This window comes from Marmota monax, unplaced genomic scaffold (genome assembly GCF_021218885.2).
Source record: "Marmota monax isolate L192 unplaced genomic scaffold, Marmota_monax_Labrador192_F-V1.1 WCK01_AAM20220418_F8-fsc00008, whole genome shotgun sequence".
Lineage (NCBI taxonomy): Eukaryota > Metazoa > Chordata > Mammalia > Rodentia > Sciuridae > Marmota > Marmota monax.
In genome coordinates, this window is record NW_026694432.1 from 21914849 (window position 1) to 22036744 (window position 121896).

The window sequence follows — 121896 nt, forward strand, 5'->3', positions numbered from 1 at the left end:
GTGAGGGGTTGGTGTCCTCAGGTGTGCGGCAGCACCAGGTACGCGGCAGCACCAGGTACCTGGCAGGTGCCCCATAAATGCTCATGGAACAAACAAAGGGGGAGGAGCCAGCAGGCCAGGGGGTGGGGCCCTGGGAGAAGGGAGGGGAAAAAGATTTCCCCGCCCACCTTTCAAGGTCCACGGAGCCCCGAGGCCACGGAGAAGCCCCCCTGGTGCCTCCCTCATCCTGAGGCCCCTGGTGGCCTGCGCTGGCCCTTTGTCCACTTTGTCCCCTGGGGCACCCCTCCCTCCTGTTGAGGTGTCCCAGTGCTCACTCCCCAGGGAACTTCTCAGGGACCTCTGCGTAACCTGATCCAAAAGGACGGCTGGTGGGTCTGGGGGACCTGCTGGTGCCGGCAGAAGACACCAGAGAAGGCCTGGAGGTGACAGCTTCTCCCCCCAAGGATAAAGCCCACCGCAGGGGGTGACAAACAGGAGCCTGTCCCGCAGTCCCCAGTGCGTGCTTCCCAGTGGCAGGAGGTGGCTGGCACAGGGGAAAGGACACAGAGGGGCGTGAGACGGGCCGGGCCTGGGTGCTGCACCGCGTGGCCTGGGACGTGGCCTCCTCGGGGAGCGGCTCTTCCCATCGTGGAGATGGAAGAGCCCCTCCACCCCAGTGTCACCCACACTCGCCAAGTGGCCCGCAGAGGGCTGGGCAGGTTCCCGGGGCAGCCCCAGGCCGAGAGCCTCAGTTGGAGGAAAGCGAGTAACTGTAATAACAGGACAGCAGCATCCGTGTGCCGAGGAGGGACTTTTCTCCAATTACCTCATTTGGTCTCCAGGGCGATGGCTTTGTACAGCAGGCACTACAGGCCACGGAGTCTGGGTGCCACGGAGTCTGGGTGCCACGGTAGGAGCCACTCCAAACCTCATTCCCTCATCCCCCACACGGATCCTTCGAGCCCCTACCCCAGAGCGGCAGTGTCTGAGAGGGATCACTCGGAACACCGTATGGCAGGAAGGAAGGGCTCAGATCATGTGATTATTAGTATTATCGACAAAGAGAGGGAGGCTCAGAGAGGTAAAGTCACTTGCTCAAGGCACACAGCAAGAAAGTGGCGGAGCTAGAATTTGACTTAGATCTGTCTGGTTCAAAGCCCCAACCCTTCCCTAACAGTCCCCTGCCTCCGCCTCTCGTGTCCCTTCTGGTCCTACAGGAGAGCAAGGCATGTAAAACCCAGTAGACTGGGAAGTGTCCTTCAGTACCACTCATTCCAGGGGATGAGAGAGGAGAGGAATTTGCCAAATGTCACACAGTCCATGTCCTGGCCAGGACTGGACCCCCAGTGGACAGACTCCCTAGCCAGGGTCCCCCCTTGGGGGGCAGGGCCAGTCCCTTTCTGGCCCCCGTCTGGCTCTCACCCCTTGTAGGGCACAGGAAGTGATGGCGAAGGCCAATTCCAAACCACAGGGAATTTTTTTTGTCTGGGCTGGACTAGAATCTGGCCAGGGCCACAGGTCAGACACTCTGTCACATGCAGAAGGCCAGGGGTGGTTAGTGGGGTGGGGTTCCCCTCTCCTGGAGCCAGACTGGCCTGCAGGGACCCACCCGGGGTCACGGGCAGCTGGGCCTCCAGCCCAGGGTCCCGAGGCCAGGCCGGGCCTGAGCGTTTGGTGAATCTGTGGCTTTCAGCTTTGAGCTAGCAGCGGTGGCTCGGGTCAAGGTGGCTCTTCCTGTGTCTATTTTGGCAAAAAGATGGCTGGGAGTGAGGGCAGGTCCACGGCACAGGCTTCCACCCGTCCCCGCGGCACGTGAGCCCCCAGGTCCCTGGTCCCCTATCCAGCAAAGATCCCCTCTCCACCCTCGCCATGTCATTGCAGGACCTTGGCCAAGTCACCCGGCACCTCTGCACCTCGGTCGGCCACGGGGTTGGGTGGGTGGATGCAGAATCACGAGGCCTGAGGGGAGCACTTGTCCCGGCCACCTGGTCCCCTCTTACAGAAGAGGGCCCGCTAGCTGGAATTGTCCTGGGCGACATGGAGGCCATGTGTCACAGCTGAGGAAACTGAGGCCCGAGAGGAGGGGCCCTCCCCAGAGCCACTGTCTCCGTCCACCATGGGCCATTTCTCTCTGCAGCTCGTAGCCAGGAGACAGGACTCACGGTGGGGGACCGGCCTGCAGCCAGGCTTCAGCCAACTCCAGCACCTCCTGAGTCACCAGCCTTCCTGGGACTCTGTCCCTGTCTGTGGGCCTGGGATGCCACTGACCCCACGTGCAGGAGGGTTGGGGCCTGGAGGGAGGAAGAGGCCTGAGGGATTCCCCGGGCACTGAAGGACGGCGTGGCTAGGACGGCCCTCCGCGCTCGGGGCCTGTGGGGCAGGACCCTCTGCTGTCATCCTGCCCCTCTGCCTGGGGCGCCCCTCATGGGAATGCCTCAGGACCCTCCAGCCCATGCTGCCCCTCACCTGGCCTCCAAGGCAGCTGGAGAAGCCCCAGGAAGGGTCAGGTCTCGGTGGCAGGTGGCAGGTGCCCAAGGCCCACGCATCCTGGGGACTTGGAGGATTTGCCTTCAAGGGAACGCTGCCTGCAGGCCAGCTGCCCTCTGGCTGGCCTGGCCCCTGGCATGGCTCTTCCTTGGCCATCTGTCCTCCCCTTGCCTGGGCCTGTGGTCCACCCACTGGCCACTGCACTGTGCCTTTTAGTGTGGCAGCTGCTGTGGGCCTCACATGGGCAGAGAGTGTGGCCCTCTGCGGGCACAGCTGCTCCAGGGTCAGAGAGGCCGCTTGCTCTGCACGGGCTGTGGCCGCCCAGCTGCCTGGACCAGTCCAAGGCCACAGCTTTCTGCGTTGACGGCAGGACTCACGGGACACCTCCAGACGGTGTCTGCTGCCCCCTTGACCAGGGCAGCCCACCTCCACCCAAGTCCACACTCAAGGGACCAAGACCCGTGGGTCCACCTCTTCCCTGACCCCTGCCACCCTGTGATGAGCAGCATCCTGCCCCGGCCCTGGTGACCTCCTGACCCCAAGAGCTGAGCTGAGGACTCCCGTCTCAGGGATCTCAGCCACTCCCAAGGTGGCAGGGAGTGGCAGGGCATGGGGACCCTCCTGCTTCCTTGATGTTCACGGGCCTTAAAAGTAGCCCAGGATCCGAGTCCACAGAGGGGGCGCCTGCCGTCCTGGAGGGGGTCCCCTGCACAGCCCTCTGGGACACTCCTGTCACACAGAGCCCAGGGCCTGTTTTCCCCAGAGGTGACCAAGGGGTCAGGCTGTGACATTCTAGAAACCGTCCCTGGAAATGGCTTCCTGGAGCTTCCCCTGCCTCTGGCCCCGGCGCTGGTGGTGTCTGTCCAGCTCACAAACCTTGAGGTCCTACTGTGTGCCCGGTCCTGTGCTTTCCCTGGAGCTTGGTGACGAGGGACCAGGTGGGGACATGACAGAAAAGCGAGACCTGGTGCCCTGTGGTAAACCTGCGGAGAGGTGCCGGGTGCCGCAGAACACCCCACACAGCCAGATCTGGACAGTTTCAGAGGAAGCCACCAGGCTGGGTGTGAGGCTCAGGTGGACACAGGCAAGCAGTGGGGGAGGGGCCTGCTGCGGGCCGAGGGAACAGCATGTGGGGAGACTCTGTGCCCCGGGTCTGCGTTTCCCCCCTCAGAGCCCAGACCTTTGTCACCACGGTTGCCAAGCTCCAGGGAAGCTGGCCTCGTGGCTAGGGGCACAGGCTCTGGTACCACGTGGCCTGGGTTCAATGCTTTGCCACTCATTTGCCATGAGATAGAGCATACGTTACTTCCACCCCCAACCGCCCACTTCCCAGATGAAGAGATGGAGGGTCAGGGAGGGTCACTCTGGGGAGAGGGTCACTCAGGGGAGAAGGAGGTCCTAGAGGAGCCAGTGCTAGGACAAGAGCTGAGGATGGGCGCCTCCCAGCTGGGAGTCCCCGCCTGAGCAGGGTGGTTCAGCCCTGGGCTCCCTGGGTGGCAGTGGGCACTCCCGAGGCCTTCCAGGAGTCCCAGAGAGGGAAGGCCCCGCCGGGCTGGGTTCTCAGGCCGCAGCGCCTGGAGCGAGCGTCAAACAACAAAAAGGCTTTTCTCGCTCTGAATGAGTCACCAGACTCGCTCGCAGACGTGTCCTGCGCCGGAGAAGGCGAAACCACACATCTGAAGAAGTTTCCCACGGCCACCGCCGGCTTTAAATAGCTCCAGCGAGAAGTGGGGGGTAGGGGAGGGCGGGGGAGCCGGGCTCTCCCCACAGCCTGCACCCCACCCAGACCCCGACCCGGGGCCCCTGCGGCTGGCACTGAGGGCAGCTCAGGCCTCAGGGGACCCAGTGGGGACCTAGAGCCCACGCTGAGCCTGGGGGCAGCAGAGGGACAGCTGGAGGGACATCCAGCGGGGCAGAAGGGATGAGGAGGCAAAGCCCAGGAAGGGGGAAGTGGAGCTCACCCTGCACCCCTCTGCTGCCTCCAGCCCCAGCCGAGCTTCCTCGCAGGTCACCTGACCTCCCTCCGCCCTGGCTGCCCCCCCAGCCCGGCGGGGTTCGTGACTGAGCCCTGGGCGGCGTTTCCGGAGACAGGCCCGGAGTGGGCTGCTGACGCACTTGCTGCCCCCCAGCAGGCCCGGTGAGAAGAGAGCCCCCCATCTCCCCTTCCAGTAAGCGAGCTCCGCCCGGCCTGGCAGGGATTCTAAGAAGGGAGCCGGCACCTGCTCCTCGCCCGCAGCGGGCCAGAGGTCCTCCCGCCCTCCAGTGCCTCCTCCACCCCGGCTGGAGGCCAGGGCCCTCCGTGTGGGTGCATGCCCTCCGTGCCCAGGTGGTCCCATCCGGATTCCTGGAGGGCTCAGGCATTTTGCAGAGGGCCAGCAAAGAACGTCAGGGATGCCTGCAAGACCAGCCCCTGCCCTCTACACCCTGACCAGCCCCCTGCGCCACCATCCAACAACACCTTCTAGAAACTCTGGGGTGGGCATGTGGGGTCAAGACACAGCATCTTGCTGAGGGGGGTCAGGAAGACAACAGTAGTGGCCAGGGCCCCAGCTGGGGTTCTCAGTGCTGCCGTCGCATTCGAGTCTCAAGTTATTATTATTATTTTTAATGCAGGTTCTGGGCTCCAGGTCCCAGATTATGATTTGTGCGATCAGGAAGGGACCCCGGAACCTGCATCCCATAAGGCTTCCCAGGTGCATCTGAGGGATCAGCCCCCGGGGAGGCTAGGCTCACCCTGCGGCCCTCCCCTCCCCCAAATGGCCTCAGGATAGGATGCATGGCTGGGGGGGATGGTGACCACGTCTCTGATTCATGTGTAGGACAGAGTGGTGGCCTCCCAAGCAGCCAGCGAGGTGACTGGCCCTGCAGTGGACAGCTCTCGAGCTGGGGTCCCTTGGCGCTCTCCTTTGGTGGCTGGCCAGCTCAGGCCTCTGCAGCTGCAGGGCTGGGTAGGGCAGAGGCCATCAGCCTGCCCAGGGGAGCACCTGCGCCTGGGCCCCTGGGCTGGCCTGCCGTCGCCCAGCACTTGGGAGCCTGGTCCTCCTGAGCCTCACTGCACCTGGTGGCACTCCTCCAGGTAACTTGGGAGGCAGTGTGGAACCCTAGGCCCAGCGCAGTGTCCAGCAGGACCGGGGTCAGCAGGACTTGTTGACAGAACGGTTTGCAGGGCCCTGGGTTGAGTAAGAGCCACTTCCCTCCTGCCTCTGACCCCTGAGGGTCGGGGTCCTGCACACAGGGCCCATCCTGTCCCTCGCAAGGCCACTGTCCTGCCAGAGACTGCAGACCACCTTCTGCACATTGGACAGCAGCAGGAGGGCTGGAGAGAGCCGCTTCCAGGGACAGCAGCTGGGCCAGGGGCAGGCCCAACCCTCCCGAGGGGGAGCATCTCGTGGGCTTCCTCCTGGCCCTGTCCATGGGCTGCTGCTCGCCAGCTCTGGGACGTCGACCAGAGGGTCACGATCCCGGCAAGCGCCGGGTCCCTCCTCGCTGGAACGCAGGCCCCAGGTAGGCAGTGCCCCTGGGCTTCGCAGGTACCCAGTCTGCACGGGGCGTTCGCAGGTGTGGGCAGAAGATGGAGGCTGCGGCGGCCCTCGGTCCCACGAGCGGTGCGCATGCGCACACGTGCTGCCTGTGCCTTCCTGCGCCTTCCTACAGGCGGCCAGGCCTGGCGAGCACACACTCCCCTCTGCAGGGGCGCCTCTGGTCCGGGCTTTGCACGCGGCCCTGGCACTTGTGCATTTGCACCACGTCTGTGTTCGCCGGGACACGGGGCCTGTGGGGAAGCGCGCGAGGCTTCGCAGTGCCCAGACCTTGGCGAGACCGACCCCCGGAGCCCGGGAGGTTCACTTCCTGGCGCGGAGGGGTGGGGTGTGCGCTGCACCCCGGGCGCCTGGGTTCCAAGTCCTGGGCCCTGGAGACCCCTCCCCTCAGAAGAGCAGCCTGTCCTTCCAAAGCCCCAGCCTCCTCGTCTGAGGAGGCCTCATCACGTGGTCGGGGCCACACCTATGCCCAGATCTCCCTGTGCCCCTGGCTCTCCTCTCTCAAGACTCTGCCTGGCATCTCCCCCTCCTCTCTGAAGCCCTGCACATCTGTGCAGGAGTCACCAACTACTTCTGAGCTCCACACAGTGCCAGGCGCTTAGCACCCCCACCTACCTTGGCACTGACCAGTCCTACCCCCCTCATTTCCCCCATAGCATCAAGAAAGAGTTCTGGCCAGAGCCTCATTTTATCAACAAGGAAAGTGAAGCTCAGAGAAGTTAAAGAATTGTACAAGGTCACACAGCACAGTGCATGAGAATCAGACACAAGCAAGACTCATGTCCAGCTACCTTACCCACCAGGCCACACGGCTTCCAGGTTGTAAGTGGCCAGCCAGTCTTGTGAGCCCCTCCCTGATGGACCTCAGAGGCCTGGGCACTTCCATCCCCCACAGATGAGAGGATGAGGCCTGGGACAAAGGGAGGGGCTTCTGCCCTCTTGATGGAGGACCTTCAACTCACCCTTGCTCCAGGCGGAGCATGTCTAGGCCTGGGGACCTCTGAGTCTACCCCAGCGGGGACACTGTGAAGCCCCCACCTTCCCATTGCCACACAGCGCTGGCCTGGCAGCCCCACGGGAGACCAGGATGCCTGCCAACGGGCACAGCTCGGGTGTGCTTCCCCTTGGCACGGGCCTGCGTGGGGGGACCATGTGGCTTTGATTTAAATTTCACGCTGGAGAAACAATGGTTTGGATTAAGGAAGAAACAGTTGGTGAAGTGTCATGAAAGGAAAGGAGGAGACGGAGGCCCTGGTCACCAAAGTGGGCCCCAAACTTTGAAGCCCACATTCCAGAGGTTTCTCGGGGCTGCCGTCCTGTCACCTCCTGCCCAGTGGCTCCTGACCTCTTCAGCCGCACACACGAGGCTTCCCGAGGCCGGGGCTGGGCGGGCTGTGGCCGGGGCCTGGCCCCTCCTCTTACAGAAGGGGAAGCTGGGGGTCAGAGAGGACCCACCACCTGCCCGGGATGATGATGGTTCTGATGGCTTCTGTGAAGGCCTGGGGGGAACGAGGCTGACTCCTCCCGTTCTGTTGGCCCGGGGCTCAGCCTCAGTTTCCCCACCGAGAAGGGAGAAGGACGCTACAGAATCTGCCGTCTCCCCTGGAGCCCAGGCACCCGGGGAGGGCTGGCGAGCGTTGGAGTACTTCCTGGACTCTGGGCAGGGCGCGTCCCCAACACCGTCCACACCGAGGCCCCAGCTCCCGGACCCCCACTGCACAGACCAGCAGACGGGGCTCTGACAGGCTGCGGGGTTCACTCCCTCCCCTGGATGGACGCGCAGTTGGCTCTGGGGCTGGGTCCTGTGGCCAAGGGTGTGTGTGTTGGGTGGGGCTGGACAGGCAGAGCTGCAGCGGTGTGGAGACGTGCCCCCCACGTGCTGCGGCATCACCAGTGCCCAGCGCCGGGCAGGTCCTCCCTGGTCGGGTGAGGAGGGGTTCCCGGGCCTGGCCCAGCCGCGTCTCCTGAGGGCCGCCCAGGGCTCTGTGGTGTCGTCTGGGCCGCCCTGGAACCACGCAGCCGACTTCCCCAGGGGGTGACCGCCCTGGCCTCCTGGTCAGCCCAGGGTGGGCTCTTCCACGCCCCTCCAGCTCCAGGCCTCTGGCTGTGGTTTCTGGCTCTGCCTGGGCAGGGCCGGGCTCGGTGTGCGGCAGGGGCTGTGGGGCAGGAATCGGGCTCGTCTGTGGCCAGGCACCCGGGGAGGGCGAGGAGCTGAAGGCCATGGGCCGGCTGTAGAGCACCAGATGGATTCAAACCCCGGGACCGGCGTTGCTCGTGGTGGGGGTACAGGAGCCACCGGGGCCGGGACAGAGGCGGAGGCTGGCTGGAGCCTGCGGGGAGAGGTGGCCACGGGCAGTGCCCCCACCGTCCCCCGAGCCTGCCAGGGCTGCGTGGCCGTGGCCATCTTATGGGGGTCCATGGGTGGAGGTGAGGCCAGCGGCCAGCACCTGCCGTGCCTGCCCCCTGTGCGCCCGCCTCCCCCATAGCCAGGCCAGGGCCCCAGGGCACAGCAGCCACACGGTGTCTTTGCAGAAGTTCGGCCTCCCTTGGTCCACGAGGAACACTGGTCTCCTCTCTGGTCCATCTCACGAGAAGTAAGAGGAAGAGGAACCCGCAGATGCAGGCAAGGAGACCCCAACCTGCCGCTGCTTCCTCCAGCGGGTTTCCCCTCTGCCGCTGAATGCCGAGGTGTTGGCCCACGTGGAGAAGAAACAGGGCGAGGGCTGGACAGAGTGGCCTGGTGCGACGAAGGACCAGGGCAAGGGTAGGCAGCGTGTCGCTCCCCCACGTACAACCAGCTCAGTCAACATCAACCTTGAAAAGTGTCAGGAGATGGGAAGAATCTAGTGCTGTGTGGCCACGGACAACCTGCTGGCCTTCTCTGGGCCTCTGTCATTCCAGCCATAAAATGAGAGACTTGGTTTCATCAGTGACCCTGGCTGCTCTGGGGACCTTTTAACACATGCACTTTCTTGGTCCTAGGTGGGCACCATTTCAACCCACCCCAGGGGCTTCTAACCGTGGTCGAGAGCCCCTAGCAGGCCCTGTGCATGGGGATTACGCGGGTGCCTGTCAGAGAGGCCGCGGCTGGAGTCGGGCTCCGCGCTCACCGGCCGCAGCGGGCCTGGCCTGCACTGCCCATCTGTGGCTGGCGTCGCCTTCCCTGCCGGGCTGAGGGAGGGTCCAGCGGCCTGGTTTGCCAAGGGTCTGGCGCATGTCATGCAGGGACCCGAGAAGCTGCTGCTGGGACCCGTCTTGTCCACAGCGGGCTGCCCCGGCTCGGCCCTGAGCCCAGTGGGTGGGCAGCTGCCCAAGGTGGCCGGGCAGCTCTGTGCCCAGGGCCGTCAGCGCCAGAGCTCTGAAGGCTGGAGCCAGGGGTGGGGGGATCACTGCACCCAGGTTGCTGCCCCACGGTGACCGCTGGCCGCTGCTGGCATATTGGGAGTGACAAGGACGACTCTGGATTCTGGAAGCCTGGGCTCAGGCCTGGGCCCCAGGGAAGAGGAGGAGGTGAGGGATCCCCAGCGCTGGGCCCAGGCTTGCTGCAGGGAGCCCAAAGGCCTGGAGTGGGGTCAAAGGTGACTTCAAAATGTCCTGAGCCTGCTGGCTTCAAGCTCTGCTCTGAGCCCTTTCCACCGACCTCCTCCACCATCCCAAACCTGAACTTCCATGGTCTCTGGTTACAGAGGAAACAGCAGAGGCACAGAGAGGTCTACAAGTTGCCCCAGGTCACAGAGCTAGGCAGGAGGAGAGTCAAGTCCAAACTGCACGCGGCATCGCTGTGCCATAGACCCCAAGTGTGGCCATCCAGGTAAATGTTCAAGTCTGCTGCCTGGCTTCAGATCCCAGCTCTGCCACTTACGGACTGTGTGACCTTGGGCGATGTTCTCAGCCTCTCTGTGTTTCTGTTCCCCATCCATGAATGGGGTAAAAATGGAGTGTGTGCCTTATGGGGTGAAGGTGGTGCTTAACACGTAAACCAGCCTGGCCCAGCGTCAGCCCACGTTAGTGCAGGCTGTGCTCACCACGGCTGTGTCACGTGTGCAGATGGCACACTAGGACGCCCAGCAGCAGGTGGCAGGAGGACGTCCACCTGGGTTTCCGTCTTTGACCTCCGTTGTGATCTCTGGTCATCAGGGAGACCCTCTGAGCCGGGTGTGGACGGGCCTCACGAGGGCTCTTCTGCCGGTCGGCTGCCTTCTTCAGAGAAACCCGAGGGAGAATGTGGTCATTGTCCCTGTGTCCTGAGTCCCAGACGTGGGCGTGCACAGGGGGCAAGACAGGCCATGCGGGTGACTAGAAATCTCGGCCCCGCTGCACCTGGGGTCGCCGGCTGCCGTGGCCCTGAGCTCAGGCCTGGGACGTGGGTGCTGCCCCCCCCCACTTACCACGGACCTTCATCCCACGAAGCCTCCTCGGGCCCCAGGGGCTAAGCCCGTCCACACCTTGCCACATCCAGTGTGAGGCCCGGGGACACATGGGGCCTGGCCAGGAATGGAGCCCGAGCTCCGGTGACCGAGTCCGCAGGAGAGCAGCTCCCCCAGGTCATCCACCAGCAAAGCTCAAGGTGCCCCCTCAAGTCGCCAGAGGGAAGCTGGGTGCCCGGAGAGGCCTGCGGGGCGGGGACTGGGGAGGCAGTGCTCCCAGGGACGAGGAGGGAGTGCAGAGACCAGGAGGGCGCACACAGGGGCCCAGCAGTGCCAGGACCATGCTGAGCCCCAGAGTGGAAGGGGCCTGGGCCTGGGGGAGACAAAAAGGAAGGAGGGACAGGGCGGGGTCCTCAAGGGCGTTGTGGTCAGGGTTTGGCCTTCATCCCGAGATCCAGAAAAACCTGAGAAGAAACCCGGGGCAGGGGCTGAAGTGCTCCCCCACATTCTGCTGAGAAGGGATTGGGTAGAGGGTCAGAGTAGACCCCTGCCCGTCACGGCTGTACAGGCCTGGGCCCAGAGCACTACTGGTAAATGACTCCTCCCCAAATCCAGTCTTCGACTCACAGAAGTAAAATTCAGATCAGAATCTTCTTATTATTTAATAACTTCTTTTTTCTGAATGTAAAGTAAACACTCCACACTGCAGGGCGTTGGGCAGTCACCAAATCTGAAGGACTCTGTGGGAAGGAAGGGTCCGGCTCCTCTCCTGGAGAACCGGGCCTCGGAGCAAGTTAACTCAGGCTTCCAGCCTGTTCTGGGCGTCAGCCTGACTCCCAGGTTCTTTGATAGGTAGTGAGTCCCCCATTCCTGGGGGCATGTAGGCTGTCTACGTGGAGTTAAAAAAAAAAAAAAAAGAAATTTAAAGCGCATCCCTCTCATCCACATGTAGATCACACACACGTCACCATTTGCCTAACTCGTGGACAAGGAGACCAGTAAGGTGACTAGAGGAATGGAGTGACGAACACCAGAGAATGAACGCGGTGTCCCTTGTCCTCACACGCCGGGCCTGTTGACAACACTCCAATCTGACGTGGGAAAGTCCTGCTGTCCTTTCTGCCCATTTCCAAGTTTCAGGTAACGTTCCTGAGTCAACCTCAGACAAACAGCTGAGAGGGAGGCTGCGGAGGTTCTGGTGGGAGAGGGACTGGCCAGCAGGTCACCTTTTGCTGGCCAGTCACCCCAAAACTTAGTGGCCTGAACAATCGACATGCGCTGTGCTGCCATGTCTATGGGCCCGGAGTTCCAAACAGCTCCGCTGGGCATCTCTGGCCGTGGGTCAGCGTGGATGGCATTCTTCTGAAGGTGGGACTGGGGCTGACTTGGGACCCACTCCAAGGGGCTCGCCCCCGGGGCAGAGAGCTGATGTGGACTGTCGATGGGCCTTCTGTGTGGGCCTCTCGGTGGGTTCAAGGATGTCCTTAAAACATGGCGGCCAGGCTCTCTCAAAAGTGATGGATCCCAGAGAAAATAAAGCAGAAAGGCAGAATGTCTTCAATGACCTTGCCTGGGAAGCCACAGCCCATCATTTCTGTAACATTCTGTTGGGGACCTAGGTCAGCCCTGCCCATTGTAGGTGGGGACTTCACCAGGGGCTGAATATCAGAAGGCTAGGGTCATGGTGGCATCTTGGAGCCCGGTCCTATAGTCGGGTACTCTAGGTCCTTCAGGCAAGAAGTGGGGTTGGGGCGGGCAGTAGGAAGGGCACCTCCAGTGTCCCCGGGGTCCCGGATCCCTCTTCCTCACCTGCTTGAAGCTGCTACACAGGCAGGGCCCAGGCAAGTGCTTCCACTTCTGAGTCTCTTGTGGTAGCCCCTGACGAGTCTCCAGAGTGGCTTTCCCACGCCAGTTGCACCCAGAAATAGTCTCTGGAACAGCTGGGGTGGGGGCGTCCATCAGCCACACCTTGGTGCGAAGCGGTTCATCTTCTGGGTAGAAACAGCATGGCATCTGGGTGGCAGCGGGCGGAGAGTGGGGCCAGTGTTGTACGGAGCAGGGGCCAAGCAGCGCCCCTGGGGAAATACAGAAGGCAGGAAGGACCCCTTCGCCCAACCAAGGGGGGCCACGGACCAGAGGCCACGCTCCCAGGAGGCCTCCCACCCCGAGTGTCCAGGAGAGGGACCTGGTTCCAAGAGCCTGGAGCCTGGGGTCGCATCCTGGCTCTTCTTCCCTTATGTCTGCCGAGACCCCAGGAGACCCTCCCCTCTTGGGTGCTCAGCCCCCCTGGCGGGAGCAGCCAGGACCTGGTGGTGAGTCTGGAGCCAGCTCAGGGCTTCCAATGGGGTTTGGCCCCTGCCTTGACCGTGTCTTGGGGACAGCCAGACCCCTCCTCCCGCCTCTCCTCCTGGAGGAGGTGGGGCACCAGGAGGGAGGGCGAGGGCCCCTGGGGGCTCCTGCCCAGGGAGGGGGACAGGGTCCGACGGGCTGGAGCTGCAAGTCTGTGAGAACCTCCCAGAGACTGTCACTGGAGGGGGGGGGGGCTGCCGGTTTTGGGGGTAATTATTTTGCAAAACTTTATGAAGTTTCGGAAAATCTCGTTTCCCCTTCATTGACTCCATTGTTTTTCAAGGGAAATTGAATTAGAAGCTGGTGGCTGCTGGAGGGGTGGGCAGGGGAGCAAGCGCATGTTTTTCTAACTAACTGGGCATCTGTCCTGTGCCAATAATTCCAGAAGCTTCTTGCGCTTGGCGTTGGGGACCACCAGGGCTGCACCAGGGATGGGAGAGGGAGCCCCGGCCGCTCTGGGGACAGTAGCAAGATGAGAGGCCCCCCCATCGCCCCCTTCCCTGGGCTGGGGGACAGTTGGGATGTAGCGGAGAAGTGGGGCTCGGCCTTTGGTGCAGGCGCATGGGCCTAGGAGCAGGCTGTGCAGAGAGCCTGGTGGCCTCTGGTGGCCCCGGGCCTCGGTGTCCCTCCTTGGAGAACTGCAGCCACCAGTGGGGCCCCTGAGGGCGGAGTCGGTTGCAGGCAAGATGGAACCGGAGCTGCTCTGCAAAGTGAAGTGTGCCCCCGTATCACTGTGACTGTCACCCACCCTGATGGGCAGCATCCTGCAGGCGGGTGCTGGGATGGGTGCAGGTTGGCCAGGGCCATGGGAGAGAGCGCGGGGATCCGCTGGGGACACCTGGTGCAGCTGCAGCTCTGGAGGTGCCCGTCAGGTCTCGCCTGCTCTGACTCCGTCCAGTTCTCCTGGCACAGAGCCCTCAGGAGCCCAGGGATGTCAAAGGGCCACTTCCTTGTCCCCACACTCACCCGCTGACATGTCCTCCCTCAGAACCACCCTGGCTCCTGCTGCCGTCAAGGTGAAGGCCCACATTTCTAGATGCCCTCGGACCTGGTACCAAGCGCCTCGGGCATGTGCTGTCCCTGGTCCCCGCCTCCTGGTCCTGCCACAGCCCAGGGAGCAGCTTCCCCTCCCGCACCCCACGCCCAGCCCCCAGCACGTGCTCTCTCCTGCGAACAGTGAGCGGGCAGCGGCTGTGACAGGCCCGGTGAGTTCATGGTGTCCGTCTCCCCTTTCCTGCGCACAGCGAGGCACACGGGTCCCCTGAGTAATGAGAGGAGTGTCCCAGCCCTCAGGAGGGGGCAGCTTCCTCGCTGGATCCCGGGCCTCTGAATTCCTTTCCAGTGCTCCTCCCAGGCCCCTGCTGTCCACCCCCCACGCCCCGTGTCACCTCTCGTGGCTTCCCAGGGCCACTGAAGCCGTGCCCCTCTCCTCCCTCCACATCCCTTCAGAAGCAGCGGAGACCCGGATGTGGCCACTGCCTAGCTGTGTGACTCAAGAATGGAGGAAACCCTGGTGGAATCCCGCTGTCCTTTTCCAGGACTCAAGACGTCCATCTGTCCCCTGGAAATGCTCCCAGTAGGCCACTCTGGAGATCTGACAGAGCTTTTATTGCTAAGTGTCAATGAGCCAGTGCAGAGGAGCCCAGGGCTGGGGTCTAGATCACTCTTCTCTCTCACTGTGTGGCCTTGGACAAGTACCTTACCCTCTCTGGGCCTCCTTCTTCAAGGGATCTCTCCACCTCCAACAGACAAGGCTCCTTTGTGTCCCTAACATAGTACAGGTCTGGGACTGCCTTGGAGATATAGTATGGACCCCATTGTCCCCTGCTCTGAGGACCTGGGCTCCCGAGCCCCATGCTGGAGCCCCTTCCTACAAGGCCCTGTGTCTCGGGCTGCCACAGTGGAGGTACCCGAGACCCCTGATTGGCCCACCTGGGCTCCAGAAGCTCCTAAGTCCACCCCAGGAGGCAGCTCTGCTCTCCCAAGTGTTCTGCGAACTACAATACCTCGGAAGGAAGCCAACGTTTAGTGAAGACATTGACCTTGTCAACAAAAATAAAAACAAAGCCCGTATTTCACGAATGTGCACACGCTGGCTCTGACTGAGGTCTTCTGGCTTCTCGATGGTGTGACAGTGTGTGTCTGCAGAACGTACTTCATGCTTCCAATTTGGGTCTTCTCCTGGGCTAGCAATAGGAGCATCCTGTTCCTGTCCCCTGGGCTTGGGCTGTTACTAAGCTCCGGGGGCAGCAGGCTCGGTGGCTGAAGGCATTTGAGACTTGAGTTCACACTTACCAGGACGTAACCCGTGGTGAGCTGCGCGGCATCTGTGTGCGTTGTCTGCATAAACACAGAGCTCGTTACAAAACATCATAAAGGGAGGCTCCACCCACTCAACAGAAACGGGGAAGAGTCGGGGGACGCGGACTCTGCCTGCTGGACATGTCCACACGCTCCACAGCCACCTCCAGCTGCCGCTTGGCCTTGGAGCCCTGCTCCTGCTCCTGCTCCTCCTCGGGGCTCCGGGAAGCAGAGTCCAGCCTCCGGGCTTTGCTCTGGAAGTTTCCGCACCTGAAGGGGCCTCCATTCAGGGTGGTCTTGCTGTTCTCCAAGGCGAAGGCGAGGGTGGTGGGCAAGGGTTTGGGGCCCTGAGCTCAGAAAGGCCGGGTCCCGGTGCCACCGGCACCCCTCCTGGGACTTATGCAGGCCCTAGAGCCTCGGGTCTCTGAAGGGGATCCCGAGTGTGTCCTCCATCTGCTCTGAGTTGCTCTAAGGTGCCAAGGACGCTGCCTGGCATGGGCTCTCTGCAGGATTTTAGGACACCAGCGATTAAATAATCACGAGAGCCACAGATAGCACACCCTTGCTGACTGCTCAGTGCAGGCCCTTCTCGCCTCCCTCAGCAGGGGACACAGTGTGGCAATGTGGTGCCACCTGTCCAGAAACCGTCACCTTGTTCCCAGGACATGCAGGGCCTAACATGTCAGGTTGAGTGACCAAGCACCCAGCATGGCTGCCTCGGGTCTGGTCATCACCGACACACTGCTTGAGCACCGGCGGCGCACCCTGGCTGGGACTGGTTAACTGCATCCCTCGACCTCCCCTTGTGATGCCTAAATTTCCCAAGACGTGTGGTATGCAGTAGGTGCTCAGCAAATGTGTGTTGCTGGTGGGGCTGCGGGTGCAGAGGGTGGACCAGCTGCAGGATCCCATCAAAGCCCGACCTCAGGGCAACCGCCACCCGGAGCCGATCCCAGACGGTCTGAGACTTTGATTTTCAAACCGCATGAATGTGTCGCTAATGGCTCAGCCGCTACTGTTGCATAGCAAATTACCCCCAAATGCAACAGCTAAAGCAACTGTTTTATTTCGCTGGGACGTTGTGGTCAGGAATACGAGAGGCGTGGCCGGCATTTCTTGTTTGGGGTCTCCTAGGCCACTGTGGTCAGAGGCTGGCCGGGGCTGTGTCCATCTGAAGGCTTGACAGGCTGGAAGTCCAAGTGGAAGCCTCACACAGCTGGTGGCCGATGCTGCCTGGTGGCCAGGAGCTGGGCGGGCCGGTGGCTGGAGGGCTCCATGTGGCCTCCCAGGGTGGCAGTCTGTGTGAAAGCTGGCTTCTCCTGCACGAGCCTCCCTGACCCACCAGGCTGCGGCTGTGCCGCCTTTTACAACCCAACCTCGGAGGTCACTTTGTGTCCCCTTCATCACACTCTGGGTGGAAGCAGACACAAGGCCACCCAGATTCACAGGGAGGGGGGCACGAAGCCCACCCCTTGAAGAGTATCAAAGAATTTGAGTCATTAAAAAAAAAAACTCCATGCTGATTTTAAAAATTGAACTAACTTAATTTTTAGAATATTTTAAGGAAACCTTATATCTCTACACTAAACAGAAAACCGGTATCAAGTAACTGCAAAAACAGAGACAGCCCAACTCAGGATGGTTGGACTTCACCTTGGTGGGAAAGCGCTGTGCATTCAGGAGAAACCTCCGTGGAGTTCTGAATTAGCATCTTCTCCAGGGAGTGTGCGGTGGCCCAGCCCTCGCTCCCGACCAGCTAGAGACCACGAGGGACAGCCCACGCTCTGTGGTGCGCTGGTGGCCAAGCCGGGATGCTCCACGGGTCAGGCGGGTTCAATGCCCACCGAGAGCTAAGGAGGGTCTGCATGGGGTCTGCAAAGCCCTGACCCTCCTGCTTCTGAGGGATGAGCCCAACACCTCCGTGGACACAAACGTACTCATGCACGTGAGCTGGGGTCCAGGCCTGGTTAGCAGGGTCCGGGTCTCTGCCCAGGGTCTCCCAGGCTGCAGTCAAGGTATCAGCCGAGCTGACGTCTCCTGCAGGCTCAGGGGCCTCTTCCAAGCCCTTCGGTCACTGGGAGAGTCCAGTCCACTCTGGCTGTGCCAAGTCTCTGGGTCTTGCTGGCTGCCAGTCAGGCACCGCCTCAGCCCTGCAGGGCCTCCCGCAGCTCCCGGCTGTGTGTCCCCAGGCGGGCTGGAGCGCACCTGTCCACAGTTCACCTTCTTTTAAAGGTTCCTGGATAAGGTTAGGCCTCCAGGATAAACTCAAGGTCATGTTCACAGTTCTGCCCGCGCTCAAGGGCTCAGGGTGACCCAGGAGTGCGTGCAGGGGAGGGGTCTGGGGGCCCCTGCAAATGTTATGAAACCCCAGTGAGACGCCGTCATCTGCCACTTGGGTTAGGAGAGAGGCTGGCAAGACCGTCAGCACGTAACTGGGACTCCTGCCTGGTGGCAGAAACAGGCATGGCCACCGTGGGAGCGGGCACTCCATTCCCCCCGTTGATGTTCTACCAGCGGTCCTCCAAGTCCCTCCTAGAGCACCTTGAGACCAAATCACCTTCAGGTCTCTCCCCTGGCACTCTGAGACTGGGGCCATCAGCTTCAGCTTTGTTCTTCTTGGTCACATGGCCTTAGGCTGGTCATGGAGGCAGGAGAATGAGCTCTATAAACTGTAGAGTGCTGTACCAACACGGGGCTCTTGTTAGCAGTGCCACCTCCTGAGCTGAGTGGAGCTGGACGAGGCCTCTCCTCCGGGTACTCAGACTGGCTGGGCAGAGCGGCCTGCAGCCCACCCACTCTCATGACGTCGGGCGGCCTGCCAGGATCCACACCAGTGGAGGCTCCGCGGGGCCAGGCTGTGCCCTCTCAGGGTCCTGAGAAGAGGGGGGCTCAGGCTTCTTCCATACGAATACCCTTCCTGACTGTTCTCCAGACCAGCGTCAGAGGCCGTGCACCAACCCGAATCCACCATTTTCATGGTTCTCTATTAGGCTTTAGAGGGAGGAGTCTTCAGTGAATCAAGCCTGTGATTTTCATAAATAAGATTCCCCTCTCTCCCCCTCCCCCTCCCTCTGTCCTCTCCCCTCTCTCCCTCTCCCCCCTCCCTCTCCCTCTCTCCCCTTCCCCCTCCCCCTCCCCTCCCTCTCTCCTCCTCCCCTTCCCCCTCTCTCCCTCCCTCTGTCCCCTCCCCCTCCCTCTCCCCTTCTCTCTCTCCCTCTCTCCCCCTCCCCCCTCTCTCCCCTTCCCCCTCCCTCTCCCCCCTCCCCCTCCCCTCCCTCTCTCCTCCTCCCCCTCCCCTCCCTCTCTCCTCCTCCCCTTCCCCCTCTCTCCCTCCCTCTGTCCCCTCCCCCTCCCCCTCCCCTCCCTCTCTCCTCCTCCCCTTCCCCCTCTCTCCCTCCCTCTTCCCCTCCCCCCTCTCCCCCTCCCCCTCCCCTCCCTCTCTCCTCCTCCCCTTCCCCCTCTCTCCCTCCCTCTTCCCCTCCCCCCTCTCCCCCTCCCCCACCCCCTCCCCTCTCTCTGCAGTGCTGGAGGTGAACTCAGGGCCTCACACACACCTGTGCACTAAGTAAGTGCTCTACAGTGAGCCACATCCCCAGGCGCACGGATAAGATTTCTTAGGCTGAAGCTAAATCTATTTAAGTGAAAAGAATGAATCCGTTTTTTAAAAAGTTAAGGAAGGAATAGTATATGCAAGATGAATGTAGGGTAAGAAAGGCCAGGAAGCTATTCCTGGAATGACTGATATTTGGGAAAAAACATTTTTGGGACGGGAATCCACCGCAGAACAGCTGGATGCCCAAGATGGCGGGTGTGGCTCCGTCCCTCCTGGAGTCACCAAGCAGAGAGCTTAGACAGGTCACTGTCCTGTCCCGAGGCCTTGAGTTCAGGATGCGCACCTCTAGCAACAGGCAGAGGCACTGAAGCCGACAGAAGGTCTGCAAGGACCAGGTGCCGCAGGATGGCCACTCTGCGGCTCCAGAACAGCTGACCAGTGCCGCAGTCCGCATCCAGGAGACCCAGGGCCTGGGCAGCCGCCAGGTGCCAACTCCCTGCAGGGCAGACCCTGAGTGGCCCTGGAGGCTTCTGAGTCTTTTTTCTGGTGGCCAAGGAGGGGACGTGGAAGGAGAAAGCCTGTGGCCTGGGTGGCGGGGCCCAGGGTGGGGTGGCTGGAAGACACAGGCGACCCGCAGACCTTCACCTCCAGCACAAGTGCCCACAGGGGCAGAGGGTAAACAAGCTGTCGGCCAGCCCAGCCTGGCTCCTGGTGGGCACCACAGGCCAGAGACGGGGCTCAGGAGGGGCCACTCAGGGAGACCAGGGCAGATGCCACAGAGGTGGTGTGGCCAGGTCAAGGTTCCCAAGGATCAGACCACAAACCCCGCCCAGCTCCAGGGATGGGGACTCAGAGCCGGGATTCTGCGGGGACTTGGGAGCCTCTCTCCACTAGGGAGGCCTGAATGGAGGCACCGGCAGGAGAGGGGGGCACGGTGGGAGGAAGGGGGAGCACTCTCGCTGCCTGAGTGGCTCCTTGGAGTTCTGACTGTCAGAGCCGCCTGCCCTCTTTGGCCCGGGGAGGAAGGTCCTATTACAATCCTCACCTTATAGATACGAAAACTGGGGCCAGCAAAGCTAAAAACGTGCCCAGTGTCACACAGCAGGGAAGTGGTACAGGCCACCACGGCAACGCCAGTGGTCACTGCCCTCAAGGGCCAAAGTGCAGCCCCAACCAAGAAGACCTGTCTTTCCCATGATTACGATTCACCAAGATGCGCCCGTGGCCACTGGCTCCTTGTAACTGGCACACTGCAGCCCCCGCCACCCCACTGTCCATCTCAATCCCGACATTGCTCCAGGCTGCAAGGACTCGGAGCTCAGGTCCCCATCATGGTGCATGGTGCCAGGCAGGAGGGGGGGCAGGGAAGAGGGCGTCTCGGGGCCTTATGGAGAGAGGACACTTGCTCTCATCCCTCTGTGCCAGCTGAGGCCTGGGCGCTGCGACACAGATGTGCCCTTGCATCAAGGACTGCTCCGTCCAGCTGGGGGGAGGGAGGTCAGAAGGTTCCAGAAGGAGTTGAACTCCTGGAAAGAGGACTCTTGGCCCCAAGAACACCCGATGGGCCAGCGCTGGGGTGGGCGGGACAGACCGAGCACAGGAAGCCCAGCAAGGGGAGGGCACTGTGGCCGGATGGCCAGAGGCAGCACCCTGGAGAGGCCAAGTCCGAGAGCTGGGGAGGGGGGGCAGGCCTAGAGGAGGGACAGCAGAAGTCTGCAGGGCAGGATGGGGAGCAGGGGCTCCTGGGAACGAGACCCACCAGCTGCCGAGCAGCCTGGCACTGCCAGCCTCACTGCGTGAGCTCTCGTGTGAGCTTGTGACCGTGACTGGGAGGTCCTGCAAACCGGGACTGGCCCCTGTGGCACGGTTTCCCAAGCCCAGTGCTACTGCCATTTGAGACCGGAGGTGGGGGCTGCTGTGCCCAGGGGCACCGAGCAGCGTCCCTGGCTGACACTCCCAGGTGCCCCTACACTTCCCAGCTGTGAGCTGCCCGGATCCCCCAAGGGCAAAGCTGCCCAGGAGAGAAACACTGCCCCAGAGAAATCGAGGCTGAGAGGAAGACAGGAGCCCAAGGCCACACAGAGGCACACAGCAGGCCTGGGACTGCTCAGCGCCGCGGGACTTCCCACAGCGCCAGGGAGCTGCCCCTACAGTGGGTGGCCAGGACAACTGGACAGCAGCCTGAGCTCACCTCCAACCCTCTGCGTGTCCCCAGCAGAGGTGGCTTGGTCACCCCAGCAGGCCACTCCTAACTCTGGGCCCAGTTCCCCACCCCTAAAGCGTAGGCTTGGATCCAACAACTTCTGAAGCCCCTTGAGGGTCCATCTTCCCAGGTCCAAGGGAGGGTCAGTCCAGTTGGCTTGGATGGGGAGGTGGCATACGACAGAAGGCAGAGAAGCTGGGTGGGCGGGGAGCTGGGCCTCCAGTATCCAGCCCACGGGTCTCACCTTGCCCACTGGGCATGCCTCATCCGGGTACATCTGAGCTGTCCACGGTGGGACCCTCCCAAGGGGCAACAGGGAGGGGGCAGAGCAAAGAGAGAGAGAAAAGGGAGGGTGGCTTGGTCACCTGGCCTTCAGAAGCCCGTCTCTCTGGCCATCACCTTCTCTCCTTCCTCTGACCCCTGCATGCCAGGTCTTTGGACTTTACTGGCTCAAGAAATAGTTTATGAATGAATGAATGAATGAATGAATGTCTGGCCCAGGCTCTAGCTCAGCTGTGCAGAAACCAAAGTCCCAGACACCCTTGGGCTCTGCTGGGCCTGCAGCTGAACCCTCAGTTCCCCTTCCCCCAGTCCTGCTGGGTCTCATCCCCAACTCTGACCCACTGGCCCTGCCAGGACGGCTGCAGGGCAGGACGATCCCCCACCTCAGGGGCTGACTCTTGTTCCAGGCGGAGAACACCTGGGCCCCAGCTGGGTGTTGCCTGGCGAGGCTGCCTGGCGAGGCTGCCTGACTCCTGCAGCCCCCAGCTCCCTGCCTCTCCGCCCCCCACACTGTGGTTAGCTTGCAGGAAGCAGCAGCCGGGCCCCCACACGAGGCCTAGCGACGTGCTTGCTTGGAGCTGGTGGAAAGTTACAGCCGCCACCACCGAGGGCTTTGAAGACCAAACTGTTTGTGTTCCCCACAGCTATTTGTGGCCAAGGCGCCCACCACCTCCACCCGCCCTGGCTCAGAGGTGGAGACTGAGCAGAACTCAGCACTGTGGCTATCCCCAGGCCAACCCGGAACCCAGGCCAGGCAGGCCAGCCCAGCACCCAGCCCACCAAGCCTGGCCCAAGCCAGACGAGCCAACCAGCCCCATTCATCAAAGCTGACTCAGTTCTGGTCCCAAGTGACCATCCCTCCCTCCCACCAGCTCTACCCAACCAATCACCCAGCCATCTAGCCCAGCCAAGGCATGAGCTCCACCATCTAACCAAGCCTAACTCAACAGTCACTCCAACCCAAGGAGCTCAGCCCCGCCACCTAACCCACCCCAGCCAACGGGCTCAGCCCAGGTCAGCCAATCAACTCAACTTGGCCGCCCACCGAAACTAATGTATCTGATTGAAACCAAGCAACCAACTCCATCTAAACCAACCCAAACCAACCCGATGGACCCAATCCAACTGAACTACCCCCAAAAAAGCCAAGCCGGTAACGCCATTCGCCTAGCCCAAACCAACTCAAGACCCAGCTCAAGCCAATGCAGTTCCCCAATCCAAATAATCCAGCCCGATTCAACTATGGAGGACACTCCAACCAACCTCACCAACACAGCATTCCAATCCCACTCCACTGAGCAGTCCAGTTCAGCTGCTCGGTTGAATCCCGATGAGCCCAGATAACCACACCGAACCTAGCCTGATGGCCAGGTCCACCCAACACGATTTAATCTAAATCCACCCAGTATAGCCTAAATCCTCCCAATCCAGCTCCAAACTATCGATGTTCTCCCCTCTATCCCCTCTATTACAAGGAGGACCTGTCCCCTGTCCCCAGGGACCTTGTGATCTCCCAGCCTCCACAGAGTGATCCCCCTACTGTGGGGTCACCTTGATTCTAACCCAGGCCTGCAGGGTTGGAAAGGTGTAGTCAGTGCTGTGGGGTTCGGAAGGACCCCCACCCTGTCACCATGGCTGACATGATGCCTGTGAGGCTCTTGAAGAGTGACAGAGGAGAAGGGGGGAAGACATTACTAGGCCGTGCCTGGAGGTGGGGAAGCCTGGCCCTGGGAGCAGCACTCAGCCTCAGGGCTACAGGCCCACGGGGAGGGCAGGGCTGAGGAAGGAAGGGCCACTGGAGGAGAATAAAGAGGGTCCTGCCTGTTAGCGGGAGGCCTGGATCTCCACACTGTCATGGCAACAGGGAACCAAGAGCTTGCTGAGCCGGGTAGGGTGGGGGTCAGGAGGCCTCGAGGATGGAGCAGAAGGAGATACCAAGACAGGAGCAGCAGCAAGGAGGGGAGGGGGTATCCGGGACACATGGAAAGCAGAGGAGGTGCCTACGGGCACAGCAGCCCACACCTGGTCAGTGTGCCCCTTTGGTGGATGGAGACACTGAAGGACATCGATCAGGGTGTGTCCAGGGCTCAGGACTCAGCCCAGAGCATCAGCCCAGCACTCCTTGCTCCAGCAAATACCGGAGCCCAGCTCTGGGGGCCATTAGAAGGTCCCATTTCTGGGGCCCACCCCACCCCTATACAGAAAGCACATGATCTAGGATCTTTTGCTGACCCTGGGATGGGGAGGAGGGGTATCATGAGGTCTTGCCAGGAGGGGGTAGGAGTGTGGGGGAAGGGATAGTGATTGACATTCTGGGGCGACAGGCAGGGCCCATGGTGTGAAATGAGTCCCCATAAGAGCCAGGCCTACCCCCTAAACCATCCTAGGGCTCATGCCCAGATAGAAGGAAGTACTGTCACAACCATCCTTCAGGGTAGAGCTGTAGGGAGAAGGCTGTCCTTACTACCCACTGCTTTGACCCCCTCCTTTGACTCCTGGGGAAACTGAGGCCCAGGGAAGGACAGAGACTTGCCCAAGTCTGCACAGCGTGTGGACGACCTGGCCTAGAGCTGCCATGCCTATACCACCAGGCCGCTTGGGGGGTTCAGAGCCCAGAGGGAGCCCCCTGGCCCAGGCCTCTTCCCAGCATGCTCTGAAGCACCACCTTGTCCACTGACCCTTGCGCTGCCCCTCTGCTCAGTCCTGAAACTCTAGGGGCACTCTTTCTTGGCTCCAAACCCTCCTGCCCCATCTGCGAGACCAGGTCTCATTGATTTCAGATTGGAAGGCAAACAGATGCTTTCCTGGGCTGACGGCATGGATCAATAGCAGCAGCCCTGCTCCGCACTAGGCCAGACAGGCCTGCACAGCTGGGGGGTGGCTGATCTATACCAACACAGGACCTTGGTTCCTGTCTGCCTCCCCTGCTGAGGAGGGAAGCCGGGAGATAGAGTCCATGGGGTCCAAGAGCAAGTCTCCAGTGGGGGATGGCTTTGGGGGATGGACATCGGGGGGCAAGGGTAGGGACAGGAGGGGTACTAAGAGCCCAGGGCTCCCAGGAGAGTTCTGAGCATCAGAACACATCTACTCCTAACTAGGGAAACAGAGGCTTAGAGAGGAGGAACCAGGACCTGCCCAGGGTCGCAGGTGAGCGGGATCTGAGATGGCAAGAAGCCCATTCTGAAACCAGAAACCCGAAGACAGGGGCCAAGGGTCACCACCCTCACCAGGTTTGCTCCATGAGGACGGGGGCTGCCCTGCCCGCCAGCAGAGGTGGTGCGGGACCAGGGTATGAACCATGTTCAGACACCTGGGCTCAAATCGCAAGCATTCATGTGCTGTGTGAACTGCGGGTGCCTCCGTCTTCCTACCTATAATCTGGGAATAATGGCATTTCTAATGAGAGCCCCCAGCCGTGGTGCAGCCTGAGTGTTGCCGGTCCCCCTGACCCCCCAGCACTTGGTACTTAACAGTTTCTGTTAATAAGTGTGAGGGCTTCCCCGAGAGCAGAGCAGACAGTGGCAGAACCAGGACCCGCAATCAGGCTTCTCGATGCTATTTTCTGATTTGTAAAATGGAGTAAACGATGCTAAATAGCATTGACAGCGTCGCGCACCAGCTTGCTTTCAAACGCAAGGAGAGCAGGCGCACTCCAGGAGGGGCAGCAGGCGGGACCAAAGTTGGCTCTCATTGGCCCAGCTTGGGTCACATGCCCAGCTTTCAACCAATCACCGTTGCCAAGGGCTTGGGGCGCCGCTCTGACTGGTCAGCCTGCGTCAGGTGCTTCCCGGAGGGGGCGTGGCCAGGCCCGCCTGAGCTCTGGAGTTGATGGGACCTCGGACCCCGCGGTGCACCAAGTAGAAAGGCAAAGGCCGGGGTCCCGCCACGTGGGATCTGAGCAGCCAAAGAGAGAAAGCCAGTAGCCATCACCGTCTTTTGCAAGCACTGCCCAGGGGTGCGCCCACCCACCTGTCAAGTAGGCACTGCTCCAGCCCAGTCCCAGATGAGGTCACGGGCAGCACCAGGAGATTAGGGTGGGCTCTGGATGATGGCGTCCCAGAGGGAAATGCATGGCGACTGTCCCCCTCAGAGGCTTCCTTAAGCACAAAAGTCGCACATGTTCTGTTGAGTGACTGTAGGATGATCATTAATGTTGGTAATGATCACGTCATTAAGGAAGCATGTCCTACACCCCACGGCCTTGTTCCCCGCCCTTTTGGAACCAACTCATTCATGAATCCCATCTCATGGTGGCCCCCATAATAAACTCCCTTCTACGGATTAGAACACGGAGGCTTGTAGGTTAAGTAACTTGCCTACGGCCTCACAGCTAATTCTTAAAAGTTTTCATCAAAAGAGATTCGGTTAATCACGGTTTTGCCATATGATGGGGGTACCCATCCATTAGCATTGATATGTGACTGTCCTTCCCTGATGGACAGATAACTAGTGTCACCTCAGCACCACCTACTAGGGAGTTTGCCAGATGTGTTACTGACATATATAGTCTGACTGGCAAGACCCCAAAGTCTGCCTCATTGTCCCCATTTCACAGATGAGGAAACTGAGGCTCACCAAGGCAGGGTGGCATGCTCGGGTCACATCCATAATAGGAAGAGGTGGCTCAGGGCTTGGACCAGGGAGGCCCCAGAGGGGGGCTCCTTTTGCACTGCGGCTGGGGCCTGGATAAATGGAGCGCGACTGCGGTATGCGGTAGAACGTCCTGTGCCTGGCCCAGCCCTCTCCCCAGCACAAGTCCGGAAAACCTGTCCCCAGGGAGGGCAGGAGTAGCCTGAGCAAGCCGCAGGCTGCACTGCCGGGGGTGGGGGGGCCGGATTCCAGGTGACCTTGGCAGGGGCTCCTTCAGGACCACAGCCTGACCCTTGTTTTGCTCAGAGAGCACACACCATTTCACACAGGAAGCTCAGCCTGGCCTCCTCACGTCCTGTTCTCTAGAAGAGGGGGAAAAAACCTGTAAAGTCAGTCACTGGGTTGTTTTCAAAACAGTCTTTGAAATGTTTCCTGAGAGGGAGAGAGAGTTCAAGAAAAGGAGAGAGAGAGAGAACCCCGAGGGGGAGGGAGACCGCCTCAGGACTAGGACACAGAGAGGGTGTCAGGAAGGGTCCCCGGTGGGAAGCTCCAGGAGCTGGCAGGAGGGAGACAAGCGCAAGGACCGGCTTCCGTCTGCCCAGGATCTCCCTCCACCGGGTCGCAGCACAGGGCCCGGGCAGGAGACCTTGCTCTGGGTTCAGATGGCCCTCAGTGTGTGCAAGAAGCAACTGTAAAATCTCTGAGCATTTTGCAGACCGTTGTTGGCAGCTTGCAAATATCTTTGGCGGAGGTGTTTACACCCCAGAAATTGGCCTAGATTCCAATTTAGGTCTCACCCTCTCTCTCTCCTCTCTTTCCCAGTCTGCTGCCAGCCTCCCAGTTCTGGGATCCAATTCTATCTTAATTCCTGTCTCCTAGTTCCTGGTGACCTTGGTCTTGTCACTGCACCTTTCTGAGCCTCAGTATGCTCACCTGTGCCATTAGAAGACCACTGCCCATCTCCCAGGCCTGTGGGAGAAATAAACTCGGAGCACCCAGCACCCACAAGCACCTCTTCTTCCCTTACGCTGGTGCCTCCCCTTAGAGAAAAATGAATCTGAGCCTCGCCCTCATTCACAGACTGATCTTCCGGGGAGGGAGGACACCGGGACATCTCTAAGGCCTTTAGTCATGCTCAGCGAGCACCGCACACCAGGGAGGGTCTGGGAAGGGGGAGCGGGAGGAAAAGGTGGAGATGAGTAAGATGTACTTCCTGGCATCACAGGAAGTGGGGCTGAGGCAGCATATCCCCAAATGACTGGTGCTGAGAAGTCAATCAATCTGGCTTTGAACACGAGGTTCAGGGGAGGTTCCCAAGGAGGTGACCTTCGAACTGGACCCCCCTCCTTCCTTCCTCCCTCTCGTCATTCAATCCTAGTTTCTTCACTCACTTCCCATCTGTTTGGCCGGCATTTCCTGCTCACCTGCCCAGGCTGCATGACGAGGGCACAGGCAATAATAGGTGCCCGTGAGTGTGGGCAGGTGGGGGGTGCCCAGCTCCCTCTTCCAGCCCGGCCTGGTCCCCTTTGCAGGATCGTAGCAGGTGGGTGGTGAGGAGGGTGTTCTGGGGAGGGGGTGGCATGAGCCAAGGTCCGGGGGCTGGAGTGCCGCAGCACAGTCACAAGTAGCGAGGGCTGAGCGGCTGGAGGGAGAAGGATCCAGAGCCCTAATGAGAGAGCCCAGGGCCTCAAGGCTGGGATGGGACACTTTACGTCACCCAGCAGGACGGGCTCCAAGGACTGGTAGAAGAGATGGAGGTGGAGCAGGATCCCTGAAGCCTGCGCTCCCTGGTGCCAGAGTCCCCCCTGGGCAGCCCCTTGTCCGCACACCAGCCCAGCTTTGGGGAGCCCTGTGGCCACCTGCTCTGCAGTGGGCACCCGTGGCTGGACGTAACCCTGTGTCCATCCTCCTTTCCTCTGAAAATAGCCCCTGGACTCTCCTGTGAGGAGCTGCCAGTCCCCCATGGCCTTCCCTATGGCTGATCCCACGCACAGACCCGAGCCACCCACCGGGAGTCGGTCCTGGGCCCATGCTGCTCTGTGCTCAGAGGGTTCTCTTTCCACTCTGGTGGGAGCGGCTGGAAGGACCCCTTCGACTTGGAGTCAGAAGAGCCTGCCTGAGGGCAGAGCAAAAGCAGAGGACACCAGAATTGAATGAGGGGCAAAGGGGACTTCCAATGGCATCATTTGAGCCCCTGGATCCATCTGGGCCTGAAGCAGTCGCTCAGATCTGTGGGCCAATATGATACTTTTACTTGCCTGTTTATTTCACTTTATGTTATTGAAGCTGTCGTGAGAGCTGGGTCTCTAGCCACTCGCCACTTGTCCTGACTTGCTCTGATACGGAAGTGCTGTGGGACAGACGAGGCTGGACACAGAGGAGATGGCAGGAAGCAGGGTTACTTACTGGCTGCAGCCAGGCTCAGAAATGGGGCTCTTGCCCAGGTCCATCCATCCCCCTGAACCCCGAGTTTAGACCCAGTGTGTAGGGGAGGGGCTCAGAGGCTCACAGTCTGCAGAAGTCCACAGCTTTTTCCAGAACAGTGGAACCCAGGCCTGGACACAAAATCAGGACACTCTGCGACAATCAGCGCCCAGGACGGGGAGCGTTCTCCCGCTTCCCTCTGGCCCAGCTAGGGCCTGACTGTCGTCTACTGAAGTGCAAACCCCTCTGTGAAGGCCTTGGGTCACTTTCTGCTGGAGCATAAGGGTACCTGCGCCTGAAAGTTCTTTTGCAGAAAGTTTGCGGACAGTCTAGGAACAATTATGGGGGCGGGTGGCAGGGGGGGGTCTCTGGAGCAGCTTAATTGAGGTTCTCTGGGGCGGAGGGGGTGCCACTCTAGCGGCTCCCCTGTTCCTTGCTGATATCCCATATTTTTCAGACTCGGTTCTGGGCTCACTGTGTGGCCTTGGGAAACCACCTACCTCTGGGAGGCTCAGTGTTCTCAGCTGTCAGGTGGGAATGGCCATCCTGCCCACGGGATCACGAGGGACCTCAGACCACACCTGCAGAGGGCTCCGCCAGGCGAATCCCGGAGGTGGGACTTGACATTCCATCCCCACTGTGAGCCCTGTCCCTGTCTCCACTCCGTCACACCCAGATCACCGCCCAAGCAGACTCCTGCCCCTTCCCCCAGGCCCACCACGGGAAGTTCTCTCTCCTCGGGTCACAGATCACCCCCCACCACCACGGCCTCCCTGCTGGCCAGTCCCGGGCATCACCCATTCAGAAGTTGTAGGAGTCTCTTGGGGTCTCCCTGCTTCCACCCAGAGTCCATCCTTAACAGCGGCTGGGGTGAGCCACCTGGACCACCCGACCACAAGTCAGATCACTTCTCTGCTCAGAATCTCCCAGTGGCTCCCAATGCCCTGGGGGAAAAAAAAAGACCAAGTTGTCACAATGCACTTGGGACCCCTTGTGGACTGGCCTGAATTTCTGATTCCTCTCCACACTCCGTCCTACTCACCCTCTCCAATCCTTGCTGTTCCTGGAACATGCCAAGCCTGCCAGACCCCAGGGCCTTTGTACATGATCCTCCTCTGCCCGGAATGTTCTTGCTGCAGATAAAAGCTCGGATTGTGTGTTCAATTCATTCAGGTTTCTGTTCAAATGTCCCCTGTTCACTTTGGCTTTCCCTAATGTGTGTGACATTCAGCCCTCTAAATATCATTTCTTTTTTAATGCTCTTTGCCCTCTGACATATTCCATTTTTGTTTGTGCTTTCTGGTTTATTATCTGTGACTCACTGTTGGAGTTTGTATCTGGAACATCCTCCCAAGGCTGATGGGTTGAAGGTGCTCCCCCTGCCCTCTCCCTACCTGAGCTGAGCCCCTCTGCTCCACCACGTCCCCCGGCCATGATGCCCTGCCTAACCTCAGGCCCAGGAACAAAGGAGCCAGCTGACCATGCACAAAACACCCTCGAAACTGTGAGCCCCAAATCAAACCTTTCCTCCTTTGAGATGTTTTTTCTCAGGTATTTTGTCACAGTGCCTGAAGACTGACTAACACACTCACCCTGGAGTGTCACCCTGGGAGGGAAGGGGGCTCTGCTCCTTCTGGGGCTGCATCCCCAGTACCCAGGACAGTGCTTGCCACTGTCATCAGCTGGGGATCACCTGGGGCTGGGAGGCAACGCCGGGAACCCGTGAAGAACCTGGACCCGGGCAATCCTGGATTCCAACCCCAGCTCAGCCACTTATTAGCTTGTGACCTTGGACATGTCACGGAATTTCTCTGACCCTCAGTTTCCTCATTATTTAAATGTGATGTAGTCACACTACTCTGTGGAGTGGCAGCAAAGACGAGGTGAAATGAGACCATGGGAGGAAAACCCCTCGTCGGAGGCGTGACACAGCCATGATGATGGCTGGCAGCCACTTGGGCAGGGCTCTGGGCTTGTCTGACTGTGGGCTCACGTCGGTGCTCTGCACAGCCTTGCTCTGTGGCCCTGGGTGAGTTGCATGACCCCTCTGAGCCCCTGCGTTCCTCATCTGTTAAAGAAGACAGTAGCAGCTGCCCGCACGGAGCTCTCGGGGGAGGTGGGAGCTAGGGGGCGTGGTGGGCATGAGGCTCGTGGCCTCTGTCAGCTCGTGGTGGTTACTGATATTCGGCCGTGCAACAGGGTGGACTCCAAGCTCCCAGGTGCCCTGGGCGGTAGTAGAGGAGCTGACTAAGGCGTCTTGGGGTACTGGAGCTAGGCTTGATTTATTCATTCAACAAACAGTCATGAGTCCGTGGTCCAGCCATTGTTCTAGGTGCTGGGGACAACTGGGATCAAAGGCAGACTCCAGCCTCTGCGGGGCTTCTGTTTGAAAGTGACAAGAGGTCGGAGCAGGAAGGGGCTGAGCCAGGAGCCAGCACTTGCAGAGGCCCCCGCGGCTGCTGAAATCGACTCTGGGGTCCTGGCTGTGTTACTGAAAGTCCGGCGCCCAGAGGAAGGAGGTGAGAGCTGCCTCCTCCCCGGGAGGCGCACACAGGCTCCCAGACCCCCCAAGAGGAAGACCTGGTTTATGAGCAGCCCTCCCCGACAACAGCCACTGCCACTGCTTCTGGAACAGCACTTTTGTTTTCCTTTGGGAAACGCACACTCACACACACTCTCTCTCACACACACTCACACTCACACACACACATACACACACACACATTCTTTCAGACCATGAGGTTCAGGCGGGAGTGACACCGTCCCAGCTCCTGGAATGAGCGTGTGCCCCAGGCTTGGCCAATCACAGCCCTGGATCCTGCATGTAGTCGTCAGTTCAAAGAGATCCCATGACCCAAGCCAAGCCAACGAGAACCAACCCCGGGCACATGGACGGGGAAGGTCTTCCCCTGGACCTGTTGAACTGAAAAAATGTAAAACTTTGGTTACTGAGGACCACGGAGAGGAAAGTCCTGCCTGGAAAGGAGGCCAGGTCAGGAGAGCCTTGTCAGAGCTGCAGAGGGAGGAGTGATGTTAGTCGAGCTTCTGGATCTAGCCATGCCTGAAGCTGCCCACCCTTGGCATTTTCAGTTATATGAGCCAATAATTAAGCCAGTTGGAGAGGGATTTCCATTATGCAGAATCAGAAGATCGAGGTAGCTCAGCTCTGGACACTCCACTTTGGGAAGCTTTGACCAACTGAACCATGGCCACAAGAAAGCTCTAAGGCAGCAGGGTCTCCAAACCATGTCATCAGAGAAACAGTGGGAGCCAGGGCAGTCCCGTGGGTGGCTGAGGAGTGGCCTGGTGCCCTGGGGCCATGGCGTGGCTGAGGGCTGGCCTGGTGCCCTGGCTGGGGCAGGAAGGGAGAGGGAGGCCAGGGAGGGGCAGATGGTGGGATGGGGGCTCAGCACAAGGGAGCACCCCCAGAGGTTATGGGGGGCTCTGACAGGTACTGGGCTCCCACCCCTGCAGGTGTGCGGCCCCTGGGAGTTCAACAGAGAGGAGGCAGTGCTGGTCGGAGGCAGGAGCTAAAAGATCCCCGAGGCCCCAAGCCAGTTCCCTGTGACCACTTAGCCCTGGCTCTGCCGGGACCCTGTCCCCTAGCCCCGGGGCTCGGCCCCAGCAGTGGGCTGCTCCCCGGCTCTGAGTTCTGCCCTAGGCTGACCCAACCTGGTCTGCTTCAAGGCAAGTGCGTAGGAAACATTGCGAGACCCCAGAAAGGAGGACCCCGCCCCCCAGGCCAGCCGTGCATGTCGCCCAGTCGGCCCTGAGGAGTCACGAGCTGAGCCTCCAGTGAGGGTCCGCCCAGAACTTTTTTTTTGGTGCTGGGGACTGGACCTAGCGGTGCTTAACCACCGAGCCACATCCTCAGCCCTTACTATTTTTTGAGACAGGGTCTTGATCAGTTGCTTAGGGCCTCACTAAGTTGCTGTGGCTGGCTTTGAACTCACAGTCCTCCTGCCTCAGCCTCCCGAGCTGCTGGGATCACAGTGTGCACCCCACGCCTGGCCCACCCAGAAGTTTTGCGGGAATGATTTTTAAAGAGAGTCCCCTCCTTTGTGTGGTTTGCTCAGCTGAGGCAGTGAAGGGAGAACTGCTGGCTGCCTTTGCAGCCCAGGAGAGGACCTGCTCAAGAGGCCAGTGCAGAGGAGAGCAGAACAGGGGTGGGGTGGGGGGAGGTACTTTGGGGGATGGGCTCTGTGTTGTGGAGGAGGCCCTAAACCTGCAGGGTAGGCTGGAGACCCAGGGGAGATTGGCCCCAGGCAGTCTGCAGGCAGAATTCCCTCCTCCTTGGGGGAGTCAGTCTCCCCCAACCTTTAGGCCTCCAGCTGATTAGATGAGGCCCACCCACACTATGGAGGGCAACCTGATTTACTCAAAGTATACCAAGTTAAACATTAATGTCCTCTTAAAAAATATCCTCGTGGCAACCTCCATTCTAGTATTTGACCATATATCTGGCACTTTCGCCTCACCAAGTCGACACATAAAACCACCCATCATCATTGGTTTTTTGTCACTTGGAATAATCAAATCTGTCCTGACTGATATGGTCAGTTGTCTGGAGGCAGGGGATAGACAGGTCACTTCCCCAGCTTCTCTGGCTCAGGGACTCCACCTGGAACAGGGCAGTGGAACGGCTTGGAAAGAGCATTGGATTTAGGAGTCAGGCCTGAGCCTAAATTGCTTTTGCTGTAAGAAACCAAATAGTAAAGAAGAAAGTCAGTTGATTCCAAAGTCAGCGTGACACAAGGCCACCTCTCTGCTCCCCCCGAGTCCCAGGTCGAATGAAGGGCCCCCCAACAGGAAGAACGGGGCATGGGGTACGGAGCCCAGGTTCTGAACTCTCTTGTCCCCACCTGTGACGCCTCTCGGCCCTGTGACTTTGGCGTCTCTTAGCCTCTCTGAGCCTCAGTTCTTGACATGGAGAATGGACATGAGCTGACGTCACCACGTCATTATGAAAATTTAAGAAGGGCTTTACCCAGGTGAGTTAGATCTGCACAGGGCAGAACATTCAGTTGACTGACACCGACCCATGTCCACACCATGCCAGACCCGAGGGGGACACCGACTGCTGGAAGGTGACATTTGAGCTCCAAAAAGAACGAGCAGGAGTTAGACCAGGGCCGAAGGAGGGGAGGGAATTGCAGGAGGCCACATCCCTGCTGCCGTGACCTGGAGATGGAGTCCTGCAAAATAGAATCCACCCGGATCAGGGGTCTGGTGAGAAGCAGCAACAGGGTGACCTGGAGGGCCTGGGACCCAGGCGGAGTCGTGGGAGGAGGCGCTGCAGGCCTAGGGAGCCACGGGCGCTGGCGTGTCCCCTGGGCGTCCATGAGGGTGCCACTGCAGCCCGGGCTCGTGGATGAGTGGGCTCTCTGCGCCCTGAGAGCCAGGGGAGCCGCAGGCAGCAGCCAGCCTGTCTGACACCTCGACCACAGGCCAGAGGGAGCTCGTCTGATGGCCTCGCTGCAGCCCCAGGCCTGAGGGGAAGGGCCAATCCGCGCCCCTGGCTGCTGGGCCTTGAGGGGCTGCACGGGGACAGGCCCTGACTCCACCACGGGGGCTGTGCCATGCTGGGAGGTCTCCTGTCCCCTCTGCTCCCCGCTCCTGAAGCCCCTTGGCCCCAGGGCTGCTTCTCCACTCCCCCGAGGCCAGAGCTCGGCAGGAAGGCGCTTCTCTTGCTCCTGGGGCAGACTCAGGGAGAGAGGGTGGAACAGCACTGGGACTCTGGGGACAGCAAGGGAAGGGGCAGGAGGGGACCCTGGGGCTTCTGAAGCCACGCTCTGCCCCTCTGGCCCGGAGCTCCCCTGCCATCCCCAGAGCTGCCTGCGCCTCTCTGTCCCCCTGCCCCCCTCGACACTCTGCCGCGGAGCCCCACAGGCCCGGCCAGGCCTGCAGGACAGCCCTGCTCACATCCGTCTGCCCAGCTGGCTGTCTCGGGGACACGGCCTCCCACGGTCCTCCAGGAGTACCTAACCCTCTGTCCACGCCACCATCAGGGTGGCATCCAGATGCTGCCCCAGACGGACCCCTGGATCCCACCGCCCCCTCTTCCTGTGGGCCCGCCCTTCCCAGCCCACTCACGGTCACCCTCAGCCCTCCCCGCCTGTGGCCCTGGAGGAAGATGAATGGTTGAGGAAGTGAGTCTGGTCTGGCTTCTGTCCCCAGAATGTGCCTGATCTGACACACACACACCTGGCCACCAGTCTGTTGATGTCACCTTGCCTCCGTGGACAATGTGTCCCTCTAGGCTCTCCTGTGTCAGCCCTGGGCCCCCAGCCTACCAGGTGCCTCCTGAGCTCACCCCCTCCAACCCTAAAGACCGAAGCCCCCAGGCCCCCGCCCTTTTCCATGGCCATGTCCGGCAAGGGGTGGACGCCCCAATTCCTCAGTCTTCTCTCCTGGCCTGACACCCCCCAGGAGACCCCCCTCAAACTCTCAGGGCCCACCTGGACCCCCACAGCTCTGCCCTAGTGCTATCCCTGAACTGGGTGCTGGCCCTGTGCGCCTGGCCCCCAGCCCCCAGTCATTTTCCACTTACTAACCCACCTTCCCAAGTGCCTCCGGAACCCACCTCACTGCCATCCATGAAGACACCGTCCTGTTCCAGCCCTCCGCGTCCACTCCTGGGCAGCACCAAAGCCTGGCCATCTCGCCGTCTCCAGTCTCACCCACACCCCTCCGCCCTCCCAAGAGAACTTTCTAAAATGCAGATCAGAGCTCACCCTCCCCTGCTCAACACCCTGCTATGGCTCCCCATTGCCCAGTGGGACCAAGTGCAAGTGCTGTTCCAAGGAACACCAGCTGTCCCTTCCAGTCGGCCTCTGCTGCCTGGAGGCCCGCCCGTGGAGGTCCAGGCCGGAGGACCCACAGGATCGAGTTGCTGGATAAAACACGAATGGCTGGTTAAATTCCAGTTTCAGATCAACAGTGAAAGGTTTTGGGGATCTCCAACAGCTCTAGGTCCAGAGTAATCCCAGGCGACCTCCGCCAGGCCCTCGGCTGAGGCTGGAGAGGTGGACCCCGCGCAGGCAGAGCTGACCAGCTGCGGTGGGAAAACCGGGATGGCGCTTCTCGCTGTCCCCCTCCCCAGCCTTGTGGTCACTGTCCCTCCTCGAACGCAGGCCCTACCCATACGAAGGCTCTCACCTCCTTCCCTCTGGGCCTCTGCTCACGTCACCTGCGGAGCAAAGTCCCCTTCTGACCAGCTACTTGTAACAGGCCCCCCTCCCTCCTGGCTGTCCCTCTCCCTGCTGGATTCTCCCCGTCACTGGTGCCCCCTGACTCGGCACTTGGGGACTTGGCTACTGTTCTTCCCCGTCTCCCAGGAGGACAGGGACCTTATTCCCTTCACCGTGAATCTCACAACTGAGATTCATGCTGGTATACAGTAGGTGCAAAATGAGTGTCCGTGAGTGGAAGGAAGCAGTCCTCCCTTCCCTCTGGGCTCGGGGCTGGAGACCAGCGCGTCCTTGGAGCTGGCCGCGGTTGCCCAGGAGTGGGCAGAAGCCCTGGGTCTGGATTTTCATAAAGTCCAGATGCGGGTGGACACAGACCCTGCCCCATGGAATCAAGGTCATCCTGTAGGGACGGCCCCGCCCCGGCTCATCTGTGACTGCGTTTGAGTGGCAGTCGCCCTCAGAGCCAGGCCCCCATAGGCCAGCCCCCTCGCTGTCACGGCCACCGGCTCTGGTCCCAGCCGCAGGCGCTGAGCCTGGAAGACCCGGGAGCAGAGCTCCTCACCCTCATCTGGGCTCCAGCTTCTGGGGGAAAGCCAGGGGCCCTCTCCCTGGAAGCCACACGTTCATGTCATTTAGTGGGGGCCTTCCGAGGTCCGCAGACGTGCTGAAGCACATGTGCTCAGGGTCAGAGAGCCAGCGGGGACACTGCCCGGACGCAGGGGGACTGGAGTCTGGGGATGACGTTGGGGAAAGAAAGGAAGATCGGAAGACGCACCCTGACCCCAGCAGCCCCAAGCGTGGACAGTGGACACCTGGGGATGGCCCCACCCTGGGGCCCCTGACATGCCAGCCTTGCCTCCCTTTCCCGGGAATCAATGACAGATAGTGACGCTTGGTCGGCAGGTGAGGGTAGGGGCAGGGGAGCGGGCAATGCAGGGCTCAGAGGGAGCTGGCCCCCGCCCGCCCGCCCGCCCGCCCTGCCCGGGGCCCAGCCCTGCAGGCGGCTCTTCAAGCTCTTTGATCTGTTTCCTCGAAAGGGGGAAATCCAGGGCGGCGCAGGAGGCGGGCAGGCAGAGGAACAGGGCGGTGAGGGAGGGCAGCTTCCCCCCAGCCCCCAGGAAGCTTGTGCCCCAGGGACAGGACCATTTTCTGAGGGTCCCGGGCATCAGGTCTTTGGAGGGTCCCAGGTCAGGGAGAGGCATCCTGACAGGCGGGGTCTGAGCTGCTCAGACACCTGCCAGTTTCTTGCACCAAATCCAACTCCCCAGGCCGAGAATGAGCTGGGGTCTAGCTCAGGGGCAGGGTGACGGCTGTGTCATTCTTGCAGGGACAGAGGGAGCGGGAGGCCACTCTGCAGGCTGCGGCATGGGCACCACCCCTGGGTCCTCAAGTGGACGGACCCGGCATTTCTGTGCTCCTTGGTTGCTCTCCACTCCCCACTGCAGACCTGCTCTTCCCCTTTCTGGAACCTCTGGGCCTGTGGCCTGCGGCCTGGTCTCCCTGCCCCCGGGCCCCCTGGCTGGGCTCAGTCGTGGGGACTCTGGCTGGAGGATGGCGCTCCTCGCCCACCTGGCCTGCAGTGTCTGCATTCCTCCTGGGCTGTCTCCCGGAGCCACTGGGTTTCTAGAACTCTCCGCCCTGTGCCATTGCCCGCCGCAGGGAAGGGCTTCCCACTGCTTTCCCTGGGAGCCTCACAGACTGGGCCCCTCACCTGCCCAAGCTCCGCACCACGCCACCGACCCCTCTGCTGGCCTGTGGACGTTGTTTCCTGTGTGCCTTTGTGACGGTTCCTCTCGGACTGGGACCACAACGCATCCTAGGTCCTAGGCTTTGGGGGAGTGGACCCTCCTGGCTCCTTTTTACAGGATTATTTTGGCTTTTTTTCCCATTTATTCTTCTATACAGACTTTAGAAAGAGTTTGTCAAGTTCTATTAAAAATCCTGTTGGGAGGGAGCTGGGCTGGGGCTCAGGGGTAGAGCGTCCTCCTAGCACATGTGAGGCACTGGGTTTGAGCCTCAGCCACATAAAAACAAATAAAATAAAAGTATTAAAAATCCTGTTGGGGTGTTGATTGGAAATGGCAACAATTTATGAATTAATTGGGGGGAAGAGCTAGCATCTCGTAAAACTGCGATCTTCTCAAACACAAGCAAGATATATCTGGAATCCTTATCTCAAACAAGATCTTGCCCCACAATCTAGAAAACCGAAGGCTAAGGACGGAACACGTGCATCGTCGCTTCCTATCTATAAAGGGCTGTGTTGTTGGTTGGTTGGTTGGGTGGTTGTTGGTGGTGTGTTGTTTTGTTTTGGTTTGGGCACAAACCTACAAGTTCAAAGAGAACCGATGCAAAGATAACTGCAATGAGGTGTCAGAACCTGGAGAGCCACATTCCTGGCAGACCAGGAGACCCCAATTCCTACAGACCACAGACCAAATCCCTAGAGACCCAAATCCCTACAGACACAGCCGCCAAGAAATCCGAGACAACTCACCTCCCTGGACAGCAGAGCCTCCAAAAACTCAGGGACCGACTGAGGGTGAGGGGTGAGAAGGGGCTGAAAACAGGAGGCCAATTTGGAAGTCTGTTTAGGAAGCAGTCAGACCCCCAGATCCTCTTCTCCCCAGTAGAATATTTGAGGCTTATTTTCTGGAGGGGAAGAAAAAAGCAGAAGGACTCAGGACAGGAGAAGTCTACCCTGAAAATGGAGGAACAAGTGTACGTTGTGTACAGACGTTCCATTCTTCTTCTGTCCCAGACTGTTGGCAGCCAGCCCAATACCTTCCGAGCAGGCTAGAAGGTTCTACCTCAGGGAATCTGAGCAGACTAAGGTGAAAAGTCTAGAGACTGACCCGGGAAATGACCTCTCAGACCCTCTCTGTGAAGTCCACAGGCAGGCCGTCCCAGGCAATGGCCCAGTATCCAATCCAGAGCTCAGGACTCCACTATTAAGTAGGATCGGCCGAGGATCATTAGCCACCTGAAGACAGCCTCCACCCAGAAGGACAAGACAAACACACTGGAAAGAAAAGTGACTTGAAAGAAACAGATAAGCGGGGAGATGAGACCTTTAAAAAAATTATCAGTAATATCTTCAGAGACATAAGAGAATATTCTTATGTAATAAGAACAGACAGTTGTGAGATATAATAGTCTGAAACAAAAAAAGTACAAATTCAAATGTTATTATGATAGAAAGAGAAACTATTAAGTAGAGTTTCAAGAAATGCAAGAAATGCATTAAGATGTCACCCTTACACACACACACACACACACACACACACAAAATAAAAGACTATGAAAACAGAGAGATAGAAAATTAGGGTAGATAAAGAATTTTAGAATTCTTCAGAATTGAAAGTAAGAGAGAAGAGCCAAAGAGAGAAAGTGATCAAAGAAATAATTCACAAAAATGACCTGGATTGGTTGATTGACCACTATGAATATCCAGATCACAGAGGCATAAAGGTGCAGAAGGATGGAGGAAATCGAACCCCGAGAAGGCACCTCACCGTGGAGTTTCAGGACACTGGAGACAAAGAGAATACCTTCAAATCTTACAGAGGCTAACATATAGGCTAGGCTCAGATATTTAGAATGGGAACGTTTTCAGGTGTAGCAACAGTGGTAGAGGAATAAAGCAAATCAGAAGAGAATTCACGGCAGCCATGATTTCTATACCCAGCCAAACTATCCACCAAATGAGACTAAGTCTACCTCCACGCACCTTTCTAAGGAAGCGGCTGGAAGACGAGCTCCGCCACAAGGAAATAAGCCAAAAACAGAGGGGGATCCGGAAAGGGAAGCCGCCAGCATGAGAACCCCAGCGTGGCACTGAAGGGAGCTAGAGCCCAGGGGACCACGGAGCCCCAGACCTCCGTGACAGCCTCTAGGTCACGTCAGAGAATCCAGAAGAGAGGGCGCCAAGGGCAAAACAGAGGACCCGATGTCACTGAATTTCTTATCAGGGGATTTGGACAACTGGCCGAGAGCTGGGGAATGAACCCAGGAAAGAATGCAAAGGGAAAGCCGAAAAATAACCACCGCGGGGGAGACGAGAGCAGGAAGGGCATGGAACCAGAGCCTGGGAGGGAACACCAGGAGCTCATTTTCCAAAATCGTGGCCACCTGAGAGGCTGGAAAGTGGGCAGTGTAGAGAGGGGACGGCAAGAGGGAGCCCGTCCTCTTCCATGGGGCTGGGGGGGTCTAGTGCCTCAAGGGGGGAATCACAATGAGCCTTGAAAGCCAGTTGTTTAGAAAGATCGAAGAAATACTCAAAGAAGCCATTGAAGGAATTGAAAGTGACTTTCTCTGAGGGAGAAGGAGCGCCCCATAGAAATGTTTGATTCCTTAAACCACGAACACGTACGGCTGGAGGAAAAAGAAAGCTCAAGTGCATTGGAAAGCGGGGCGGAGCCGGCTTCTCTGAACCAGGGGTGGAGGGGACGTCCCTCCTCTTCTATTCAGCTTCATCCTTGGCACCCAAGAAATCCAGGGGACCCTAAAACCCAGGTTGGCAGGATGAAGCATGGATAGGGGACTCTCAAGCCCCGGGACCAGGGGGGAGAGCTTTTGTGTCCGGCTGACTGTGCCAAGGCGTCACTTCCCTGGTGGCACCGCCGCTCAGGGGAGATATTGATGACGATGCGTGGGAATGACAAATGCTCACCTGTCAGACTAAGTCCTTAGAAGCCCCAAGCCCTGAATTGACATGGCAGCTCTCTAGCAGGACAGGTGAGCCTGAGAGTGTGTTCCAGCCTGGAGTGAGCTGCGCCCAGGGGGGACCCGAGAACTCTGGGGTCGGGGACACACAGCTCGGATCCCCCCCCACCCTGGGAGCAGTTCTGCGACATGTTGCGCACAGTCCTGGTGCAGCTGAGCTCCAGGTGCCCAGGTGAGCTGCTCCCCTGCACCTGCCGACCCCCTTCCTCTCCCTGGGTCCCTCGCCCCCCTCTCTGCAATTGCTTCCTGAGATCATCTCCCAAATAAGCCGGGTGGTGGCTGGGTGGTGGCTGGGTGGCCCAGGGCCAGGGCCTGCCCACCCTGCATGGCTCCCCAGGGCTCGCCGGCGGCTCCTCACCCAGCAGCCCCGGTCCTGCAGGCTGCCTCCTGGGGCAGATGCTCCAGCACCCTGACCTAATGTCAGGAGAATGGCGTCCTCCCGGAGTTGGGGAAGCCACAGCCCGGGAGGGCAGCTAGTTCTCTCATTTCCTGGAGGGCTGCTGGAATTCCTGGGATCGCTAGATCGGTGGCATACGAAACGCTCCACCATTTCCCAACCGCATAATGACACCCCCCTTCCTTTTGCCTGGGTCAGCAAGTTTGCTGGCCAGCAGAGCCCTGCAAACAGGTCATTATAACCGAAAGAGAAAGACAGGGGAGAAAGAAGCAGAGCAAATCATTTTTTAAAATGGCAACCCAAATCTGGCTTCTTCTGGGGTCCCATCCCCTCGGGGAAGGGCGTGGGCCTGGGAGGGAGGGAGGAAGCTGGGCTCGAGGTGGGAGCTTCCTGCAAAGGCTTTGGGGGCGGCAGGTGATGCAGCTTGAGTACCAACTCCCCCACTTCCTGGCTGTGCAACTTCAGGTGAGCACATTTACCTCTCTGATCCTCAGTTTCCTCCTCAATAAAATGAGAAGGGGAGGAGAACAGGACCCTCCTGCCTGCCCCACCCCACTTGTTAAGAGAATTAACCAAAGAATTAACAGGGAAACCCACAGATTGGAGGGCTCTGGGTCAGACTGAACCAACATTAGTTGTCTAGGTTATTTTGGGCAAGTCGATTAGCTTCTCTGAGCCTCTCTTTCCGCAGCTGTTGAAGGGGTTAAATAATAACGGAGATGGTCTGGGTTCCAATGCTGGCTCTGTCGCTTCTGTGCTGAACTTGGACATGTGATCTAACCTCTGAGCCTGTGAACGGATTGTCGTGAGAACTTCGTGAGTTAGTTCATGCACAGATCTAAGAGCCCCTGACGCGGTGAGTGACCCTGAGCGCCCCTCATGACCGTCCTTCCTCTTGTTACTGGTCTCCGGTGAGAAACCACAGAGAGGAATCAGGAGTGGCCAGGTGCTGGCCCCAGACAAATGCTCAGAGAATGGACGGGGCAGGAGCCTGGCCAGGGTAAGGTGCCCACGCCGCCCGCCCTGCAAGGGTCCCCCTTCCTCTTCCCGCACCTCCTGCCCCGCCCAGCCGAGGAGCTGCCCCCGTCCAGCCAAGTGTGGCCACTGAAGGCCCAACCCCAGGAGGCCCTCCCAGACCCTTAGATGCTAAAAATAGATGCTTCCACCCAAAGACCCGGAGAAAGATCACTTCATGAGCCAAAAGGGGCTGTAGTTGAGTTTCTTTCTTCCTCCGGGGGCCACGACTCTGCGGGAGGGGAGTGGCTCTTGGGGAGACCGTCCAGGCCTTGAAGAAACCCAGGAGCGGCCTCGGGCTGAGGGGCCTCGGGAGGAGGCCTGCAGCTGCAGCCGCCTCTCCCGCACCCGGGGGCCTGGGGCCAGGCTAGGGCAGCCCTGGGCTGGGGTCAGCCTCGGGAAGCAGGGGCTCAGGGCCTGGCTGGGTGCACGGGCAGGGGTCGGGCCCGTCCTTCCTCCACAGGTGACACACGCACACTCACTCACACACACACGCACACGCACACACACACTCACACACACTCACACGCACACTCACACGCACACACAGGCATACACACACTCACACACACTCTCACACGCACACTCACACACACACTCTCACACGCACACTCACACACACACACGCACACGCACACACTCACACACGCACACTCACGCACACACTCACACGCACACACTCACACACACTCACACGCACACACACACTCACACGCACACGCACACACGCACACGCACACGCACACACGCACACGCACACTCACGCACACACACGCACACACACACACATGCACACTCACACACACGCACACTCACATACTTACACACTGTGCCTGTGGCTCTCAGGCTACAGGCCCTGAAATACCCAGAGATGGGAGCTCGTCCTGGCTGAAGGCCTACTGTGTGTCCTTCCTGGGGTTCCCCTCCTCGCCTTCTCACCCGGGAGAAGCCAGGGGCTTTTTATTGTCCCCATTTTACAGGTGAGGACAGTTGGGTTCCGAGAGCCCTCTCACCAGCCCCCTGGGTGGGTAGTGCCAGGCTGGGGCTGACCCGGCTCGACTGACCGCCCAGGACTTCCCTGCAGGGACATCAGGGAGGGGAGGAGGCCAGGTCACACAGGGACGTGGCTGCAGGTGCCGGCAGCAGGACTGGGGTGGACCCCTCTGCTGGGCCTGCAGCGGCCCTTCCCGTCCCCCAGCTCAGGTTCCTCGGCTCTGTCTCCCGCACGGTTCCCTCTGAGGGCACCCGGGGCCAAGGTGCCTGCCCAGAGGCCTGGCATGGAGGAGCAGGGTCAGCAGGCCCCAGGGAGGAGGCGGGGGACCCACCAGCTCAGCCTGGCAGCCCAACCCTCAGGGGCGACGCTGCTCCCCAACTTGGCCGGAGCCCATTCAGAGCCAAACCTGTGCTGCTGGTGGAATCACAGCTACTGGGGTCCCCTAAGGACGTCTAGATTGTCCTCACTGCCACTGACCCTGCGGGCTGAGAAGTCAGAAGGCTGCTGAACTGGGGCAGCAGCCAGGGGTCCTGCCCAGGGAGGGTCCTGCCCAGGGAGGGTCCTGCCCAGGGAGGGTCCTGCCCAGGGGCTGAGGCCGGAAAGTGGAAGGGGCGGGCTTGGCCGTGAAGGGGACACGGGGGCAGCTTTGGCAAACAAACAACAGGAAGGAAAGTCAAGGGGGAGGGCAGGCGGAGGGCAGGCTGGGTTTGACCCCCGTCTGCCGTGCACAAGCTGGTGACCCAGGCCTCCTTCCACCGCTGGCGCTCCCCGGGACGTGACGCGGTTTGGCGTGTGAGACCGCTGTTCCCAGAGCCTGTGGCCCAGGATGGCTTCAGACACTCGACGGGTGTCACCCAAATGGGGGTCTTCAGTTCACCACCCCGGGCTCAGCCCGGGTGTCCTGGTCCCTGGTGGGCCCCACAGCCCTGCGGGCCTCATCCTCACCCCAGAGCAGGGGGCAGGTCTGTCTCCCTGCTGACCCCTGAAGTGAGGCTCCCCTGGCAGCTGGTGGCAGGGAGCCAAGGCCCCGCCCGCCCCGTCTTTGGGCCCCGCCCAGTGGCAGGATCGGAACCCCTGGGCCAGCGCTCACCTCACATCCAAACCTGAAAGGCCCGAGTCGATGGAATGCACCCCCCCCAGGCTGAAACTCGGGGCTCATCCCTGGGATTCGTCTTATCCTCATCAGAAAAGCCATCAGGGTCCCCCCTGCTGCTGGGGGCACCCTGATGGGCTCAGGGGCTGCTGTCACAGTGAACTGTGACGTTCCTAATGGAGCCCTGCAGCCAGGGCTCATGATTGGCGACTCAATTCCCCGGGCCCAGTACCCAAGGTCAGGGTGAAAATACCCGTGTGCAGGCGGGTGAGGGGAGCGGGCTCATCACGGGTCCCAGGAGGAAGGGGCTCTCCCAGTGGCCCCCAGCCAGCTCCTGGGACTCACCTGCACGTCTCAGAGGGCACTGGCCGCCACAGCCCGTCTGGGCTTCACCCTTTCTGCTCCCCCAGAGTCAGGTGTGTCTCTATAGTCACAGGATTTCCCTGCTATGAGGCCAATCCTGGGCCTGCCTGTCCTCGGGTCACCCGCGGGGAGAGGGACAATCCAGGTCTCTGCCCTTTGTGTCAGGTGACATCTCCAGAGTGGCCAAGTCACCCCTGTGGTCCCAGCAAATGCCAGCCGGGGCCACCATGGTCCTGCTTCTGCTGGCGGGGCCCTCAGGAAACCACCGTCCTGGGTGCCTCTTCCCCCAGGTGGTGGTGGCTTCCTGCTGTGGCGATGGGGGAGGCTCGGTGCTGGCTTTGCCCACCCCCCAGGGGCACAGGGGTCTCTGAGTTCCCGACCTGGCTCCCGGGTTTCCTTGGCCGGACTCCACTCACGGTGGTAACGGCAGGAGACTATGATACCCAGCTGGAGTCTCTGTTTTTATGAGAATGAGGTTGAATATTTCAGAAAGACTTGGCGAAAGCAAGTTGCTAAAAATAAAAATAAGAATAATAATTAGGGTGAGTGGACGGTTGTAGAAGATTGGGGCATGTCCAAGCTGGACAGTAGAAAGAGACCTTGCGGGTGGACTTCTGCCAGAAGAATGAGAGGAAAGCAACTCCATGCACAATTGTTAGATTTAAAAGCAAAATAAAAGGTTGAAGATGGTATTTTCATGATTCCTATTTTTTTTATGATTCTCTCCTTCAATCTTTTTTTTTATTATTAAACGGATCTAGCTTCTTTTTCCAGTGGAGAATAAAAATAAATCTGTCTGCCAACTGGATGCCAAGAGAACACACAATCAGGAGTCAAAGGAAAAAGAGCCTCCCACCCCCCGTGGAATTGAGCACCTACTGTGAGCCAAGTCTATGCACAATTATTTTCTCACCTAACTGTCTTTACAATTTGGGGAAGTGAGTCCTGCTATTGGCTCCATTTCACAGTCAAGGATTTCAGGACTTAGAAGACGAAAGCCTCTTGCCCACAATCTCATAGCTCATTAGAACAAAAACGGGCTTCAGGTATGGTTGGTTCCAGCCCCCATGTTCTTTCTGCTTCCCCGGGCGGCTTCCTGGGGTTTGTTCAAAGTCTGGTACATGCCTATCAAGGGGCATGTGGAGATTGTTAGTTCCTCAGGTGCAAGGACCAAGCCTGACACTGGAGCATCTGCTGCACTGTCCCCAGGACGCACTGCACACCTGAGTCAACACAGCACCCCTCCTCCACTCCTGCACCCGGACTCTGCTTCTGGGGAGGGAGAGCCCCTCAGGGAGGCCTAGAGCTTAGGGGGGCCCACCCATAGGTGCGGAAAAAACAGCGAAGCGTGTGGGGTGGTGCGTTAGAAACCAGAGGTGGTGTCAATGGAAACAGCCCCTGGCTGGGAACAAGGGACAGGTCCCACTGAGTCACCGGGTGAGTTTAGATGAGTCTGTTCCTCTAGGGGACTCGGTTTCCATTTCTCATAAATGGGGGGTCTTCCGGCTTTGTCACCCTGACCTATTCCACAGCACGCAGACTCCATACAGGATGCTCCCCCAGGCCCCCGGTGAGGATGCGTTGGGTGGGAACGGCCTCCCCCCTGCTGACCGTCGTGAGCTCACTCATCAGGGAACCCGACCGCCCCGGGGCCTGGCCAAGGAAACCAGCATCTGCTGCATCCTTAGCCGGGGCCCACCCTCCCACAGAGGGGTCCTCCCCGTTTTCCAGGAAAGAAGACTAAGTCCCAGAGAAGCCCGTGACGTGCCCCAGGCTCCAGCTCCGCTTCCACAGAGCCGGCACCGGACCCGATGGGGGCCTTGCCGTGAGCCTGCTCCCCGCTGCCCAGCTGGGGCTCTCGCAGGGACAGGAGGCTGGACTCTGTGTCTCCAGGGCAGGCCTGGAGGGTCCGTGTCCACTCACAAGTCACCCAGTGGGGACGGAAACCAGCCCCGGTGACCTGAGCAAGCCGATCCTCCTCCTGGACGTCGCCCCTTCTCCTTCTCGGCCTACAGGGGCCACTCTGAGTCCAAGGCTGGTGCTGGGACCCGGCCCCAAGCCTGGACTCCCTGGGAGAGGGTAGGGGTGGGGGCCAGACTGTGCAGGGACTTCCTGAGGTCTGGGGGCTTCGTTTAAAGGGTATTGGAGGGCACCACACTGGCTCCTTCCCCTGGGCCTCAGTGGTCTGCCCTGGGAAACGGGAAAGTAGAGTCTACAAAGGAGATGGAAGAGGCCACAGCCTCCCCAGCCTGACTTAGCTTCTGGGAACGTGGAAGTGGAGGGTTGAATCATCTCCTGGGTCCTTTGTATTTTCTAGTCCCCCTGGCCCTTAAATCCCCCAGGACATGACAAATTCAAAATGGGGCTGGCAAAGGGCCCCTCAGGTGGAGCAGCAGCATGTGCAAAGGCCCAGAGGCAGGGAGCTCTGAGCATCAGGCTGGAGCAGAGAACCCCGAGGAGAGGCCCAGGTGGGCCGGCTGGGCACAGGGCCGGAGTGACACACTCAGGCTAGACCCCAGCTCTGCGAGGGCCTCCTGGCATGATCATGTGGCCGGCTTTTTCCCAAGGAAGGCTGCCTTGGTGGGCAGGCTGCGGCCGCTTCATGTGTTTCCCATTTGTGTGGGATCCCGGCTCCCCTAAAACCCCCTCGAGTGCCACCCAGCCGCACACGTGGTACCATCCCAGGCAGCAGGGCGTGAGGCGGCTTGGTGAGGAGCCCTCTGCCCGCTGGTGGACCCGGGCTCCTGGCGCCTGGTGAGAGGCCTGGGGCTGCCCTTAATCAGGAAGGAGCCTCCACACGGCGTCCAAACCGCGGCCCGACGCCCGCCCCAAGCTGCTGTCAGTTGGGTTTCTTGGGCCGCGTGCGGAGGCCGGTCCCACAAATAAAAACCGTCACCTTTTTTTTTTCTTTCTTTAATTTTCTCTCTTTCTTTTCTTTTTCAAAAAAAAAAAAAAAATACAGAGAGAGAGAGAGAGAGAGAGAGAGAGAGAGAGAGAGAGAGCCACAAGATCTTCTAAGAGGCCTGACATCACGGCCCAGGTGACCGCGGCCCAGCCAATGGGCCCAGGCCGCGAGCTGGCTTCGGCATCCTGTAGGCTGAGGTTGGGTGACACGGCGAAGCCCGGGCCTCGACCACAGAACCACAAGGCCAGGCCCTCGCCGCCTCCGGGCCCTGCGCGGGAGCTGGTTGGCTCCTGGTGGTCCCCACCCCCGGCCGCCTGCAGCCCTGCTTGGTGGCCGGGAGGCCAGCCTCATTCATTCATTCCGGGCCACCGGGCCTGGCCGGCTGCTGCAGCCCGGCCTCCACCGGCCGCCGTCTAATGACCCAGGCTGCTGCGCCGCGCTGCTGAGTCTGTGGCCAGACATTCCTGTGGGACCGGGAATCCGAATTCTTGGGTACAAACAGCAACTTACTTTCCTCGGGGACTTTCTTCACCCTCCCGCGCAGGCTGGGGCTCTTTCCTTTTTTCTTTTTTGAGCAGCCCCGGGGGGGGGGGGGGGACACAGCCAAGAAAACCCCAAACAAACAAAGAGCCCCCCGCCCCCCCCTTTATTTTCAAAAGTAGCTAGAAAAAAAATAAAAATAAAACAAACCAGAAAACGAGGAAAGCTAACCAGGCGGCCCCAGCCCAGCCCCCCAGGGCTGGCCTCCGTCCCCTGCGGACCGCGGCATGGCGTCCAACAGCATCTTCGACTCCTTCCCGACCTACTCGCCCACCTTCGTCCGCGGTGAGTAACCACGGCCCAGGCTCCCTGTCCTGGGCCAGTCCTGGCGGGTGGGGAGCTACGGCCCCAATTGCATCCCTCCACCAACAGACCTGCTGTCCCTCGAGGGCGAGGTTGTCTACCTGAGTCCCCTGGCCTCCCGCAGCCCGAGGGCAAGATGGGCTGGTGGCCCCCATGGTCCCTTGGCTGTGGGACCTCCCCCCTCAGCAGGTGGGGACACTGTGCAACAAGGAGTGCCGCATGACCTCCAGGGCCAGGCTCAGAGGGTCTGGGGTGGGGAGGACAAGGGGGAGTATCCATGGCCCTTGGCCCCCCCCCCCCCACTTCACTCACGGGCTCCAGGCCCTGCTGTCCCAGCCCCTGGCCCGCCAGAGCTTGGACCTGCCACCAGACGTGGGCTGGCCGGCTCAGAGGACAGCCAAGGAGGCCGGTGAGGGTGAGGCTGCGCCTCCTCTCCGGGAGGACCAGGCCACGGGCTTTTGGGAGAACTTGTTCTGCCCAGGGCCGCGTCTGCAGAGCTGGGGGAAGGTCTCGGGGAGGTGGCGGACTTGGTCGCGGTGGAGAAGAAAGTGTTTCTGGGGTGGTTTTTGCCTCTATTCATGACCCGGAGGGTCCCAGAGCTCTGGGCTGTGTTCCGCAGCAAGGATGGGAGTCCAGGATGCCCCCTGGAGCCTCTGACTGGGGTCCAGACTCCCAGGGGGGGTTCCCTGCCTGTGTCTGGTCCTTAGGGCAGTCATGCGACCCTCGGGCACTTTTCCTCCCCAGCACGAGCCCAGATGAGGGGATGGCCCTGAGACTGGGGGTCTAGAGCCTCTCAGCTTGAGTCCCAGGGACCAGCGGCTTCCTTGCTGAGTGACCGTATGCAAGTTACCTGACTTCCCTGTGACCCTAACAGTGTCCCCTGGGATTCTGACATTCTGATCGTCTGAGGTGAGGGAGGGCTGTGGTTGGGGCTGTGCCGCCGCGTTATTTAAGGGACCCGTGTCTTCCAGTACAGGATGGCTGAGGGGGACCGACGGTCAGGGTTTGGGGGTCGCACCGCCTTTCCTGAGCCGAGGTGGTCAGTGAAATACCCAGGTCAGCCGGGCCGTCCGCCCTTCTCTCCTGCCTGGCTGCTGGCTGACCAGAGCAACTCAGGGCCGGTCCTGGGGCAGCCGGCTCTGGGGCCAGGGACACATTTGGGAGCTTCAGCTGAGGCGCTTCCCGGCTGGGGCTGAGGCTCAGAGGGGGTCCCCAGGGCCGATGGGGGAGTGGCAGCGGGGTGGGGGAGCACTCCCGCCAAACCCGGCTGTGGCTGGTGACAGGCAGCAGCAGCCCCGCGGCCCTGGGCTCCTTCCTCCCTGGGCTGCTGTTATAACACTCCCTTTGTAGTCCTCGGAGCTAATTAAAGGCAGCTCTGTGGCAAGAAAATAAGAGTTTATAAAAACCATTTGCCGGGGCTTTGTGATCTGTGCTTCTCCCTCCGCGAACAAGATGGAGAAACGCAGGGTTTAAGACAAAGGGACCTCGGGAGACAGGACTTTGGAGCTGGCCCGGGGTCCTCTCCTGATGAGCCCAGGAGGTGGCCGCTCACAGCCCAAGGGCAAAGGGAGGGGACAGCTGGAGGCTCTGGCCCAGAGTGTGCCCAGGACATGAAGCCCCTGGCAGAGCAGGCCGATCCTGGACAACAGGGCGCAGAAGGTCCCCCCGAGGCTGTGGTCCAGGGCGAGGCCCCGGGGCCCGGGCTGACCCTCGGAGAAGCTCGCCCACGCGCCTCTGGCCCTCTGCCTACATCACGCTCTCTCCGGGGTCTGTGTCCCACATGCTGTCCCTAAGGCTCACAGGGCCACAGGTGCCAATTCTGTCCCCCACGTGCTCCAGCCTTGGGTTCCCTCTTCAGGGCTCTGACCCCACATGGCCCACGCAGGGCCCCCCACCTGTTTGGAGCGACCAACCTCTCGGGAGTGTCAGGAAGCCTGGAGGCTCCAAAACCAAGTCCAAGCAACCCCGAGAACACTGCCCTGGAGAGGCGGGCTGGTGGGTGGTGACCCTGCACTGCTTTAGGGACTCACTGAGTGGCAAGGCCATGGTGCCGCAGCGATAAGCAAGAACAGTGTTGTAGGATGATCTGTGACGACCCGTTGAGGTCGAAAAACACCTGTGACTTCCACTGGTGACGCGGTCACGGTGAAAGATGCTGCGTTTCATTTAGAGGTGGCCCAAGTTCACGGACCCCTGAGCCCTACACAGGTCAAGAACTGCGGGTCTCACCATGGTACGCGGGGATGCTGCCGTCCAGGGGTCTTAATGGAGGGGAAAGGGCTCTGTTTGTCCTCCTCTTCCTCCTTCCTGCCGCCTCCAAAGGCTGCACTACCCCAGGCCCTGGGCAAGGTGTCGGGAGCCACCGTGTCACCACCCCTGGAGAGCTTTTAAACATTGCACTTCTGGTTCTCAGCTCAGACTGTGGAAACAGAACTTCTTGGGTTTGGGTCTGGGTAAGTCCCCCAAAGAGGTTCCCATGTGCAGCTCAGGCAAGCTCGGGGACAGCTCCTCCTCCTGGCTCTGCCCCGCTGTGCTGGGTGACATCTCTGGGTCCAAGGGGAGGAGTGGGCTTATTGGCTGTTTCCCAAGGTGGCCCAGCCTCTGTGGGATGCTCTACCTTGCCATCCACCTCTAGAGGGGGTCCCCAGCACGGTCACAGAGCTCCAGCTTCCCCAGAGACCCCACTGGCCAGAGTGCGACTGACTCTGTCTTAGTTTCCTGTGGCACAGGCTGGCTGGAGATGAAGCATCCTATCTCGCCTCGTCCCTGCTGTGGGCATCGGGCACAACTGGTGACAGGAGGCCTCCTGAGATGGGGAAGAGCCACAGCCACCTGGAGGCTCAGGCTGAGGGGCCACCTCCCGTCGGCACCCAGCTCCGAGGCTTCTCTGCCGAGTACGAGCAGGGCCTCTGCCTGGCTCCCAGCTCTGGGGAGGAAGGAGGTTTGGGAGGAGGGTGGAGAGTCTTTGGGGGGTCCCTGCCCTGCCCAGGGTGAGGCCAGAGCCTCACCCTAAGGGCTGCACACAGATGGTGGCCTGTTTCCCTGAGACGGAAGACAGGGGAGGGTGAGAGGTCCCCAGAAGCCTCTCAGGCAGGACAAGGGGTATTTACCCCTCCTACCTGACAAATAGGAGGGGACCTAATGACTGTCACATTCTGGGTCCCTTTCTGGGCCTCGGTTTCCCCATCCGACAACTCAGGCAGTGGCCCTGAAGACCCTGGGGTACACCCAGCTTAGGAGGGGCCAGCAGCTTCCTGAGCCCCCCCATGGCCAGGTCCCCATCAGCACCTCTGAACCACACCCCGCAGGCAGAAGCTCTCTCCTGAGGACACGAGGGGGTCCCCTCCAGGGAGGGAAGGGACCTAAACCATCCCGTGTGGCATCCAGGGCCCCTGGAGAGGGCGGAAGTTCCACTCATTGACTCAGGTCCTCGCCACTCAAGTCCTGCCTCTGCCCTCCCTCGCTCACCTGGGCAGGTGTCTGTGCCTCAGTTTCCCCATCTGAAAGGGGTGACGATGGCCGCAACCCCATGGGCTGTTGGGACCACTGTGCCTGGAGCACCAGGCCCAGGGTCCTTGCTCAGAGCATGCTTTTGCTCCCTCCCCTACCTGCCTGGGCTGAGCTCCGCTCAGGGACCCTGGGCCAGGCTCTCCATCCTAGGAGCTCGCCGTCTGGTGGGACAAGGGACGGGCCCACAGAAAAGTGCACCAGGGGGAAGACCCGGGGTCTGTGAGCTCAGATAGAGCCCCTGACCCCGGCCTCGGGGAAGGAGAGGGCAAGTCCCCCGAGTCCTGCAGGTGAGGAGGTGACCAGGAGGAGAGGCTCAGCCCAGGCAGAAGGAGTAGCCTGGAGGCGGGTGCAGAAGGCAGGCAGGAGGGTCCTGGGCGCCTCAGGTGGCTGCAGGGCCGTGCAGGGCGGGGAGGGCCGGAGGGCCAGCTGCAGGCCTGAGCGGGGCGGCCGTGGGCCTCTCTTTAGAGATGGGGTTGCCCAGCAACTCTGCCCCCAAGACGCCCGGGAGAGATGGAGACTGGACCTGTGTGGGGGCAGCGGGTGGATGAAATGGCCCCGGGCACGTCTAGCCAGGACAGGGCTAGCCGGTGACTCAGAAGCCACCGGACAGGAAGGAAGCTGCTTGGGCCAGTGAGATCAGTGCCGTGTCCTGTCCTGAGCCCCAGGCAGTAGCCCACAGTGGGGGACTCTCCAGGGTTTAGCTGCAAGTCCCCGAACCCCAGGCAGCCTGGAAGGTTGTTCACCCCAAGTATATCTGCTGTGGAGCCTCCTCCGCCCCCCAGGGCCCTCAGGATGGACAGGCTGACCGCAGCCATTCCGTACCTGCTGCAGGGCCTGCCTGGCGCCACGTCTGCCGGGCCTCTTTGATGGCGGCTCCTGAGGCCACCCGGCACACGCCATCTCCCCAGACCACCCTGCCTGTCCAAAGTGCCCCCCAGGCTGGAAGGGCACTCCTAGGAGCCCCCCACTGCCCACAGGCCGGTCATGAGCCGGGCCCCACACAGTGGGACTGTGTGTCCAGGCCTCGCCCGTGCCCATGACAGCCAGCGGCAGCCCCATCGGCCCTGCTGGTCACATAGAGGGCCCATTGACACCCGGGCCTTGAGCTAGCCGCACCAAAGCCGAGCTTGCTGGTTACCTGTGGGGGAGGGGGTTGGGACACAGATGCCCCTGAGCAGCAGGGCTTGAAACCTGACCTTCCAGAACATTCTTGGAGGCTGGAAGGGAACAATGACTAGAGGGAACCCTGGCTTCAGAGCCAGTCCAGGCTCCTGAGAGGCAGGGAGGCAGGCCGGCCTCAAGGTGCAGTGGGGCAGCTGAAATCCGGGCCTTGCATCTCCTGGGGACTCCTCACCTGCAGGCCTTCCACTGAATCCACCACCAGTGTGTCCAGGGGTGGCCGGGACTCCTCCCGATCTTCCATGCTCAGCTCAAACAGCCCCTCTGCCAGGAGTCTCCCCAGGCCACCTGCAGCCACCAGGGAGCTCTGTCCTCAAAGCTTGGTCTCAAGGCCAGCCTCAAGGCTCAGCCCAGGCACTAGGGGGGAAGGGCTGAGTGGATTTGCAGCCTGGGCCTCCCAGGACTGGTCTTGAAGCAGCGCCCCCTGAAGGAGGCCCCTGGGGTGACAGGGCAGGGGTGCAATGGTGGAAAGACTCTGGTCTTGAGAAGGCACAGGAGCCCATCCAGGGGACTGTCGGAGCTGGGAGGCGGAGGGAGCCCCTTCCCCGTTTCACAGACAGGGAACCTGGGGTCCAGGAGGGGTGTGGTCTATGGAAGACCCATCAGGCAACAGGACAGCCACTTCTCTCAGCCACCAAGGACCCGCCACCCACCTTCCCTGTTGTTTAGGGGTCAGACAGACTCGGGTCCAAGCTGCTCAGTAGCAAGTAGACCCGACCTGCTAGTTAGACCCTTTGCTCTCAATTTCCTCCTCCGTAAAACAGGGCTAGTGACACTGGCCACAGAGGGTGGTGGCACAGAGTGGATGGCCCCGCCTTGAGCCCCACCTGCCTTGTCTGGCCTGTCGAGCCTCAGTCAGCACGGGCCACCTCCTGATGGCTTGGGCCCCTCTCTCCAACGCTGGCTCCGGGCTTTCCCCACTAGACAGAGCTGAGCAGGGGACCTGGAGACGGTCAGGCCCTGTGACAAGGGCTCCCAGGGGTGAAGGTGGAGAAGAGGGTGCTCTTTGGTGAGGAGGTGGCATGAAATACAACATAAAAGGCCAGGCTGCCTTTCCTCGCTGTGTGGCCTTGGGAGATGCACCTCTCCTCTCTGTGCTCTGTTTTCTCATCTGTAAAATGGACATAACTCACAGAACCCACTGGAGGCTCGTTGGGTGGACTCGATGAGATCATTCATACAGAGCGGGGGCCGCGTCCAGGCTCCATGGACGCCAGAGATCATTGCTGCTCAGTATCCTTCCTTCCCTTGTGGAAAAAAAAAAGTCTCTCTGACTCTGAGCTGAGACGGGGAGGTGATAGAGCTGCCCTCACCGTCCCCTCTGGGAGCCCTGACCCTTTCCCCCAGATCTTGGGGGTCCTCTGGTCCTTGGAGCAGGGGCAGGCTCACGGGTGACATGTGGCTTCTCTCGCTAATGAATGGAGGGAAGGAAGAAGAAAGCGGTGAATGACGGAAGGACATAAAGGCCACCGGCTGGTCAGCCCGGGCGGCCAGCCCCCCACTTCCCCTCGCTGTCTGGTTTTTCTTTGAAACGCCTGCCTGGACCAGCCCGGGGCCTCCCGGCCAATCGGGGCCGCGGCTCAGGGTTTAGGTTCCTCTTTGGGGTTTTCTTTCAAGTCTGGGAAAAGGGTTTTTGGCAAAAGCTTCAGACTTACGTGTGGGCGGGAAGGCGGCGCGGGGAGCTGCCCTGTGCGGGGAGGCCACCGCAGCCCCCCAGGTGCCCTTCCCCGTGGGACTTGGTGACTGAGATCCCCTGTGAGCACCGGGCCCTGCAGGGTGAGGCCCTGCCCATCCGGGCTCCGGTCAAGGCAGGTCCCCTGCCGTCAGGGCCACCTGTGTGGCCACCTCCTCGGGGCTGGGCTCAGCTGGGCTCAGGAGGGAAATGGGGAAGGGAGCTCAGGGGGGAGGAGGCGAAATGAAAGCCGGGGAGGTTGGGAGGGGGGCCATTCTGGGCATGCCCCTGTCTCCAAGCTCAACTCACCTGGGTGCCCGTGGCCGAGGACAGTCCACAGCCCCTACACCTGTCCGAGCTCAGGACTTGCCCCTCGGGGAGCCTGAGCCTGCCCAGCCACCTCCGCAGGACACGGGGGATCTGTGAGGCGTCACCTGTGACCACAGCACCCTGGCATCCTGGGAAGAGGCACCTGGACAGGTGGAGGAGAGAGTGCAAGGGAGGTGGGTAGGGGTCCCGTGGGAAGCCCAGCCCTGCACCCCGAGTCCCCACCCAGGGGCCAGGGCCCTTCCCAAGGGGCGAAGGAAGCCACCTCTGAGAACGAGGTCACCTTAGGAGCCTGGACAGAACACGGTCAGTCCGTGCTGTAGGGTGCGACTGCGCAGGGGAGTGTGATTTGAAACTCTTGGCCACTGTGTGTTTTCCAGGCTCTGAAACACTGACTATGTAGGACTCATAGATTTAGGAGGGAAACGCTTTTTTATTTTTTCCAAAGAAAGAGGAAGAGGCGGCCCCACCCTCCCAGGATTAGGGCGCCAGTTCCCCCCATCCAGGGCTCCAGGCCCCTGGCCGCCCTCCGCTCAGAGCCCCTCCGGCTTCTCCCCAGCTGCTGGGGCTGCTGCTTTCTTCCTGGGCTGGGCAGAGCCATGCATACAGCAGGTGCTCAGGACATGCTTGTGGCCTGAGGTGAGGTCCCTAGAGTCTGGAGGTGAGTCCCTGAAGAGGCTGTTCCCTCGGAGTCTCATATCCTCAGTGGCTGGGTGATGTGACGAATCATTCATTGGACATTTATTGCATATCTACTGCATACACGAGCACGGATCTGGCCCTGGGCATGCAGGAGTGAGCACGCCGGGTGGACACGCTAGCCACATGTGCACAGAGGGCATCTCTGGGAAGCCCCCCTCCAGTTGGCCAGCACTGTAGCTGGGGAAACTGAGGCCCGGAGAAGAGGCGTCTCTGTCAAGTCTTGCGGTCTGGCAGTTCCAGACATGCTCTCAGCTCCACGGTCCCTGGGGTTCAACCCAGACCCCCTTGAGGTCACCCCACCTCTGCAGACCCTCAGCCTCCTGGGGCGTCTATAATGCTCCCCTCTACCCACCCAGTCCTCATCGTAGCTCAGGGTGGGCACCACCACCCTCACTGTGGAGACGAAAACGCAAACAGACCCGGGGAGGCGGTGCAGCCTGCTCACGTACATTTCAGAAGAGAAAAGGAAATGAGAAAGGGAGAGGGAACCACATTTGTCGATGACTTCCTGTGCACTCGGCCTCGGGGTGGCTCCTTTGCAAGTGCATCTCATTGTGCTCAGTCCCCACCCTCGGTGCGGTAGCTGTCATTGTTCATATGGTCCCATTCCACAGGCTGGGAAACTGAGGCCCCCGGCAAAGGCCACGCAGCTAGTAACTGGCCAGGCCCAGATTCATGCCAGGGTGTGTCTGATGTCAAAGTCAGTCCGCCAGACTGTCCTGGAAGATGCCGCCTCTTCCTTAGGGCCCAGTCACATCACCTCCGTGAAGCCCACCCTGATTGCCCCAGGCGAGGGGACATGTTCCTCCTCTTTAACCACAGAACCTCCAGGCCCTGCCCAAAAACTTCCAGAAGGCTTCTTAGATAGGGCATGCACAGGGCCACGGTGAAGTAGACCAGGCCGCCGTTCCGCCCACCCGCAGCACGTCCATGTGCGAGCAGCGCCCACAGAGCTCTCCGGCACCAGCCCTATTCTCACTACTCCCTACACACACAGCCTTCCTCCCCGCTTCCTTCTTTTGACCCGTGCAGGCTTCCATCCTTCCTGAGGCCACAATGTAAACAACAAGAACAACAAATTAAGGCCTTGGCCAGGACCATGCCCTGCAGATTCTAGAACCAGGAAGAACATGAGGGGAAACGCGAATCCAACCACCAACGCCACCCCGGGGCACTCCATGTTGTCGAACACCTAAGGGAATCCAGGAGACTTAAAAATAGACTCGGTGATCTCGATAGCCAGAGAAAGCCGCTGCTGTTGGGTGTGTTTCCTTCTGGGCTATTTTTCTCTTGCATCTTGAGAAAAGGATGTTTCTATGAGGTGGCTTCCCCCACCCCCTGTGGGAGGCCAGACGGAAATACGACCAAGAACATTATTAAGAATATCAATTAGGGCTGGGGACACAGCTCAGTGGTGGAGCACTTGCCCAGCCTGACGAGGCCCAGGTTCAATCCCCAGCACCAGAAGAAGAAGAAGAAGGAGAAGGAGGAGGAGGAGGAGGAGGAGGAGGAGGAGGAGGAGATGTCAATCAATGTTTTATTTATGTGTCAGGATACAGCCAGGAAGAATCTAGAACAGTAGTGCCCGAATTCCCACCATGGTGGGAGCAGGAAATGAATTTTTGATCTTCCTTCATTTAAGCCTCGGACCCTCCAGGAAAAGAAAGCTTTGGGTATCATAGGAGTGGGTCAGAAGGGAAGATGGATCCTGTCAGCATGGGGCCTGTTTTTCCCTTTCCTCTCGGTGGACAGGAGAAGGAAGGTGACGTTCAGAATCAGAAGCCGTGACCTGCCACTGCTCGGCTGCATGGCCACTTACCTCCCTGGGCCTCCACTTCTCATGGCCGGCCTCCTGGGCTGCTTGGGGAATGAATGAGACAGTGAAGCGGAGACCACGAGGCCCAGGTCAGCCATGGGTGCTCACTGCTGCAGGGGCTTCTGCAGAGACGGGAGGCTCTTCGCCCGTGAGCAGCTGTCCCCCACAGACCTTGCTCCTAGAGACAGGGAGCCAGGGCGGCATCTCCCAGTGTGTGTCCAGCAGAGACAAGCAGGGCTCAGAGCCTTTGATATGCTAGGAAGGCTTCACCCCACCCCAGACCATTTAGAGATAAGCTGTTCTAGGGGATACCGTAAATCTGCCTGAGGCCAGGAAATTATCTTTTCAAGGACCCAGGAAATTGTGTGAGACTTAAAAGGAAAATTTCCCGGATCCTAAATATATTTTAAAAAAAAAGGAAAGTACAAAATTGGAACTAAGAAATGAATAATTAACTGTGTGGAAAATAGAAATCATGATGACTCAACTCTTAAATAGTTACACCGTTAGCTGCAAACATTTACGCAGCTCTTGCTGTATGCCAGGCCATGTCTGAGTGCTTTCCATGTCTGCATATTTCATCCTCACTGTGTGTAAGACAAATGCTATGATGAAGCTCATCTATAAATGAGGAAACAGGCCCAGAGAGTTTGTGACACCTGCCTAATATCACCCAGCTGGGGCTCAAACCCAGACAGCCTGCATCCGGAGCTATGCCTCCCCACAGCATGACAGCTGAGTTAACTCAGGTTTCCCCACATCGAGGAACATCTGTCAGCTCCTGGGGGCCCTCTTCCTGGGAACAGCTGGTGGCTTCCATGAACTGGGGTCCTGTGACCTCTAGCCACATCCAGAAAGGCTGGGGGGACATGGAGTGCGGAGACCCTGGGGGACCCGCAGAGCCGGCTAGCATGGCTAGCCCCAGGTCCACCCCGACAGCGCCCGCCTGCGGCTCTGCTCCAAGTGAGAGGAATCCAGGCCCGGCAGGAGGAGGAGGCCACAGCATGAGGACGTGGGGGTGTGGGAGCTGTCCAGTGGCCACGCTGTGGCCTGATGGGCTCAGCCATGCCGACCCTCCAGGGGTGGCCTGTGCCTGAGCCAAGAAGGACGCCGGGCTTCTAGGTTCACGTGCAGCTGAGCCAGGCCCCAGGCCATCCCTGTGTCCCTGGGTGACCTGGCCCGAGGCTGGTAGGCAGGCTTCTGCTGCCCTCCCTGCTCTGCCCACGGGGGTAATGGGCCCGGAGAGCTGAGCGCTGGACACACGGTGGCAAATCAAAAGCTTCTAAAACCCCTGGTGAGCGAGTGAGGCCAGTGACCAGGTCACGGTCAGCAACAATCCCGACCCGGAACCAAGCTGTGGCCATGGTTGGGTCTTGGCGTGTGGTCATTTGTGGGCCCAGACTGAGGCTTCGTCCATCCCGAGCTCCCCTGGAGGAGTGAATCCCTGGGGCCTTGGCCAGGACCAAGAGTCCAGCCCGGGGCCCTTCAACAAGCCCGCCGGCCCTGGATTCGAATCTCGACCTCCACCTCCGCTGGAGGGAAGTCCTGGCCCTCCTGTGACCCATGTTCTCCCTCTGTACGAGGGGAGGACCCAGCGGCCACCTCTCAGGCCACTGGAGAACTGACCCAGGCCTTTGAAAGGGGCTGCCAAGCGCCCCGGGCCGGGTCGACCTTTTTGCCACCAGAGGACCCGCAGCCCCCGCTCCTCGAGATGCCCGGACCTTGCCCCGTGGGGGGATTTCGGGCCTGAACAACTTTTACCGTCCTTCTGGATTTTCAAGTGTTTTCCTTGTGATTTGTATCTGGGACCATGGGGGGGTCCATTCATGTCCTTATCCACACTATTGTCTAAACACACAATAAATAAGGAACGGCTCCGCTCAGGCCTCCCCCAGGCGCCTGACTGCCCGGAGGCCCAGCCAGTACAGGGCCCTGCAGCCGCCATGACACACCCCTGCTCCGCACAGCTCCCTCCCCCAGCGCACCCTCCCTCCACTCCGTCCCCATTGGGCCAGGCCACCCCGAGGCCATTCCCCCTGCTCTAGGCCCTGCCTTTTCAGGAACCTTCCTGGGGGACAAGGGACACCTGGTGGTATGGCCCAGACATGCTGCAGGGAGAGGCCGCCTGGCCCCCACCCAGACAGGTCTCTGCTTCTCTGGCCAGGAAATCCTCCCTTTTCCTGGGGGCCCCAGACACCTGCCGCTGGCCCCTGTCCACAGGCTGATGCGACAGTGGGGGGGCAGCCCAGCAGAACCAGAGGGTGGCCGGGAGGCTGTCCTGGCCGGACCTCCCTCAAACGGGACCTCCGGCTGCAAGGGGGGTTCTGTGGGAGCCTCGGGGGCCCGGGCAGCTCCGGTGAGTCCACACAGTTCCCTGCTGGTGGGGGAAGAAGATGCAAATAGGGAGGGTCCCCAGGGCCCTGGGTCAACCCCTGATCTCATTTCTGGCCTCTTCTTCCTGTGGGGTTGGTTAAAAAATAGCCTGTCACCCACCAGCGCTGGGGGGGCCGCCTCCATCTGGGCCAGTCAGCCCCTCCCAGCCCGGCCTGGGACCCAGACTCGCCTGGTCCAGCCCCTGAGGACCAGGCCGGCTGCCTGCGGTGAGGGGCATCTGGCGAAGGTCCTTCTCCCTTTGACTCAGCACCGGGGGCTCCCCGCTCAGAGCAGCTGGGCTGAACCCCGCTCTCACACGGCGCAGGTGAAGGAGGTAAGGGCTGCGACCTTCCGGGCCACCGCAGAGCCAGGATCTGGCTGCCGGCTTAGGCCCAAGCCTGTCCTGGCCTCCTGGTGAGGCCTGGGCCACCCCCCCAGTGGTGGACAGCAGGTGTCATGGGGCAGCATCTCTGCACCCCGGTTCTCAGGCCCAGGATTTACGGTTCCCTGGGGGCAGTAGAGGCCAGATCCGGGGTGACCCCATGATGTCGGAGTCAGCCTCATTCAGGACTCAGACTTGGGTGAGTCCAAGATCCTCTGGAACCTGCCCAGGACATGCAGCACCTCAGACCCTCAGTATCCTCTTCCATGAGGTGGGAGACCCCATCCTTCCCTCTGGGGATTACTGCGAGGGACACACAGATGCCCAGGGCCTGGCACCCACTGAGCCCAGTCAATGATCCACGGACAGCATGATGTCTCACGGCCCTGAGGCCACAAGCGCCCTCAGACAGTGGTGACCTCCTTGGCGGGTTCGGCTGAGACTGCGCGCTTGACAGGAAACAGCGGCTGCGCAATGGTGTCTAGGCCTTGGATGGGCAGTGGCCGGCTCCCCTCTGGGGTCCTCGCTTCCTGCCACGCCGGCGTCCAGGCTGCTGGCGGGAGGGGGCTGGAGAGCCAGCAGCAGCGGGGTGACCGGCACGTCCAGAGCCTGACGGAGGCCACCCTGACATCTGCGGCACCAGTCCCTGGGTTGTCCTAAGGGAGGAATGAGGAACAGGCTAAGGCACCACACAGGGGCGTCCCTGCAGAGTGACAGAAATCCACAAACACCCGACAGCAGACTCGAGGGAACACTAGGGTGGTCCAGCCTGGGGGCCCCTCCGCGCCCCAGCCCAGTCCCCCGTGCCCACTCAGCTGCCATCGGGAAGGGGACCCCGTGACATGGGGATCTCACATGTGAGCAGGTTCAGAGTGGCCTGTGCATGTGTTCCAACGCCACAGAAGACGGGGAAGGACAGGAGGGGGCGACGGGGAGGAGGAGCTGACCCCATGCGTCACAGTTCACCGGGGGCTCGGTGCCGGATCCCTGCCATTATTCTGGGTGGCAGGATCCTGGGTGGTTTTCATTTTCTTCCTCCTAATTTTATTATTCTCCAATTTTTCTTTAATGAGTCTGTATTATTTTCATACTCAGAAAAATATGTGTTTTGTTTTAAGAGATGAGGGGATTAGGGCCCCCGCTTCCCTTTTCAAGGACTCGAACGCTCAGGACCAAGCGCAAGAGACGCGTCCAGGGCGCGGCCGGCGGCGGGCCCACGCGCACTCTTGGCTCATCTTGAAACGCTCGGGACCCTCCCCACCCCACCCCAGGCTCGGCTCTAAGTTCCATGGCCAAAGGGACGGAGAGTGACCCACGTCTGTCCTCAGGGAAGTCACAGTCTGGGGGAGAGAAGGACGCAACAGCCAGTCCCTACCGTCCATAGGGACAAGGAGTCACGGGGCGCGAGCGCGGAGCTCTGGGGGGGGACGGAGATGGTCTCACAAAAGGGGGATGAGGATAGGGCTTTGGTGTAGGAGCAGGAGTTTGGCGGTCACCGAATGGGGGAGCTGTACCCAGAAAGACACCCTGGGCCGTGAGGAAGGGTGGGGGGGGCGGGGAGGGGGGAGAAGGCGGGACTGGAGCGGCCGTGAACCTGGTTCTTGAGGGTTTAGAACCGGCTCCGCCATTCGGTGGCGTGGGACTCCGAGCAAGTGACGACACCTCGTGTCGAAAATGGACGCATGACCTCATGGGGTCACTGCCTGAACTGTGCTTTCGTCGCTGGCTGTGGTTGACGCTTGTGTCCCATCAGCTTCCCGGAAGGCAGAGAGGCGTCCAGCTGGGGGGGAGGGCTGGTGCCCGTGTACTGACCTGTCACTCGGGTGTCTGCTGGGCTCCCAGCATGTGCCCGGGAAGTGTCCCGCTGCCCAGGGGGAAGCTGCCAGACAACGTGCAGGACACCCCAGTTATCTGAGTTGTCTTGGGACGACTTTATCCTGAGAAAGTGTCCCTGGCTCATCTGAAACGCATCTGACAGCCTGTCCTGGAGGTGACCCCAGCAGCCAGTGGTGCTTTTCAGGGAGAGAAGTGTGCTGAAGGGCTGGAGACCAGGGAAGGGACACTGTGGGGTCCCACTGCCACCATCATGACAGCGGCAAACCCCAAAGGTTGAATCGGCACAGCCTCACGTTTCCCGCGTCAGAAACCCCAGGTCAGGTGCGGCCAGCCGCCTCCCCGCCTAGGCCCTTGGGGGGGGTTCATGTTGCTTTCCTGGCTCCGAAGGCTGCTCACGGCCGCCCTCCCCTCGAAGCCGACCCGCCAGCCCCAGTGCTGTCACCCGGGGCCTCCCCCCAGCTTTCCCGACCCCCGCCCCTCACCTGCCTCCCTCTTGCACCTGGAAGGCCCCAGATGGTGGCACTGGGTCTCCCAGATAACCCAGGAAAACCTCTCCATCCAGAACCAGGGACATCAGATCTGCGAAGTCCCTCTTGTCACACTGGGTGACATATTCACAGGTTTGGGGATAGGCTGTGGACACCCATGGGGGCCGTGATTTTGCCACCACAGGGGGCTCAGAGACAGCCTCTTGGAGGAAGTGACGGGGGCCAGGATGAGATGGGGACGTAAGAACTTGCAGGCAGAGGGAAGTATGTGAAAAGGCCCTGTGGTCGGCAGCTGGAGACCTGGGTGGCTGGAGCCGGGAGGGAGGGGCGTAGAGGAAGGAGATGAGGACAGAGAGATGGAAGGGTGGCAGGTCCTATAGAGCCCCAGCGAGTTGAGGGGGAGGGACAATCAGTGATGTCTCCCACTCTGCCCCCCAGTGCCACCCTGTGCCTCCAACCTATATCAACTCCAAGAGGCCTCACTTCAGTGTTAGTCAACCTGCTGCAAAGGGTTGACTTCACCTCCTCCCAAGGCCTTTCCTGACACCACTTTCCTCCAGGGTTCCAGACAGTGGCAGAGGTGAAGAAGGCACTGGAGGGTGGGGAGGGGCACATTCTCCCTCCCTCGGCACCAGGGAATCTGCAGTCTTGACTGACATCCCAGACCAAACTCTTCCAAGTATCTTCAGAGAAGAAAGTTTCCCTGCAGCATGGAGAACTCAGGTTAGACATTTTATAGGGACTTTCAGTGCGCCAGCAGGAAACTATTAAAGTTGGTGACATCTGAGAGAGGAGGTCCTGACTAGATAGTCAAGGAAGCCACTGTCCTCAGGGACCTCACATTCAGGGGCCAGCTGGGCCTGGAGTAGTGATGAGGTCTGACCTTGGATTCCCCGTGCCCACTGGCCATCCTCCACCTTCTGCACCTTAGACCTGTGTCTCCAACACCCAGGCCTCTAAAGGCCCTTCCAGGGCTGCCCCGCCAGGGTCCGCACATCTAAGACGTGATTCCGGGGACCTTATGATCTAGGACAAAGTCCTCGTGTGTATGTGACACAGACTATTCAACCTGGCAGGGCCTCAGTGCCCCCGTCTGCCAGCGGAGATGGGCCTAAAACCCGCCTCCTGGGGCTGAGTGACCGAGTGCCCAGCAGGGAATGGCGGCCATCAGACGAGGGCTCCCCCGTCCTGGCGCCCCATCCCGTGTCCCCAGGGCCTGACCTTCCTGGCTGTGGGCTTCTGCGGCTCCAGCCCCCACGGCCAGCGGGCCCCTGCCGCCCGGCCTGCCCCACGTGCTGGGTGGCATGGCTGCCCCGTGACCACATGAAAAGCCCTTCCCCCGGGGTGTCCCCACACCTGGGGAAGCCGGCAGCCTGCCCGGCCGCCCCGCCCAGTGGCTGGAACACCGGGCGAGATCAAGGCGCGGCCGGGCTCCCGGGCCGCCACCTTGTTCCAATCAGGGCTGGGCGCCTTCCGCTTGCTGGGGACCCCCGCCCTCCCTGTCCAGCCTGGCTGTCCACGTGTCCAGCCCGGTGACCTCTCAGGAGAGGTGGCCGCAGCCTGACTCTGCAGGGGCCGCACCGCCTGGCCCTGGGCCGTGGAAGCCAAGAGCTGGGGGAGCCCCCGGGGGAGGTCCCTCCTCGGCTCCTGAGCCGAGTGTCTCCACTCCAGGGGGGTCTCCTGCACGCCCCCTTCTGGCCCTGGGGGCTGATGTGGCAGAGGCACAGGACTTGACTGAGAAGAGACTGGGCCCCAGGCAGGCGGGGAAGCTGATCCTCCTGAGCAGGGGTCCTCGGTGGGGTCCCTTCCCCCTCCCCTATCCGGCTCCTTCTCCGCCCTCGGGGCTCACCTCCAGCGTCACCTCCTCCCAAGGCCCTTCCTGACACCACTTTCCTCCAGCACCTGGCCAGTCACTTTACCCCAGTTCTCAGCGAGGACAGTTCAAGACCCCACCAAGCATGGGCATGTTTATTTACTGCCTCATTGGTCGATGGTCTTCCCTGCTAGAATCAAAGTGCCCAAAGGGCCAAGGCCATCGCATCCCTGGCTGTATCCCCAGCACCTAAAATAACTCCTGGCACATAGTAGGTGCTCAGTAAGTGTTTGCTGGCTGCATGGATCCAGTGCCGCCCGCTCTGTTTCTTCCTTCTTCCCCTTTCTATCTCATCCTTTCTCCCATCTAAGCGCAGAGCTCCCTGGGGACAGGACTGGGAAGATTTTCCCCTGGGACAGGCTGGGGATGGGGACAGCCCAGGCCTCGGTGAGCTAAAGGGGCTCCAGTCTTTAAGCCCTCTCTGAGCTCTGTCCTGCTCCCTGGAGTCCTGCTCAGCTCTGACACGTGCCTGGTCCATTAGGGACGTGGACACCTCACTTTTCTGGCTGTTATCAGGAGGTGATGATGACAGTGTCTAATACATAGGATTGGATGAATGAAATGTGAAAATGTAGGTGGCCTTCGCTGTGAGAGTTGAGGGTCTGGTGTCCGGCGTGAGGCCCCCGCAGAGAACAGACTGGAACTTCAACCTCAACAGATCTTGGTTCACGTTCCCGCTCTGCCCCTTCCTGGCTGGGTCCCAGAGACTTACTGAACTCACCAGTGACGTAGGCCAGGACAGGGCCTGGAGGTGCAGGGAGTCACGGAGCATGCTCCGTTGTGGGGGCCACCTCCAAATGCTCTCAGGTTTTATATGCACCACTCCTGCTTGGCTGGAGGCTTTTTGCTTTTGAGGTCATTTTGTATTTGTGAGGGCACAAACTTGGGGGCAGTGGACAGGCTCACATAGAAAGGTGAGCTGCTGAAGCTGTGGAAGGTTTTGCCCTGGAGCAGGAATGTGGGAAGTGACGTGTTCTCCCGTTTTACAGACGAGGACCAGGCTCGAGGAGGCCCAAAGTCACCCAGTTGGCAGGTGGAGGTGCCAGGTGTTGCTCTCTCGTTTGTTTGCCGAGAGCCGGGCCCACTGGCACACACGTGCCTGTGGTCCCAGCAACAGGGAGGCTGAGAGAGGAGGATCATAAGTTCAAGACCCGCCTCCACAGTTTAGTGAGGCCCTAAGCAACTTAGCGAAATGCTGTCTGAAAATATAAAATTAAAAAGGGCTGGGGATGTGGCTCAGTGGTTAAGTGCCCCTGGCTTCAACCCCAGAACCAAAAAAGTTTTTTAAAAGTTTTTAAAAGTCCTACCATATCTAGCACTTGAACTTCCTCTAAGATACCGATCGCACCTTGAATACCTCCCATGACGGGGAGCTCTCTACTGCAGGGGGCCCGGCTTGTTCTGTTTCCTGCTGATCCTTGATGCTTATCTCCCTGGGTGGAACTCAACTCCCTCTGGCTATGGCTCCCTTGTGGCCCTGCCACCAGTGAGAGCCACATAAATCTGCAAGTGGAGCTGTTTTCCCCAGGCCTGCTTCTCTGCAGGACAAAGGCCCAGGTTGCCTTCACAGCTCATCATGTGACATGGTCCCTGGGGGTGTCACGTAGGCCTTGGCAGAGGGGCTTGCACTGACTCCCCTCAAAGGCTGCCAGATTGGGACAGTGCCATTACTGAGGTTCTGTGGCCACGACCCCCGCCCTTGCCCCGCTTTGAGCCTCAGGAATGATCCCCATTCTCAGGGAACGGGGTGAAGCTCAGAGAGGTGACCTGTTCTGCCTGCCGAGGGCCTGTCCGGCTGCCACCCTCCAGCTGTAGCTATAGCATTGCTGTAACAAGATACCTGAGACGGGGTGCTTTATAGTCAACAGCAGCAAGGGGCAAGTCCAAGATCAAGGGGTGCAAAAGCGGAGCTCTAGCTACCCCCAGGCCAGACCCCCACAGGGAGAGCTAATCCCTTCACAAGTGGCACCACAAGCTATAAAACTGGGCCCCAGCCCACCTTTGCCCAGGTCCCCGATTCTCCATGATCTGTGAGAGGCTCTGGGCACCTTCACTTCTCAGGCCTCTGTTGTGCCGCTGGGATTGGAAATGGACGGAGTCCGCCCTTCACCACCCTCAGGCCAAGATGAAGGGCGGCAGAGCCTGGAGAGGGGAAGAGCCTTCACTCTGGGTTTCCGAGGAGGCCAAACCTAAGCCTCCCGGCCACGAGGACACCTCTCGGAGCCTCAGTTCTGCGTCTGCTCCGTTCACAGGTTGTTTGCAAGCCCAGCTCAGGTAACAGAAGCCAAGTGGATAATAGGTGCTCAGGAAACAGGCCTCCCAGGCCTGGGAGACATCCCGAGAGCTGTGGAGATTGGCTGGTGGGGGACCGTGGTCGGGACTGGCCATGTCATCGGGTGCCCCAGTGCGAACATAAACGCAGGCCTCTTGTCCAACAAGAGCGTCCACCCCTGCTTCCGGGAAGCTGCTGAGAGCAGGCCCTGGGTGACAGCAGGGGTCACAGGCCCAGGACGCGCGTGTGGAGCGGTTCAAACCCAGTTCAGGTGAGGGGCTGAGCCGCCCTCCAGCTGGGCCCTGGCCCTGGCGGTGGCCGGTGGCCGTCGGAGGCGGCATAAAAGGCCGCCTGTTCTCTGCCCCTTGTGCCTGTTTTCATCTCTTGCCATGCGCACAGTTCAGAGTGGATTTCTTTCCGCAAAGCGTTGCGCTTTTTTCTCTTCCAAGGGCGACGCTAGAAAGCCATGTGGCTTTTATTGCTGGCAGGAATGTCTGAGGCGTTCCTTCCCCGCCACATGAAATGCAGCCGTAATCTTCATCTGCGCAAGGCCAAGGCCCAGCTCCTCCGAGCCCTCGGCCTCGGAGGTTAATTAGAACCTCACAAGGACTGTCAGTCCTTAGGACCTTTTGGGGAGGTGGAAAATCCCTAATGGGACCCGCTGGGCCCGGAGCTGCTGGGTGGGCGGCAGGGAAAGGAAGGCCCCCCGAGGAGACCCAGGGAAGAGGGTGCGGGACCAGAATCAGGGGGAGGTAGCAGCAGCAGAGACAGGGGTCCAGACTCTGCCCTGGCCTAGGCTGTGACCCTGAGCCTCATTTTCCTGCCATTTGAAATATGGGGATGTAGACCTGATATCCCAGGGCTCTTGAGAGACACTGCACAATTCTAACTCCTGCCTGTGGTTCCTATGCCAGGATTCTAATTCTGTTCCATGATGGTAACTTCAAGCATCTGATTCTGGTCCATGAGAAGAGAACACAGGAATGTGGGCTCTCGGACCAGGCTGCCTGGCTGGAATCCCAGCTCCACGGTTTCCCAGCTGCGTGATCTTGGACAAGTTACTTAACCTCTCTGGGCTTCCATTTTCTCATATGTAAAAATGGGTGGTGGCAGCGACTGTATCTACCCGTGAGACACACATGGATATAAATGTGGGATGTGCCAGAGGTAACAGCCACTCAGAGGTGCCCTTTCTCTCCCTGCCTGCCATAGCTGCCCTCTCCTGGGACTGGGGAAACGGCACATCTCTTCAGAAGCCCCCTTGGGCTCCGAGCCACCTCTCACAGTCCCAGGCCCCCCAGTGGAAGGGTTCTTCCACCAGGTGGCCGTGCACCAGCCCAGGATGGAGCTGTTAGCTCTGTCCCCAGCCAGCAGAGGTAGAGGCTGTCTCAGGGAGGCCCACTTCGGGAAGGCTCCAGGGACCGTCCTCCAACCGTGGCTTGGGGTCCAGAGAGGAGAAGCACCTTACTGCCAGCCTGAGTTTCCCACTCCTTAAAGTGGAGAGAGTAAAGCCTGCCCTGCAGAGGCACCCCGAGGTCCGAAACTCCGCACCCATCGGGTGTCCAAAAACCAGGGCACTGATCAGCCACAGACCAATAATTGAGGTCATAGACCAGGTCATTTCCAACTAGAATTATTCTCTCAATGTATAGATCCCCAAAGTAAGGAGCAGAGAGGACAATTAGGCCCGACCAGGGCAGCAGAATCCAGAAGCCACCTCCGGGGTCCTGAGGAGTGGGGCCCGCGTGCTCTGCTGGGGCAGGAGCAAGCTGACCGCCACTCTCCCCTTCCCTCCCCCTCCCATCCCTGAGGCCCAGCGCCCCCTCAGGTCACACCCAGGGCGGGGGAGGAGTGGGGCAGGGGATCTGAGGCAGCAGGGACCAAGGGTGCTGACGCCCCCAGGAGGTGGCAAGGTGCTGGGTGTGTTGGAGGGGCAGAGGCTCCCACCAAGGTCACAGAGAAGCCTGATTGTTCAGGTGGGGACACTGAGGCCCAGAGGGATGTGGTAGGCTCCGTCCTGCCCCTGGAGCGCCAGGTGCTGGGGTCCCATCCAGCCCAAGGCCACACGGCATGGCCAGTGCTGGCTCCAGCGGGGCAGGCCCAGCCAGCCCATGCTCTGGCCACGGGGCTTGCCCCTGGCCTTGCTCAGGATTGGGTCAGGACCCTGGTTAAGCCTCTCCCCACTTTCCCTGCCTCAGTGTCCCCATCCACAGAGTGGGTGACAGCCTGTGCCCTCTCCAGAAGTCCCAAGGCAGAAGGAGGGCGGTCGTGGGTAGACTTCACCCTGGGACCCTCCCTGGTGACCCTGGCCAACCCTGTCTTCCAACGGGCATGAAGGGTCTGCTGATTTCCAGGGTCATGGCTGTTCTACAGATTTTACCTCCTCTTGGTCACCACCACCTCCATGGCTCATGTGCGTGAGTCCTCTCAGCTCTATACTGGATTCAGTCAGCCAGGGGATGAGAGAGTGACATGCATGACCTCGGGGGCCCCCAGCCCTCACACTGGAGTCAGAGCAGGCTTTTTATCTGACTCTGGTCCTTCCTGCTAGTGGACTGGGGCAACATGCCTTTTCATTCAACTGGGCAAGACACCTACCACCGCCCATTGGGTGAGGCTTGCACCTGCCCAGCCCCAGCGTAACACCTGCACGTGGTCAGACCCAGCAAGCCTGGCTGCCCCCCACCACCAGAGGGTGCAGGACCGGGCCAGGGCCACACAGGCAATCAACAGTGGGATCAGCAGTTCCAAACAGGGTTCTCTCCCCTCCGAGTCCTGCCCTTTCAGACAAATCCAAACTGTGATTGGAAAGCACAGCTGTCCTCTCTGGAGATTCTGGATCCTTTCAGACAATCAGATGGGCAGTCTATCCAAAAAGGCACCCAGGAGGGATGACCCCAGAGCTGATTCCACCGTGCAGGAGACAAGCCTCAACTTAGATATATTACTATTCTCATTACTATTTCTCACAAGTCTTAAATTTACATACCTATATATACACCAGGGTATGGTATATAATGTGTTTATACATATATACACACAGATGTTAGACAATATATTTTATGCTCCTGTATAATATCCAAATTTATGTGAATACATGTATCTGAACCGGGCTGCACAGGAGTCCCAGTTTACTTGCTCACATTTTCTTTCACAGTAAATGATAATGGCATTTGAGATACACTGAAACACAAAGTCCCTCTCCTCCCAGAGGGAATCTCTACTCCTCTCCACTCTGAACTGGAGCTGTATTAGAGTTACCTCCACTAACAGAGTCTGAGGCTCAGGGAGGGACAGGGCACTAGGCAGGAGACAGGTTCCACCATGGGTCTCTCCCGAAGGGGACTGGAGGCCAGACTGGAGAAATGCCTTTTGGGAAGAGTGTTCTGCGCTCTTCACTGGCCAGGGCTCCTGGGATATTTGGGATGGACCTGGTCCCTCCTGGGGAAGGAGAGGGGGAGGGGCCCATGGCACTCTGGAACCAGATGGTCCTCCCCTCCCCAGGCAGCCTGGGAAACCAAGCTCTGTGAGTCCTGGCCAGCTTTGAGTGTGAGATCTGGACATTTCTTAGATGGGAGGTGTGAGTCCCACAGAGCAGAGGGGACTGGACTTGCCAAAGGTCTCCTTCAGGGGCAACAGGCCCTTGCACTTCCTCACTGTGCATGGACCCTAGGGTGCTCTTAGGCAGGGGCCATTTGAGACAAAGTGGGTTGTTTGTCCATCTGTGGGGCAGAAGGGAGAGGAGATGACTTCCATGTAAGATGGAGAGAGGGAGTGCTGAGCGCCTGGGGTTCGTGGAGAGAACTCCAGGAGGCGAGGAAGCAGCCTGGGTGTTGGAAATGGAGAACCAGCAGGCCTGTCTCTCCGTGGTCCCGCCCCGCTCCCAGAACGAAAGAGCGGTGCGTTTCTGGTGGGGGATGGGGAGTTCTGCTGGTGGGAGGGTGCGGGACCCTCCTGAGGCTCCAGATGCGAAGGCAATAGCATCTGTCCGTGGGAGGTGGGGAAGGCGGCCTTCCGTCTGACACTAAGCCACCGTTTGTCCAAGACGTGGTCGCACAGTTGGCGTGGAATCAGATGGGCAGTCTATCCAAAAAGGCAGCTCACAGGAGGAAGCCCTCAGCTGGCACACATCTGTGCAAAGGGCCAGGACCGGCAACTCCGGGCTGGCAGGGCGCAGGCGCCAACTAGCGGTGGCTCCAGCCACTAATCCTTCCCCTGGAGGCCCCCGCGACCTCTGGCTGGGGACCCGGAGTGCCAGCCACCTCAGTCAGTTGGTTCTGGCATCCACCAGCAGAGCGCCTTCCCGGGCGATGGAGTTGTGCCGGGTCCTGGGCCAGGTGCTGGGACCCACAAGAGTCCCCTTTTCTGGAAACCGTCTGTTAATTCTCCATAGAGGGAGAGGGAGAAATCAGGCGGAGGGACAAGTAAAGGGCATGGCTGCAAATAGAAACCACTCCACGAATGGAATTTACAAATCCTAAAAGCGGCAGGTCCTGGTTCCACCGCCGCTCCGGGGAAGAATGGGCGGCAGACCCAGGGCCCTACCTGGCCACGCCCAGGTGGGCCTTTCTCCTGGAAGCTCCAGAGGTCTGACCAGCCAGGGTCTGGCAACGCATTTTCCTCAGTTCTGTGGCTCCTGCCAGCGCTTCCGAGGACGCGTTCGCCTGGGCCCCCGGCCACCGACAACTCCAAGGAGTCGTCTCTCTATAAAGGTCCAGTAAGAGACCACCCACTGTCCATTGCTTCGGAATGGGCCTGAAAGGCTAGGATGAGGCCCAGAGAGCGGTGTACCGGCCAGCTCTCCAGGGGGTGCTGGTGGTTGCGCCACAGCCCGTCCCCCTGGAGAGCACTGGCGGCTTGATTTCGTTTGGCGAGGACGAAATGGCCTGCGCTGGGCAAAGGTCAGGTCCAGGACAAGATCTTACCACCTCCGTCAGACTCTCTGATGCTTTCCTGCGGAGGCTGGGAATGTGTCGTTTTGCACCTGTCCAGCGCCAGAGGCAACGAATATCCAGCCCAGTCTCCAAAGCGCCGGGAGGCTCGGCACGCGTTCGTTCACCAGAGCCCAGGGAGCGCATCTGGGGTGATGATGCCGACTGAAAGGGGGCTTGATTTTTCCGATTCCCCTCCCCACAGTATCCCGTCTTAGGCCCAAATTCTTGGCCTAAGAAGCGGGGAGAGGAAAGGTCTGTTAGCTGTGAAGCCCAGAGTAGTTGGGAGTGAGAGCAGAGACGCCCAGCCCTGAGGTAGGCAGGGCCAGAGCTCGGCGGAGGTCCTCGCAGAGCGGCCCAGAGCGCATCCTCCCGCGGGGACCACTTTCCATCACAGGGAGAAAGAAAATCCCCTTCTCTGGAAGCGGGGCCCTTAGCTGTGCATCCGCTCCGCAGTTTTCTTCTTGTCACGGACCTGCGTCCTTTTCCACGATGCAGGACGGTGGATACTTGCGTGGAGGAAACAAATTCGGAAAGCATGCGTTTTGCAGGCCCCACCATGTTTTTCAAAGAGCCACGGGTCGCCACAACGAAAGAAGAACGAGGCCTGCGCCATCCTGAAACTTGTTTTGAGGGGAAAGTAGAGAGCAACGGGGTGGTCAGCTTCGGTCGGCTGGGGGCCGGCGGGGAACTCCCTTCCGTCTGCCTCGAGATTGGCATGGGGCCACCGAGGCAGGGACCAAAGCTGCGCAGGGCTGGGAGCAGCGCAGGCCACTGGCTGGGCCCGTGGAACCCGTGTGCGGTGGCGCCTTTTAGACCAAAAGAGTTTGCGGGCCAGAGCTGGGCGTGTGATCTCTTTGGGGCTGCTTCCCGCGCGGTGTCACCAGTCTTGGGGTCTCTGGGCGCCCAGCTGAGGATTCAGGCGTCACCTGCCCAAAGCAGCTAGAGTAGGGGAAGCCCGGCCGCGATAGGCCGGGAGGAGGAGGAAGGGCTGCGGCCCCGCGTCAGGGAGATGCCACCTGGGGACAAGGGCCAGAGAGCCTTCCGTGCAGTCCGGACGGTCCAAACCGATTTCTACCACTGTCCCGGGCTGCTCACAGCTCTCGGGGGCCTGGGCGACAGCCCGGGGGCCTTCGACCCCGGGCGTCCTCCGCGGGGCGGGGCCTTCGGCCCCTCCCCGCCGCGCAGCCTTCGCGGGCCCGTTCCTCCCCCGCGAGCGCCGCCGAGGTGCCCGCGATGGGGGCTCCGATTGGCTGCGCCACTCGTCGCTCGGGCGGGCCCCGCCCCGCGGGCCCCGGGGTACTAACCCCGCGCGGGCGGCCGGGGCGCCGCCACTTGATTCTCTAGGTTTTGCGCTGGGCTGCGGCCGCCGATCGGTGGGGCGGCCGCGCGGGCTGCGGGGCGGGAGGCGGCGGCACAGCCCGCACGGGCCCCGCCGTGGCCCAGGCGGCCCGGACGCTGCGAGGGGCGGCCGCACGCGGGCCGCGCGCCCGGGATGCGGGACTAGCGTGCGGCGGCGCGCGGCCGTCGGTCGGGGCAGCGAGGCCTCGCTGCGGGCCGGCCCGGTGGGGCGGCCACGGGCGCCGCCCCCTGTGCCCTGAGGCCGCGGCCGCGCCGCTTCTGCTTTCCCGCTTCGCGCGGCAGCGGCGGCCGAGGAGGCGCCCGCGCCGCCGCCGCCGCCCCGCGCCCTGACGGCCGCGGTTATGCGTATTCCCGTAGACCCGAGCACCAGCCGCCGCTTCACACCTCCCTCCACGGCCTTCCCCTGCGGCGGCGGCGGCGGCGGCAAGATGGGCGAGAACAGCGGCGCGCTGAGCGCGCAGGCGGCCGTGGGGCCCGGCGGGCGCGCCCGGCCCGAAGTGCGCTCGATGGTGGACGTGCTGGCGGACCACGCGGGAGAGCTCGTGCGCACCGACAGCCCCAACTTCCTCTGCTCCGTCCTGCCCTCTCACTGGCGCTGCAACAAGACGCTGCCGGTCGCCTTCAAGGTGAGTGCCGGGCCTGGGGCGGGATCCAGCGGCCCTGGGGCTCCGCGCGTCCCAGCTGCAAGGAGTGGGGAAGGGATGTGGCCCAGACTCTGCGGCCGCGGTCTGGGCAGCTGCTGCCCGGCTGTGCGCTGGGCACGGAGACTTCGGCGTTCCCCTTGGGTTGCGCCCTGAGCCGGTGACTTCTAGGGGCTTGCTCCCCTCCACCTGGGCTTGGTGGAGCCCTACGCAGAGACGTTGGGGCGGAAACGGCCGAATGGGGCTTGGTTCCCCTGAATCGGGGTCCCTGGGATACAGTCCTTTGGGCTGCCGGGAAGAGGACCCCGTACCCGGCGAGGGCACCGGAGGTGGAGCGAGGAGGGTGAACAGGGCCTAGACTCTGCTGCCAGCACCCCGCCTTGGGCGCCGCTACAGAAACACTTCCTGCTCACACCCTCAACCTCTGGGCGACCCTGGGTCTGGGAGTGGGGCACTGCACCCTAAAGGATTGTCGCGGGGATCTTTGCATCCCCAGTGATAGGCTGGGAGTGGGGTGCTTGCTCCCACCCCTGGTAGCCCCTAGTCATTTGGAGAGTCTTTTCCTCTATGCCAGAGAGTAGGAGACTGTTTCATTTTCATTTTTTTTAAGGGGGCAGCGAGATGAAACGAAAAACGCCTTGGTTTTCCCCTAAACCTCTCACAGCTGCCGTGAGAAAGGGCAGGGCAGGAAGGGCCGGCGGCTAGGGAGGTGGTGGTGCCCGAGGTGGCTGGAAACAGCAGCTGCTGGCAGCTGAGGCCGTCCCTACTCCCATTAAGACGACTCCGAATTGGGGGGGAAAAAAGGATGAGTGGCTCTTTGAGGTCTCCCGGGTGACATCTTAAAATACCAGCGGGGAAAATCTCCCGGGGAGGAGGGGGAGGAGGTCCGTGTGACTGTAATCGTCAGATCGGAGGTTTTACTGTCACTTGGAGCTTAAAAGGAATCTTTGAAATTAAAAGAAGACAGGATGTTGACAGGAAATCTGGCCTTTTTAATCAGACCCCAAACATTTTCTCCTTGAAATTTTTACCATCTGGATCCCGGAGTCCCTGCACGCGGCAGCCACGTTTAAATGGCTGTGACTCTGTTTGGAGTCTGATTCCTTTTTAAAAGGCATCTGCCTCTCCGTGCTCCTTTGGGGTGGGGGCTGGGGGGGGGCTGGTGTACTGGAGGACATCTCCAACCGTCTTGCAATTCCCAGCAGGTGCATCTTCCTGCTCTCAGAAGCCCTCTCTTGCTTTAAAGAGGCTTTCTGGTGACCTCTCTCAAAGTGGCAGTTTGTTTTGTATTTGGTATTTTCTCTTCTTAACGAACCCAGGCTCTGCAGAAGCCAGTCCACCGGGCCTGGGCCACATTTCAGGACCAAATTGCATGCCCCAAACGGCTCTTGCGTGCACGGAGTGCGAGGAGCACTTCTGTTATTATTGTTGATATTCTTTTTACTTAGAGACTTGGTTGCTAGGCGCATACTGATTCCTCTTTTTGCTCCAGCCGAGGACAACAGGGGAACTACATCCCACCTCGGTAACCGAAGGCATCTGCAGTTTGTGCTTGGGTTTAATGGAATTGGAAGGATGATTTCTTGGGACACGGGTTAGCCAGTTGACTTAGGACTCAGGTGTGGGAGGTGGCAGACTTCACGTCCTTGATTTTGTCCTAGTTGAGGGAAGGTCTTCATCAGCTTTAAGTCCCTTCCCTCCCTGCATTTGAGAAATCCGCAGTGCGCCGCCGGGCACCTTGGGGAGCTGCTGGCAGCCGGCCCCTCCTCTCATCCCTTGCCTTCCTCTGCCTTTCTAAGCTGTCCCTCCTGCCTGGTGTCTTCAGGTGGTGGCACTGGGAGATGTGCCTGACGGAACCGTGGTGACCGTGATGGCCGGCAACGACGAGAACTACTCTGCTGAGCTGCGCAATGCCTCGGCGGTCATGAAGAACCAGGTGGCCAGATTCAACGACCTTCGCTTTGTGGGCCGCAGTGGACGAGGTGAGGGGAAGGCTCTCACCAGGGACGGCAGGGGTCGGGCTCGGAGGGCGAGAGAGAGGCCGTGGGGTGGGGGCCCCGGAGCCACAGGAGCAGGTCTCCAGGCCTTGCTGTCTGAAGCTGCAGTCGGTCCTGGCTTAGGGCGTGACAGACCCCTTTGAGGGGGTAAGGAAAGTAATGGTCTCTCGACAGAAAAAGACCCCGCTTTCTCCCAGATTCAGAGGTTTGCTAGCTCCTGAAGCCTCCAGGCCGCCTCTCTCCCCATTAAGCACCACGGGTTTCAGGGAAGAAGCTGGGGGAAGATTGTGGATCTCGGGGCTCCCAAAGGAAGCTCTGGGCCTTTTGGCTGGGGGCTTGGAGGACATACCCTTGGTGTCTCAGCCACTGTGCCCCTCCCTGGGCAGGAGCTCTCCCGCCGTCTCCCCAGCAGCTCTTTGAGCCCTAAGGTGTTTTAAACAGAAGAGAAAAAATGAGGTTAGGATGCCGAACTTTGGAGAGCCCAGCTTGAGGTCCCTGCCACCCTGCGGTCTCATCTCCCGGGGCAGTGGAGGACGCCACAGTGGCTGCCGCCTGGGGCTGTTGAGGGGAGATTGCCGGGACCTGAAACCCATCATCACTTAACTCCAGGGTGGAGAAGCCTTAGAATCCCTGCCCCGGCGGACAGAGGCTTGCTGGCCCTTTAAGATCCTCCTGCCCAGGGAGCGGGCTGAGCTGCAGCCCCTCCAGCTCAGGCGCGAGCCTGAGTCCCGACTGAGCCTGAGTCGGTTCTGGGTCCCGACTCCCGGGCTGCAGCCGCGGCTGGAGCCGAATTGTACTTTTCATCACCAATCAGCGAGGCCTTCTCAAGGTCCTAGTTCCCTGGGAGCCGCCAGCCTTTCCCGTGCGGGCATCTGGGCACCATTTTGTCCTCTCCAGCCGTTCAATGTATACACGCCGACGTCAAGCATATTTTGACTTTTCAGCATTAATTAAAACCAGGGCATTATTTGCATGTAATAACTGTTTACTTGTTACTTTTTATGAAACTGAAATAGTTTACATTCTTTCAGACATTTCCTGTTCCTGTTGGCTCCTTCCCCGCGCACAGATTTCTTTCAAACGTTGCCCTTAACTGGTTGCAGGTTGACGGCTGGAAAATGTTTGCTTTTATGAATTAAGCCTTCATTGCTGCTCCTAATTAGTCTCCAAGCCCCTTTTGTCATCCCCAATCTCTCAGACCCTTTGCAACTTAATCCCAGCCTGGGCCTTGAGTGAAGAGTCCCCGTGGCAGGTTGGTGGCGGGGCGAGGCTGGCCCAGGTGTGTGTTGGGGGTGGTTTGGGGCCACTGTGGCTGCCTCCCTAGGGAGCCGGAAGAAGGGAGGTCGGTCTCAGGAGCCCAGCAGGGCATCAGGGACTTGCTGCCTCCCTCTCCCTCCCTCCCTGGTCCACATTCTGGGAGGTGAGATATGGAAGGAAGAGAGGTGGTGAGTCTCTGATTTACTGAGACCTCATCCGGCCCCTCTGCACACTGAAAATATTTTCTCAGTGGCTCCTGTGCCCACAGACCTGTGTCCGCCACTCGAGGCTTACAGGGAAGGAGAGAGGTTTCCAGATTACCGTTGACCTGCGTGCTCTAGGAGTGGGCAAGGCTGGGGCTGGTACTGTGGCTCCGGAAGGTGCTGGAAGCCATTTATAAATCATTCTCACGTCCAGTCTCTGAGGAGTCTCCTGGGCTGAGCAGGGGTGGGGAGCCCCTGCAGGAGTTCAACACTTGTGGTTCAGCCCTCAGGGGCTCCTGGTCTTTTAAGAGTCTGGGCTTGAACCTGCCAGCCCCAGATTGAATCCCAGCCATGTTAGTGACTTTCTGGAGGACGTGAGCAAGTGGCTTCACCTCTCTGTGCTGCAGTTTCCTCGTCTGTAAAATGGGTCTGAAAATGGTAGCCGCTTCATTAAGGGAATCGATGTAAGTGTGTCCGTGGGCTCCCACTGAGACCTGGATACATGTTAGAGATTTTGTTACTTCAAATGCATGGGACTGGAGGAAGCCTTTGAGGTCCCTTTGAGCGGTGACAGTCACTGATTCTCTGATTACAGTGTGGTTTGGGCGGGGGTGGGGGAAACCCAGAAGGTGTGAGTGTTCAGTGGGAGAGGTGGAGGTGTCGAGGGAGGGCTCAGGGTCCCGGGGCTCAGGCTGCAGCCACACCCCTGCTGTGCCCATCCTGCTGACTGGGAAATTCCCACCAGAGGACCAACTGTGATTGACAGGGAGTCTGAGCCACTTGAGTCAGGACAGGTTGGGGTTCAGGACCCAGGACCCCTCCCTGACCCTTTTGACTTTAGCCAGGACTAAGAATTCAGGTGGAAGATTCTGCTTCACTCCTCTATTTTTAAAATCCCTGGATTCTGTCTGAACTCCTGGGAGAATAGCTTCCAAAAAGACACCCCACAGAGCTCCGACCTCGGGCTGCAGGTGTGGACCAGGAAAGGACTGGAAAGAAAACCAGGCCCAGCTTCGCGCAGGCCCCTTTCCTAGGGTGGCCTGTGGTAATATGCCCTTCTCCTGCTTGACACCGGCAGACACCACGGTCTACCTACTTAAGGTTGCAAAATCCACATCGTACCATAGCTACGGTGCAGGAAAAATAGGAAAGTAATTTATAATAAAATATTGACTTGAATGTGTAAGTGTCAAGGCCATACTCCAGTTGTCTAGGGTGGAGAAGGCCCTTGGCCCCATGGTGGCCACAGAAACAGAGCGCTCAGGGTTAAGGACTCCATGTCTGAACACAGCCTCACTGTCCATGCCCCGATTTTCTATAGATGTGAACACTCTTGGCAAAGTTAGGGACAATTTTTTTTTTCTTTTATGCAGTGCCAAGTCACAAACCTGGGCTCCACACGTTAGGCAAGCACCCTGCCGCTAAAAAAGGAAAAAAAAAAGAAACTATCTTCCCTTCTAGAAAAGTCCATAGATATTGAAAGTGCAATAACTATTTTTCTTATTCTATGAAAATTGAGTTGGGTTCAGGGCTCAGGGAGTTTTAGCAAGTTTTTTTCTCCTAGAAAAAAATGGCTTCTTCTCATCTGGTGCAGCACTGGGCTTTTACGGCTGCCCCCACCCCACCTCCAAGGGTCCGTAGTGCTTCCTGGACAATGCACCACCCCAGATTGTCCTCTAGGAAGTGACCACTGGCCTCAGCACAAACGAGAGTTGCGTGAGCCCCTGAACTGCCACTAACTGGCTGCCGGGGACAGCAGTGTGTGGAGAGAGTGGCCAGGTGTGTGGGTGCAGCCCGGGAGCCACTAACCAGGGAAGGGAGGAGATGTCTTGCTTGGCCAATGTGGAGAAGACCCAGAGGTCCCCTGAGACTAGACACGGCCCCTCTGGTGCCCATGCAGCCCTCGTGGGTGGGGCTTGCCAGGCAGGACCCCAGGTCAGGGGCCCAGGGAGTTACCCACCGCCTGACCCAGCTGAGCTCCCATAGCTCCAGGGCCTGGGTCCTGAGGGAGCCGCACCCGAACTCCCCCCACCCACTGGGCCGGCTCTAGGAGATCCTTGGTTTGCAGTCCCAGGACTCCTGGCTGATTGTGGTTTGCTGGGGTCCCCCGGAGTGGTGTCCATCTTCTGTCTTCTCAGCTTGCTGCTCAGAGGTCGGGGTTGCCCCAACAGGCAGGGCCAGGGAGAGACTGCTCCCGGTCCCCAGACCCTGTGTCCTCTCATTCCTCTCTGTGGATACCTGGAGGGTGGTGACAGGTCTGGAAGCTGGGGGGAAGCTGCAGAGGCGTACAGTGATCTCTGGTGGCATGTGGTTTGCTACTCCATGGGGCTGGGGCTCCACAGAAGTGGGTCTTTACTACCTGTGTAGAGGGGCAGCTTCTAGCACATTCTAACCTTTCTGGGTTCTGCTTGACCTCGTCAACTCCCTGCCCCCCTGTGAGGCCCAGTTTTCTCGTCCAGTCATTTCTGTGCTTACTGCACTTAACTCATATTTATTGAGCACCAACTACGTGCCCGATGCTAGTGGCTGGGGACACAGCAGTGAACAAGGCATAAATTCTCATCCCCAGGAGCTTACAGTTTAGTACAGGGAGACAAAGAAAAACAAATAAGCAGATGGGTTATTAAAGCCAATGGGGAATTTTATTAAAATTATTAAATTGTATATTTATTTATTAAATTATATATATATATATAAAATTATATAATTATTAAATTATTAAAGTCCTGGGGAATTTCACACAGGTGCAGGGAATGGAGGGGGTGGGGGAGGCTGCAGTGACCAGGCTGAGCAGCTTCTGGTGTGAAATAAACAATAGATGGCAGGGCCACCCGCTGTGCCCAAACAGCAAGGTGCTTAAGAAGTTGTGATAAGCGTGTGCTCTGTTCAACATGTCAAATGACGAGAGCTGAGAGCTAGCACCGGGTCTGATGACCACTGTGATTTTGAAGTTGTGACGAGCATGAAAGTATTTAGAGAAATCTGCACGGGCTGTAACGTGAGATGGGAGTGTCTGCTGTCTGTTGGTGACAAGGTCGCAGGTACAGCCTGCAACTCTGCGGTTTGTTGCTTACGCTCTTACTTGAGAGATGCTAGATTTCAGTTAGAGGTTGGGGACAATACCATTCCTGTCCCAGTTCACAAGCCTACTCAGTGGTAAGAAGGTCCCCCAAGGAGGCTAAAATTAAAGATGCCTGTTTTACTGTTATGCGTGTATTTCGTGGCGCTGGGGATGGAACCCAGGGCCTTGTGCGTGCTGGGCAGGCGCTCTGCCACTGAGCCACATCCTAGAAGAGCCTACATCCAAGAAAGTGACGAGGGAAGCCCTCACTGAGAAGGTGACTTTTCAGTCCAGACCTGAAGGAGCACTTTAGTAAACCATCAAGCAGTAGAGGATGGGGACCCGTGGGTCCTCAGTGTCCGGTCAGGCCACTAGCATTCCAGGTGTCCACTTGAGGTCCCCATCAGCAAGGACCCATGCAATCAAGGTGGTGCTGGGCAACGACTGGAGAATCTGAGACCCCCAAAGCCTGGCTATTGTGGGGAAGGGGTCCAGGGTGGAGATGACCTCACAGCGAGGGGCAGAAGTGTCCAGGAGTCTGCGGCCACCTACCCTGCATGTCCCTAGATGGTCAGCACTTGCTCTTTGCAGAAATCTTGCCAAGTGCCCCTGTAGCCCGAGAGTAGGGGTCCAGGGTTGTTCTGCCTCAGGGACCCGGGGGGCAGTGCCTTAGTATTTCTATCCCCTCAGCCCCCTGGCTCCACGACCCCATCCAGGAAGCCCCTAGTTCCCGGTGGACCCCCAGCCCGGCCACTCTTTGCCTTTGAACTCTCCCTTGCATCTGAAGCTGTTGGGGTCGTGGGCCCGGCTCCTGCCACCTGCCTGGTTTGACTCTGTTCAGGTTGCTCCTGGGCTGGGGCGGGGGGGTGGGGGGACATTCACAAGTTCACTCGCCAGCCGGGACCAGCCACCCCAGGAGCACGAGGACTTGCTCACCCTGCCTCGTCCCCCACCTGGGGGTGGCCTACTGAAACCTGCCTGCTGGCCTCGAGGGCTGTGGGCAGGACACAGAGGGAACCCTTGGCTCCCACTGCAGGCCAGCTGGGGGGGCAGGGTGTGCTTGGCCCTCGGTCCCTTCCCTAGGGGACTTCCCAGGCCTGCGACTGGTAGGCACACGCAAGAGGAGAGGTGAGGCCTGACTTGGGGACCAGGAAGCTCCCTCCATCTTGAGTCGCGTGGTGCTTCCGAGCTTAGCAGAGCCCAGGGTAGAAGACTCCTATAAGAACTGGTTGCCCTGGAGGAAGCCCCTCACCCTCGACCCCCAGCCAGCCACCCCAGACCCATCCAAGAAGTCCCTCCAGAAAGCACAGGCCGTGCCTCTGCTGGGAACCCGCCGAAGTCACCAGGGGGCACAGAGCTGGAAACCGAGGCCGGCGCAGCATTGGCGAAATGAGAAGCCAGCCGCCGGGGGGCTGAGGGCCACCGGAGACGACACGGAAAATGTTAGACCTTGATGTACAGAGATTGTTCAAGGCGCTAAAACCCGCTCAGGAGAGCAGAGGGAGCCAGAGCGGCCTGTGGGATCCTGGATACCAGCCGCCTCAGTTTCATTCTCACTAATCACAGAAGACAGAGCAAGAGGGTTTGGAGATCTTCCATCTTGATAGACAGGGTCGCTGCCCGGATGGCCCTCGGGTGACGTGCCGCCTCCGTGATGCCGGAGAGTCATCTCGCGCAGAGACCAGCGCCCACAAGCACGTCTGTCCCCGGCCAGCCCAGGCGCTGCCATCGCTCGCCACTTCTTGAAATTTATTCTAAGGAAATAACTGAGATGCAGACAAAGATTTCTCTAAACAGAAGGTCATTTTCGTTTTATTTTAAATGGTTAAAAAAAAAGGTATTATTCGGTATTATTTTAAAGGGTTTTTTTCCCCCTCTCAGGAATTTTGAATGGAGACTTTGGAGCCAAATGTGTGTCTAAAAATAGAACAGGGCTCTGGAAATAACAGTTGTGTCTACAAAATGAAATGTCTGCAGCTCCCAGGTCTGTCCTTCCCCAGCTGGGGCTGCGCCCGCCAGCGACAAATGGGCAGCAGCGGGCGTGAATACCTGAGGGTCGGGGGACAGAGAGGAGGCGCGGCTTCCGTGACTCCAAAGTGTTCTGCAGCCACTAAGGAAGGAAGCCTGGGAAGAAGTTTTAATGGCATGAGAAAGTGCTTCTGATGAGGTGTCAAATTAAGAGGGAAAAAAACGCTGGGGATGAAAACATCTATTTGGGTCCCACTGTCACCGTGTGAATATGCAGAGTCACGCAGAGAGGCCTGGCGGAGAAGATGGTGGCGGTGGTGATCTCTAGGTAGTGGAGTGACGGGGAGGGTCTGCAGAATTTTCCACAAAGGTCACTGCTGTCAGAAAACAATTTGAGTGTGTGAGTGTGAGTGTGTGTCTCCTTGCCCCCCCCCCACTCCAAAATCATGTGGGCCCCTGAACAGAAGGAGTCGCACAAGAAGGGCCAGGATACAGGAAGGAGCCAGGGTGATGATGGGGGACGTGACGGCTCGTGCCAGCCTCCTAGGGACCGGGAAAGCCAAACCCAGCAGCTTGATTTCATCCAGAGCCTCATCTTCTGCCCGGGACTCAAGGGGAGAGACCTGCCCCTTCCCGAGAGTCGGGGGCTTCTGGCGCGGGATCTGCGTGGGAGTCCAGGGTGCTGAGTTCAGGTGCCAACCTCCTACCTTTGTCCCCCCAGGAAAGAGTTTCACCCTGACCATCACTGTGTTCACCAACCCCACCCAAGTGGCCACCTACCACCGAGCCATCAAGGTCACCGTGGATGGACCCCGCGAGCCCAGACGTAAGTGTCACTGAGCCCCAGGCCTGGGAGCAAGGGCCAGTGGGGGAAAGGCAGCAGCAGGGTCAAACAGATGTCCCTGGGCCCCTGGGGCACAGGTGGGGCCGGGGTCCCCAGCTCTACACATGCCCCACACACGTGTATCTGCCGGCAAGTTCCCCTGTGGGCACAGCGCCAGGCTGTGGGAGGCCGGGGAGGAGATGGGAGGCTGGGGCTGGACGAAGGACCAGCTGGGTGACCCTTTGCCCAGGGGTGGACAGCAGGGGGACAAGGAATAGAAAATTTGTTCGGAGGAGGCTTCAGATATGACGTGGGAGCCGGGGTGGGTTGGGGTACAGGTTGGCCAGGTTCTCCCACACTCCCGCTTCCTCTACCAGTGGCTGAGGGGCAAGTGACCCAAAGGCAGGGGTCAGGCAGGCAGCGAGGCCAGTGCCCCTTTCAAACTGTTTCTTGAAATCTCAGCATCTGACTCTCAAGTCACAGAGCCCAGGCACTGTCCCGGGACCCACCCACCCAGATGAGACCAATGCAGATATGTTCTGCAGATATGTCTTGAGCATCTGCTGTGTCCAGGGGTCTCGGTCCCCCAGAGTTTATGGTTGACTCCTTCTGCCTGCTGAAGGGCCTGGAGTCCGCGGGTAGCTGGGGAAGCTGGTGGGAGGCCAGGGTCTGTGTTTGCTGAATGAGTGAATGCACTAGCCCGCCTCTGAGTGAACTCAGGCTGCTCCCGAGCTCTGCTCAGGGCCCCTCCCTGGCACACTCAACCCGGGGTGTGCACAGCTGGCCTGTGCCTCGCCTTCTTGTTGCACGGCATCTCATGACAGCTGAGCTGAAGGGTCAGCTCGTTCCAGGAGGAGAAGACGCAGCCCCGAGGAGGTGGGGTGCCAGGTAGGGGCTCGTGCCAGGCCTCAGGCTTCCAGGGCAGCTCCCTTGGCTGGCTGAGCTGTCCGGGGCAGGAGGGTAAGCTCGGCGCCTCTCCCCAGTGCCCAGGAGCTTGGAGGGAGAGTTGCATGCCAGGGCGGGTCAGTGAGAGAAGTCAGCCTGGCCCTGGAGTCCAGGACCTCGCTCCCCTGCATCTAGGTCCTGAGTCTGGTCAGCAGCGGCCACTTGGGTCAGGCTCAGATCAGGGCCAGGCCACCCTGGGAATGGTCCCCCTGCCATGCCTCATGGGTCACCCCCTACAGCCACCCTGAGCTCCTGCACATGGTCATCAGCTCCCCGCGGCCCTGGCAGAATTCCTGCCTGCTGGGATCCGACATGGACAGGTCGACGCTCTTGACCTTGGGCTTCATGACCCGCCGCCAGTCACGTCTCTTTTTTGGCTTGATTTTGTCTCCTGTGAACTGGGTCAGTGAGCCCAGCAGTCTCAGGGTAGTGGTCACTGGGAAGCCCATTTGGTCTTCCATGGTGCAGAGAGCAGAGTCCAAGCCAGCCTGTGTGGTTAGTCGAGCCCTGGGCCAGTTACCTCCATGCCTCCGTTTTCTTGTCTGAAAAATGGGTTCACATAGGCAGCTACCTCGTGGTGCTCTTGTGGGAAGATAACGGGTTAATGGGCAAAAGCTCTCACAGGGGATTGACAGGTATTCCGTTGCCTTAGCCAGGGCTTCCATCTGCTGTGCAACCTAAGGAAAGTCACTGATCTCTCTGGGACTCCACCCGTGAAGTGGGACGATTCCTCCCACCCCCCATAGGCAACATGTGAACAACAAATGGCTCTGTCAGAATCCTCATGAGTCACCAGGACCCTGGCCTTCTGTTCTTCCTGGTGCCCACCCCCACTGACCCCCTCCTCCACCATCGCTGGATGGTGAGCCTCCCCAGGAGCCATAGGGCGGCTGCCAGGAACCAGGCCCTGCTCAGAGGGGCCGCAGTAGCCTCCACTGAAGGTGGCCACAGTCCTGCTGAAGTCCCCAGGGGCAGGATCAGATGGACAGGAGCCACTGCTGGATTCTGTGCGTGTGCGTGCGTGTGCATGCGTGTGCATGCGTGTGTGTGTGTGCATGCACAGCACTTAGGGCCACTCCTAAAAGAAGGAAGCACCCCGTTCTGGGGTCTTGGTTTGGTAGAAACTCCCCTGGGGGGGGCCTGGCATCCCTCAGATCCCCGTTCAGCCTGCCCCCACCGCCCACTCTCTTCTACTGAGGTCCTGGATGAGCTAAAGGTGCAGCCCTGTCCCAGGGAGCCCCCAGTTGAGTCCCTGGCCTGCACTTCTCTCCTGGGGTCTCCCCAGCCTGAGATGGCCCCTTCTGGGTGAGTGGCCCAGAAGAGAGCACTGAGTTCAAGGGAGACAAAAAAGAGGAGAAAGAAGCAGGCTGAGAGGGCGTCAGAGGCCAGGATTGCTGTGTGACCTGAGGCAGATGGTATCCCTTTCTGGGCCAGAGCAAGGGCCAGATTGGCAGTGTGAATGTGACTTGTTCAAACAAAATCTTAGCAGAAGCTCATTTATGAAATAGCAGGAAGTGGGAGGGGCGAGCTCTCCAGGTCCCATCCTCGGGCCCGGCTTGCCCCTGGCCCTGGCCCGGCCTGGCCTTCAGTCTGGGACCCTGGACACACCTTCCCACTTCCCCGGCCTCAGTCTCCCCATCTAGAAGAGGAAAGAGGCCAGTTCCAAAGCTGCTGGCCACCGTGGCTCTGTGTGCTGGGCTCCATGGATGTCCTTCACCATGGCCGAGGGACGGGCCCAGGGAGGCAGAGCCAGCTCCCTTGGTGCCCGGGGCTCAGCTGGGGCCGGGAGGTGTGGGCCACCCGGCCCTCCCACCCCGAGCGCTGGCTCTGCCTCGGGTGGTGTGGTGTTCTCCTGCTCTGGGGAGCTGCGAGGTTCCGCGAGCTTCCGGCGCTTGGCCCACAGGAAGTGCCAGCAGCCCTGGGGTTGTCACCAGCCTCGTGTGCCAGGGTCTCCTCTCTGGGCTCTGCTCTGCAGCCCTGAGCCCATGTGAGGCCTGGGCCTTCTGTGGGGCGGCGGGCAGGAGCGGGGCTGGTCCTGGGGGCCAGGGGGCAGGAGCCTGCCGTCCCTGAGGCCGGGCTGTGGGTTCTGTGGCCGGGTCGTTCCCCTCTGGTGCCCTGCAGAGCGTGCCCGACCTGCAGCCAGGTGGCCGGCTGGGTCTGAGGCTGTCTTGGTGGCTTCCTGCCTGTGTGGCCTTGGTTTCTGAGGTTCTCGGGGCTGGTGTCCCTCCGAGTCGCTGGGGCTGGTGAGAACACAGGTTGCTGAGCTGGGTCCAGGGCGGGTGGGTGGCAGCTGTGGGCCGGGACCACAGTTTGGGAACCACAGTTTGGGAACAGCTGACCCCCTGCCTGTTCAGAAGGGCTGGCCCTCGAAGGGTGGGACCCGAGTTCTAATCCTCCCGGAAGCTGCGGGTCGAGGTACTCAGGATCTCCCCCAGGACCCTCCTCTTCCCCAAGTCGTACCTGAAATGAGTCCAACAAATGCTTCCCTGGGCACCCACACCAGACCACCCATGCCACGTCAGGTGCCATTCCATGTGCTGGGGACACTACTGGGAACCCAGGCTGATGGCTTCCCACTTCCTGGGACTTGCGCTCCAGAGGGGAGAGGTGGAAAACAGTTTTGCTGTCACCATGGCACCTAATTTTTTCCCTCTTCCTCCCCTGCTCTGGGCACCCTGGCCTCCTGCCTGGCACACTCCTGCCTCAGGGCCTTTGCACTGCTGCTGCTCCCTAGATACCCCCAGAGTGACGCCCGGCTCCCACCTCCCCACCCTGAAGGCTCTGCTCAACCTTCTCAGCAACTGCCCCATCTTACATGCCATGCACCCAGCCGTCCTCACCTGCCCGGGTCCTGCCCAGCCTTAATTCTACCGCGGACACTCATCACCCTCCACTGTGCCCTCCAGCTCACTGATCTGTGTCATTTATTTTCCATGCCACCCTGGGTGATGCTCACTGTGGAGGAGGGGCTCTTTTCTCTGTCCTGCCGGGCACTGGCTGAGACCCCCGGGTGCAGACAGGAGCACTTCAGGTGCTCAGTAAATATTTGGCGAATAAATGAACCAAAACTTGTAAATTCTTCATTTAATTTCAGGTAACGAGAGACCCCACGAGAAAAGCAAAGCCGGGGCCAGCTGCCAGGCAGAGGGGCGGCCGGGGGTCCTCGGGAGGGCCGTGTGGCTGCCGGGGGCTCGGCAGGGGCAGGAGCAGTGACTGAGCCGGCAGCCAGGCCTTGGCAAAGGCTCAAGTGGCCACAGCCTCATCCTGGACTCTGGGTGTGGGGACCGGGGGAGGGAGGCCTGGGCTGGGAGAGGCCAGTGCCCCCGGGACCCCAGGAACCAAGGCCACCGAAGCCCAGGAGCTGGGGCAGGCCCAGGGGAGCCAGGGCGCCGGCCCCGCAGGAGGGAAGGGGTTAACCTCAGACCTCCCGGGTTCCCCTAATCAAGCCCAGGCCGCTGGAAGCCCCATGGCAGCCCTGGGAGGGCGCCACCGCCTCCCTGCCCGCTGGCCCCCCGCCAGCCCGTTTCCCTGCCCAGCCGCCGCCTGCTTTCATGTGCTCACAGGGGGCCGATTCACGGCAGACCACCCCGGGCAGCGCCGCTCGACTCCGCGGCTGAGAGGGTCCGGTGTAAATCTCCTGACAGGCCGCAGCCCCGCCGCAGACAGTGGCCGCTGTGTCTGGGTCGCAGCGACCGAGGCTGCGAGTGGCCTCGGGTGGGCACAGGCCTGGCGACTGCGGCTCCCTCTGTCCCCTGGTCCCCTGGGTCCTGCTCAACCCTGTTTCCCCGGCTTCCTGCGCCCCTCCCACCTGGCTGAGCCTTGGGAAGCCAAGCCCTCTGCTCCAGCCCAGCGCCGTGGAACGCTGTGGTTCCAGGTTGAATGTCACTGTGTGGCCTTAACCTTGTCCTCCACTTGCCTGTCCTTAAGAGGGGGTGACGGTGACCACCTCTCGAGGGCTGTGGCTGCGGAGGTATCGTGTGCGACGCCGCAGTGGACACTGCCTGAGTCGTCCTAAGACGAGTGGGCCGTGTGCCTCCCTGGCAGGGGTGTGTGCTGGGCCGCACGGAGGCAGGGGGCTGGCCTTGATGGACACCCGGCAGGGAGTGGGACCCCGTGCTGGCCTGACTGGTGGTGATGAGCGGAGTCCTGGGGACAGGGTCAGGACCCCATGTGACCCTTGGCGAGTCACCCAGCCTGCAGGGCCCCAGTGTTCTTCCCCACCCTTGACCCTTATCACAGACCTGTGACCTTGGCCACCCCACTGTCCAGCTGTATCCTAGCGGAGCTAATTGCCTTGGAGAAGGTGTCCTTGTCAGAACTGGGGCCACAGAGGCCTCCCTTGAAGCCAAAGCCTGGCTCACTGTCCCCTGTTGGACCCATCGTCCCCCTCGGGGCTCAGTTTGCGTGATCCCACTTCACAGATGAGGCAGCCAAGGCCCAGAGCGGGAGGTGCCTTGCCCAGGACGACGAGCAGGTTGCCACGGGCCCTTGGGAGGCCCCTGGGCACTACTCCAGGCATGTGGGGAAGCCCAGCTACTGGCTGCTGATGGCAGCCCACCCGGGTCCCTGGGGCTGGGGCTTCTCCCCAGCGTCTCTGTCTTCCCCAGGAATTCGACTTCTAAACAGCTGTGCTCTGAACCCAGGCTCCTCCTCTGTCGTCTGAAGACAGTGAGCCCCAGTCGCCAGGCCTTTGCCCACCCGAGGCCACTCGGCAGCCCCTGTGCACTGCTCCCCCACAGCCGCGGTCCGACTGTGGATGTCGGAACTGAGGCCTAGAGTGGGGGACTTGGCGGGCTCGAGCGGGGTGTGACCGTGGACCTGCCTCTCCATCCCGGGCCTCAGAGCATGGCATAGCCCTGGTGGGTCCCCTGAGAGACCCCAGCGTGCCCTGCCCAGGCCCGTCCTCCTGCATGTGCAGAATCAGCCGTGCCCTGGCCTGGGCTGGGGCCGACACCCCTTGTCAAGCCCCAGGCTCCAGGGAGACCAGGTGGGCAGGTGGCTCTGTGTGACCCTGAGCGCAGGACTGGCCGTCAGGGACGGTGGCGGAACTGCTCACAGGACCTCGCAGAACGAGACAGGCAGTGCTGGGCTGCTCACCTGCTGTGGGGACAGGCACTCAGGGGACAGCGGCTGCAGTTTGTGGGGTTCCCACTCCTCCAGCTCCCACACAAGGGCCCCTGCGGGCTCCGTGGCGGGAGGAAGGGCGCTTCCTGGAGGAAGGGCTCTTGGGTCTGGCCCCAACGGTCAAGAGGGCCTTGCTGTTCTGAGCTGAGGCTCTGGAGGGTGGGGTGGAGAACATTCTAGAAGCTGGCCACAGCAGCAGCAGGAGAGGGGCCTGGGAGGCAGCCCCGCCCTCTTCCCGGGTGCCTCTGGGCAGCTGACCAGGGGCTGCTTCATGCAGACCTGAGTCGGGGTAGCCAGAGGGGGCTCGGCGAGCGGCTGCGCAGGGGGACTGAGGCACCAGCGCGGGCCCATGAAACCCCCGGGGGAGGGCCCAGGTGACCCCGGCAAGGGCCAGCCCCTGCCCGGCTCCCACCGTGGGAACCCGCGATGAAAGAAGCCCTTTCTGCCGCCCCGTCCTCTCCTTGGGCTCAGGCACTTCCGTTCCCTTGGCTCCCAGTGCGGGGGCCCCAGCCCCATGGCTCCCAGACTTTCTGGCGCCCTGGCCACGTGAGGCCGCCCCACTGCCCCCTGCCCCTCCCCGGCAGTGCCGCCCAGCACCGGGAAGCAGGTCCCGCAGGCTGTGGAAAGTCCTCCTCCAGGAAGTCCTTCCTCTGTAAGGCAGGACAGCCACAGAGCAGCCCCACTGTGGGGCCAGGTCACCGGCTCCCAGCTGACCAGCCACTTGGTACTGGTCCTGCTCTGAAGCCTCAGAGCTGGGCGCAGAGGCCGGGCGGGTCCTGCCTCCTCGCCCTGCATTCCAGACATGGGCAGCACCTGGCCTGGGCCGGCTGTCTCCATCTTACCTACCCCCTCGGTACACCAGCAGGGGCGGAAGGGACACTTGTGAGGGCAGGGACCCTGGGGAGTGGACGGTAGCCAAGCCTTTAGGCCAGCACCTCGGCCCAGGAGGGCGGCACGGTGAGGACCCTGCAGCTTGGGGTGGGCATGCGCCTTAAGCAGGCCCCGGGCTGCAGGCCGTAGGGCCGGGCCTCAAACCCGGGCTGCTGTGAACCCTGCCCTCCTTCCGCCAGCCACAGGGTACCTGTAAGCACTCTCTGTACATGGTGTGACTCAGAAAACGGGGACTTTATTCCCCAGTGACAACAGTGACATGGCCTGAGGTTTTGCAGCAGCTTTTGTGTAGCCTCATTGGCTCACTTCAGGCTTGTGGTTGACTGAGACACCCAGATCCTTCGCACCCAGCTGCTGTCAGGTCAGTTTGCGGTCTCCACATCCATCCGGCTGCCTTCCTGCCTGTTGAGATTACTCTGAATTCATTTGTCCCCCACCTCATCCGTGCCTCCCTGCCGTGTCCAGTGGCCTCAGAAGCCGGGCAATGGCATCTTCTTGGAGCCCTGTCAGGGCTTTGGCTGACAGTGGCCACCCGACAGGTGCCTCCCGCGGCCCCCTCTCCACCTGCCCCACTCCCCACCCATCCCTTTCACCCCGTTGCCGTGACTCACCCAGCGCCCTGCCCAGGCATCTGAGTTCGCAGCCCCAGCCAATCTTGGCCCCAGCCCTGCTTTCCCCTTCCTTGTGCACAGGGGACAGCTGTGAGAGGGTCTGGCCAGAAGCCAGGTGGTCCTATTCCTGCCACCAGGTGTCCCATCGGTTTCTGGAAAGGGCCTTGTCACAGGACACAGGGTTCCCTGGGTCTCAGTGGCCTGCTGAGCCCCCAGGGCCCCTAGGACTCACAGATGCCCATTGGAACTTGTGGCAGGGTTGTGGAGGGAGCTCAGGGGTCTTCAGGGACCAGAACCCTTGTGTCCCTATCTTAAAAACCAGAAGTGAGGTCTCTCCTGGGGCTCCCGGCTCCGCCCTCAGTTCCCGGCAGTGGTGGGTGGTTGCTTCCCACTCCCAGCCCCCGGCAAGGACAGCGGGGGACTGTCATACCCCCCCTACTTCTCTCCTCTGTCAACCTGAAAACTTCCACGTCACTTCGGGACTCGGGCAAACTTCTTCTGTCTTTCCCCTTCTCCCCACTTTTATTTTATTTTATTTCAAATATTTTTTTAGTTGTAGATGGACACAATACCTTTAGTTTATTTTTTTATTGTGGTGCCGAGGATGGAACCCAGTGCCTCACACATGCCAGACGACTGCACTACCACTGAACCACAACCCCAGCCCCCCTTCTCCCCACTTTTCTAAAGGGGCCCAGGTCCAACAGATCCCACCACCCCTTCTTGCTCTGTGACCTCTGGCAAGCCTGCGTGCCTCTCTGATCCACAGTGCTCTGATCTGTAAGAGAGGACCTGATCACCTTCATCAGGGAGGTGACGGGCACCTCCGACAGATGTGACACAGAGCGAGGGACAGCCGTAGGCACAGCAGTCCTCACACAGTTATTGAGGCTAAAGTCCCAGGGCAGGCCCTAGGGAATCGGGCATTTCCGAGAGACTGGTTATGCTCCATTTCACAGGTAAGGAAACTGAGCTTGTCCTCCCAGACATTCCACTCAAAAAGGAAGGGACATTATGATATGTCCAAGGTGACATCATTCTAGAAAATTCCATGAGAGTCTTCCTGTATTCCATGCACATAAAACAAAAGCAAAGAGTGGGTAGAAAGCCTTCCACAGTGGGGGCTTCTGGAGGGGTCCTGGGATGGGTCAAAACGCCTCATCTGCAGTGTTTTGACTTTTGGAAACTTGATTTGTTGCTTGCGAAATGTAACATGAGTGACTGAAAAAGTGTGTGTGTGACGGGGAAGGTCCCCACAGGCTTGATGTCATTCAAAAAGAGCTCTTTTGGCCTTCAGCAGGCTGCAGGAGGGCAGGGGCATGGCCACCTTGACCCTGCCAGCTCCCTGGGGCCCGGGAGGTGAGGCTGGGGCTCTTCCTTGTGGCCCAGAGCAGAGGGTGATGGGAAGCGCCCGCAGTTTTCTCCAAGTGTGACGCCCCAGGCCAGGTGTGCTGGTCCCCTGACCCCAGCTTCCAGGAGCTCAGCCCTGCCCCTCCCTCAGGTGCGCCAGCCCTGCCCAGTGTCCTGGTGGCTTTGCGTTCTGCCTGAGGCTGAAGGGACGAGGGGGTCCCTGTGCCTTGGGGCTGGAGCAGGGCCTCTTGATCTGTCGGAGGTGGGCACTGCTGACCTCTCTCCCTGCCACCCTTGGGAACGGAGGCCTCCCGCGCCTGGTGCCTCTGTGTCCCCCTCTGCCTCACAGTAGGTGGGGAGCATGAGGCCACAGACTTTGATGTGAACCCTGAGTTTGGATCTTGGGTTCACAGCTTAACTGACCCCGTCCAGGCCCCACTGGTGGCTTTAGAATACCTCCCCGATTTGTGCAGTTAGCGGCAAGCTCCTGGCAGCCCTGGTGGCATGGAACCACCATGCTCTGTTCAGAGAGTCTTCTGAAAACCCCAGAGGAGGCTGGTGGTGACCTCAGGGTTCTCCCTGCAGACCTGAGGTTAGAACTCAGGAAGAACTTCCCAGGAGAGCGAGGCTTTTCTGTGTTCCCTGAGACTCCAGGGAGCCAGTGGCTGATGGCTTCTGATGCTCCCCAGGGCACCGACAGAAGATAGAAGACCAGACCAAGGCGTTCCCTGACCGCTTTGGGGACCTGGAGCGGCTGCGCATGCGGGTGACGCCGAGCACACCCAGCCCCCGAGGCTCACTCACCACCACAACCCACTTCGGCAGCCAAGGCCAGACCCCCATCCAAGGTAGGACCCGGGGCGTGGCCTGCCTGCCCAGCCAGGCCCCTCTGAGAAGCTCTGGGAGGCGTTGGGCAGCTCGCTCCTGCGGGTGCTTCCCCGGGACCCCCTTCCCCCACCCAGCACCCACCTCCTGACTTGGCAAAGCACATCCCCGGGATCAGCGTGAGCGGACACAGCCCAGGATATGGGGTTAATGTCAGAGGACCAGTGAAAACTGGGGTGATGTGTCCCCTCTGTGCCCCGAGGAATCTCCCCTGGCCCCAGCCTCCCATCTGAAAGTCAGGTGAGGGGGCTCCCAGGGCTGGGGGGTGTTCAGGCCACAGGACTCAACTGCACTCAGACTGTGACATGAGTCGCCAGCCCGTGAGACACGTGGCACTGTCGGGGAAAGGCCTCCCCCCTGCCCAGAGACTACCCCAAACAGGGGCACTGAGGACCGGGGCTCTGTCCCCATTGCCCAGTTGGGGACTGCAGGTAGGTCTTCCAGAGTGTGTAGCTGCCCGCAGGCAGTGGACAGGGCGCCTGTCCTGGCCTCCAGGACTCAGCCAGCGTGTCAGCTGGGGGCTGCTGTCGGCTGGGGGCTTTTGCCGCCTGGCACTGGCCGGGCAGGGGCAGGACTCCGGCTGGAGAGCAGGGCGTGGGGGCGAGCTGCTACAGCACTCTGGCCTTCTCTCCCAGTTAGCAGAGCTGCATGAGGCCCATTTGGCAGACGAGTGAATTGAGGCTGAGGAGGTTAAGAGTCACCCTGGTCACACGACCCACTAGTGACCAGGTCTAGTCGCCACAATGCTGCTCCCAGGAGGGTCTATGCTTCAGGAGGCCTCAAGAAAGGGGCTGCAGCAGGACTGCAGACTGGCTCCCACCTGTCTCCTCCTCCTCCTCCTCCTCCTCCTCCTCCAGCTGAGCCAGAGGCCTGGCCCAGCCCTTGCTTTGTGCTCTAGGCCTGACGCAGCAGCTGGGGGCTGGATGCGGCCCCTCCAGCCTGGGCTCAGTCCCCTCCACCCAGCATTCAGCCCCTGAGCCCTGGGGAGCACAGGAGCGGATCTGGCCCCCAGATGGGCTGCTAGGTACCTGCACACCCTGCCCTGTCGCTCTCTCTGCTCATGTCCCCCTGAGCCAGCACCTTCAACGTCACAGCAGCCCCAACCCAGCTGACCTCTCCCTGCCTCGGGCAGAGCCTGGCCTAACGTGTTGGGGACCGAATGTGCCCTGCCACAGTCGGAGGGGCATTGTCTGGGAATCAGTGCCCATGGGTCCCTAAGCAGACCTGCCCATCCTCCACACAGCCCCACGGGGTTTGGCCTGCCCCGCAGCAGGCACAGCCCCTGCCTCTCCTCGGGGGGTCGGGGGGAGAGGAGGTCAGAAAACCGTGCAGGGCAAGTGGCTGACCCATCCTTCTCCTCCTGCCACATCCTGAAATAGGGCCCTGGCCCCTCATTAGCCACCCATAACACTGGGCCGTAAAGTCCCCCTCTTCAGGTTTGTCCCCTTTGGGGTGAGAGAAAGAGCCCTTGACCAGGACCAGCAGAGGGACAGGACCGGTGCAGTCAGGTGGGCCTGGCTACGAGCTTGGCTCTGCCTGTCACTGGCTCTGTGTTCTTCAGCAAGTCACCAAACCTCTCTGAGCCTCAGTTTTCTCATCTATAAAGTGGAAGGAAGGATGCTGGCAGCCCAGGCATGAGGACTGTCCCTCATGGGCCCTCCCTTGGGGTGGGACCAGCCTCTCCCTTCAGGCATCCTGGGATGGCCTCAGGACACCCACCACTTCCCTGGTGCCTGTTAATAGCTCTGACCCCCTGGCCTTGGTCACGGGGAGCAGTGCTGAGCCTGGCCCCCCAGCCACAGCCACCCACAATGGGGGCTTCTCACCACTCAAAGGGCCCATTCAGCCTCCACACAGCAGCTGGGGCAATTTGGAGAAAAAAATAAACATTTCCTCCCACTGTTGGGATTGGCTGTTGGACAGTGGCCGCCAGCTCGGGTTTCCCGGGGCGGTAAGGCTGGGGGTGGCACAGGAGACTCGAGGAAGCTGCTGGGGGGTCCGAGGCATGCCCAGGGCAGGTACCCCCCACCCCTCGAGGAGGGAGGCAGGGCGGATAGTGGCAGGTCCAGGCAGGCCCAGCTTGTCGTCCGTGCATGTGGACTCTGATGCCACACTCCAGGCCCAGGCCCTCCACTGCAGGACCTCGTGTTCCCAGAGCCCCAGACCTGCTGTCCCTTACTGGGTTCCATTTGGGGTTCCTTTGCCCTGAGGATGGGAACTACCTCCACCCTGTTCAGCAAGGAGGAGCCCACCTCATGCTGTCTGGAGGGCCTGCTCCCCTGGGGTCCTAGGTGCAAGCTGCCACCAGGCTCCTCTGACCTCCCAGGCTCCAAGGCAGACTGACCAGCCAGTGACCACTGGGGAGGGTGTTGGACATTCCAGAAGGTTCCAGCTGCCCAGAGACACTGCCGAGGGATGTGTACCCAACTGCCTGAGCAGACCCCAAAGCCTCAGAAGGGACGAGTCTCACCTGAGGAAGCAGGAGGCCTGAGCGCTCTGTCCCCAGCCAGGCCTCAGTCCTGGTCAGCAGTGCCCACCAGCTCTGGCACCAGCCCCACTGGGCCAGGGGACAGAGCTTGGTTTCCTGGGCCCTCTCCTGGCTTTTTGCCATGGTGGGTGAGACAGAGGGCTGGGTGCCAAATGGGCTTCGCTCCTGGACACTCCCAGGCTCCCCCCCACCCCACTGCTGCTGGAGTGCAGGAAGGGTCTGGGTCAGGCCCCTTCTCTTCAGGGTCCTGCAAGGCCAATTCTCCTGGGGGCCAGCAAGAGATGTCAGAGCAATGGCAGCAGCGCAAAGCCCCACAGGAACTACCCTGTGCCCAGCTCTGTTCTAAGGGCTCTATCAACTGAAACCTTACAAAAGGCTGTGGTCCCCAGGAAACAGGTACAGAAGGCTAAGTGACTTGTCCAGGGACACACAGCTGGATGTCTCAGCTCTGCTGCCTTGATCATGAGAAGGCGTATGTTGGGGCTCCGCCCCAGGAACCCTGGGGTTTTATGCCAGAACCAATGTACTGTGGGGTCCTCGTGCCTCACCCTCTCTGGGCCTCCATTTTTCCACCAGTCAGGTTAGACTCAGTCCCAGAGTCCATTTGAATGTGAGGTTCCACAGCCTGTGACCACAAAAGTAGGGTAGAGGCTGGGAGCCCTTGTCTTCCAGCCCCCTGAGGAGCCATACTCCCAGGGGAGCCGGCATAGGGCCAGGCTGGACACTGCCCAGTGGGGGCCTGGACCCCAAGGTCCCTCTAACTGGCCTTTCCTTTGCTGTCGAGGCAGGTGTGGGTAGCTGCTGGTCATTGTGTGGCCACGGTCAGCTCCAGCCTGCAGGAGAGGGGCACAGAGCGGGCAGGTAGAACCCACAGCTGCAGGGCGCCAGCTCCATCCCGGGTGTGAGCTGAGGCCCGCAGCCTGGGCGCAGAGCCCAGTGTGCACCTGGGCACTCACAGACCCTGGGATGCCGAGGGCTGGGGCCTCCGGGTGGGTCCAGTTCCTTCTGTGTCTCTCTGTCTCAGTCTCCCTATCCTCAGACGCAGGGTTCCCATCGGAGTCTCACAGACCCCTAAAGGGGGTCACAGGCCCTTTTCATCCCCGCGGCCTTGTCAGCCCTTGACAGGGAGCCGTCCCGAGCCAGGTCCTCAGTGGCCACCTGCTCAGGGAAGGCAAGGCCCCGTCCTCGGCTGCGGCCCAGGCACTGGCCCCCTGCGCTTCCCAGGGATCCCCAGCGCGGGGGTCCCCTAGTGAGCCCTGTGAGCCAGAGCCCGGGTCACACTCAGGAGGCCCCGGGTGGCCTGGCTGCGCCTGACCCTCCTCTGCTGTTCCCCAGGCACCTCGGAGCTGACCCCCTTCTCCGACCCGCGCCAGTTCGACCGCTCCTTCTCCGCGCTGCCGCCGCTCTCGGAGAGCCGCTTCCCCGACCCCCGGATGCACTACCCCGGGGCCATGTCGGCCGCCTTCCCCTACAGCGCCGCGCCCTCGGGCTCCAGCCTGGGCGGCCTCGGCGTGGCGGGCATGCCGGCCGCCAGCCGCTTCCACCACACCTACCTCCCGCCGCCCTACCCCGGGGCGCCGCAGAGCCAGAGCGGCCCCTTCCCGGCCAACGCGGCGCCCTACCACCTCTACTACGGCGCCTCCTCGGGCTCCTACCAGTTCTCCATGGTGGCGGGCGAGCGCTCGCCCACGCGCATGCTGGCCTCCTGCCCCAGCGGCGCCGCGCCCGCCGGCAACCTCATGAACCCCAGCTTGGGCGGCCAGGGCGACGGCGTGGAGGCCGACGGCAGCCACAGCAACTCGCCCACCGCCCTCAGCACGCCGGGCCGCATGGACGAGGCCGTGTGGCGGCCCTACTGAGCGCCGCGCCGGGGGACGGGACCTCGCTGGCCCGCGGCCCCGCGCGCCTGTCCAGCCACGGCTTTGTACAGAGGGGGCGGGGACCCCCGGACACTGCCCAGGCCCAGGCCCAGCCGACTCGTCCTCCTGCGTCTCCCGGGACCACCGCCCGGCTCCAGCCGTGCCCAGGGCTAGCTCCTGGGCCGGAGGCCATCTCCGATCCAGAAAAGTGGGGGGGGGCCCTGCCCAGAGGAAGAGCCCCGGGCCGGCCTCCCTCCACACCCGCCCCCCAGGCCCGGCCGCCCCCGGCATTAACAGGAGTCAGAACTGGAGGCCCCGCCCCCGCCGGAGGGTCCCCTCACTGCCCACTGGAGGGGCTGGACCTCGAGGGCAGAGAGCAGAGAACACACCCCAGCCAGTGCCCCGACCCCGCTTCCCGGAATTCCTACAGCCGAGAAGTACCCCCACCCCACCCCCGCCCCGTCCCGTCCCAGCTGCCTCTGGGTCCCAGGGAGCAGATGAGCTGTGGCAGCAGGTCCCTTATACAGGGGCGCACTTACAAACGGGCCCCTGGTGCACTTTTCCAGCCCAAGGCAACCACCCTCTGCCCTCTTGGTGGCTGGTTTCATAATTTCCATTTTTGGAGAGAACTCAGGGCCCAGATAGGTCCTAGGTCCTAGCAGCAAGCGTTGAGGAGAGGGGCGGTAGGGTCAGCCTCGCGGCCCGGTGCGCTGGGTCTGGGACGGCCCGGCCACGCCCCTCTGTTGCACTGCAGAAGTGAACAGTCTTGAACACAAACCAGTTTTTAACCTTGATTTTAGAAAAAAGCTTTAGTCAAACATTTTCAAACAGAAGGTCTCTTACAGATGAAGCACTGTGGCTGGGAACAGCACCCCCACCCCTGTCTGCCTTCTGAGTGGGGTCATTGGGATCCTACCACCTGCAGATGTCCTGACCCTACAGCTGCACCTTCCCCAGGGGGTCCCTGCGAGAACCCGGTGAAGTTCCAAAGGTGCTGGAATCTCACATCTGTGTTCAAAGACATTGGTCCTGGAGGAGGTGCGGGGTGGGTGGCACTGGCTGTGTGACAGCAGAACAGTGGTGGAGGACTCCCCAGTCCTGGCTCAGCCACCCTGTGCTAGGAGGTCACCTCTGGAATCTGCAGACAGGAAGCAGGCCTTGCTCAGGGGCTCAGGCTGCAAGGTCCTCACATCGGAGTTCCTTAGTTCTAGAAAGGACCAAGGAAAGGAACAGGAAGCATACACAGGCTGGCCAGCAGGTGGTTCTTCATGACTGCTTCTGCCACATCATCTGTGGATGGGAAAAGTCCCCTGTCCTGCTCCTTTGTGATGGTCTCTACCATAGCACTTGTCCTGCCCTCACTAGAATAAAGGCATCCTCCATCTCTTCAAATAGTGACTGGGGGTGTCCTACAAACTCCCTGCACCCAGGGGGGCCTCTCCACCCCTTCTCAGGAAGCAGCTATAAGTCCACTGCCCTCTTACCTGCTTCACTCCCATTCTGTGGTCATAAACTGGCCCAGGTCAGTGGGGGAGGCACCTTTGGGTTCCCAGTGCCCAGCACTTTGTAGCCCCACCCCAAGTGACTACCCCTTCCTGGTACCCAAGCCCCGAGTGGGGCAGGGACAGGAAATAAATTGATCTCCACCCCCACCCCTGACGAGCAATGCCGGCAGCCAGGTGGAATCTGTCAAGCCCACAATGGGTACAGACAACCGGGCTGGCAGAGATGGGTCCTTATTTGCAAGGCTGGTTTAAAGTTGTGCTGGGCGAACACACTGACTGGAAAGCACAAGGAGGGGAAGGGGTTGAGCCAACGTTACTGTAAGCGCGTGGGCAGCGGGTACAGATCCTTTGTGACATATTGTCACCCTGAGGCCTTGGTGTCTGCTGTGCTCACGTCTTGTGTAAAACTGTCCCAGAACGGGCGGGGAGGGTGGGGGGAGAGAAACTGCTTTGCACTATTGTTTGCTTGGTGTGTTTGTTTTTCATGCACAACTTGCTTGTACAGTAAACTGTCCGTCTTCTGTACTATTTAACTGTAAAATGGAATTTTGATTTGTTACAATAATATAACAGATATGTTGAAGGATCCGGTGCCAGGCTTCTAGGGCTGTGGGCATTGGCATGGGGGGTGGGGTGGGCAGGGGCCTCCTGTCCTTGGCCAGGAGGAAGCAGGGCAAGGCTGCTGCTCAGGGGAGCCTGGGGCCCACCCCTCGTTCCCATCCAGCTCCCTCAGGAATGGCGGCAGAGACTCCCTGCGGCCCAAGGACAGCTGCCAGCCCTTCGGGTGTGGCCAGGACCATGAAGAACCTCAGGCAAGCCTTCAAGGTGCCACCACTCCTCCCCTCTCAGTGGCATGTGTTCACCTCATAGAAGACACTGCACTTTGTCCCAGATTGTTCCCCAGATGCAGACTTAGGGAGGGGGCACCTGGGGAGAGCCCCCTCTGGGATTTGTGGCTAGTGCACAGCAATGAGATGGCAGAGTAGGCAGTTCTTGGGCACCCCGATTTTGTAGAAGAGGGGCCTGAAGTTTTCTGAGGGAGTGCTTAGGGTTTCACGTCTGCTTGGGGCCACAGGGCTAATGTGAAGGGACCTGGCTCCACAAACCCCTACTGGCCCTGCCAGCAAGGAAGCCCAGCCTCCCCCACCCCAGGACCCAACAGCAGCCCTGTGCCAGCCATTTGGGATGTGCAGAGGGGAACTCTCATAAACAGACCTTTGAATGATGCCCACTTTAAAACTAATCCCAAAATTTTGCCCTGTTCAGTGGGTTGAGACCTAAACGCAGCACCCAACAGGAAGCTCCCATTTCCCTAACCTAAATCCTTGATCACCCCTCACCCCAGCATACAGGGACCAGCAGGTCCCTGAGCAGGTCCTGGCACAGCTGCGGTTTCTCTGCGTGTCCCGCGGCACCTCCCAGGGGTAAGCAGAGCGGGTTCTGCGCAGTGCCCACGTGGCCAGCGCTGCTTCCATAGTGGGTTTTTCCCCCTGGGGGAGGGGGGTCACTTTGTAGGAGCTGATGGCCCTCCCCGCAGCTGATGGCAGAGGCTGTGGACTCCAGAGCCTCTGACTCCATCCCCTGTGCCCCACTTGCCAGGGGGCAGCGGGAGCCCAGAGAAGCCCCTGCTGCTGGAGGTGGCCCCTGTGGGAGGAAGCGCCGCAGTAGCCGCCGCAGCCTGCAGGGGGCAGCAGCGCAGGGTCGCAGGTGGCGCCGCAGCCAGCGCCCCCCCCACACACACACACACCCCCCCCCCAGAGAAGGGTGAGCAGGGGCCGCCTCATGCGCCAGAGTCCCTGAGAGGCCCAGAAAGAGCCTCCTTGGAGGACGGTTGGGGAGGCCGCCAGCTGCCCTCTTTACTCCCATACTCACTGCCGCGTGCCAGGCTGTGGCTGAGTCACAGGACCCTAAACCCCAAAGCCCCCGCCTCAGGCCGGGATTTACCTGGCTGGAGGGGAGGGCTGGCTTCAGAGTCCCCTGAGCCACCGGCAGCCAGTCCAGGCGAAGAGGCCATTTCTGCCACCCCCTGGGACCCGGGAATTCCATCTCAGAGGCCACAGGGACCCCTCTGATTTGGGCAGCCTGCGCTGAGCCGGTGGGAGGCTGAGCGGCGGTGCCCCAGGGGTCCCCGGAGCGGGACAGTGCTGGGCTGGCCTGGGCCTGGCAGCGTGCGAGGGGGACGTGGCCCCGAGACCGGAGCCAGCCCCCTTTTGACGGCTGGGCTCTGGCCGCGGGAACGGCCTTGGCTCTTGTTCTGGGAAGGGCCACCCCGGCAGGATGTGACGGTCCTGACAGCGACACACACACCGCGGGGAGCCGCGGGAGGAGCAGGGGAGGGCCAGGCTGCGCGCGGAGGCCGAGGCGTGTGCCCCTGGAGCGCCTCACCAGCCCTGTCCCCTCCCCTGCCCCACACAGCAGCCCCAGCAAGCCCAGGGGCAGCCCTCGCCCGGCCACCTGAATGGGGACCTCAGCTCGTGGGCCGGTTGCCCCCCACTGTGGGGTCGTAAATGAAACGAGCTGTCACCCAGGAGAGGGCGGAGGCAGAGGCCGCGAGCCGGAGTGACCGGTCCTGGCAGAAGTCCAGGAGCCCTCCGCCTCCGCGGCCGCAGGCGGGGGGCGGGGACGCAGCCCGCGACATCCGCCGCCGCCGCCGCCGCCGCACCTGTGTGGTCCAGGCCCACCGCAGCCCCGAGGCCCTCGGCTTCCTATTTTTAGTTTGGGGGCTCAGAGCCGCTGATGGCTTCAGACATTTCACATCCACCGAGAGCCTGCCCCTCACCCCGGCCCAAAGGAGCCGTCCTGCGGAGGGGGCGGCGGCCTCCCATGTGCCACCGTCACTGCTGAAGCAGGAGAGCGCTCTGGTGTCCCAACAGTGGCAGCTGCTGGGCCACCAGCCCTCCTCTGCGCGCCAGACCTTGGCCAGGATTCGCTCACTCACTCACCCCGGGTGCCAGAGGCAGGAAGAGGAGGCCAGGGCAGAGCAAGCCCGGAGGCTCCTCAGAAGAGGCGTCCTCCCCCAGACGAGGTGGAGGAGGTGACTGGAAATCGGCCCAGCAGGGAAGCGGCAAGAGGGCCTTGGGCAGCCTGAGTGGGGCCCGCGCTGGAGGCGTGGGGCCGGGAGGAGTAAGGGACTGTGGGGAAGGGGAAGGGACAAGTCCAGGTCAGGGAGCACGGGAACCGAGCTGAGGAGAGTGTGCGGGCGCAGGCCTGGGTGTGGGCGTGCCGAGACCTGGACACACAGGAGTGTGACATCAGTGCAAATTGACGGGAGAAGGAGCTCCCGTGGCCTCAAAGACCCTTAGCACTGGGGTCTCAGGAAGGACACCGTGCCCCAAACTCCCGTGTAGATGCCTCCCACTCCCTCGTGGGTAGTGGCTTTAAAAGGAGCCCCTTGGGGACAAGATTTCAATAGTAGCCAGTTAATCCACAGTCAGCTCTTGCCTGCACCAACCCCCCACCCCACCCCCCCACCCCACCCAAGAGTATTGGGGGAAGCCTTAGGTCCTGCCTCAATTTCTTGAGGACAACCCCTGACCACACCCGAGGTCACAGGCAGCCTCAGCCTAGAGAGCCTGGGGCTCACAGTCTGGCTGGCCACTCACTCTCCTCTGGGATTTGAGGAGATAAAGTTATGAGACAGCACCCAAGGTTCCCAAGTTCCATGCATTATGGTTTTTATTATTATTTTTTATAGTGTACCCTAAGGTTCCTTCAGACTTTTTTCAGTTTGACTCTTTTCTCCCCACCACACACACACACTTGTTTTTAATTGGTGCATTATAGTCCTACAGACTCATGGGGTCTGTTACATCTTTGCACATGCGCAGGACTCACAAAATAACAATTTCCTTTGGCCGTTGTCACTCCCCATCGCTTCCCCTTCCCTCCCTGTCCTCTGCTGACCTCCCTTTGGTTTCATGAGACTCTCCCCCACCTTTTTCCCCTTTTTCCTCTCTAACTTTTGCGTATGAGGGGGGAAAAAAATCTATGTATTACATTTTAAAATGACACTAAATAGCACATGATCATGAGAGGAGACAAAGACAATATAGATCCCCGAAAAAAACCCCAAGAAACACGGATGCTAATCCCACCCCCAGAGATAACCATGGTCGACATTTTGGGGGTTTCCATTGCATTTGGATGTTTGTTGATTATAACTATATAAATACTTTTTAGGAATAAACGTTTGCCTAACCAGAATCACGCTGTATGTAGCTTACCAGCTAATATGGTTAAAAAATAAAGATAAAAATTATCTAGAATAAAGTCACTGGCAAGATGGGACGATAACTGTTTTCTCTTTTCCTCTGTACATCTTTCTGTCCTTTCCAAGTTTTTCACGTAAGCACCCTGCATGGAGGGGCGTGTGTGTAACTCCCAGACTGAATAAGCCTCCGGACGGAGGGGATGGAAATCATGCTGGCTGCAAGACCTGTGTCGCTGACCAAAATGCCAGCTCTTCCAGGGAGCCTTCCCTGATGCCCTGTTGGTGGGTTTGATGCCTTCCCTTTAGCTCTGGAATAATAATACTTGCTAATACTTAATGCTTAGGCTAAATAGTTCACATTTTCCAACTCAGCTTACTGATCCCCGTTTTACAGATGAAAAAAAACTGAGGAACAAGGGAAGAATTCACTCTAGTCCTTAGTATGGCAGAACAATAGTTGAAAAGGTTGAATTTAAATTTCCTACCGAAGAAAGGGACTGATAGCTCAAAGTAAGAATAAATTTAGCCTTAGAGGAAAGGGGAAGTGCCCCGGGACAGTCTTGTTATATACAAGGCAGTCATCAGGGGAGGAAAAAAAAAAAAAAAAGATGAGAAAATGACTTCTTAAAAACAGACGCAGAAGCCAGGTGCAGTGGTGCACACCTATAATCTCAGCAACTCAGGAGGCTGAGGCAGGAGGATCCCAAGTTCAAAGTCAGCCTCAGCAACTTAGTAAGACCCTATCACAAAATAAAAAAAATAAAGGGCTGAGGGTGTAGCTCAGTGGTAGAGCACCCTTGTGTTTGACTTCAGTAACACCCCAAAATGAAAAAGAAACAGCAGAAAGGACACAAGTGGAGCTGGGGTGCAGCTCAGGGGTAGAGCACTGGCCTAGCATGTGCAAAGGCCCCGGGTTCCATCCCCAGCCCCACAAAAAGAAAGAAAGAAAAATACAAAGAGCATGATATTTATGGTCCTTTCTCTGATTCTGAAAGTGAGGCATCTACCTTTCTGAATTGTGTTTCTAAGGCTTCACAAAGCATGAAATTGAAAGAGAAATCACTGTCTCTGTATCCCCCTGGTGACCCCCCAGTCTGCCCTTCCCCACTCCAGGGGGTGCCTTGCAAATGAGGCCTCCCTGGAGGGGCTTGGCCTCTCCGTGGCAGCTCACCCAGGCTGGCTGTGCACACGGTGGGAATATCTGCCGAGGTGGCCCTGGTTCCTGGCCACAAACAGGTTCTATTTCTTTTTCCATGAAAACAACTCAGTCCTAAGTCACAGATGCCTGGAATTAGAAAAATCCGAGGCCCACATTATCATAAAACAATTTTAACACAGCGGGGCCCTCTCTGGGGTGGGAGGGGTGGCGGAGCCCCCCACAGCAGCCCCTTCCCTGGAAATGCTCAGAGGGACGAGAAATTTGGTTTTCATTAGTGGCCAATGTGAGGAGTCCGAAGCTCTGAATGGACCTTTGATTCCAGCTGGCCGTGGCCTCCTTCCAGGGCCCAGCGAGTTCTGTTTTGTTTTCCCTGTAGAATGGGCCAGAACCTTCTACTTATACTCCCCGACTACAGAGGGACTGGGCAGCCCCCCAACCTCTTGGCTTCTAAAGTCAACACTGGGCCGGCAGGAGGGGCACTCAGACCCCCGCCTTTATGGACTGAGGGTTTGTTAAAAACGTTGTGTTTCCTTGAGGCATGGCCAGACCCAACAAGGCCAGCCTGGAGGGGCGGCCAGCCAGCAGGGCCTTCCCCACCAGGAGATAGCCCACCTCGGCCTCTGCTCCCACCCCAGCTGTCCCCCGAAATGATCTCTTGTGTAGAATCTTCACAGAAAGCCCCACCTCTCCCCTTCTGTCTGCTTTGAGGGAAAGAAAGAACACGGGGCCATCTGTTATTCATTCAACACAGAGTGGGTTAGCACTGACCGCGGTGCTGGGGGTTTGGGGTACAGCTTTGAAGACGGCAGACCTTGTCATTGGTCCCAGGGAGCTGTCACCCTCATTGGGGAGGAAGGTCATAAGCAGATAACTATTTTACACTGTCTCGGGTCGTAATAAAAAGTGAACAGGATAATGTGATGGAGGAAGACTGGAGGGGGAGGGGCCCCGCAGTCTGGGAGCCCAGCAGCACGGTCTCCGTGGGACCTGGCCTCAGGGAGGTGCCCAGGTGGTCTGCTCTTACATGGCAGGGACACCAGCGCACCTTCACAGCCGGGTCCAGACCACAGACTCTGTCCTCCATCATAATGCCACGCCCAGGGACCAGCATGGGTTGGTCCCCAGGAAGCAGATCCAGAGTTGGGGTAGTGGGATGGGGAGGCTTTCAGGAGGAGTGGACCAAGGAAGCCGGGAAGGAGCCAGTCCTTGCCCCTTGGGCGGGAGTCGCCTTGTTGGTTCTCCGGGGTCTCTGCAGCACGAATCTCACTCCTGAGTTGCCCCCGTCCTGTCCCCAGCCAGGGAGTCAGCCTCATGTGGCCCCAGGTCAGCCAGCCAGTCGGGACTCCCCTGTCCCCTGCAGGGGTGTGGCCTGCCTGGTATGACGCCTGCTGCTTGGCAGAGAGCAGTCTTCAGAGGAGGGGCAGCGGCACTTCCCCGGTGTCTACACGACCAACCTGGGTTGTGTCTGTGGAATGTCAAGACCATCGAGGACCCTGCCACGGCTGCTGTCGGCAGTTCCTCAGACCCCTCTGGGCCCGCTGCCTCCAGGGCCCTGCTGCTGTGAACCCAGAGAGCAGGACGTGGCAGGAACCAAAGACCCCTTGGTAAGAGGCACATGCAGCCCAGAGTAGAGGATCAACCCCGTGGAGGGCGAGGTCCCCACACCGGGAAGATTTCCAGAAGCCAGTGATCTGAGACCTGCTTCACGCCCCCCCAAGATGAAAGAGGGTGGCTCATCCTGCACCTCCGCTGTGCCAGCTCCTGTTCTAGTCACCGGAACCCTTGCAGGAGCTTGGGTGGGAAGCGGGTGTTTGCAGATGTAATTAAAGAGCTCGAACAAGGAGATGCTCTTGGACTGTCCAGGCAGGTCCTGAATCCTATGACAAATGTCCTTATAAACAAACATGGAAGCCGGGTGTGGTGGCACAGGCCTGTAATGCCAGGACTTGGGAGGCTGAGGCAGGAGGATCGAAAGTTCAAGTCCAGCCTCAGCAACTTAGTAAGGCACTTGCCACTCAGCAAGGACCAGTCTCTAAGTAAAATATTAAAAGGGCTGGGGACGGGGCTCAGTGGTTAAGCACCCCTGAGTTCAATTCCAGTACAAAAAAAAAGGAACACCGAAAGGAGGAGGGACCGTGTGACCAAGGGATGCCAGCAGCCACCAGAGGCTGGGACTATGAAGAAGAGGCCTTTCGGGGGGACCACGGCCCTCCAGCACCCTCATTTCAGACATCCAGCCTCCAAAATGAGAGAATGAACTTCTGGGGTCTCCACCATCCTCTTGGTTCTCTTTAAATTTCGAAGCAGCATATACCGTGATTAGGAGGCCACCCGCTTGTCCACTGGGAATCCAAAAGCTGTTTTAAGACAGAGCAAGTGACCCCTGCAGCCACCCTGCTCTTCCAGCCTCGGGGTCAGGAAGGTCCACATGCTGGATGAGGAGACTGGGCAAAGACTTTGACAAAGCCCCTCAGAGGAGGCCCAGGGCAGACCTGCTAGAATTTTCTGCAGCGGAGAACTCACCTCCTTTTGAAACAATTTCTAGGGCACTGCTAGGCCCTGCAGAGACCCGGCCTGAGCACCAGAGGCCAGCAACTCGGCTCCCAGGGCCTCCTTCCTGTCAGGGCTGGTCATTGTCAAACCCATCTTGATGTCGCGTCGCAGCCTGAAGGGACCAGCAGCCAGCCCGTGTGCAGTGGGAAGGACTCGCTGGTGTTTGGAGTCCCCTGGGCAGATCCAGAGGGCACAAGCAGGTGCCATGCAGACCTGTGCCAGAGCCCCGTGACCCCTACTTCTGTTGCCTCTACACCTACCCCTCAGATCAGTGCTGATGGTTGTCCTGTAAGACAGTCCCACACGCGACAGTCCCAAATGTTGAAATCCCCAGAACTCGAAATTCCTAAAGTTGAAATCACAATCCCAAGAGGTTTGAAATCCTGAATGTTGAAACCCCAAAAGCCAAAACGTTGAAAACCACAATTCCCACTAAGTAATAATAATAACAATAAATAAAAATAAGGAGTCCACATAAGAGGAGCAGAAAATCAAATTCTGGGGAAGGGCCGGTGCCTCTGGGCTGTTTGCAGGGCAGCGGGGCACTCACTGGCTGGGAGGAGTTTCCAGGGGAAATCGGCTGGCAACGCGGCTCCTGGTGGTGAAAACCCACCGGGAAAGCGGCCTGTCTTAAACGCCAGGCCCACAGCCGTTCCTGACCTGCACGTCTCATGCCTCACGTTTTCTGTTTCAGTTTTTGTTACTGTTGTTGTTGGGCAGAGATTTTTTTTTTTTAGTCTCTTCACCGCTATCTTAAATTGCCAGCGCTACTTATCCCTAGGTTTTACCCTGGCATATGTTTCATGTTAGCATCATTTCCAGTCCTGGAGGAATAAATCACGTAGACTTTCAGAGAGTTCTCGTTCTCTCGAGGCACCCAGGGGTGCAGTGCACACCTGCAATCCCAGCGACTCAGGAGGCCGAGACCGGAGGACCGCCCGCTTGAGGCAGAATAGACAGGGAGGCTGACAGGCCACACCATCGTCATTTGTCCAGAAAGACTCGGGAAGACTCGTATGTTCCAAAAGCCAATTGGGAAGACGAAACCACACCTTCACCACCGCCTGGCCCTGAGGAGCTGTGACCCCCACAGAGGAAGGGAACCCAGGTCCAGGCGGGGGACGGCAGAGCCATTAGTCTGGGCTGGAAAACAATGTGCCAAGGCTTCTGAGGCTGTTTTTGGAACCGAATCTGGCTTCACGGAGAGATGCCGGGCCTGGCAGGGGGAGGGGAGGGGGTGTCGGGGCACCAGGTGAGAGGTGGTGGCCTGGCGGTGGGGGTCCCCCTCCTCTGCTTCAGAGAGCCTCGTCCATGGATGCAGAGGAGGGGGCCGGGCTGAGGTCTTGCCGAGTTGCCTCCTGCTTGGAGACCAGAGGCCTTGTCTCCTCAGCCTGCAGCACTCTGTTGAGGGAAGCATGTTCCCAGGCCCCGGGAAACCCTCAGGGAGCAAGAATCCCCGAGAAGCAGCACTGCCCAACCGTCACTCACGGTCCACCTTCACCCTGGTCACCCCATCCGAGAATCAGCTGCGTGTGTACCTGTCATACTAATATTTGACCAAGCATTTTTCTTTAAAATGTGGCCTCTCTAGCCCCTTCAACAAACAGTGCTGGGACAGCTGGATTTCCACATGTAAAAGAACCCCTCCCCCAGGCCACATGCAAAAGTGAGTTCCAAATGGACCGACCACAGGCTACAGTGAGCACTAAAGCTACGGAACTCCTAGAAGAAAACTTAGCAGTAACTCCTCAGGACCAAGGATTTGACAACTGATTGTTAGACATGACACCAAAGCAACAGCACCAAAAGAAAAGATGGATTAATCAAAATAAAAATAAAGAGTGCATCTGTCAGAAGACACTTTCTAGAAAGTGAAAATAAGCCATGTCACACATGGGTGATTCCGGTGCCTCAGGAGGCTGAGGCAAGAGGATCCCAAGTTGAAGGCCAGCCTCAGCAACTCAGGAAGACCCTGTCTTGAAATAAAAAATAAAAATGGAGAGGATGTCACTCCGTGGTGAAACACCCCTGGGTCCAGTCCCCCAGGACCACAAAAAGAAAGTGAATTACAACTTAAAGAATGGGAGAAAATACTTGTAAATCATAGATCTGATATGGGTCTAGTATCCAGAAGACAGATGATAAGTAGATAATAGATAGATATCTTAAAACTCAACGATAAAAAGAAAAATACACACAGCCCACATTCCCAGCCCTGTTTTGTATTTTATTAGAGACAGGGTCTCACTGAGTTGCTTAGTACCTCGCTAAATTGCTGAGGCTGGCTTTGAACTCATGAAAAAATTGAATCAATAATTAATAACCTTCCAAAACAGAAAATCTGAGGTACAGATGGGTTCACCAGAGAATTCTAACATTCAAAGTATCTCCAGAAAAAAATTTACCGATTCTCTACAATCTCTTTCAGGGATTGGAGGCAGAGGAAACATTTCTTAACTCATCCTACAAAGCCAGCATTACCAGAGGCCAAAACCAGACACTACAAGAAAACTACAGACCAATACCTCCTTTGAGTATGCAAAAAATAAATGCAAAAAATTCTCAATAAAATACTAGTAAATTGAATCCAGTAGTGTTTAAAAAGAATTCTATACTATGACTCAGTAGAACTTATCCTGGATGTGCAAGGCTGGTTCAACATTTGAAGGTGAATTAATGCAGCCCATCAACAGGTTATAAAGGAAAATGCACTTAATCAAATCAAGAAATGAAGAAAAAGCATTTGCCAAATTATATGCTCATTCGTGATTTAAAAAAAAAAAAGTCTCAGTAAACTAGGAATAAAGGAAAACTTCCTTAACTTAATGAAGAATAGCTACCAAAAAACCCTACAACTAATATCATCCTTAATGATGAGAAACTAGAAGCTCCAGTAAGGTCAGGAACAAAGTAAGGATGCTCCCTCTCGCCCCTCTTTTTCAGCATCTCACTAGAAATCCTAGCCAATGTGATAAGGTAAGAAAGGGAAATAAAAGGTTTACAGATGAAAAGGGAGAAATAAAACTGCTTTTGCTTGTAGACGACAGCATCATTTATGTAGAAAATCCAAATGAACTGACACAGAAACTCATAAAACAAATACTTGATTTTGACAGGGTGTAGGGTAAAATGTTAATATACAAAAGTCAATCATTTCCTCTATACTAGCAATGAGCAAGTAAAATTTTCAATCTAAAACATAATGCCATTTACATTAGCATCCACCCAAATGAAATGCTTAGGTATAAATCTACAAATGTACAAGACCATATGAGAAAAACTACAAAACCTGGACGAACAAAATCAAAGAAGAATGGAGAACAGATATTCCTTATTCATTAATAAGAAGACTTGGGCTGGGGACATAGCTCAGTTGGTAGAGTGCTTGCCTCCCATGCACAAGGCCTTGGATTCAAACCCCAGCACCAAAAAAAAAAAAAAAAAAGAAAAGAAAAGAAAAGAAAAAAGAAGAAGAAGACTCATGTTTTCAGGATAGAGTCAAGGCAATCACAATTAGAATCCCAATAGATTAATTTGTGCATATTGATAAACTGATTCTAACATTTATATAGAATCAAAAAGACCCAGAATAGACAACATAGGATTGAAAGAGAAGAGCAGATATTGATTGACTTTAAGACTTCCTATGAGCTGTACTCAACCAGACCGTGTGGCACTTGCCAAAGAGAATAGACAGATGGATCAATAAGACAGAATACAGAGCCCAAAGCAGACGGAGATCTTTGACAAAGGAGAAGGCAGAATAATGAAGTAAAGATATTTCAACAAATGTGGCTGGAACAACCGAACATTCACATGCAAAGAAATGAACCTAGTCACAGACCTTACCCCCGTCATAAAATTTAACTCACAGTGTATCATAGACCTAAATGCAAAATGCAAGACCAAAACTTCTAGAAGACAACACAGGAGAAAACCTTGATGACCCCAGGCACAGCGATGACTCTTTAGATACAATGCCAAGGCATGACTCCTGGAAAACAAAACAATGTATGATTAAACCTTAAAATAAAAAGACGTCTGTGAAAGACAGTGTCAGGAAATGAGAAGCCAAGCCACCGACTGGGAGAAAATGCTAGCAAAACACACACCCCATAAAGGACTGTCAGCCCAAATCTATCCTGAAGTCTGAAAGGTCAACGACAAGAAAATAAATTAAAAAAATAAGGCACCGATGAGGACGTCTCACCAAGAAGATGTGCAGATGAAAAGATGCTCGGCGTCCTCGGGCGGCAGGGACCTGCCAACAGAAACAACCACAAGATGCCACTGCAAATCCGTTAGAATGGCCCAAATCCAGGACACTCACCAAGAACCGGGGTGGTGCGGAGCCGCGGGAGCTCTCATTCACCCTTGGCGCGAGTCAAGGGGGCACAGCCACTTGGAAGACAGTTTGACAGTTTCTTACAAAGTTCACCGTACTCTTACTCCACCAAGTCATGAGGACAGTGGGGGACCTTACACCCATGTGGACAAAGCCAATCTGAAAAGGCTAACTAATGTGATCTCGCTCTGTGACACTGTGACATAAGATGAGTCTAGGGGGGAAGAGGGACGACTAGATGGAGCAGAGGGTTTTTACGGCAGTGATGAATACATGTCACATGCATTTATCCAAAACCCACAGGACATACAACTCGGGGGAGCCTGATGTCAACATGGGCTTGGCATGGCAGCCATGCGCCCTCAGGGGTTCACCAGCTGTAGTGATCCTGCCACCCCAGTGAGGGACGGTGCCCAAGGGGAGGCCTGTGTTGGGGCAGGAACGTCGGGGAGTCTCTGTATTTTCCTCCCAATGTTGCTCTGAACCTAAACTGCTCTTTAAAAATCTTTGAATGTACTAATTTTTTTATTTTAAAAGAATAATATTCTTTTACATTTAAAAATTCAAAGCTGAGCATCCTTCTCTGGCCTCCTGGTAGTTGCTGCCTTCTGGGAGCCTCAGTTTCCCCAGTCGGGGAAAACCAAGATCTTATCCCTGGTCTTGCATACGAGGGTGGCTGTTCCCCACCTCCACCACGGTGGCATTGAGGTGGCACACTGCTCAGGAGGCCGAGGCAGGAGGATTGCAAGCTCAAGGCCAACCTGGGCAATTTCAGGAGGCCCTGCCTCAAAATACAAAAGGGTTGGGGATGTAGTCAGTAGTAAAGCACCCCTGGGTTCAGTCCTCAGTATTGAAAAAAAGATATATTTCTTAAAGGAATGAAATATGTTTCATGGGTGAGTGTACTGATACATGTTATAACCTGGATGAGTCTTGAAAACACATAAAAGAAAAGACCACACACCTTGTGTAATTCCAGTATGTGAACTGTCTGGAATAGGCAAATCTAGAGGCAGAAAATGGGGGGTTAGTGGTCACCAATGGCCAAGGTAAGTAGGAATAACCGCCAAGGTACAAGTTTCCTTTGGGGAGCAATGAAAATATTCTGGAACTGATGGAGGCAGTTGCATGACCTTTTGGTAAACACACTGAACACCACTGAATCACACACGTTAAAAGGGTTGATTCTGTCTTTCGGAGTTGTCTTCAAGTCTGGAGACACTGGGGACCAACTGGGATGAGGGACTTTGCCCTGCATGCTCAGGGTCCCTGAGCAGAACCACCAGCCCCTGCCTTGGTTCTCCAACCTAGGTTCCGGCAGATTCTCCTGGAGGGCTGGCTAAGTCACAAGCTGCTGCCCGCCTCCCCAGAGTTGGTGACTCAGTGAGGGGAGCCTGAGAAGCTGCCAATTCTGGTAAGTCCCCAAGTGCTGCTGGTCCCGGGATCAGGCTGAGAATCATTTCATGTAAAGTGTCTGGCCCCAGAGCACGGGCTCCGCATCCCGTGAGCACGTTCCAACAAGGTGGAGGAGGTGAGAAACCAGCCTCCTGCGCTAGGACCAGGGCTATGATCTTGGTTCTCCCCGACTGGGGAAACTGAGGCCAAGAGAAGCCCTGGATGTGGTGGAGCTGGGTCTTGAGCCCAGGTCTTCCAGCTCCAGGTTGAAGACGCTTCCCAACCTGGAGCAAGTTCACTTTCCTCAAAATTCTCACAGTCAGTGAAAGACGCGGGGAGATGCCCAGCCCCTCCCCATCCTCAACAAGCCCCTGCTCATCTGCAGCCCCCTCTGGGATTGTGTCTAAGGCCTGCTCTGCCCTCCTCCCATCTACCTCAGTGCTGGATTCTGCTTCCTGCGACTTCCCTTCCCCCACCCTCTCTGAAGCAGGATCCCCCTTGCCACCCTCTGCCCAGGGTGGGACCCAGGCCTTGGCCCCAATGGGGGGAGGGTCAAGGGAGGGCAGCCTGAGCCACGTGGCAGAAGGCATGGCCCTGAGGTCTCCAGGGAGGTCATACAGATGCGCACAGTGAACCTCAAGTGCAAAGCCATTTGGGATCAGTGCCTCATTTGCTCCTGTGGCTTTTACAGAAAGTGGCTTTCCCAAGGGGCAGCCAGGCAGGTAGCCTGCAGAGTGAGGCCCTCCTCCTGGCCCCTCTTTCCCTCACCAGACACTGGCTGGGAGCTCATCCAGGTCAGTGGCGCCCTGGGCTTTGGGAACCCCATTTGTGACTGAAATCCAGTCGGCTTCCAGTGAGGCTGGGAAGGCATCTCGGACCCTCAGCAGTCATCTGGGCTGTCCAAGGACCCACCCAGAAAACCACCTTGAACAGCCCAGGGAGGGGACAGCTCGGTCTTCATCAGTGTCCAGGAGAAGCCTCGAAGTTAGAGAGCCTGGCCCCCTGGTTCCAGGAGACAAGATGACCAGGACACTGCTGGCCAGCAGGGATTCAGCCCAGCTGATCCAGAGGTGTCCTTACCAATAGGAGCAGCGCTCCACCTCTGGCCTCTCTGGAATCAGGGTGTGGCCTACAGTGCGTCCTGCCGTCCCTGGGGCATTCTGCGGCTTGGAAAAAACCCCAGCAGACAATGGAGGAGTGTTCTCTCAAGCTCCGGGAAGCGCAGGTTGTGGGCACGGGGCGGAGGAGGTGCAGCGAACTCGGAGCCCCTCCGCCAGGGCGCAGCCAGCGGCAGCTGCTCTGCGGGCGCCCTCGGGGGAAACGGAAACGCTGCTGCCCGGGCTGGAGAGGTGGAGGGGGCTGGGAGGCCACAGGGAGCCTTCCGAGGTCCCCTAAGTTTCTCTTGGTTCTGGGTGGGAGACAGATGCAGTGACGTTGTTGGAGAAGCATTTGCAGAGCCTGCGGTGTGGGGGCTGGTTTTAAGCCACCAGCATTTAAAAAATGGGTTTGCAAAGGGCCTGACAACTTAACAATTGTTCCCCGCGAGCCAGCACGCCCTGGCAGCCTGCGGGAACTGCATGCACACAGGAGCACAAGGGTACAAAAGGTTAGAGGGAGAGATACCTTTGTCACCGACACTTGATGGCACTGACGATGATATTGTGGGAACCATACAGGCCTCTTGACTAGTGCACCAGATTTCGAATGTGGAGAACCTTATTTTATATAAATTCATGTTCACGTGCAGTTTCCTTTTACGTGGGGACAACAGTGAGATTGCACACATCTGTGCACCCGCATACAATGTACATAAATCTTGAAGAACTCTTTTAATAAGTAAAAATAAATAAATAATTCCAAGAGATAAAGTATTGTGTCAATTTCATGGACAGCATTTTTATTTCTTCGGGTGTAAAAAATAGTAGTGTGTCTATTCTCAATGATGCAGATTTTCAAAGATAAAATAATGTGTATTTCTAAGCTTTACAGGTGTTCTCAAGAGTCGATCCTAAAACTGAGTTAGGAGGGGCCCACCCAGGAGGCAGATTCTAGGTCTCGATTTGCCCCCATGTGACCTTGGACAAGTCAGTTGCCCTCTCCGAGCCTCAGTTTCTCTACTTCCAAAATGAGGACAATAATCATCATCATCATCATCATCTCCTCCCCCACTCTCCCTCTGTTGCATGGATCCAAGGGTCTGGGTTGTCAGATCCACGGAGCTGTGTGTACTAAATGCCATACACGTCGGACGATTGCCAGACGGTGACTGGACACGTCACACACAGATTGGAAAGAGGCCCACAGAACAGGGCTAAGCCCGCTTCCACATGTGGGAACGTCTGTCCATCTGTGGTCATGACTGCTGTCCCAGCCTGGCCTCTTTGTCACTTCGGAATGGAGAAGTGGCTGTGGGAATGGCCTCCTTGTCTGCAAGGGGCTGACATGGGCCCTGGGCAGAGCGCGTGGGGACAGGGCTCCAGAAGCTGAAGTGGAAACGTTCCCGTGAGCCACCCCATGCGATCCTGCCTCTGCCCAGCTGTCCTGAGGCAGGACCAGGTGCCTGTGGTTGAGGAACTAGACCTTCTCAGCCAGAAGAGGTTGGTGCAAATCCTCGCTCTGCCCCTCACTGGCCAAGTGGCCTTGGGCACTCTCCTCTCTGAACCTCGGATTCTCAGCTGGGCAGTGGGGACCCAAGGACTCGAGGCCCCGAGAGAGGCACTTTAGATGATGCAGGCAGAGCACCTAGTAGCCTGCACACGGTGGGTGACTCTCCCGGCAGGTGGTAGCAGAGGGGCAACAAAGTCAAGGTCACCAAGCTCTGTGCTCACTGACAGGCGGGACAAACAGGGCACTGCACACCTAGCATAGTGTGGCTAGTGCTGAGTGAAGGGGGTGTGGGTGCTAGAGAGGGACATCAGGGACTGTCACTCAGCTGGGGTGCTGCAAGGTTCACGGGAGCACTGCTTCTCCTTGGATGGGCAACAGCCTAGTGACGGAGAGTGGGGACATCCCTGGAAGATGACAACTTGAAGCCACACACAGGTCCTTCTGCTCCAAAGGCAAACCCCATGACTTTAGGGGTGTGTGCGGGGGGCACAGGAAAACCAGTTTCTTCCTCATTTCAAGTCAAACGTTTATACTTTTTATATTTTACTGACTGCAAAATGGGCCCCCGCTGTCACCTCTGGAGTGAAGAGTGAGCTCCTGGGTGCCCAGAGCATCAACAGAAATCGTCTCTAGACCAGCAGGGGCCTCTCCCCTCAAATGCACCCCTCCTTGTGTCGTGGGGGCTGGGCTGCAGGCCGTGTGTCCTGGGCTCTCCTGCCAGGCACTTGCCGGTGGGTTCTGCCAAGGCAAGGCCCTGGGGGAGACGAAGAGCCGTCAGGCAGGAGGAGAGAAGCCAGCACGCTGTCCCCTGCCCTCCTGTCTCGGGAGGGGTCCCCAGTGGTGGCTGTGTCTCCTGGGCATTCTCGTTCCCATCCAACAAGCCTCTGCCTGGCATCACATGGCCCCAGCCTCTTGGGCTCTGTTGACCCCTCCCTGGTCCCTCCATGCCGGGGTGGGGACATTTTTCCAGGGTGGACCCTCCTCTCTGCGACTTCTGAGTTCTCCCACAATCTGTGAAGCCCACTCCCTGCGGGGAGTTCTTGTCTGAAGGACCCACATTCCCATTTTCTTGGTCAGAACTGGCGGATACCAGTCCTCCCTGGCACCTCGAGGTAGGAGTTCAGCCACTCCAGAGAGGTCCCTTGCAAGCTTGAAACTCTGGGCTCAGCTTTAGGTGACCCAGGCCTCCACCAACCCCCACCCAAGTGCCAACTTCCCTCTGAGGGGGCAGCAGACAGGCCAGTGCCACCCAAACTGCAAATAGTCCAGGAGCAAAAGCTGAACACCCCCCAAAACCCAGCAGCCCCCAGGAGTCTGTCTGTGGTTCTCCAGAACCCAGAGCCCCAGTTGCCAATGGCAGGAAGAACTGCCCAGAGAGCAGGGGCTGCTCCTTGTCCCATAGCTTCGCAGGCTGGCATCCTGCTCACATGCCAGGAGAGACCTCCGCCTCTGGGAACATCTAGGCCAGCAGCCCTCGCGCAGAGTGGGGAACTGAAGCTCAGAGACAGCCAGCAACTTTCTCAAGGCTGCCCAGCAGGTGAGCGCCAGAGCTGGGCTGGAATCCAGGCCCCAGCTCCCTGGCCCATGCTCTTTGTCCCCTCTGGGTTGTGCTGTCCCTGGCCCAGCCTCTTAGGAAACAGATTCTGGGTCACACTGGCCAGAATGGGCATGAGGACCAGCTTCTGGAGGGCAGCTTGGCAGGTGCCCCTTGGGCTGGGCTCGGAGACTGCTGGGGCTTAACAGGCTTGCTTGGGGTGCCAACACCCAGGAATGCTCCCCCTGCAGGCCCAAGGACCTCTGTGCCACAGTGACCACTGCTGCCTCATTTCAAAGAGGAATGCTGAGGGTGACAGACACCTTTTAGTGGGCAGTTGGCAGAAGAGCATGGCATCTCCACCTCTCGTGGTCCCGAGCAGCAGGGAGACCAAGGTGGCACCACGTGCCCTGTGTATGTTCTTGTGAAGGTGACCAGGTCCAGGTGTGTGCAGAAAACCCATCCACGGTGGTCAGCATGGGCGTGGGGCCAAGGATCTGAGCTGAGAAGACTCACCCTCCATCACAAACCCTTGATGATATCTGCGCGGCTGCCCTGGGCACCAAGATATTCTGAGAGTTTAATAAAACTGTCTTTAATCTTTGATTTTTAAAAATGAGAAAAGCTGGCCACAGTGGCACACGCCTGTAATCCAGCGGCTCAGGAGGCTGAGGCAGGAGGATTGCAAGTTCAAGGCCAGTAAGCAACTCAGCAAGACCCTGAATCTAAATAAAACACAAAAGGGCTGTGGGTGTGGCTCAGTGGTGAAGCGCTGGGTTAATGTCCCGGGTACCAAGAAAAAAAAATTTTTTAAGGGAGAAAGAATGGAGTTGAGTTTTCTGTGTCAGCATGGAGATGGGTCCCTGATACACGGACACCAGCATGTGCGGCTTCCCTTGGGAAGGAAGAAACTGCACCCAGCTGATGAGGGGGAGACTGGGGGAGGGGGAGAGACGAAAAAGGGTTTTGCTTTTTACCACTTTGAAGTGTAGGGAGTAAGTGCCCCGTCACCAGGGAGGATCTGCTGAGGCTGGAAGCTGTCCGGCAGGGAGGCCACAGAGGGGATTCAGTCCCGGGACACAGGGATGGAGCCCTTAATCTCTGAGCAAACTTCTGCCCTGAGCGTCTATGATCCCCAACAAGAGCCCAGGAAGGACAGGGACGAGCCCTGTGTGCAAGTCCTCACCCCGCAAGCGCTGCACAGAGGGCAAAGCTTTCTGTTGTTCCTCAACTGCTCCAGCTGTCCCCTTCCTCGAGGCTGTCCCTCAACCACCACGCGTTTCCTAAAGACCTGACCTCTCCCCTGTTGGCCTCAGTTCCAAGGTCACTGCTTGGGGAGGCCTCTGCCGGCAACCTGGCTCAACAGCCCAGCCGCCAAGCCAGCTGTCACGCCCTCCTGTACCTGTGCTCATTGGGCTCGCCCCACCTCTCTTGATGTGGTTGCTGGTCAGGCCCCAAGCCCCGCACGTAACCCCAGGCAGCGGGAAACGTCTGGTGTTTCCTGGAGAGGAGCGTGGCATGGAAGCGGCTGCACCCTAGGTGCTTGATTCAGGAACAAATTCACAGCACTTTACAGTTTACGTGGTGTTTTTATGGCTGCAACACAGTCAGTCCACAAAAGCCCACAAGGAAGCCAGTTCTCATTCCTGTTGCAGGTGACCAGATTCAGGCCCAGAGAGGTGGAAGGATTTTCCCAAAAGACACACAGCCAGCAAGTGGCAGAGCTGGGACGCAAGCCCAGATTTTGCCTACAGCAAATCCCTTACTCTTCCACATGATGTCATAATTTCTGTCCCCAGCAATGCGCTTTGGGCTGAGTCTCCCCTTGTGAGGAAGCTGCTCTGAATCCTTTATTCTGCTGGCCCAGGTGTGGCCACGACCACAGTCCACTTAGGGACTAATATTCCCCACTGGGGTCAGTCTTCCTTGGGCCCAGCCTATCTCAGCCTTTCTTTGTGAGTTTGAGGGGGTCATTTGACCTCTCTGGGCTTCAGTTTCTTCACCTACAAAATGGACACACTTATCATCCCCATAGCCTGTGACAGGCAAGAGCTCAATAAACAGAGGCTATTATTAATCTTATTTTATTTATATGCATTTATTAAAATATCCCCCTCAGTACAGTCTAGTAACAAGCAAAATGGAGAATAAAGCCAACAAGATCCTGGAAACCCCAGAGCTTTGGTGAGTGACTTGCAGCCTTTCACCTCACAGGAGACATGGAGGAGAGAAGCCTTCATCCTGGGTGGCTCCGCCCTGGCTTGATTTTTCTGCTCAAAACTTGACCTTGCACAGAGCGCCTTCCCTCCAGCCTTAGGCTCTGACCTTCACAGAGCAGGCCATGCCCCCATTTCCCAGATGGAAAAAGTGAAGTTTCAAAGGTAAATGGCATCTGCCTAAGAAGACAGGGGGAAGAAGGGGCCACCTCCCACATCTGATCTTCTCCTTCTGAGATGACCGACGACTGTCTTCTGGGGTCACCACCCTCTCAGGCACAAACTGCCCTGCAGGGCTTGTGGTCCGGTGGTTCATTCATTCCACCTTTGCCAGGCCCCAAGGAGCTGCTCCTGTGGGGAGCCCTTCAGGACAGGGACAAGGGGGAGCCCTGTGTCTACACTGTTCCTAGTTTCAGAGACAAACCTCTGAGACGCAGTGGGTGTCCCCAGGCAGAGGGAAGCTGGGACCAGGCCAGGAGGACCTGGGTGGCGGCAGGGACCTGCTCTCTGCCTTGAGGCTTTGCTAGGGGCCCCCAGACACCCTGGCCTGGGACCCCGGCTCCCAAGCAGAGCGAAATGGTAAAACGGGAAGCGAGGAACTGTCAGCAGCGCTCAGACCCCATTAAAAAGGCCCCCAGAACCCGAAGGTCATTTCCTCTGCGCGGTGGCTGTGTTTATTTTGTGTTTCTGGCCAAACGCAGCGGAGAAAGCCGGGCTGCGGGGTGGAGGGGCCGCGAGGGGAACGGGGCAAAGAAAACAGAGCGAAGTGGTGTTTTATGGGCAGCGCTGGGGCGCTAACGGGGACGACTCCGGAAAGTCTGGGAACCGTCGGGGACGCGGGAAACGGGTCGGCGCGGGTGCGAGGCGCGCGCTGGCACACACGGGCACGCGCACAGGAAGAGCTGCTCTCAGAAGAAAAGGTGACTGCGGTGGCCCGGGTGGGGGGTGGGGGTGGGGGGTCAAAACCTAAGAGGCAAAGGTCTCGGGCCACGCAGGAGGGGCCTTCGCAATCAGGGTCCTCGGGCAGCAGGGGACAGACGCAGCCACACTGGGGGCTCAGCTGGGCGCCCCAGGACGCACCTGCAGGGAGCACCTGGGGCCACCTCCTTGTCCCTGCTGAACCCTCCCACGGGGCAGGCGCGGGGTGGAAGGAGGTTGGCCTGGCACAAGACACGGTCGCTGTCGCACGCACATGCACACGCAGACCTACGCACGCTCCTTTCCACGCGCACACCACGTTCATTTCGTTTCCCCCCGGGAGGGCCGATCCCAGCCAAGGGTCCCCGCAGGGCGCCCCAGGGCTGCGGCCAAGGCCATTGCCGACACCACCGGGACCCTGCAAATCGTCCGCGCGCTGTCTGGCTGGGACTCAGCAAATGGAGCAGCCCCCGACGTCGCCTCTGTGTCCCCGCTGGCAGGGCCCTAGGGAGGGCCCGCGTGAGGGAGAGAGGGAGGGAAGGAGGCGGGAGCCAGAGCAGGGGGAGGGGGAGCGTGGGGCCGGCCACACTCCGAGCCCCAGCCCGCCCTGCGCCCAGGAGGGGATGCGGTTTGGCCGCTGCCTGTGGTGTGGGGCCCTGGAGTCACAGCTGGTCACCAGGGTGGTGGCGGGGAAGGAAAGCTGGAGGTGGATGAGAGAAAACGGGACCCTGCGAGGCGGAGGCCAGCGCTTCACCCCTGAGCTTGGCCGAGGGAAGATGCAGGTTCTGTCACCAGGGGAGGCAGGAGGTGGCCTGGGAAGGTGTGGGCGTGCACAGAAGCTTCGCCTGGAACCAGGGCCGGGCACACCAGGGACCACCGTGCGCCTGCCTCTCCTCCGTCCCCCGGACTCTTGGCTCCCTCCGAGGCTAGGCACACACCTGCCCCCTGTCCCCGCCCCACCGGCAGCGTCCCTCCTGCGCCAGAGCTTCCACCGGTGACAGAAGCCAAGAATTCCTGCTCACCAGCTCCCCTCCAAAACAAACAGACCCAAGGAGTCACAGCTAAGTGGCTTTTTGGTCTGCTGTTGTGTCTTTAAGCCCAGCCTGGTCTCCTCTGGGTCTAGGTGAACCAAGGCTGCCTTGCCTCACAATGGAGGAACAGCCCCTGGCTCTGCTGACCCACCAAGAGGAGCTGATGGCATGACACTGGGAATGAAGGAGCAAGGGCCACCTGTGCCATGATGCTCCAAAAAGAAAACCAACCCTCTGTGTGTTTCTAGAGAATGGTCTGGAAGGTCACCGACCGAACTCCACTATGGCTTGCTCCAGGGAGATTGAGTGGGGCAGGAGAAATGGTCACATGTCAAACGTGCCTGAGTTTGGAGAATCCATTTACAGTTCTAGTAGTGCCGAATCTCAGGGCAGTGCAGGAATAATAATAATAATAATTATTATTATTATTATTATTATTATTATTATTATCATCATCTTTATGTAGCATCTACTATGTGCCAACCACTGCCCTAAGGGCTTCATGCACATTAACTTATTTAATCTGAATACAGTTTAACCCCCACATCATCACTGTCTTTTTGGTTTTGGGATGAGCGAGGCACAGAGCACTTAAGTTGCTCAGGGTCACACAGCCAGTGAGTGAAGAGCTGGGGGTTCAGCCTGGCAGTCCCCTCCCCTGGTGATATGCCATGACACCTCTGTTGCACTGACTCCCAGGCCGCTGGTGCCTGGTTGCCTCTCAGGCTCACTACAGCTTGTCTGACCCAAGGGCCGTCAGAGCAGTGCTACATTTAGGTCTGGGATGTCTCCCTGAGGCTCATGTGCTAGACGCCTGGTCCCCAGCTGGTGACACTACTGGAGGTGAAAACTGAAGAGGTGGGGCCTAGTGGGAGGTTTCGGGTCACTAGGGAGCTGACCCTCAAAGAGGACTGTGGGATCCGGGTCTCTTCTTTCTTTTCTATTTCCCAGCTACGAAATGACATGTTTGTCGTTGTTGTTGTTTTCAGTTTTGCTTTGCCATGGGCTGCTGCCGTGACTTGCTGCATCACAGGTCCAAAAGCAACGAGGTCAATGAATCAGACTGAAACCTCCAGAACTGTGAACCAGAATAACCTTCTGTCTTTATAAGCTGGTGTTGAAAGCTTTTGTTACAGTAAGGAAAGGCTGGCCAACAAGGCAGCTGACAGGCAGAGAGACAGCTCTGCAGTGGCAGAAGGTTTGCTCTCTTCTCCTCTTAGGAGAAATGAAGACATACACACGCATAATCCTCTGCAAGCTGCAAAGCCCTTTCTCTGTCACAGTGTTGACCTGGACATGGAGGCCCAACATTCACTCAACAGATGAGGAAACTGAGGCCAGAACAGGAAGGGCCAGGACCTTGCAGAGGAAGGGGGGAGGGGGTAACAAAGAACAGTCCTGTGTCCCTCAGGCCCTTGGTCTTGCCACCTGCAGATGGTGAGGACTGAGACCTGAAATCCTATCTCCTCCCACCTGTGCAACACGAAGTGGGGCCCATTCAGGGGCACCCATCACCCGTGGGAATGGGGTGGACGCCAGAGCCCACCACATCCCCCACACCATGGGGGCCTGGGCAGAGTTGTCACACTACCCTGGAGCCACACCTTAGAATTCTGAAAATAAGTGGCCCGACACCCTGGAGGGGGCACACCCACACATTCACAGTGGCAGATCTGAGGCGTGAAATTGTGGGCAACCTTTATTTCCTTCTTCGTACTTTCCCACAGTTTCCAAATTTTTCTAGGCATCACTGTTATAATTGCAAAACAAAACAAAACAAAAACCCAAAACTCTGCACTTTTCCTCTTTTCCTCCAGGAGAAACCAAGAACAGAACACAGTGTCATAGTCCATCCAGTGAGTGCCAATTGTGCCAACCTCATTTACCAAGAAGAAAGAGGAGATGGGAGAGGACAGAGCTCAGGTGGCCCCAGAGCTTCATCCACTGTCACTTTAACCCTCATGACTGCCTGGAGTTTGGCGGTCTGGTCCTCGCTGTG

At 59.1% G+C, this 121896-nt stretch overlaps 1 protein-coding gene and 1 long non-coding RNA gene across 3 annotated transcripts; both read left to right on the top strand.

Moving 5' to 3' along the window:
- The first annotated feature begins 5234 nt into the window (after positions 1 to 5234).
- Positions 5235 to 14809, top strand: LOC124075407 (uncharacterized). 2 transcript variants are annotated; one of them, XR_006846025.1, is made up of 5 exons: positions 5235 to 5970; positions 6662 to 8769; positions 11325 to 11512; positions 13710 to 13926; positions 14171 to 14809. It is a non-coding gene; the product is annotated as an uncharacterized LOC124075407 (long non-coding RNA). The 2 variants fall into 2 exon arrangements; XR_006846029.2 differs by lacking the exons at positions 5235 to 5970; positions 6662 to 8769 and adding an exon at positions 9081 to 10572.
- Positions 14810 to 47096: 32287 nt separating this feature from the next.
- Runx3 (RUNX family transcription factor 3) lies at positions 47097 to 98515 on the top strand. The gene is made up of 6 exons (XM_046469198.2): positions 47097 to 47580; positions 72679 to 72947; positions 74788 to 74944; positions 82170 to 82274; positions 91882 to 92040; positions 95901 to 98515. Exons 1-6 carry the CDS (start codon positions 47523 to 47525, stop codon positions 96422 to 96424), a joined length of 1272 nt encoding a protein of 423 aa, XP_046325154.1. The 5' UTR covers positions 47097 to 47522; the 3' UTR covers positions 96425 to 98515.
- The last annotated feature ends 23381 nt before the right edge of the window (positions 98516 to 121896 follow it).

Coding starts and splice junctions, on each gene's coding strand:
- Runx3 (XM_046469198.2), top strand. CDS start 47,523: ATGGCGTCCAACAGCATCTTCGACTCCTTCCCGACCTACTCGCCCACC. Junction 47,581..72,678: donor CTCGCCCACCTTCGTCCGCG/GTGAGTAACCAC, acceptor GTATTCCCGTAG/ACCCGAGCACCAGCCGCCGC. Junction 82,275..91,881: donor TGGACCCCGCGAGCCCAGAC/GTAAGTGTCACT, acceptor GATGCTCCCCAG/GGCACCGACAGAAGATAGAA.